The sequence below is a fragment of the Solanum verrucosum genome, unplaced genomic scaffold (assembly GCF_900185275.1).
Source record: "Solanum verrucosum unplaced genomic scaffold, falcon-dt-bn FXZP01000079.1, whole genome shotgun sequence".
NCBI classification, from domain to species: domain Eukaryota; kingdom Viridiplantae; phylum Streptophyta; class Magnoliopsida; order Solanales; family Solanaceae; genus Solanum; species Solanum verrucosum.
In genome coordinates this window covers 1,043,965-1,188,143 of record NW_026020368.1, presented here as the reverse complement: position 1 = coordinate 1,188,143, position 144,179 = coordinate 1,043,965, and the positions used below count along the sequence as shown (strand labels likewise).

The following is a 144,179-nucleotide window of genomic DNA, read 5'->3' as shown; positions in this document are numbered from 1 at the left end:
CGTGTGCAATTGGAGCAACACACAGAGTATCATAGTGAGAAACATCCTCTTCCTTTTTGCTTGTTGAATCTTTACTACCATTAACCAAGGAAGGGAGGAAAAAATTCTGTCCATCATCAATTACAATAGGGAGGAAAATCTAGAATTTTTATCATTTTCCATGTTTCCCACTGCTTGTTTTATATTTTTCCATTTTGGCTAAAATATTCCATTTCTTGCTGAGACATAATTTTTTTTGCTTCCCTACTAAACTACATGAAAGGTATAAAAAAAAAACCAGCAATGCTGGTGTTTATGCCAAATCTTCATATGTATAACTAGCATTGCTATCAATTCTTTTTTCCCCTTTTCTTTTGTAAGTTAGCCATAATCCTGATTTATGGGAATCAATACGGAAATGTTCAAAGCCTTTTTAAAATGAATCAAACTGTGAACAATTGAAGATAGTAAATATGCTCGTACTTTTCTCTTATCTCATGTAGTAGTGTAAATAAGTGCTACTTTGGAATCATGGAGAGGAAGGATTGCATAAAGATAAATTGCATATTTGTGTATTCATTAGATCATTTTGGTTCGTGATTGCATTGAGGACATATTGCAATAAGCTCCAGACTTCACTTATTTTTCTAATATATATTTCTTAGAAAACATTTTTCATAAAACACATTTTCCTTCGTACCAAACCCATCATACGTCAGATTGAAATGAAAGGTTCTAAGTGAAAGAGAAATGAATATGACCATGTGATTCAATTTTTGACAAATCAATAAGATGTTTTTTTTTATAACCGAGAAATTCGTCTGTGACCCGCCTTTTGGACCAATCACAGACTTCTAAACTCGGTGGATAATGGGCCCACCCCTCTACCCTTCTCCACTTAAATATCGGGCTTCGCTTTGCATGGTGTGGGGATTGAACCTGCGACCTAAGCCACAAATCCTCCACCTTTCTGCCACTTGACCTAGGCCTTGGGGGCTGAAAGGTTCTAAGTGAAAGAGAAATGAATATAACCATGTGCTTCAATTTTGGACAACTCAACAAGATATTTTTTTTTTGATAACCGAGAAATCCGTCTGTGACCCGCCCTTTGGACCAATCACAGCCTTCTAAACTCGGTGGATAATGGGACCACCCTTCTACCCTTCTCCACTTAAATACCGAGCTTCGCTTGGCATGGTGTGGGAATTGAACCTGTGACCTAAGCCATCAATCCTCCACCTTTTGCCACTTAAGCTAGGCCTTGGGGGGCTGAAAGGTTCTAAGTGAAAGAGAAATGAATATGACCATGTGCTTCAATTTTTGAAAAATCAATAAGATATTTTTTTTATAACCGACAAATCCATTTGTGACACGTCTTTTGGACCAATCACAGCCTTCTAAACTCGGTGGATAATGGGCCCACCCCTCTACCCTTCTCCACTTAAATACCGGGCTTCACTTTGAATGGTATGGAGTTTGAACCTGCGACCTAAGCCACAAATCCTCCACCTTTTGCCACTTGAGCTAGGCCTTAATTGGGGGTTGAAAGGTTCAAAGTGAAAGAGAAATGAATATGACCATGTGCTTCAATTTTTGACAACTCAACAAGATATTATTTTTTTTGATAACTGAGAAATCCGTCTGTGACCCACCCTTTGGACCAATCACAGCCTTCTAACCTCGATGGATAATGGGACCACCCCTCTACCCTTCTCCACTTAAATACCAGTTTTCGCTTGCATGGTGTGGGTCCTGAACCTGCGACCTAAGCCACAAATCCTCCACCTTTTGCCACTTGAGCTAGGCCTTGGGGGCTGAAAGGTTCTAAGTGAAAGAGAAAATGAATATCACTATGTGCTTCAATTTTTGAAAAATCAATATGATATTTATTTTTATAACCAAGAAATCCATCTGTGACCCGCCTTTTGGACCAATCACATCCTTCTAAACTTGGTGGATAATGGGCCCACCCCTCTACCCTTCTCCACTTAAATACCGGGCTTCGCTTTGCATGGTATGGGGATTGAACCTGCGACCTAAGTCATAAATCCTCCACCTTTTGCCACTTGAGCTAGGCCTTGGGGGCTGAAAGGTTCTAAGTGAAAGTGAAATGAATATGACCATGTGCTTCAATTTTTGACAACTCAACAAGATATTTTTTTTTGATAACCGAGAAATTCGTCTATGACGCGCCCTGTGGACCTATCACAGACTTCTAAATTCGGTGGATAATGGGACCACCCCTCTACTCTTCTCCACTTAAATATCGGGCATCACTTTGTATGGTGTGGTATTTGAACCTGCGACCTAAGCCACAAATCCTCCACCTTTTGCCACTTGAGCTATGCCTTGGGGGATGAAAGGTTCTAAGTGAAAGAGAAATGAATATGACCATGTGCTTCAATTTTTGACAAATCAATAAGATTTTTTTTTATAACCGAGAAATCCATTTGTGACCCGCCTTTTGGACCAATCACAGCCTTTTAAACTCGGTGGATAATGGGACCATCCCTCTACCCTTCTCCACTTAAATACCGAGCTTCGCTTTGCATGGTATTGGGCTTGAACCTGCGACCTAATCCACAAATCCTCCATCTTTTGCCACTTGAGCTAGTCCTTGGGGGCTGAAAGGTTCTAAGTGAAAGAGAAATGAATATGACCATGTGCTTCAATTTTTGACAACTCAACAAGATATTTTTTTTTGATAACCCAGAAATCCGTCTGTGACGCGCCCTTTGGACCAATCACAGCCTTCTAAATTCGGTGGATAATGGGACCACCCCTCTACCCTTCTCCACTTAAATACCGAGCTTCGCTTTGCATGGTATTGGGCTTGAACCTGCGACCTAATCCACAAATCCTCCATCTTTTGCCACTTGAGCTAGTCCTTGGGGGCTGAAAGGTTCTTTGTGAAAGAGAAATGAATATGACCATGTGCTTCAATTTTTGACAACTCAACAAGATATTTTTTTTTGATAACCCAAAAATCCGTCTGTGACGCGCCCTTTGGACCAATCACAGCCTTCTAAATTCGGTGGATAATGGGACCACCCCTCTACCCTTCTCCACTTACCGGGCTTCGCTTTGCATGGTGTGGGGCTTGAACTTGCGACCTAAGCCACAAAATCCTCCACCTTTTGCCACTTGGGCTAGGCCTTGGGGAAAGAGAAATCAATATGACCATGTGCTTCAATTTTTGACAACTCAACAAGATATTTTAGATCTCCTTAATTTGTTGTATTATCTCTAACTTTAGTTGGACCACGGAATAAAAATTTAAACCCACACATTCATATATTCTCTAATATTACACATAAATACCCTCAATTGATATTATTATTTATTATTTAAATAAATTAGTAATAATTTCAATACATGGAGTTTACGTGTAATAAGAGACTAAACAAATGTGTATGTGCAGAAACTCAACTAGAATTTAGAACTTTTTTAGTTCAAACTTACCATCAAACTTATAATCATACATATATTTAATAAATATCCTAATACAAATACATAATAAAAATAAAAATTATTGAGTCCGTCTAAATTTTAAGAGTTATATTTGTCAATATGTTTAACGTATACAATTCTATAATCTTAGTGCAATACATTTAGATCTGGCGATTATGGGACAACTCTTTTGGAATGTTTTAAACTAAAAGAGGAGCAAATGAGAGAGAGAAAAAAAATTAATTACAACCCCTTTATATAAATTCTAAATAGTCAAACCTATAAAGTTACGAACTTCACAATATTATAAGGGATAATTTTCCAACCTTACAAGATTAATGAGTTTTCTGAAACCTACTAAAAATGTGGCATAATTAAAATTCACAGAAATCGAGACACAACGCAACAGAAGATATAAGAGGCCGACATTTTATTAACCACTCAAGAGTTTGAAGTGCCTGTCACATGTTTTTCGGACACTTTGAGTGTTGCTAAATGACCACAATTATGTGGCCCAAAAAATGACCACAAATATAAAAGGGAAAAAAACACTTTTGGTGGACGGTGAAGTTTTATTGATAAATCATGAATTTTTTTTAATTTATAATATGTTGACTAAGTCGAATTGTTGATTAATAAAGTCGGATTAATATTTTAAATAAAAAATATATAATTTAAATAAAGTCCAAATTATATTTGGGCAAATCTATTAAGTTGACAAGATGAGCCCAACTCACATTCTTCAAGCCCTAGATCCTCTAAATTACTTGAATCAAAATACCCTAAAACCCTAGCTCATGCCTATATAAAGGGGTCTTCATAAGATCAGAACACACAAACAAAAATACATAGATAATCAATGCGCTTCAATGGTGATCCGCAAGTCTTTCACATACAAAGAAGTCTTTTCTCCAAGTGATGAGCCGCAAGTATTTCATCAAGTCAAGAACAATTGTGAAAAGAAGAATCAGGGGATTACATATCTTTTCTTACAGATTTCATAAAGATTGTAACATTTGCACAAATTCAAATTCAAATTCAAATTCAAATATTATTGTTTGGTTGCTATTTTCCTTTCTTGTTTGCTGTATTTTAGGATAGCACCAAAGCCTGGTTATCACATGTACAAGGCGCAAATGTATTAATACAGAATTGAAACATAAGTACAAGTCTCAATGTCTTTGTATCTCGAATAGAACAAAACATAATGTAAGGAACAAGAGGGCCCGTTGGAAAGACGAGCAGTTACCTCTCAGTGTATCCTCAGCCTCGGAAATAGATGAAAGAGAAATGTCACACAGATCTGGACTCGAAACCTACATAGTGTAGTAGCTAGGAGTGAGTACCAAAACAACACGGTACTCAAAATATAAACCACTAAAACAAGGTAAAACTAACTAGAAAATGAAAAACTCCTTTCACCCCAACCAAACCCCCAAAACTACAACATGCATATATAAAAGCAGCACAACCTAACAATTCACAATAAATAGCTCACAAGGTTCCATAGTCTCACATCAATAGTTACACATCGTCAAATCACAAGTATCAAGTCATCAATCATAAGTAATAAGATTATCGAGCACAACAATCAAGTATACCAAATACAAGTATCATGATTATCATGCACAATTAACAATCGGGACTCATGGGGAATACTCATAACCAAAGTACTTATCGGCAATGACCTCGACATCACAATACTCACTGGCAATGACACCGACATCAATAACACTCGTCGAAAATAACCTCGATATCAATAACACTCGTCGGTAATGACCTCGACATCAATAATACTCATTGGCAATGACCTCAACATCAATAACATTCGCTGGAAATACCCCAACATCAATCACAATAACATCTCACAATGTTATAGAACCAATGCAAATAGTCTTGTTCACGCAATAATGAAGAGATGACAATTTCAAGCAATTCACATCCACACAATACTATCGAGTATCATATCAATCAGCAAATCAATATCAACACTCAAGACAATTCACAATGCAAACACTAGGGGTGTACAAAACCGAACTGAAAACTGAACCAAACCGCAAATCGAGAAAAAAAATCCGACTAGTGGTTGGTTCGACTTGGTTTGGTATTGGAAAAAAAAAACCCGACTACATTTGGTTTGGTTTGGTTTTAACTAAAAAAAACCAACACGATACCAAACAACCCGACATTATATATATAATTTTAAATTTTTTATTATATACATAAATACTTTGATATTATTTTTAAATATTTCATATTCTTTTTCATAGTTTTTATCTTTTTATATATTATTTCAAGTTTGTAACTTAGAATTCTAAATGGTTCAATAAAGATTATAGTCAACGGATGTTGGTAATTATAATAAAGCTTAAATCAAAATCAAATTAATACTAATGCAAAATGAATTCAATTTAACCCTAAGAATGACAATAATATTGAATATTTGTTCTTTGGTTTTACATTGGTTTAGACAATTCAAATATATAATCTAATTTTAATTTCATTTAATATTTAGTCATGTAACAAATACTTATTAAACTTATTTTAGCATGATTTAATACTTTTAAATTATGATCATTTTCATTATGACTTGTTAATTTGCAATATTTGTTTTACGTGATTTCATTATTATTATTATTATTTTGTTGGATATTTTAGTGTCATTACTCATATCATATTTGTGTTATTTTCTAAAGAAACACCTTAGATAATTGTATTTTGGTAGGACCACAGAAATATTTGAAGTACAAGTAAATTATATGTTTGTATGAATACTTTACTGGAAAAACCCGAAAATCCGAAAAAACCCGAGGTTGAAAAACACGAGTTTTATTGGTTTGGTTTGGTTTATAGATTTAAAAATCCGACACAAATGGTTTGGTTTGATATTTGAAAATTACCCGAACCAACCCGCTCATGTACACCCCTAGCAAACACCATTATCAACATGTTGTCTTTTTTTCATTAACCCCGCCTTTATCATTATGGTTATTCAATTTGTGCAATTTAACCCGTCACCTTATTTTCATTACTCCCAACACATATAAGAAAGAGAGTTCAAGATTCCACAAGTTTTAACAAGATTTAGAAGTTCACTTGCCTCAATTCAAATAAAAGTCAATTCAAGACTTGAGCCTTTCCTTTCCGAACAATATCCAAAGTCACAAAATTTAATTCAATCAAGTAATCACAATTAGATTTTGGAAATAACAACACCCATAGCATACACTTTGAAAAATGGGTCAATTCAGCTTAAAAATTCAATTCCAAAAATGAGGTTTGAACCCAAAATCTTTACCTGAAAATCAAGTCACCCAAGGCATTTGAAACTCATTGGTGAAAATCATTTCAAAAAAGGAATTAAAATCTGTTCAAAATCACCATTTAATTTTACTTTACAACTCAAGTTCTTGAAAAACATTGTCATTTACCAATCGAAATCTCAAATTTTGGTGTTAAAATCCATGAATGATAAAATGGAATTGAAATTTTAGGGTCACAAAAGCTTACCCAAATGATTAGCACAAGAGATCTCTTCAAAATTACCTCCAAGGATTTTTCATAACTCAAAATGGGGAAAAAAGGGGTAAAACCCCATAATGGCACACCAAAAACCCTTTTTGAAGTCACTTAAGTGAACCCCGAGAAATACTTGGCCTTCGCTTTCGCAGACTGGCCTTCACTTTCGCGAACTGGCATTCGCTAATGAGAAGATCGGGATCGTGAACAAGCCTTCACTTCTGCGAAGGTCTGACTTGATCCTTCGCAAAAGCGAACCGGTCTTCGCTAATGCTCGGGACCTCCAAAAATTCAAAGAATACCTCCTCTAAGTCTAAAATCATCCTCTGAATCAAATAGAACTCTCGAAATTCCAATTCTAGTATCCGAACCCCGAATGTTGACCAAAGTCAATTCAAATACTAAAATTTTACATTTTCCAACTTAGGACCGCAAATCCTCAGAAAGACTCCGAATTTGTAACCGGTGACTCTTTGACTCTAGTTTCTATATTTCGAGACTTATGGAATCGACGAAATTTCATTTCGACACTCGAATCTACAAAATAAAAATTATTGAATCCGTCCAAATTTTAACTAATACTCTCTTTTCACCGTTGTATATATGACATATTTGTAGGGCCGATAGAGCTATCTTTGTCAATGTGTCTAACGTTCTTCATAATTAATGTTATTGTGAATATATAACCCCAATTATTTCAAACCTAAATCAGTATGAATCTGCTTTATAGTTATGTTATCTGATAATATATAACTTTAGTATCTGATACATAACATATTGTCCTCCATAGTTTAGTGCCATCGTAAGATGAAGTCCTTCATTGCCTTTGGCCGCCTCTTCTGTTAACTCTATGCCTTTCTGTAATTTTATCGGAAGTTTGGATCTACCTCCAATAACAGACACCCGTACTCTACCAAACCTGTTAGTTTAAACTAATGAGAAAATTGAAATTTCTGTCTCATACACACAAGTAAGTACCTCATAAATTCTTCAAAGAACTGTTCAAACAGTTTCATCAAAAAATATATCTGATGAATTCGACGATTGAAGATGACAATCCAAATTATATGATACTGGGAAGAACTGGGCTTGGGGTAGTATTAACAAAGAACTCATTTATTTTTCACTAATCTTTGTTTGTACATGGGAGTTGGCGGATACAGATGCACTAAATAAATAGGCATATGATGTGAGTTACACGCATTGTTTCAATTTATGCGACACATTTTTAAAAATATATTGTTAATCTGTCTAATAGAAAATGTCATATTTTTATAATTGAAAACAATTTTATTTAAAAATATGTTTATAAAGTTATCGCATTATAAATTGCATTAAAATTAACAACACAATTTTTTTATGTTTCATTATAGAACGACTTTAATTAAGAGAATAATGATTGATCTATGACTATTTTACTATACTAATCATATTAATTAATGTTTAATATTTTGTCTTGGAAAATAATTTTAAAAAATAGTAACTAATAAAAAAAAATAAAGGGTATAAAAGACAATTGATCAATATTTAAAAGATATTTTGATCAACCAATATTTATATTAGTGTTCTAATAATTAATTCTACTATATTAGAAGAGTGGGTATCAACATGTCTGTTAGTTGACAATAAAATTTAAGTTGGGATAGATTGGTAATACTCTCTTGTGCTACGTGTCATTTATATTGTTCTCAATAACCTGCATCAACTACTCCCTCCGTTTAAAAAAGAATGACCTCCTTTCCTTTTTAGAGTCTGTTTAAAAAAGAATGACCTTTTTCTTTTGTTTGTAACTGTTTCAAAAAGAATACTCTATTCATAAGGTCTATGAACGTTGCAGGCACATTAATTAAACCATATGTTATGACCAGAAACTCATAATGAACATAACGGGTCTTGAAAGCTGTCTTTGGAATATCACATTCCCTTAGCCTCAACTAATGGTAGCCTGATCTGAGATCTATCTTGGAAAAACAAGTAGCACCCTGAAGTTGATCGAAGAGATCATCAATTCTCAAATAAGGATACTTATTCTTGATAGTAACCTTGTTCAACTGACTATAATTTACACATTCTAAGGGAGCCATCCTTCTTCCTCACAAACAAGACCGGAGCGCCCCAAGGTGAGACACTTGGTCTAATAAAACCTTTCTCTAAGAGATCTTTCACTTGCTCTTTTAATTCTTTTAACTCTGCTGGTGCCATTCTATATGGCGGGATAGATATAGGACGAGTATCAGGAAGAATATCTATACCGAAGTTTATTTCTCTCTCAGGAGGGACTCCAGATATATCATCTGGAAAGACTTCTGGAAACCCTTATACTACTGGAATTGATTGAATAGGAGGTATATCAATACTAGAGTCATTAAGTCGGACTAAGTGATAGACACACTCCTTGGAAATTAACTTTCTTGCCTTAAGGTACAAAATAAAATGACCCTTAGGCACTGCTAAACTACTTTTCCACTCTATAACTAGCTTCATGCCAGTTATGCCTCAGTTGATTGTAGAACTCGAGTTGTCAAGTTCCAATTCCCTAATATTAGGAAACTGGAACTTGACAACTCGAGTTCTACAATCAACTGAGGCATAATAGGCATGAAGCTAGTCCATACCAAGAATGATATCAAAATTACCATGTCTAACTCAACTAAATCAGCCATGGTGCTTTTGTGATTGACGGAAATGGTACAATCATGATAGACTCTCTCTGCTAGAATAGACTCACCAACAGGTGTAGAAATACTGAAGGACTCAATAAGTTTCTCAGGAAGGACGTCAAAATTAATCGCAACATAAGGAGTTACAAAGGATAAACTCGCTCCTGGATCTAGCAAAGCATAAACATCAAAGTTAAAGACTTGGATCATACCAATGACAACATCTGGTGAATCCTCTTGCTCTTGGTGACTAGTGATAGCATAAAGACGGTTTGATCCTTCGTCTATCCCTGAAATAGCTCCTCTAGATACAACTATGTCTGGTGGGGCAACTGAAGAAGACCAGGCTCTATTTCCCCCATTACCGTTACCTTGCATGTTCTTAGGACACTCTCTTATAAAATGACCATTCTGACCACACTTGAAGCAACCAGTGGAGCCATCACGGCACATCTCTGAGTGGCTCCTACCACACTTAGCACATACATGAGGCTTACTTACCCCTTATGACATACTACCTTGAGAATGGGCAGGTCTAGCTCTGAAACCTGTGAATTCTGACTATTGTACTCACATTTGTTCCTTGGTGCAAGTGCACTAACAGATGGTGGAGCATGTCCCTTTTATTTCTGTTGGAAGGATAACCGGTTGACATTACTCTTCTGCTTGCCCGAACTTATTCCCTGATGTCTTAGCCCTCTTATTCTTAAACTCTTCTTTATCCCTCAACTTGTCCGCCTCAACTTGTTACACATGGATCATTAGCCTTGCTATGTACAGATACCCTATCAACATAGCTGCATAGCCTTCCTTATTTGACAGGCGAGACAACCCAGCAACGAATAAACTCATCATGCTCCTTATGTCAACAATCATCTCCGGAGCATAGCGTGAAAGTTGGGTGAACTTCAGATTGTACTCATGAACGCTCAAAGTATCCTGCTTAAGTGTGAAGAACTCTCGTACCTTTGTCTCTCTTAGTTCTCGAGGAAAGAAACGCCCCAAGAAGGCTTCCTCAAAACGAGTCCAACTCACAAGTGGTGCACCCTCAACTCGATTCTTCTTCAATTGATCAAACCAGATTCTAGCGATACCATTTAGTTGGTATGCATCTAATTCCACTTTCTCAGCATCGGTGGCATGCATAATCTCAAAAACTTTCTGAAGCTCCTTAACGAAGTTCTCCGGATCCTCAGTGATACTTGAACCATTGAAGCTCGGAGGATTCATCTTTAAGAATTCACGGATCCTTAAAGTATCAGCCATTTCCTATCGATTCTCTCTCTGTCCAACTTGATTGGTCACAGTTTGACTTAACATCCGATAGCTTCACGGAATTCAACAATAGTGACCTCTCCTTGGGGTTACACTTCAGGCGCATTAAGTACCCCTTGTTCCTGTGGTTCAACATTCCTTCTAGTGGGACGACCTCTGACAGCCCTTTGTGGAGGCATAATCTGAAAGACACTCACAAGCACGAGTTAGAAAGAAACTTTATAGAGATTAACTCTATCGCACGAAATAAATCTAAAAGAAGCGAGATGGTTCCTAAATGTTACAGCCTCCTAATTATAGATGTGGTGCGCTTTACACCGATAAGTAGGACTCTACAGACACAACTTCATAGACTCTCTAGGACTCTTGAACTCTGGGCTCTAATACTAAGTTTGTCACGCCTCGAGCCTACACCTAGGGCGGGACTGGCACTCGAGAACCATTGTTGGCCCCAAGAGAACCCTTGGCCTAGCTAGACTCTTAGCGGAAGACTTACTCATAGAAAATGTGCTTAAATACAATCTAAAAATAACTGTCGGAATAGATAAACTGAGAATGTTTAGAAATTAACATTCAACTTAGCCAAAATAGTAACTGAAGTCTTTAAATCAAACAACTGAAATATCAAGACTAAAGAACTTATATCTAATTGACTATTAAGGCTCTAGATACTAAGGAGATGTCGGGACAAAACCCCCGATCATCCTAACAACTGAAATAGCCAAAAGCAATAAAACAAAACATAACTAAAGGGATCCTCCGGAAAGCAAGGAGTCTCACCAACTGACTCTGAGTGCTCGACTAGATCAACGAGGTGCAGGATGATGATCCTGATTACCTGTCTCTGCATCATAAAACAATGCAGGCCAAATGGCATCAGTACATTGAATGTACAAGCATGCGAAGGGAATACTAAAACAAGACATAAGCTTGAAAGGGGAACTGAAAGAACAAACCTGGTCTCAACTCATCTCAACTGAACTCATTTTAATATAAAATAGTATAATAAATGTATTATAAAGAAAAGCTTTAAAACATGGACAACAACTCTGTGTATTTAGAAATATAATAGTAACTCTGTGTGTATGCAAAGATATAATGAAAACTCTGAATGTATATAAAAATACAATTAACTCTTTGTATATAAGAATACAAAATACTTTTGTGGGAGTTTCTCTAACCGACAACCATCACTTAAGAGCTATGTGATGATACAATATTTTGTCTCACGTTACCAGGGTCGTCATATACCTTGCCAGGGGTATAGAACCTGACTACTAAGTGGATCCGCTAGTCTATGCTAAAAAGCACTAAGGAATCATCTAAAAGTATGACCCTTTTCTACCCATGATAGTTATATGGTTTATGGGGGCTGGGAGTTGTCTGAACTCTCCTCCATATCGGTGCTCAATACTACTCTCAAAATATAATACTAGCTCTTATGTTTAAAAACATAACTTATTTATGTGGTTTGAGATAATTGCTCAAAACTTAGCTCAAAGGCTATCTTGGAAATCAAAGTTTCCTCTCTTGCTTAATTGTGAAAACATTTACTCCTTACTGAAAACTAGCTCAAAGGCTCCTTTGGAAATCTCAGTTTCCTTTCTTGTTTAAATTTGAAAACATTTTACTCTTTAGGAATACATAGTCCCGATATACTCTTTTGAAGAAATGAACTTCAATCTTTACTCTTGACTCAACTCAAAACTCAGCCTTAAAACAAAGTTAAAACATTTGTATAAGACTTTTGGAAGACTCTATGAACTTCTCTTGATTTGGCTATTAACTTTCCTTGGATTTGAATTTATGGATTCAAGGATTGTGATTTGTGATAGGAAAGATCTCATTATGTTTAGGAGTGTTTTTAGGTAGTTAAACATGAGAAACGATCAACGAATCATTGTCTGAAAGCAAGTCCGCAACGCGGAGATGCATTTAAGTATTTGATCGCGAAATAAATTTCGAGGCCAAAGGGCCTATGACCGCTCCGCGATGCGGAAAGAAAATTTCCCGCGTATAAAGGAAATTCTTGAAGAAGTTATAAGTCTTGTGATGACATAAATGCATCATGATAGAAATATACAAAGAAACTCTTATCAATGATATCCAAGCATTATTACTATATAAGAAATGTGAATAAGCAAGCAACACTCCATCAACATGCTTGCTTATTCATATCTCAAACAGGGCCCACTTCTCTATTAATTTGCAATTGTTCCATTGTATTGCTCATACGTATTTACATAGCAAAAAGTCTTGGGGCCACTCAAACAGGGCCCACTTCTCTATTAATTTGTAATTGTATTGCTTATACATATTTACATAGTAAAAAACATTGGGCCACTTGAATATTGTTCATTTGCCTTCCAATTGAGGACCCACTGAATATTTGTAATTTCTTCATATATTCATTTTAAATTTTATATGCTTCTTAAATTCTAATTAATATAACTATTTTATCATAATATTTATATTAATTGACATATAATTATACATTTTGAAAAGTGATTTGAAATAAGTAATTAATGTTGAGGATAAAATATGAAAAGAAAAATTACAAAACCTTGATATGCTAACTATGTAATTTTAAATAAATATTAATTATTAAAATTTAATTATTTATGTATTAATTATTCCATCTTCTATCTTACCTAAAATAGTACATAATTTTTTTTAAATATTTTATACATATATTAATTATGCACGTTTCTAAATTTACTAGAAAAGGGGAAGCCGTGCTTGCACGGGCCCAATTATTATTTGAAATTCGTAATTTTTAATCATGATAATTTTTAAAATACAATAATATTTGTTTTTTCTACTAATAATATGAACAATTTAACATTAACATTAGAAATCAAAAGGAATTTATGAATAAAAAGATCGAGAAATAATAAGCAAATGTATTTCTTAGTTAATAATAACAAAAGATGATAGAATTTTGGACAATTAAACCAAAAGTTTAAATTTAAATCATAGGGATATTTTCTACATTTTAAGTAGTACTTATTTAGAGCAAGCAGCAGTCCGTCTATATGCTTGCTTATTCACATCTTAAACAGGGCCCACTTCTCTATTAATTTGCAATTGTATGGCTTATACATATTTACATAGCAAAAAACATTAGGCCACTTGAATATTGTCCATTTGCCTTCCAATTGAGGACCCACTGAATATTTGTAATTTCTTCATTTGTTCATTTTGAATTTTATATGCTTCTTAAATTTTAATTAATATAACTATTTTATCATAATATTTATATTAATTGACATATAATTATACATTTTGAAAAATGATTTGGAATAAGTAATTAATGTTGAGGATAAAATATGAAAAAGAAATTAAAAAATCTTGATATGCAAACTATCTAATTTTAAATAAATATTAACTATAAAAAGTGAATAAGCAAGCAGCACTCCGTCAACATGCTTGCTTATCCACATCTCAAACAGGGCCCACGTCTCTATTAATTTGCAATTGTCCCATTGTATTGCTTGTACATATTTACATAGCAAAAAGCCTTGGGGCCACTCAAACAGGGTCTACTTCTCTATTAATTTGCAATTGCTTATACATATTTACATAGCAAAAAACATTGGGCCACTTGAATATTGTCCATTTGCCTTCCAATTGAGGACCTACTGAATATTTGTAATTTCTTCATTTGTTCATTTTAAATTTTATATGCATCTTAAATTCTAATTAATATAAATATTTTATCATAATATTTATATTAATTGGCATATAATTATACATTTTGAAAAATGATTTGGAATAAGTAATTAATGTTTGGGATAAAATATGAAAAGAAAAATTAAAAAATCTTGATATGCTAACTATGTAATTTTAAATAAATATTAATTATTAAAATTTAATTAGTTACGTATAAATTATTTCTATTTTAATTATTCCATCTTCTATCTTACATAAATAGTATATAAATTTTTATAATTTATACATATTAATTATGCACGTTTCTAAATTTACTAGAAAAAGGGAAGTCGTGCTTCGCACGGGCCCAATTATTATTTGAAATTCGTAATTTTTAATCGTGATAATTTTTAAAATACAGTAATATATGTTTTTTCTACTAATAATATCAACAATTTAACATTAACATTAGAAATCAAAAGGAATTTATGAATAAAAATATCGAGAAATAATAAGCAAATGTATTTCTTAGTTAATAATAATAAAAGATGATAGAATTTTGGACAATTAAACCAAAAGTTTAAATTTAAATCATAGGGATATTTTCTACATTTTAAGTAGTCCTTATTTAGAGCAAGCAACACTATGTCAACATGCTTGCTTATTCACATCTCAAACAGGGCACACTTCTCTATTAATTTGCAACTGTCCCATTGTATTGCTTGTACATATTTACATAGCAAAAAAACCTTGGGGCCTCTGAAACAGGGCCCACTTCTCTATTAATTTGTAATTGTATTGCTTATACATATTTACATAGCAAAACCTTGGGACGTGGCTAGCACTCGAGAATTATTATTGGCCCCAACAAACCCTTGGCCTGGCTTACTTACTAAGCAGAAGACTCTATGCATATTTGTAATGATCAATAGCACTATACTCACTTGAATAATAAAATACTGAGAATGCTTAAAAGGTCAAACATTCAACTTGGCCAAAATGGTAACACAAGTCTTAACATATGAAATGAAAATGTAAAGACAACTGAACTACTAACCGTCTGACTGTCTATGAAGCCTCTAAAACAAAGAGGGATGTCAGGACAAGACCCCCGATCATCCTAACAATGAAATACTGAAAGTTAATGATAAAAAGAGGCATCCGAAATGCAAAGAGGCTCACCAACTAACTCTGAGTGCTCAACTAGATCAACGAGGCGCTGAATGTTGATCCTGGTTACCTGCGTCTGCATCCTAATAAGATATAGGCCAACTGGCATCAGTACATTGAATGTACTAGTATGCGAGTTGGAATGCTAAACATAACTTACGCTTGAAAAGGATCTGAAAGGAACAATTACCTTGGCTTTACTTAACTCTTGAATAACTTAACTCAATATAAAGCAATAAACATATGCAATATATAGAAAGCTTGTAAAACAGTGGAAAACAACTTAGTTCGTTAAAGAAAATGCAATAACAAGCTCAATTTTACTCATTTAAAAAAAGTAATATAGTTTATGTGGTAGATTCTCTAACCGACAACCACCACTATGAGCCTAAGTGGTGATACATCGTCTTGCCCACGCTGCCAGAACTGTTCTATACTTTGCCGTCATATAGAACGCTTAACTAAGTGGATCCACTAGTCTATGCTAAAAGCATATTAAGGAGTCATCTAAAAAGTATGATCATTTACTACCCATGATGGCTACATGGTTTATAAAGACTTGAGTTAATATGAACTCGCATCCCCATAGCGATGCTCAATACTACTCCCAAAATATACTTAGCTTATATGATTTAAAATCAAAACTTCTTTCTTTGGTTTGAGATAATTACTCAAAACTTTAGCTTAAAAGTTCTCTTGGAAATCGGTGTTTCCCTTTCTTTTTCAAATGTGAAAACATTTAAAACTCTTGGGAATACTTAGTTCCCTTATAGCTTTTTGAGAAATGAACTCAACTTTTTACTCTTTGCTTAACTTGAAACTTAAGTCTTAAAACAAAGTTAAAACGTTTGTGAAAGACTTTAGAAAAACTTTATAAACTTCTCTTGACTTGCTTCTTAACTTCTAGACTTGACTTTTAACTTCTCTTGACTTTGATCCTAACTTTCCGTGAATTGGATTATGGATTCAAGGTTCATGATCTCATGTTTATGGATGATTTCATGATGTTTAAATGTACCTAAGAGTGTTGGAATCAACTAAGAAACATAGGTACATTGCTAAGGAACAAGTACGAAATGATGGGGAACAAATGAGGAGAACTGGCGTCCTTGGCGCTCTGAGAGGCGTGGGGCGCCAACCCTCAATATTCAGAGACCAGTCTGGGGAGCGCTGGCTGGCGCGGCTCCCCAAGGGTGAAGATTCAGAACCCCTTTAGGAGGGCGCTGGTTGGGGCGACGCTCGACCCCTATCCTCAGGTGTTTGACGACTTTTCTTCTCTGTTTTTCATCTTTAAACCCTCTAAACTTCAATGGTTCCTTCCCCAAACACTTAGAATCATTTATACCCTCAATATATGATAGATTCAAATCAAAATTACATCCAAAAACATGAATCAAATCACAAGAAACTCCAACAACACAACCCACAAGAAAATCAAACGAAACTTACAACAATGTTCATCAAGAACTCAATTTCTAAACTTTCAAAGACTTAAATTCGCTGAATTGAATAATGGTTGGCGCATGGGTGAACTAACCCAACGCTATGTGATCTCACATACCTCGTAGGGATCACCCCTTGACGAAATCCACAAGCTAAACTCGACGATCTTGATGAATCTTGATTTCTCTTCTCCCTTCTCCTCTTTTCTCTTTTCTTCAAGCCCTAGCGTGAAACTTCAACTTTTCTAAACTGCATAAAATGTGATTTTACCCCAATTAACTCCTAAAAAAGAATTAGAATAATTAGGTAAGGAAAAGACTAAATTACCCTTCCAAAATCCGGATTAGACTTTCCTTATTCAAACAACCCAACTTCCAAAGGGGATAACTCACTCATACGAACTCGGAATCGCACAAACTCAGCGGCGTTGGAAATGTTATTGCAAGAGCTTTCCAACCATACTTGGAAATACACCTAACTAATCCTGAGCTAGGAGTTATGGCCGCTTGAAGTTGACCAAAAACTCAACTAACATACTTCACAATTTTCCAGACTTTTATATTTACTTTCCAAAAATAATTCCTTCCCAACTTTGAACTCTTTCCTAGTTATTTCAATTTGCGAGATGTTACAATATCTCCCCCTTGGGAATATTCATCCTCGAATGAGATTACTCTTACTAGGCTAAGGGTGTAATATCAGTCATACATTTCAAACACCCAACAAGCAAAGCAAACAGAACATGCCAATTTATAAATAAAATGCCAAGAAAAGGATTAGTACCTTGATTTGGGACTTCTCCGGATTTGAAGAGATGTGGATATCTCTTCTTCATATCCTCCTCAGCTTCCCAAGTAGCTTGCTCAACAAATTGGTTTCTCCAAACGACTTTGACTGATGCTACTTCCTTAGTCCTCAACTTGCGAACTTGTCGATCTAGAATCTGAACAGGAATCTCCTCATAAGATAAGCTATCCTTGATCCCAATATCTTCAGTTGGTATAATCAATGAAGGATCGCCCATGCACTTCTTTAACATGGAGATGTGAAATACCGGATGAACCGCTGCCAACTCTTGTGGTAGCTCCAACTCAAAAGCTACTTTGTCAATCCTCTTGGCTATTCGATAAGGTCCAATATACCGGGGACTAAGTTTCCCCTTCTTACCAAATATCATAGCGCTCTTCATGGGTGAAACTTTTAAATATACCCAATCATCAACTTCAAACTCTAACTCTCTTCTCCTAACATCAGTGTAGGATTTCTGACGACTCTGCCCCGTCTTCAACCTCTCTCGAATCACTTTCACCTTCTACATTGCTTGATGAACTAGATCTGGTCCTATCAACCCTGTTTCACTAACTTCAAACCATCCAATAGGTGATCTACACCTTCTCCCATAAAGAGCTTAACAAGGAGCCATTTGGATGCTCGAGTGGTAACTATTGTTGTAAGCAAACTCAATAAGAGGTAGGTGATCATCCCAATTACCTTTGCAACCAATCACACAAGCCCTCAACATATCCTCTAAGGTCTAAATAGTGTGCTTCGCTTGCCCATCAGTCTGAGGATGAAAAGCAATACTAAAGTTCACCTTTGAACCCAAGCTTTTTTGAAAAAACTTCCAAAACTGTGTAGTAAATTGCGCACCTCCATCTGAAATAATGAAGAGCGGAACCCCATGAAGTTTTACCACTTCTTGAATATATAGCTTAGCATAATCTTTTGTTGAATGGGTAGTCTTCACCGACAAAAAGTGGGCTGATTTTGTCATGCTATCGACAATCACCCAAATAGAATCATGTTGCCTGCGAGACCTTGGTAAATATGTGATGAAATCCATATTAATCATCTCCCACTTCCATTCTGTAAGTTCTATATTCTGAGCCAAACCACCGGGCCTTTGGTTCTCTACTTTAACTTGTTGGCAATTCGAACACTTAGCAACAAATTCTGCAATGCCCTTCATCATGCTATTCCACCAATACACCTCTCTCAAGTCACGATACATCTTTGTGTAACCCGAATGAATGGAATATCTGGAGCTATGAGCTTCCTCCATGATCCTCTCTTGGAGTCCATCTACCATTGGTACACACAATCTACCTTGATATCTCAATATGTCATCTCCCCCTTGTTCAAAAGCTAATACTTTTTTGCTTAGGAACATCTGCCTTCAATTCAAGCAAAATTAGGTCTTGGTCTTGCTTTTCTTTACTTCTGAAACTAATGATGATTCATTCCCATTCATCACCACTATTTCTCCTTCTGTGGAATCCATTAGCCGGACTCCTAAGCATGTAATTCTATGCACATCTTTCGCCAACTCTCTCTTTTCTCTCTCAACATGGGCGGTACTACCAATAGACAACCTGCTCAAGGCATCAACAACAACATTAGCCTTACCTGAGTGATAAAAAATATTCATGTCATAATCCTCGAGTAATTCCAACCACCTTCTTTGTCTGAGATTAAGCTCTTTCTAAGTGAACACATACTGAAGACTCTTGTGATCAGTGAACAAATCAATATGAACACCATACAACTAATGATGCCATATCTTTAAAGCAAAGACTATAACAGTCAACTCTATGTCATGGATTGGGTAATTCTTCTCATGGATTTTCAAATGTCTGAAGGCATAAGCTATAACTTTGTCATTCTGCATCAGCACACAACCCAAACCAACTCTAGACGCATCACAATACATAACAAAGCCTTGTGTACCTTCTGGTAAGGTCAACACTGGGGCAGTAGTCAACCTCTTTTTCAATTCCTGAAAGTTTTTCTCACAAGTTTCAAACCATTGAAACTTTATTGTTTTCTGAGTTGACTTCGTCAAAGGGGAAGAAATAGAGGAGAACCCCTCTACGAACCTTCTTTAATATCCCGCAAAACCAGAGAAAATCCTAATATTACTTGGAGATGTGGGTCTAGGCCAATTCTGCACTGCCTCTATCTTTTGGGTATCAACTCTAATTCCATCACCGGAAACTATGTGGCCTAAGAACGCCACAGACTTAAGCCAAAAATCACATTTAGAGAACTTAGCATATAACTCCTTATCTTTCAAAGTCTGAAGTACTATTCTGAGATGGCTAGCATGATCTTCTTCAAAACTTGAATATATTAGTATGTTATCAATGAAGACGATAACAAACATATCTAAATAAGGTTTGAAAACTTTATTCATAAGGTCCATGAACGATGTTGGTGTATTAGTTAAACCAAACGGCATGACTAGAAACTCATAGTGACAATAACAGGTCCTGAATGCTGTCTTGGGAATGTCACATTCTGTCACTCCCCGAGCTACCCCCGAGACGTGGACACGGGACCTAGGACCACAAGTGATCCCAAGCTAACCCTGTTGGCATGATCATGAGCATACTAGAGAAAATAAACTGATGCGGAAGCTAAATCATAAATAAATCTGAAAAGATGTGGAATACCCATATACTATAGCTGAATATATCAAATCTGAGAGTTTAATACAAAAGAAATATCAAACTCAAAACACTAAGCAGAATCTAACTATGTCTGAAATAAGCCTCTAAACTGACTAGAAATATTGGACATGCCCCAACTAGATCTAGCAAAACTGAAACTAAAGACTAAAAGCGATAAATATAAACATGTCACCAGTCCTCGAAGAATGAGGACTCACCACTGGTGCTGCTGAACTGAAGACTGGGAACCGATCTAAGCGTGATCTGGATACTGAGAACCTGAACCTACATCACGAGAAGATGTAGCGCACGTATGCGTCAGTACTTGAAGGGTACTGAGCATGTAGGATAGAGTAAAGCTGAAAGAACATATAACTGAACAAAGCAATAAAGCAATGAAATAATCTGAACATAATATAGATACTGAAAATACTGAATACTGAACTAACTGATGCAATGACCAAATTTATAACATGTTGAGACTGAATACTGACTGTACTAAAATATGGTCAATGCAATAGAGTCTGACTGAACTGTGGGAGCTACTAATAACCGACATAAAACCACATGAGCTAAATGTGGAATCCGATGTATACGCCCCATCGAGGGGACCCAATATACCCGGCCAAAGGTATAGAGGCATGACTGGCGTGATCACTAAACTGATGTTGCCCACAGAGGGGACTTACACCTACGTGGCTTGTAGTTCTGGGACTATATGGGTACGCTGAAATCTTAGCCCAACTCGGTATTATGCTACTCCCAATAGATTAAGTGGTTAACACATTATGACTGAGTTTCTGTAAATACTGGATAGCTCGAAACTGAACATGCAAACTGAGCATGCAACAATTAATCTGATAATGATGCATTCATAAACTGAGGCATGTAAAACTGAATACTGAAATATCTGACCTAGCATGTGTAATTCAAGAACTAAAGAAATACATAGCTAGGGTTCTGAAATTCATGCGATAAACTGAGCAATAACATGATAATCTGATTTGGAACATTTAAATAATTAATTCATGATGATCTGTTCAGATTCTAGAAACCCTAGGTCTGTTCATAATCATGGAATCAAAAATCTGACTGAATTCTAGGGACCTAATGGGCGAAAGGAACCTACTAGTAAAATCCCACATACCTGGTGACAAATTCCACGGAGAAATCTTTCGATTCCGGGGCTGGAATTGATGGAACCTTGTTGCGTTCTTGAACTAGGGTTCTTGACCTTTTTCTCCTCTCTTGATTCTAATTTTCTAAGTTTTGATTAATGATTTTGACTAAGGTAAGTTCTAATTATGTTTCTAGGCTTAAACTGATTAAAACCTCATGATTTAGGGTCTAAACGACGTATTTTAGGGGTTAAATGAAATAGGAAAAGACCAAAAAACCCCTGAATTAGCTGCTGTCGGAGTGACTGACGGAATGGACTGACGGTCCGTCGATTGGGTCCATAGGTCGAGTCTGCCCGACAGGGCTTCACTAAAACAGGCATAACTTTTTACTCGGAGGTCTAAATTTAGCAAACTCGGTGGATTTGGAAAGATAATTAAATTATCTATCTAACCATAGGTCATGGGACACATAATTCATTTTGTTCTAAGAGTTATGACCATCTGAAGTTGACCCATCAGAATTTTCAGCTAACTGGCTGTTGATCCTCATCTACGGTCAGACCTACGGACCGTGGATCGATTGACGGTTCGTGCTGGTCGACCGTAGTTTGTGTCAGAGGCTGGTAAGGGAAGTCTCGATCCACGGATTTAGACCACAGATCGTGGTCTGATCTACGGATCGTGGGTCTGTCCGTGAGTCGGGACTTAGCCAATTTTTCTGAGTTGGTTTGGGGAGGGGTTGCAGTGGTGAACCACGGACCACCAGCACGGGCCGTGGTTTGACCTACGGTCCGTGGATGGTGACCATAAGTTGCACCTGCAACTTCTCAAAATCTGCATTTTCGTCTGTTTCGAATACGGGGTGTTACACATTCCCTTACTTTCAACTGATGGTAGCCAGATCTGAGGTCTATTTTTGAAAAACAAGAAGCACACCCTGAAGCTGATCGAAAAGATCATCAATTCTCGAAAGAGGATACTTATTCTTGATGGTAACCTTGCTCAATTGGCGGTAATCTATACACATCCTAAGGGAACCATCTTTCTTTCTCACAAATAAGACCGGAGTGCCCCAATGTGAGACACTTGGTCGAATAAAACCTTTCTCTAAAATATCTTTCAACTGCTCTTTAAGTTCTTTCAACTCTGCAGGTGCCATCCTATATGGCGGAATAGAGATAGGACAAGTATCTGGAAGAATGTCTATGCCGAAGTCTATTTCTCTCTTAGGAGGGACTCTTGGTAGATCATCTGGAAAAACTTCAGGAAACTCTTTAACTATAAGAACTGACTGGATATGAGGTATCTCAACACTAGAGTCAATAACTCGGACCAAGTGATAGACACAACCCTTAGAAACTAACTTTCTTGCCTTAAGGTACGAAATGAAACGACCCTTAGGCACTGTTGAACTACTTTTCCACTCTAAGACTGGCTCATTTGGAATCTGAAACTTGACAACTCGAGTCCTACAATCAATGGAGGCATAAGAGGCATGAAGCCAGTCCATACCTAGAATGACATCAACATCTATCATGTCTAACTCAATTAAATCAGCCATGGTGTCTTTGTGATTGATAGAAATGACACAATCACGATAAACTCGCTCAACTAAAATAGACTCCCCAACAGGTGTAGAAACACAAAAGGGTTCACAGAGTTTCTCAAGAAGAACATCAAACTTATTTGCAACATAAGGGGTTACAAAATTAAAGTTGCTCCTGGGTCTAGCAAAGCATAAACATCAAAAGTAAAGACTTTGATCATACCAGTGACAACATCTTGAGAGTTCTCTTGCTCATGACGACTAGTGATTGCATAGAGGTTGTTTGCTCCTCCGCCAGTACTGGAAGTAGCTCCTCTAGGTGCAACCCTGTCTGGTGGTGCAACTGATGAAGATTGGGCTCTATTGCCCTGATTTCAACTACCTTGCATGTTCTTAGGGCACTCTTTCATGACATGACCCTCTTGTCCACACTTGAAACAACTTGACTTACCATCACGACCCTTACCTGGGTGGGTTCTACCACACCTAGCACATGCATGAGCCCAGTTACCTCCTTGTGCCACACTACCCTGAGACTGTGCAGGTCTAGCTCTGAAGTTCTGGGAATTCTGGCCATTATACTCACCTTTGTTTCTGGGTGCAGGTGCACAAGCAGATGATGGAGCATGTCCCTTTTGCTTCTGCTGAAAGGACGAACGGTTCACATTACCTTTCTGTTGCCCGGACTCATTCCCTATCTTAGCCTTCTTGTTTCTGAATTCCAATATATCTCTCAACTTTTCTTCCTCAATTTGTTGCACATAGACCATCAACCTTGATATGTCCGTGTCCCCAATTAACATAGCTTCCCTGCCCTCTATGCTTGATAGACGGGACAACCCAACAACAAATAAACTCTTTCTACTCCTCATGTCCGCAACCATCTCCGGAGCATAATGGGATATTTGGGTGAACTTCAACCCATACGCATGAACACTCAAAGAATCCTGCTTAAGTGTGAGAAATTCTCGTACCTTAGCCACTTTCACTTCTCGGGCAAAGAAATGCCCCAAGAAGGCCTCCTCAAAATATGCCCAACTCGCAGGTGGTACATTATCAGCTCTACTATTTTTCCACTGGTCAAACCAAGTCCTAGCAACATTCTTCAGTTGATAAGCAGCTAGTTCAACTTTCTTAGTAGCGGCAACATGCATAACCTCAAATACCCTCTTCAGTTCCTCAACAAAACTCCCTGGATCCTCAGTAGTGCTTGAACCCGTGAAACTTGGAGGATTCATCCTCAAGAACTCACAAATCCTCGAAGTATCAGTCACTTCTTGTCTAGCCCCTCTCTGTTGCCCAACCTGATTAGTCACAGCTTGACTGAGTATCCTTATCGCTTCTTTGAATTCAGCGTTAGTGACTTCTCTTTGGGGTTGCACTTCAGGTGCATTGGGTACCCCTTGCTCCTCAACATTACACCTAGCAGGACGACCTTTAACAGCTCTTCGTGGAGTCATGATTATCTGAAAAACACGCGCAAGTACGAATTAGAAGGAAACTTTTTAAAGATCAAACTTTAACGCATGAAATGAGTGTGAAAGAAGTGAGATAATTTTCCTAAGTGTTGCAGCCTCCTAATTATAGATGTGGCGTGCTTCACACCGATAACTAGGACTCTATAGACACGGCTTCATAGACTCCCTATGACCCTTGAACTCTGGGCTCTGATACCAAGTTTGTCACGCCCGAGCCTACACCCCAGACATAGCCGTCACTCGAGAACCATTGCTGGCCCTAAGCGAACCCTTGACCTGGCTTACTTACTCAGCCAAAGACTCTATGCTTATTTGTAATGATCAATAGCACTATACTCACTTGAATAATAAAATACTGAAAATGCTTAAAAGGTCAAACATTCAACTTGGCCGAAATGGCAACTCAAGTCTTACCATATGAAATGAAAATGTAAAGACAACTGAACTGCTAACTGTCTGACTATCTATAAAGCCTCTAAAATAAAGAGGGATGTCGGGACAAGACCCCCGATCATCCTAACAATGAAATACTGAAAGTAAATGATAAAAAGAGTCCTCTGGAATGCAAGGAGGCTCACCAACTGACTCTAAGTGCTCCACTAGATCAATGAGGCGCTGAATGCTGATCTTGGTTACCTGCGTCTGCATCATAATAAAATGCAGGCCAACTGGCATCAGTACATTGAATGTACGAGTATGCGAGTTGGAATGCTAAACATAACTTAATCTTAAAAATGATCTAAAAGGAACACTTACCTTGGCTTTACTCAACTCGTGAATAACTTAACTCAATATAAAGCAATAAACATATTCAATATATAGAAAGTTTGTAAAACAGTGGAAAACAACTTAGTTCGTTAAAGAAAATGCAATAACAAACTTAACTTTACTCATATAATAAAGTAATATAGTTTCTATGGGAGATTCTCTAACCGACAACCATTACTATGAGCCTAAGTGGTGATACATCGTCTTGCCCACGCTGCCAGAACTGTTCTATACTTTGCCGTCATATAGAACGCTTAACTAAGTGGATCCACTAGTCTATGCTAAAAGTATATTAAGGAGTCATCTAAAATGTATGATATTTTACTACCCATGATATACTTAGCTCATATGATTTAAAATCAAAACTTCTTTCTTTGGTTTGAGATAATTACTCAAAACTTTAGCTTAAAAGCTCTCTTGGAAATCGGTGTTTCCCTTTCTTTTTCAAATGTGAAAACATTTAAAACTCTTGGGAATACTTAGTTCCCTTATAGCTTTTTGAGAAATGAACTCAACTCTTTACTCTTTTCCTAACTTGAAACTTAAGTCTTATAACAAAGTTAAAACGTTTGTGAAAGACTTTAGAAAAACTTTATAAACTTCTCTTGACTTGCTTCTTAACTTCTAGACTTGACTTTTAACTTCTCTTGACTTTGATCCTAACTTTCCGTGAATTGGATTATGGATTCAAGGTTCATGATCTCATGTTTATGGATGATTTCATGATGTTTAAATGTACCTAAGAGTGTTGGAATCAACTAAGAAACATAGGTACATTGCTAAGGAACAAGTACGAAATGATGGGGAACAAATGGGGAGAACTGGCGTCCCTGGCGCTCTGAGAGGCGTGGGGCGCCAACCCTCAATATTCAGAGACCAGTCTGGAGAGCGCTGGCTGGCGCAGCTCCCCAAGGGTGAAGATTCAAAACCCCTTTAGGGGGGCGCTGGTTGGCGCGACGCTCGACCCCTATCCCCCGGTGTTTGACGACTTTTCTTCTCTGTTTTTCATCTCTAAACCCTCTACACTTCAATGGTTCCCTCCCCCAAACACTTAGAATCATTTATACCCTCAATATATGATAGATTCAAACCAAAATTACACCGCAAACATGAATCAAATCGCAAGAAACTCCAACAACACAACTCACAAGAAATTCAAACGAAACTTTCAACTATGTTCATCAAGAACTCAATTTCTAAACTTTCAAAGACTTAAATTCGCCGAATTGAATCATGGTTGGCGTGTGGGTGAACTAACCCAATGCTATGTGATCTCACATACCTCGTAGGGATCACCCTTTGACAAAATCCACAAGCTAAACTCAACGATCTTGACGAATCTACTTAAAATGTAGCAAATATCCCTATGATTTAAATTTAAACTTTTGGTTTAATTGTCCAAAATTCTATCAGCTTTTATTATTATTAACTAAGAAATACATTTGCTTATTATTTCTCGATCTTTTTATTCATAAATTTCCTTTGATTTCTAATGTTAATGTTAAATTGCTGATATTATTAGTAGAAAAAACAAATATTATTGTATTTTAAAAATTATCACGATTAAAAATTATGAATTTCAAATAATAATTGGGCCCGTGTGAATAACAACTTCCCCTTTTCTTGTTATTTGTAGAGATGACAAATAGAGTGGGACAGGGTGATTGCAGGGTTAATTCACATAAATTTGTAAAAAAAACAATTTATCCCATTCGATTTCATATAACATAATTTTTTATTTTCAACCCGCTCCGCTTCATCCTACATAAATTTGCTTCCCGTAAATCCGTGATCTCGCATAATTTTTTTTTTTTTAATTGAATGAATTTTTTTTTAAAAAAAAACATGCCTACCTATTTTTAAAATTTATTTATTACTATCATTTTTCAATACTGCAGTACTTGTTCAATTATTTATCATTTGTCAATTTTTCTCAACTATTAGAGCAAGCAAAGCTGTCCAGATTTTAATTATTATTTTTTTTCTTGAAAAATTGCTATAGGCAACAAATATTTAAATGAAACTTACAAACAAAGGTGCCCAATTTTAGAGCATGCAAAGCTGTCCAGATTAAAAATATATATATATGTTAACAGTATGATTAGACAACAATTAATATAATATTGGGAGAGATAGTTATCAATTAATTGTACCACAAAATATTGAATGAACTTTATAATATTAAATTAATTTGTTATAGTAATAATATAATATTCTAAAAAAACAAAATTATCGTATCAAAATTTTTAACATTATACCATGTTTACCTTAATTACGACTAGGTCCCACAAATTGGTGTAGGCAATAAATATTTTAAAATAAATTGTTGATGCCCTTAAGTTAATAAACAAAAGCGCCCAACTCATAATTGGCGAATTCGTAGGCTCAATTCCTACTGGATGCACACCAATGGGACCCTCCAATAATAGAAAATTTCCAGCTAATCCAAATGAATTCTTTTTAGAAATTATTCTAATAACTTAGTAAATTTCAAAATAGCTTACAATAAATAAAAAGATAATTCAAAAGAAAACTTTATAAGAAAATAAAATATACTAACTTGAAGAATTAATAAATAAATAAGAAAATTTGCTTTTAGTTTAGTCGTCTCGTTTCGCATAAAGAAGTCTACCCGCGCCCACCACACATATGATTCAGATATGTCTCGCCCTGTTCTATTGCTATCTTTAATTATTTACAATTAATTCAGAAATCAAGATAGAAAATTCAAAGCTACCAGTGATGTTCAAGCATTATTAAAAAATTCTTGACAAACCACAAATGTATCAAAATTAAAAATTAAAAAAAAATAAAAATTTCTTACTCGTGACTAATGAGGTTTAAGCGTTATTAAATTCAAGTTAGGGACTAATAGAAAATTTATACAAACTCTTCTTGATGTTCAAGTATTATTAAGTTTGTTGAGATATCACATCTAAAAATACAACGAAGAGATTCTTGAAAAAGCTTTGACAACCACAAATGTGTCATGGAATTGCTTGCACATGAGATATATGAGACTACAGACATATGGGAATTGAAAACTACAAGTGAAAAATGAACAAATGGTTAAGTAGGATGTCACAAATCAATTTGATTATTGTTGATTTTGATTCGATTTAATTTGATTATTTAATTATACACAAAAATAAAATTAAAATATAAGGTAAGAAAATAAAAAATAAATTAATTAGTAAATAAAGAATAATCAAACTACCCACTAGTTAATCATTATGTTCTAAAAGTCACTTAATTTTAAATTTTTAACTCAAAAGTCACTCATCAATTATGAGATATTTTCACAAAAAGTCACTCAGCTATGATTTTAGCTCAAAAATCACTCAATTATAGGCTCTTTTCAAAGAAAATCACTCATCTACATGTGTTTTACTTACAAAGTTAGTCCATGCATAGTGACTTTATGTTAAAAAGTTCATAGTTTACGTGATCATAAGAAATATTATCTCTATAAATATTTCATTATATTAGGCGTAAGTTTAGATATAAAACCTTTTTGTTGTAAAACTATGTGGATGACCATGAGGCCAATCTTTATACCTAACAACACACTATATCTTGTTTGTATGGCCAAGTAATTTGAATTCATGAGACTTATAAATAGTCTATTAGTTACTCATCTTAAGTATGAGAAAAACACAAAAAGTGAATACAAAGTTACTACTACTCTTTCTAGATCTCTTTCTTCTTATCATTTTATAATACTGCACACGCTTTATTTTTTAAAAAGACAACTTTGGGAGAGAAAAGAAAAAAGAATGAGTCAAGCAATAGTGGTTTCTCCCAACTTGACAAATTTTCAATCCAGCACTGGGAGACATAGTTTGAGTTTCCTCTCTAAAACATCAGTTCAACATAGAGTACTCGTGAGGGATTACAAGATGAGGAAGATGACTCGTGAATTAGCAACAAATGCTTCTTCAAAATCTCGTCACTTAGCGAATTTTGAATCAACTGTCTGGGGCAGTCATTTTCTCTCCTACACTCCTCAACTTACGGTACGCGTATATATATATATATATATATATGGTGCAAGTTTAGTGCACCAGTCTGTCTTTGTGGATCTAGCTAGGAGTAATATTCTTTCTGAAAGTTATAACTAGGACTCCAATGTATGCGACATATAAAATTTTATAGCTAAACAACAAAAATTCCAGGCTAATCCCATTTAGGTATGTATTAACGAAGAAAATTTAATTCGCTATGATATGAGCGTTTTATATAGCGAGGGATTAACTAAGAAATTCTGCAGCTAATTAATTTCATGTTTTCTTGTTGTTATTCCATATTATACTTTGAAATGCAGGAAATTAGTAGCCAAGAGAAACTTGAAGTTGAAGATTTAAAAGAAAAAGTCATGAAAATGTTGGTGGAAACTCCAGATAACAGTGCACAAAAACTTGTTCTGATAGACACAATGCAACGATTGGGAGTATCATATCATTTCGTTAATGAAATCGAAAAATCCATTCAAAACATCTTTGTTACGACAATGTCCCAACTACAGAGTGAGAATGATGACAACCTTTACATTGTTTCTCTTCGTTTCCGACTTGTGAGGCAACAAGGCCATTACATGTCTTCAGGTAATTTTAATTGTAATAATTCTACACTGTCTATCAAAAGTAAAACTATTTCCTTTTGGCTTAATTATTCTGAAATTTTGTTCTGTCAAATTATAAATATGATGTTAATTAACCAGATGTGTTCAAACAATTCACGGACCATGGCGGAAAATTTAAGGAAACTCGTGATGTGCTGGGATTATTAAGTTTATATGAAGCATCACATATGAGAGTGCACGATGAGGAGATTCTTGAAGAAGCTCTTACCTTTACCACCACTCATCTCGAGTCAATGCTCCCCAACATGACCAATAACTCGCTTAAGGTTCAAGTTACTGAAGCCTTAAGCAAGCCTATTCGTAAAACTGTACCAAGAGTGGGAGCAAGGAAATACATACACATTTACGAAAACATCGAAGAACATAATAATTTACTCTTGAAATTCGCGAAATTGGATTTTAACATGTTGCAAAAGTTGCATCAGCAAGAGCTTAATGAGATAACAAGGTATATATATATTCATTGAGATTAATTAATTAATAAGATAAATATGCAATTAATATTGGTCTCGATTGCTATGTACGTAGGTGGTGGAAAGATTTGGATTTTGCAAAGAAATTGCCATATGCAAAAGATAGATTGGTGGAGGGTTATTTCTGGATGAATGGATTGTCTTTTGAGCCTCAATATAGTAGAATGAGGATAATACTTGCAAAAGTATTCTATATGAATTCTATTATTGATGACACCTATGATGCTTACGGAACCTTTGATGAACTTGTGCTTTTCACAAGTGCCATTCAGAGGTACGTACTATTTATATACATTGTGTGTTGATCGAGGACATAATTAAATAAGTAAATAAATGTGTGATATATCTAATATCTTAAGCCTTTGAATGATATGGTCAATCACACAATTCAATATGGTTTCACAGACATAAAAGATGTGTGCTGAAGACATATATAATTAAATAAATAAAAGTGTGATCTATCTAATACCTTAAATTTTTACTCACATAATTGAACCGTCAAGTGTAGATGGGACATAAGAGCTATGGATTCATTACCGCCATATATGAGAATAAGTTATCAAGAACTTCTCAACATGTACGATGAAATGGAACAAGTATTGACCAGAGAAGCTGGTAAATCGGAGAGCGTGTACTATGCAAAAAATGAGGTATTCATCAATTGATCAAGGATAACACACTTTGATCAATAAATAAATATGGTATATACGTAATTCACTATGCGTATCTATTTTTACATTTTCTATGATATATTTTGATTAGATGAAAAGGCTTGCGACAGCCTATATGAAGGAAATTGATTGGTTGAATGATGGCTACATTCCAAAATATGATGAATATATGACAAATGCACTAGTAACCGGAACAGGTATGTTTTATGTAACACATTCTTTGATTGGCATGGAGGAACTTATCACAAAAGAGACTATTGAGTGGATAACAAATGAGCCTTTGATTGTTCGTGCTGCATCATTAATTGCCCGATTTATGGACGATATTGCTGATCATGAAGTAAGTACAATAATAACGATAAATTTTATTGTTTAGCTATAAATTTTCATTGTTAATTTTTTATTTATTTTTTTGTAGTAGTGTAATATAGTAGGAACATGAATCATGATCAACCCTTGATGCACTTAGCTAGCCGCCCGATCATAAACTCTCAAGTTAAAAAAATACTACGTAGAAGGGTATAACTGTTGACATGGTGTATTGAATTAATATATTGAAATCTATTTCTCATAGGTTCAACAACAAATAGAACATATTGCTTCAATAATCGACTGCTACATAAAAGAATATGGAGCTTCAAAAGAGGAAGCATGCATTGAGATGCAGAAGGAAGTCACAAATGCATGGAAAGACATAAATAAGGAATTTCTTCTCACGAGGAAAGTACCATTTTTTATCCTCGAACAAGCTTTAAATTATGCGCGATCGGCAGATAAAAGTTTCGAAGGTGGTCATGATGGATACACAAATTCCAATTGCAAAACTAAAAACTTGATTACTTCGCTGTTTGTTGAATCCGTCAACATATGATGACAATATTAATGTAGATGCACCTTCGACTAAGTATTTTAATTTGGACGAGCTTTAATATATAAATAAAATCCTTTGCTTCTAAGTTCTAAGCAATTTTTATTTTTATTTGGAGCAAATGGGTTGTAGGTTTTATAACTATATATGTTGTAAAAATCAAATGTAATTTCTTTAACAAACAATTGATCTTAATTACTGCTTCATACTTTTTTGTTGTTGATTACATTTGAGAAGGGAAACAGGGGAAGTAGCGATCTTGGTTCATGAGTGGTATATTATGCCATCTTTTGCTTCTAAACTATTAGGAGCGTGATTTTCATATCTTAACTATCTCTTTGTCTGTTTGTACACTCCACGTGCATAAAACATGTCACATTGGTGAAAATTAAATAAATTATTAGTATTAGTTCAAAGTTAAAAATTAAAGTATCACTATCCCAAAAAAAAAATTAAAAACATTTTTCTTACACCCTCCCCCCCCCCCTCCCCTTCCAAAAAAAATTAGAAATTATTTTTATTTTTTAAAAAAAATCCTACTTCACCCCATATAACTCTCCGTTCCTAATTTTACCTTTTTTATTCGAGATAAATTGTATCTAACTAGATTTGCATGTATCTTACCGTGACCCTTTCGCTTGCCTATCTCCTGTCTCGCTAGTCTCTCTCGTATATATCTATAGTTCATAGTGTATATGGGATACACTAACTCTCTCCCTCTTTTGTTCACCTCTCTCCTTATGTATCTGGATCGAAATCTGGAATGAATGGTAATTTTAAAAATTCACGAAAAGACACATAATTAGATCCTAAACTAATGAAATATGTATTGTTTGCCCATATTTAATTTTGTAAATTATAGGAATCACATACTTTTCAGGCGAAATTACAATCTATCCCTAATAAGTTTCTAATTACAGTAATCCCTTAAAAATTAAAAAAACCGGATACAATAATTGAAGCTCGGATACATTAAAAGTGGGTCGGATATATTATTAATTAAATGTTATATATTTGTTTGTTGCACTTTTAATGGAAAATAAAAACGAAAAATAAAAAATTGAATCCCTTAATTCACGCCAATCAGTTTCGCTCTTAATGTCAATTATAGAAACGTGATTCCCAAAATAACAAACCAAATCAGAATTCAGAGATTCAAATCGTGTTCGTCTTCTTCTCTGTTTCAACGAAGAAGACTTCGACTGAAAATCAATTTTGTTCGTTGTGAGTTTGATTGGATAGATAATTAATATATCAATTTTGTTGAGGCATTCTGGAGTTTGAGAAAGATACAAGAGTGATGGGATAGTGGTTGATGAACATGTTTCCTTCATGAATCTAGTTTCAACAATTGCAGCTGAGTTGAATATTGATGAGTCGAGAAAAAAAATTGAAATATGATACATTGTAGAAGGAAACTCCTCTCCAATGAGTATAAGGACTGATATGGGAGTAAAACTATATGTAGAGGTAAAGAAATGCGAGATTGAATTTGGAATGCATCCCCTCTGTATTGATACAATTGATAAGGGTGCTGGCGATATTGAAAGTTTTGATGTGTCGACTGGTTTAATCGTCTGTGTTGAAGGTGCTGAACAGGATATACTCGCTCTCAACTTGGTAGAATCAAAAAATGGTAATTCGTGTTATATACCAGAGTTGGAGGTAACGAATTACATATGTGATACAAAAAGTACAGACGTGAACGTGGATCAATTGTACAAGGATAAAGCCACTCTGGTATCTGTAATGGCAAAATACAAAATAAAACATGGCTTCAATTTTAGAGTAAAGAGATCTGATAACAAGAGGTATGGAACTTGGTCTACTTTCTTTCATGTGTTAATGTATCAATATATGATTGTTCTGATTAATGTATCGTTGTATTTTGTTGAAACAATAAGGATACATAACTGGCTAAAATTACGATACATTAAACGTGTGGCATATATATTTTGATGTATCATAAAGTAACTGATACATGTGGTATACTTTTTGTTGATGTTTGATTTTATATATGCGTATAATAATTGTTTTACTCGAAAAAATAAAAATAAAAATGGTCTGATTTCGGAAAATCGACTAAACCTATGACTTGAAGAGAAATCGATTTTCCAAATAGAGTCGCCACTTAATTTTTTAGTAAAGATCAAGAAAAAACGTAAGGTTTTCAAAAGACTTAAACAGATAAAAATCGATTGAATAAAAATGGTTCAAGTTCAATGTACATTCCGAGAAGGTGTTAGGCCCTCGGAATGTCCACTAACTTGCGGTTGACCGGCGATTTGACTAAATGGACATTATCTAATTTTTAAAAACTTTTAACTTAGTCAAAAGAAATTCATTTTTATTTTTTATATTTTAAGGAAAACAACTAAAGGGAAAGCTTCTAAGGAGAGTAATTCAAGTGTTGACAAAACTAATAATAAAATGACTTTAGCAAACACAAAATTCATATTTGTATGCTATAACAAAGTTTGCATAATTGCGCTCCATAGCAAACATATATATGTATAATTCACTATATACATACAAAAAAACAGTTGTATAATTCGCTATACATATACAAAGAAGGCTGTTGTACAATTCGTTATACATATACAAAAGAAAGCAGTTGTATACAAAAGATCAGTTGTATAATATGTGTATGTATAAAACAAGAAAGAGAGAAAGGCAAAAGAAAATTGGGCAGGAAAATATTTGTATTGTATAATTATAAGTGTATAGGACGAAGATATATATATTTGCATGCATGTGTATATACAATTTTCTTTCGCTTTATACAAACAAAAGCGCAATTTATACATTTCGTTTCTGTTTGTATAAGCGAGAGAGGCGAGGGTGGCAAGCGAGATTTGGGAGAGTGGCGAGCGAGATCAAGGAGAGGGAAGAGAGGGGAACGAAAATATATGTATATATACAATTTTCTCTCGCTTTATACAAACACAAACACATTTTTTACATTTGTGTTTGTATAAAAGCGAGAGAGGCGAGCGAGACTGCCACCAAACGAGAGTGGCAAGAGAGATTCCACCAGGTAAAGTGGCGAAAATAGCAATAGTTTGCTATAGGATACAATTAAATCAAAGTATATTTATAGCATTTAATTTGAATTAATAGTTTGCGAAAGTATATTTGTATATATTTCAATTTGAATATAAAAAAAAGAAATGACTATCTTCGGGAGTTAATTAAGTCAAAACCAAAATCAAATATAATGTTAATCAACAATAATAAATAAAGAGTAAGGAAATAAATATCAAATTTGGGCCAAATTCTCAAATCTTGAACCTGTCCTAAGTCTAAAGTTGTCAAAATAGGTCTAGGCCCATTTAAATCCCCCCAAAAAAAAGCTAGTGGTACTCATTTTTTATTGTGCCTTTGGGCCCATTTTCAGTTGCTTTACTTCATTGAGATTTTGGGCCCATTTTGGCTTGGACCTGCTTAGCAAATAGAATTTGGGTTTTAACCCATTTCTCCTCTGAAAATCTACACATATATTGAGTGTATACTCATGTATATAGACTGTATACTGGCATGTTTTCCTGTAAATCAGCCCATACACTAAATGTATACAATTTATTTTATCTCCCGAACACCTGTAATCTTGCTTTTAGCCATGTATACGCAGCTCTTTGACCTGTATATTATGTATACTAGTGTATATCAGCCTGTTTTCAGCTTTCCGAAACCTATAATTTAAGTTTCTAGCCTTATTTGTTACCTTCGACCTGTTCACCTGCTTCTCTATTGGTAATGAGGCTGACTCAAGAGAGAAACAACTGGATTTGGGCATTTACGGCCTATCCGAAATATGGGGGAAGAAGATAGGAGTCCAAGAGGACTCTGATAGTATTACATGCAACAAAAAAAGATGACTAGGATTAGTACTCAAACAATACATCTCAAAACTGTAAATCTAAATGACAAAGAGCATCGATCACTTACAACAACACTCACATAGTGAATACAACTTAACAATCCTCAAACTAAAGTAAGACAAATTAATTAAGTTGGGCAGCATAACAGAACAAAGAGCAGTGACAATGAGTTCAAAATCAAGCAATGAATAAGGCTTTCAAGCTAAAAGTAGCTACTGGACAAGTCTAATGATTTTTCATGAGACACACCAACAAGTAATCAAGAAAATCGACAATTCAATAATATCGAACAAAAAAAGATAGAAGAAATGACGCCATGCCGAGACAAAGATTTTCATGCTTAGGATACCAATTTTTATCATTTGAAAACAAACAGTTTTTAAATAAGTATACAAAATAAAGCACCCATCTACACCTATCTAGAACATATGAATAAGGTAATTAGAAAGTATTTAACTCCAAATTATGACTAAACCCAATATTTGTGACCTCTAAGAAGAGAAAAGAAACCTTTTGTATTCGCAAGAAGAAAGAGAAAATATTTGTTCCTTACCTTATGACATAACAGAGACAAGAATAAATTCAATACGAAAGAAATATGATAAATTCCACATTAAACTATCAAAAATCTAAACACAAGGAGATTCCTAAACATATGCATGTATAAAGACAGTAAAATTCAAAAGGAGAGTAATCATAGTCTAGCAAAATCAACTCACATTATGAACAAGTGACTAATAAATAATCATATTTCAAAAATATAAAGAGATAGAGAGAGCATGGTGCATACTAGACGAACATCATACTTCACGAGTTGAACCAAACAGTAAAGAATCAACTAAAAGAAATTCAGCTAAGCCATTATCGATTCCACTCAATTCCAATCATAAAAAAAATACCAAGACATATTTGAGAAAGCATAAACAGAAAAACACAACAACCAAAAATCAAACGAAACAAAACATAAGAAAGATTTTTACCTCTTTCCAGGCAGCGAATTGAGACGGGAACAAGCTAGCTACGAGGACGATTCCACCACCAACAAATGAAACTTCAATGATTTCGATAAACCTCCGCAATCCACGAACAGGAACCTAAAATGTATACTAAGTGTATTTCTCTTGCGACTCACTGTAATTTGGTTTCCTTTCTTATAAAAGATGTGTGCCTCTCTTCTATCTTTTTCTATATTTTTTCCCTTTGTTTCGTGTCAAATTTTTTCCAACCTTCTTCCCACCCTTAAATAATGAAAAAGATGGGGTATATATAGAGAAGGATTGGGGTTGAAAAAGGGGAGAAATTGGAACCATTTTGAATTTGAAATTCAAGTTCTTCTTAAGGAGAACATTGGGGGGAGGGGGGGAACGGAAAATTGATAGGAGTCGCACGATTTCGAGCAAGGACAAAGAACATATGAGATTGCAACATCTGGCTGATTTGAGTATATTGCTCGTACGAGAGAACAAGAAGAGAGGGACGCGCGCAAGCTGGCGTTCGCTGAACTCGGGTCGCAATTTCTCTGCTCTATTTCATTCTGGATTGTTCGCGACTGGTTCTGGGTCTCTCCGGTTGGTGTTCGCGAGGAAGAAGAAAAATGTGTGGGTTCTGGGTCGTTTTTGTACGCGTACACTGGGTCTTGTTGTTGTTATTATGGGCTGGGTTTTTGGATCGTTATAATGTTGTTGTATTGTAATGGGTCTTTTGGTGTGGAATAATGGAAATGGGTTGGCAATTGTTTTGAGACTAGGCTGCTGAAAAGAGGAGAAAAAAAGGACCAAAATTGGTCTCCAAATGGGTTTAAGGTGAGGTCAAAGATGGGTTAGATCTTGGAGTTTAAGAAATAGCCAAATTGAATTAAATTAACAAATTCGGCTAAACCTTAAATAAGACGAATTAATATTAATTAATTAAAGAGCTTCTTAATCTTAAACGAAATAAAATAATTAACTTAATCGTAAACTAATGATTCAAAATTATAACCATAATTTAAACTAAACTAATTTAATAAAATACTTACTAAAATTTTAAAAAAAATTGAGATGTTTCGAAATATTTATAAAATATACTAATTATATACAAAATTATATAACAAAATATATATTACTTAATAATCATAAAAGCGACTAAAATTACTTTAAAATAACTTGAAAAAATATTTTGAATGTTATAAAACTAATTATTTCAAATCGTTCGAAATTGAAGAAACTCGATGATTAATATATATTGTGGAGGTTCAAAATTGGGTGTCAACAATAATGATGATACATTATTGTAGTAAACCTGATACAAGTATGATTTGATGAATATTTACTAGTTAATATTTTTTTTAATCTTTTTGTCAATGTAAGATTACTATAAAGTATCAGATTCATTTCACCTTATGGTAATGTATAATAATGATGATACATTATTGCAGTCAACTTGATGTATCAGTATAGTAATTTTTCGGTAATGTATCCTTGTGTAAAGAATCTATCTATTGTTTTAATGTATCAGTTATGCATTCTACTAATGTATCTGAAAAAATGGAGCTACAAATTATTATGTTTATCGGATGACTGTTGTTGGAGATTGAGTGCATCTGTTTGGAAGAAATTGGATTTAGTCAAAGTGAGGTACTTCAATAGTGAGCATACATGTCCGATAAGGGATAGGTTATTAACAAAGGTTCAAGTTATAGTTAGGTTTATAAGTGTTATGACAACTCATAAACTGCACAATCATAAAAGAATTCATACACTAAATGATATTATTGAGGATATTAAAGCACTATATGAGATTGATATTGCATACCAGCAAGTATGGCGTGCTAAGGAGCGCACATTAGAGATGATAAGGGGTAAATCTGCAAATAGATATAGACCGTTGCCTAAATATCTATATATGTTGGATACTGTGTATCCAAATTCTTATATACGGATACATTAGTCGGAGGAAAATAAGTTCATGTATCTGTTCATATCATTAAGGTCACTAATGAGGGGGTTTGACTACTGTAGACCAGAAGTTGTTGTTGACGGTGCACAGTTTGGTGAAGCTTACAAAGGAACGTTTGTATCAGCAAGTACGCTTGATGGTGCAGGTATGATTTCTGTATTAGAATTTATAATTTTTTGTCTCATAACAATGGTTACTTGATTTTGATACTTTATATACGGATAGTTGTGTTCTAGAAATTAACAAACCTGCGCACTATTTATGAGTAGGATGCATATTGCCGTTAGCTTATGGAGTGGTGGACAGTAAAAATGATTGTTCATGGACATGTTCTTCTAACAGTTTAAAAGTGAATTTGGGGAGAGGGAACAAATGTGTGTTGTATCAGATAGAAATGAAAGCATAATTAATAGTGTCAAAACTGTTTTTCCAAATGTTTCTCATTTTGCATGCATATGGCACCTTTGGAAAAATGTTTGTTCAAGCTTCAAGAGAAGCAAAAGTGTACTAAGTGATGTGTTCTATTCAATGGCCAAGGCTTAAAGAAAAGAGGATTTTGACAAATTGATGGCTAAAGTCGTTAAAATTGACAATCGGGGTAAGATGTATCTTGAGGATGTTGCTTATGAAAAGTGGTCAAGAGTTCATGCAACAGTAAACAGGGGGAGAATGATGACTTCTAACATAGCAGAATGTATCAATGGTTGCCTTGTTGAAGCGCGACAACTACCTATAATACAATTTTTTGGAAGAAGTCAGAGTTCTATTCGATTCTTGGAACTCTAAAAATAGAGAAATATCCTATACAAAGGAAACATTAGGGAAGAGATTTGAAAAGTTGTTGATTATAAACGCTTCTAAATGCTCTAAAATGTAGGTATGTGCATATATATAAACTATCTGGAATTTGTTGTTCTTTGGTTGTTATGGGTATAAAATTGATTTAATTGATATGTGGTGTGTGTCTTACCTAATGTTGTCATGTTGTGCAATCTACTGAATTTATATATTCATTTTTTGAATGTGGGCGAAAATACATTGTTTGCCTTGAGAGAAAGATCTGTAACTGTGGGAGATTTCAAATAGACGAGATACCTTGTGCACATGCATTTGCTATTTTCAAGAAGAAAAACATTATAGATATACATCTCTACTGCTCAGATTACTATAAACTAGTTGCATTGGCAAACACATATGAAGTTCCGATAGTTTCAATGCCGGATAAGGAGGATTGGTCAGCACCAGAGTTTGTTTTGGAAGAAATCGTCTTGTCACCAAGATACAAAAGGCTGGCTGGACGACCAAGGAAAAAGAGAAAGAAAAATCCACGTGAAAAGATAAGCACAAACACAAATCATTATGGACGTTGTGGACATGAAGGTCACAACATAAGGACTTGTACTTTCTTCCCGAAAGAAGACTGACAGAATTCTTTGTTAGAGCTATTATTATGTTTTAGATACATTATTTTAAATTCCGCTATATTTTCAATTTTTTTGCAGCTTTCAATTTAACCTTGATAAAACATTGCAATCTAATATTAGCCGGTGAAATCTCGTTACAATAATTGAAATGTTAAGATTTTCTACCTTGTGTTTGTTTTTATAACAGATTCTGTATCAAAATACGTGTTTAAATAATGTATCATTACTTATTTGCTAATAATGTACAATAAATTCTGATTGTGGGTATTGTATCAGTCTATGTATTTCAGATGTACAATTATATAATGTATCTTAAGTTTAATGAATGAGCCAGCATTAATTAGAATAAATTGACCAAAACAAACAACATAGTAAAGTTGTGTTTCCTTATGAATTATTGAATTTGATACATTGAGTTATTAAAGTGTAAAGGTATTGGATGAAAAATTTGAGCAAAAATTATCAGAGCATGAAAAGAGTGTCAAAGTATCAGCTCCAACCAGAAGTAATGAAAATGAATGAATTTGTTTGTTTATTAATTAATGAATCTGATACATATCATTAGTAAAGTGTGAAAGTATCAACTCCTACCAGAAGTAATGAGCATTAATAATGGTGTGTGTTTAAGAATTAATGAAATCTGATACATAAATGTTATCCAATTTTTGTATCAAATTATATATGACAAGTGTGTACATCAATGTAGTTCATATATAACAGATGAAAAAAATGAAAGTTGATGTCAAACTAAACAAGTTTTAAGATAAACTGTAATGCTTGGGTACAAACATCTGAAAACAACAAAAACCATAAAAGTTTAAAGCTAGAGTTAATGTATCTCAAAAATGATAACACTGTAAAAAGTGTCTAAGATCTAATCAACATTGACCACATCTTCTTGAGCTGGTTCTGTGGAATGACTTCTAGGCCTTGTGGGATCATCATTTTTACTAATGTATCCTGCCTTAGCCTTTTCAGTACCGTATTTTCATCATAGGGATCCATATCGTGTACGGAGGTCTTCTGAACAGAAACCAATTTTGAGAACAGGGATCCCATCGCTGAGGTACTCAGCATAGGCAGTATAAACATTCCGCAATCCCTTCAAAAAATGAGAAATATACATTATAAAGAGAAAGAAAATACACTGTAATTTAAATAAAAAACATGTTAATACTTACAAGCTATCGCTTCTTTGTTGCATAATTTCTTGTACAAATTCAACTTGAAATACGTCCTCTGGTCCCAAAAGCATGCCAGTTTGACTGTCCTTGTAAGCATCCAATGATGACCAGTCGGTTCGCTCAATTTGGTAAAAAAAAACCATTGTCATGAAGGTAACATGAAATATCATTGCCAACTTTTTTTCTCACCAGACGGCACTTTTATTTTTGTACTCATTGATGAATCGTAGACGCGTATGAGCCTCTCTTTTAAAACAACAACAGCCAACATCCAATGGAACTCACCATCTGATTTCACTGGAATGTATACATTATCAACTAGATGCCACGGTAATCCAGTTGGAATGAAAAATTCTTTGATTATGTTTTTAATTGACCTCTCGAATGCAGATACAACAGCCCCATGCGCCATGTGCTCTTGCGTAGTTAAATTATCATCATGAGGGCTGCAGTAGTACCTATTGTGTGCATCATTAATAAATGTCTTGAATAAGCAGTTGACAGTGGTGAATCTGTATTAATTAGGGCTGCGTTGTTTTGACTTCTTCCTTAAGTAATACAAAATTACATCGATGTACTGCAACATAAATTAAAAATAACACAAAATGTTAGACAATATGATAAAGCACAACAATCACAATTTCAAAATAATGTATATGATACAAAATACGCATGTATCGAAGATATATTAATAATGTATCTTTCTATTGTATCTCATTTGTCCAACATTTTTTTGACTGAGATATGACATAAAATCAATTTTTATCCCTGGGAAAGGCAACTACAAAGTCCATGTGTTCAAATCCAAATAAAGCTTATTTGGCTCTGTATTTATCATCCATTGGTTTCCTATATATTTATATATAGATTCATATATATTACAATTCTAAACAAGTGAAAACAGTATGATATTTTACTATATGAAAATATTAAATTGTTACTCACTTGTTGGCATGAGTTTTAAGGAGGCCTATAGATATTCACTTGGAATATTCGTCCAATAAATTTGACGGATGTTGGTAAGAAATATCAAATCCATCAAATGGGGAGATCGGACGAACTTCTTCTTCAACTGTCTGTTTTCCTTTGTCACTAGAACCAAATTCAGTCAAATATGGGGATTGAAGAATTTTTTATGACATTCGATTTCGTTGAAAAGGGTTCTCTGATAGTTGATACACGATCATCTCATTATCCAATATTTTCGTGGGTAATTTACTGTCAGGTACAGATTGATGTGTATCATTTAATGAATGTGACTTGACAACACTCAATAGTTGAACACACAAAGAAGTTTGAAGGCCTGCAATAAGTACATCTATAGCTTCTTGGGTTCCAGCAGAAATGGATGTCGATGTGGTATAATCTTATATTTTTAAATCAATAATAAGAAAATTGTATCATTCAATAACCAACAAACAATCGAAGAAAATATTTAGAATTTACCGATGTATCAATGTTTATTGAAACTTTGTCTGAAAGTGGGATGTTATGTTGTGACTTCTCAGCAACATCTTGAACCACATATGATTGTTCAGTTTTTTTTGGTGCCAAACTCCACTACATCATCCTAATAAGTAGCACGATTATTTTTGTTATAAAGCTACAATAAATGATAAAAAAAAATTATACATAAAATTATACTTACAAGAACTTCCTGGGATACATTCTCCCCAGCTCTTTGATCCTTAATTGTATCAACAAAATATGAATATTACTACTTAAGTCAAAAACTAATGTATCAAAAATGGAAAAAATACTACATTATTTGTGAATGATACATTAGATGAATAAACTAATAGATTTATACATAAACGTGTACTTTACAACTTCATTGGATACATCCTCACCAGCTTGTGGATCCTTTGATGTATCAGCAAACTATGACAAATAGTAAATAATTCAAACAATAATGTATCAAAATCAATAACTTATACTACATCATTAATGAATGATACATTAAATGATTAAACTATGTCATATACATAAACTTAAACTTACAAAAATTTTCTTAGATACATTTCCTGCAATAGAAACATCTACTGTAGATGGTGGTTCTGATACATCATCATTGCCTCTTTTATCCTTTAATGTATCATCATCTTATGTTGATTAGAATATCAATCAAATAATAATGATTCAACAATTGAAACTAATCTTACATTTGAAGTTTAAACATAATGTAACTACTACACTTATTAATGTTTCACAAATTCCTGGCCGTAATTGTATCATTACAATAATGTAACAGCTGGTGTTAGATACTTTATTGAATATTAAATGTATCTAATTCTTACCTCTAAGACCTCATGTTGATGTACATGTGTATTTTGTTCATCCTCTACATCAAGGTTATCAACGAGGACATTGTTGACAAACTCCATATCAATTGAAGAACTTGGTTCAACAAATTGATTAGTAGTTTATGGTTGATTCACATTTTCTTCTTCAATTACCTCTTCATCTGAGATTGAAAGTGATCTGGCAGCAGTTTTCTTCAAGCCAAAAAAATACAATATAATTAGAATAATAGCTTTACAAATAGTAAAAATTTAGTAAAGAACAACTACCTTCCATTTTAGCTTTCAGATTGCTTTCAACAGAACTTTGTGATTATTTTTCATTAAGACTTGAAGATCATCAAACTTTTTGTCCACCTATGAAAATACGTAAATAAGTTAATAATGTTTTATTGTAGAACAATTGAGAATTCAATAATAATTATGAGAATAACTTACATATTACGTCAGATATTGCTTAACTTCTTCGATTTCTGAAAAATCTTTCTTTTCTTTAGGATGAGATGAAGGATCAACTGAATCTGGAATAGAGAATGAATCTTTTTGTATCACGGGAGACTGCTCTGATTGTTCCATTGCAATACTTTTATTTTGATCAAAACATCTTTCTTTCTTCTCTTCGGGGAGGGGGTGTAGATGATGTACCAGATACATGTCTACTCCTCCTTACAATCTGATCCGGTGGTTTAGAGGAGAAATCCTCAAACCCAGGAATGTCATCTGATATAGTTTGTGTAGGTTTATCAGTCGACATAAATGTTCGGAATGAGAGACAATCAGATTGTCCGGCTAATCAAGTACAATCAATTCCTCACGAGTCAGTTGTATATTGGTACATGCATTCTAAAACAAATTTGTAAAGTCAGCATACCAAAAGTAATTGAAACTTGAAATATATAAAAATGGTCGATACCTCAGTAAAAATAGTAGACATAAACATTTCAAATTTAGGCTTGACACCAACAACTCGCCAATTTAGTATCCTTGGGATGTAGTCTCCCTCCTTGACAACAATTTTCTCATTGACAACTGATGCACATTCATACACCCAAACATTTAGAGCATAGGGCATGCCACTTAAACAATACAACTGTTTTACTTTGGTTCTCTCTTGCCTCCATGAGATCATTAACCCGATAAAGGTTGACCCAAGGAAAATGTTCATATGTACCATCTTCGACCATCAGGAAGTCGTTAACAGGGATAGGTGTTTCAGGTAGTTGTGAGAGAACAAATGAGTTGATGAAGTAGAGAATTCCCATTTGAAAAGCATCCTGAGTGTTGTCCTAATTACCTTGAAGAAAACGTTGAACAAGTCGTCCCTTGCTCACACTATTAGACTTTACTAAATCAGGAAAGTATTTTTGAATAAGGCTACTCTTAGAGGAATTCAGATATTGACAGTCATTGGGATTTTCAGTGCATTTCATCCGGTTATTATTGCAAATTCCTTTATAGTGAAGCGCAAAATATTTTCATTGGCATGCCGAGTATGAAGCTCATTACTGTTATCCTGATTAATCTCAAGAAGAAACAAGCATTTTGATAGTTGACCCTGATAGTTGCAGGTATGAATGTCGATATATGGCCCAAAAATTAAATTTGTAAACAACTCGACAACCTCGACATTCATGTACTTTTTCAAATCTTCTACAAAATCATTGTTGTATGTTGGACCAAACTTCAAACAATGGGTTGAGATTTGTTTGATAACATACTTCATAGACTGTAATGATCCAAAAAATAACAAAATATTATGCAAAAAATAATGTATTTGTAAATAATGTATCTCATATGTAACTGATACAATATTTACTATGAAACTACAAATACCAGATACACAAACGGATAAACAAAACTTGGATTATACATTATTGACTGAGATCTACTGAAAGATGCATAACTACTAATGTTATAATAGTTGAAACAAAATATATTATAACTTGACTTACTTAGGGTTAGTGTACCAATTGATTACAGATAATAATGATACATTAAAATACATTAGCAACGAAGATCATTATCAAAAAAAGCATGTCTGAAACGATTAGTACACTGTAATGCAGAGTGAACATGATACACACAAATACAAGATCTGAATTTGTTCATTTTTGTATCATCAATTGATTAACTAACCAAAAACATTATAGCAATCGAAAGAAGAAGAACTAAAACCTAACCTTAGGTAATGAAGGTCGAGAAACCAGAGTTTACCACAAATACGAGATCTAACTTTGTTCATTTTTGTATCATCAATTGATTAACTAACCAAAAACATTACAACAATAGAAAGAAGAAGAACTAAAACCTAACCTTAGGTAATGAAGGTCGAGAAATTGCAGGAGCAAATTTTCGATCCTTTTTTTAGGGATTTTAGGAACCTGGATTTTTGAAGATGAAGCACCATCCTTTTTCTTCTTCCCATCTTTTACATTCGCCATTAACAATGGATCGTGGAGCCTTTTGGATCTGTTCTCCGCCCAACCAATATCTTCGTAGTCATAAATCCGATTAGTTGATGGTGAATCATCCATGTCATTCAACAGTTAGAGAAGAACAAACAAATGAACAATAAAATCGAAAAAGGATTTCAAGAGAATAGAAAGTACCGAAATTAACTAGAGTATGTTTGACAAAGAGAGACTTGATTTTGAAAACTGATGGAGAAATTAACTGTCTAGATAATGGGAGAAGATTAAGGAGAGAAATAAAGAAGTGGTAAACTCTGATTTTTAGTGTAGAAATTTTTGTATCCGGAAGTTTTGACTTAAGAGAAAAATATGAGATTTTGGAGATTTTTAAAAGTAATAAGGGATAATGGAAATAAGTGAAATAAAAGGTGTGCATTTTTGTAATTTTGCCTATTTAAATCTAATTAGATTGGTTCAAATAAAAAATTCACTATTATTGGGCTAGCCCATTTAGTTAGCCTCTACCAAATGGTCAAGCCCAATGGCGTATGAGCTTTTCTTGGAGGTAATTCCACCTTACACCTATTTAAAGGGTCACCACTCACCTCTCTCTTTTGAAAGCACCAGAAGCTCAAATCATAACAAGAAAGACACAATAGAGATTTTTTTTCTTTTTTTATTTTCCATCCGATACTCACTGAATTTTGACTATTTCAGATTTGCACCACATGGGTCGTTTGGTAGAGTGTATAAGAATAATGCAAAATAGGGTGCATTAGTGATGCTTGCATTAGTTATGCAAGCATTATTTCTTATACACTGTTTGGTTTGATGTATTAGAAATAACAAATCTTGCATAATTTCTATTTAAAAATATATATTTACAAAAATATCCTTCACACTTTATTTATTTTTACACTCCCTTGCTGCAAAGTTCTTTGCTAAAACATCATTAACTCCTCTTGTTCTTCTTCTTTTCAAAAATAATATTAAATTGTTGTACTATTTGAGTCAAAATATTTTTGTGAAAAATTGGCAAATATTTTTTTTTTTATCAAATTTATCGCCACAATAGTAATTTTTTTAATTAAATTATGTTGAAATTAGATTATTTAAAAAATATATATATTTAAGAGGCCATAAAGTCTATTAAGACACCAACAAATTAAAAGACATTGAAAAATAAATAAAAATAAAAATAAAAACATATGACAAGAAAGAAAATGAAAAAAAAGAGAAAATGTTAGAAAATGTTTTTAAAAGGCTATGAGGGTAGTTTTGTAATTATTTGATCTTAATGCAAGTGTTAAATGCTAAGTATTACTAATATCTAGAATTATTTGGTATTAGTAATACACAATTTAATACACATGGCAGGAAAAATGTACCAAACAAGATACTACTAATACATACACCTAATACATGCATTATATTTCCTAATACACTCTACCAAACGATTCCTTAAATTTCATAATTTAGTACTACCAATTTGTACTTGTCCAAAGTGGACATTAAAGGCCACGTGGCATTAGTCTTATAAAAGGTATTTACTCAAATAAGAACGTGTGACAAGTAAACTACAAATAAATAAACTTTTCTTAGATTTTGTTAGACAAATTATATAGTAAGTGCAAGAGGAAAGATTCATCCTTTTCCCATTTTGATTTTCTCTCCGTGATTCATCAACGGTCTCTCATTCACGCCTATCCAAAAATTAAACGCCAGCTTCCCCTATTTCTCTCTCCATCTCCAATTCCTCGACCCCCCCCACCCACCCCCAACCAGCCCCCTCCCTCCCCACCCAAAAAAAAAAAAAGTTTAAGTTTGTTTTTAAAAAATATTTTCGATTTCAAAATTTCATTTTTTCACTCCTACCTCAACCCCCCACCCACCCAACCCCTACCACCCCCCACCCCCAAAAAAAATTTAAGTTTGTTTTTAAAAAATATTTTTAACTTTAAAATTTCAATTTTTCACCCCTACCCTCGACCCCCCCACCCACGCCCTACCAGCCCCCCACCCCCTACCAGCCCCCTACCCCCAAAAAAAAATTTAAGTTTTTTTAAAAAAAATATTTTTAACTTCAAAATTTCAATTTTTCACCCCTACCCTCGACCCCTCCCACCCCCTACCAGCCCCCACCCCAAAAAAAAATTAAGTTTGTTTTTAAAAAATATTTTCAATTTCAAAAATTATTTTCTACTCTAGTAAAAATAAAAGAAATTTTTCAAAAACATTTTTCATTCATAAATCAAACACAAAAAATCTTTTCCGAAAAATATTTTCTACTCACCAACCAAACATGAGAAAATAAGTCAAAAATCAACTTATTTTCCAAGAAAACATTTTCTAGGAAAACATTTTCCATGGAAAATATTTTCCTTCATACCAAACACACCCTCAATCTTTTTCAAATTACTCTCCAATTATTATTATTTTTTTGACTTTTTTTGTTTACATGTGCATTAAACTTTTCAAGTGCTCCTTTGATAATTTTGCTCAATAGGTTAGGAAAGTATTAGGTGATTCACAATGTTTAAATGTTCAATTGAAAATTTATGTATTATCCCTAAAAAGGATAAAAATAAAATAAAATAAAATTATGAATGTAAAATCAATTTGACATTTAATCCAAAGTTTTGAATTTATAAAAAATCTTAATAACTTAATAGATTGGCAATCGAAACTCTCCAAGCTAATTGTTCATTCCCAATTTATTTTACATCACATACTCAAAAACATCAAATCCAAGTTTGGGAAAATCAGAGACGGAAACAATGATGTACAAATTCGAACCATCTCAAACCCACCACTGATTTCCACAAGTCTAATTTGTCCCATTATTCCTTCTCCCATTTTATTATCCACACAATTTTTTTCCATTTCCACACAAAATTCCCCTATTTTGTCACATATACATTCACACCCATTTTCTATTTAGCTTCAGAATTTGCATTTAACAAAAAAAATCTGATTTTTTTTCACAAGTAGAACCCAAAATCTTGAAATACAAATTGATGGTTGTTGATTCATTATCCTGATTTATTAGTACAGATACAGAATTTGTTCGTGGTGGTAACTGGTATGGCAACATGTTTTCGTTATTGTCCGTGCCACTTGAAAATGGGTCGTACAGGAATCCATCTTCAGTTTTGTCAGCTTAATTATGCAAAGATTAAGGGGAATGGGAATCGGTTTGGGTTTGGGTATCGTCGTCTCAAGTTTGTTGTCAGTGCTGAGCTATCTAATGCTTTCTCCGTCAACATTGGATTGGATTCTCAGGTAAAATTTTCTTGCTTTTTTTTTTTTTTTAGGTAAACTGGCTTTGGGATAAGGAATTATATCTAATAATTATTATATCTGAAAGTTACCCTTTTGTTACTTCAATCTTTTTCAACAGAGAAAGTAACTTTTTCGAGATAATAACTATGAGTTGAGCGACCATATGAGAAATTAACTCTTGAATGTTGCTTAAAATGGGTTAGTTAGGATATTTCTTGTATCAGCTGGCATGTTTAGATCCTCTCCTCATGACTATTAAAAAGTGAGTGACTTATTCAGGTATAAGATACTGTCATTAATTTTCTATTGGACTATTAAAGATTCAAACTTTAATCGCGATGATCCAATTGCAAGAGAGGAATTCTACCATCCAAGCATATCAGAATAGCTTGGATTTTTATAGAACTAGTCTGAGGGAAATTGCTATGATTGAGAGTACTTTTTAAACCAATTTAGAAACCTAAGGACTTACTTGTGTGGATATGTAAAATACGGGGTTTCCACTCCTAGATGGAAAGAGAGAAATATTGCAACTCAATTAACTCCTATATGTCAAAAGGCATATTGAGATAATTTCGGGGGTTTTACGTTACATTATCCACGTCAACAAACAATTCGAAATACCTCGACTTTAACCATCATGTCCACTTGACCTTTCAACTGCATTATTATTTCCATTTTATCACTTCTGTTCATTGATTAGATAAGACATCCTCATGATAAAAGTTCTACATTTTCTTTTCACATATATCTTTTAATTGATCCGGAACAGTTTTTCTAGTCAATTTCTAATTCATCATTATCTAAGTATCAGTCTTGTGCAGACAGCACCATCATGAAAAAGAAAACAGAGATTCTAATTATCAGTTTTTTCTTGACTGCTGTGCGTTGAAAACTAGATACTGCCTGATATTTATTTTCCCACTAAATTTCAAAATGTATAGGCCAGTGATACTTCACAGTTTTCCCGGATTGGTCCACTACCTGGGGATATTGCTGAGATCGAGGCTTACTGTAGAATCTTTCGGGCTGCTGAACAACTTCATAATTCATTAATGGACACCCTATGCAATCCACTAACTGGAGAATGTAATGTCTCATATGATGTACCGTCAGATGATAAATCAATACTGGAAGATAAACTAGTTTCTGTTCTAGGATGCATGGTATGTCTTCTAAACAAAGGAAGGGAAGAAGTAATTTCTGGGAGATCATCGATTATGAACTTATTTCAAGATGTTGATGTGCATATGATGGATGATATGCTTCCTCCACTTGCTATTTTCAGAGGTGAAATGAAGAGGTACTGCGAGAGCTTGCATGTTGCTCTTGAAAACTATTTGACACCTGATGATCCTCGCAGCATTGTTGTGTGGCAAACACTTCAAAGACTGAAGAATGTATGTTATGATGCCGGATTTCCTCGTGGGGAAAAGAACCCCAGCCATTCACTGTTTGCTAACTTTAGTCCTGTTTATTTGTCAACATCAAAAGAAGAGACTCAGTCTGCAACTTCTGAGGCTGCTTTCTGGATAGGTGGCCAGGTAACTGATGAAGGTCTCAGATGGTTGTTGGAGAGAGGGTTCAAAACCATTGTAGATCTCAGAGCTGAGGTTGTAAAAGATATCTTCTATGAGAAAGTGCTAGATGAAGCCATATTGTCAGGGGATATTGAATTAGTTAATCTACCTGTTGAAGTTGGTATATCACCTTCAGTGGAGCAGGTTGAAAAGTTTGCAGCACTGGTCTCTGATTTAAACCAAAAGCCCATATATCTCCACAGTAAAGAAGGAATTAAGAGGACATCAGCTATGGTCTCTAGATGGAGGCAATATGTTACTCGCTACACACCACATGTTGTAGCCAGTACATATAAGGCCATGGACTCGATTGAGAACTCATCACATGATGCTAAAGAAATTGAAGAAACATTTATGTCACCTAGGCTGGAAGATGGTACAAACGTTACTGATGAAGTCAACTCTGCCTCTGATAATCATGATGGGCCGCTTCCTACAAGATCAGATGACATAAATTCTGCTGCGGAAGATATCAAGCACATTTCTGAAGCTACGGACCTAGGCAAGAACGAAGGAGATGAAATTGTTTCGTCCAATCAGGAAAGCACAGTGCTAGCATCCGACAGTGGAGCAGCATCCTACATCAATGTGAACCCACTCAATACTCAGCTGCCTCCCTCTAATGTCTTCTCCAGAAAAGATATGTCCACATTTTTCAAAAGTAGAAAGGTTTCACCAGCAGCATATTTTACTCATGAAAGGAAAAGATTGGAGGTGCTTTCTGCTTCAAGATATAACTACAAGAGAGTACCGAAAGGAAATGAAACCCCAAGCACGTACAGTGCGACAAGAGCGATGGAATCAGAAGATTTAAATGGATCATCTTCTGATAAACTCTTAATTACTGACCCTTCAAGTTCCACTTCGAATACAGACATGTATGCTGGTCAAAATGGCTCTGCGACTCCAATTTTGAATGGAAGCAGCAATGGGAAAGTGCAAACCTCAATAAAAAATACTGGTACTGTTGATGCAAGAAATAAGTTAGAATGTATTGCTGACTCTAGAGTCACTACCGCAGAGAGTAGAAATATTGAGGTCACCACACCTTCACTGGAAGATAACTTGGAGCAGATTGAAGGAAATATGTGTGCTTCTGCCACTGGTGTTGTAAGAGTACAGTCAAGAAGGAAGGCAGAGATGTTCTTGGTTCGTACAGATGGGTATTCGTGCACCAGAGAAAAGGTAACAGAATCTTCCTTGGCGTTCACTCATCCTAGCACCCAGCAGCAGATGCTTTTGTGGAAATCCCCACCGAAGACTGTATTGCTGTTGAAGAAACTGGGACACGAACTCATGGAAGAAGCTAAAGAGGTTCTCTGCACAGTTCTCATTAATTTAGTTGAATTTTTACCTTGTGATTTTCATTTACTACTGCTGCTTATTATCTCTCTTCATTCTTCACTTCTTTCAAGCTCTGAGGAACGTTTTAAGTGAGCGGATGCCTTATCATTGATAAAGAAGATAGCGTAGATCTTAGTGCAATTATCCAACTTAGTAAACTTTTTACCACCTTAACCAAGGAAAGGAGGAAAAAGATTTCTCTATCATGAAGTACAAAAGAGAGGAAATCTAGTACTTCTCTTAAGTGGTGAAAACATTTTTTAAGTATTTCTTATATGGTTTCCATTTTTGCTAAAATTTAAATGATAGATGAAATTTTCCATGTCCTAGAAAGACATAAAAGAATTTCCATCTTCTATTAAACAAGATGAAAGTAAATAAGTGCTCTAAAAATACCATCATTACTGTTGCTTATGTCAAAGCTTAGTATGCATCTGCAATAAACATATGTCGCAAATTGGTTCACTAGGCCACTCAGGATCTTAAGCGCCATGGACAAGGCAAGAACTAGCATTACTATCAAATCTTTTCATTTGTATTTTCTTCGTTTCCAATGTTTGCTGTAATCCTATTTATGGGAACTGATGTGGAAATGTTAAGCTGTAATCCTTTCACGAAAATTCAAATTGTGAATAATTGATGTTAGAAAATAGCTCATACTGTTTTTTTTTTCTTTCAAATTGTGAGTAATTGAGAGGAAGGATTGCATAAAGTTCATGAGGAAACAGGAGAAATTGCATATTCATTGGATTCATTTGGTTTGGGATTGCATTGAGGACATAAGATCAGCTCCTGTCATGAATTTTCCCACCAAAAAAAGAAGAAGAAAGTAATCAGCTCCCGACATGAGAGTGATGACATTTTATTCTTGTTCCCGTGGGGTATGAGAGATTATAAAACAAATGTCCAACAGGGGGATGTGCAAATTTGGGTAATGACATTTGATTCACTTTTGGTTGATGGATTGGGAGGGGAGCTCATAAGTTAAAAAAGTAATCTGTGTAGTTGTAGAACACCTTGGAAATTACCGTGAAGGGAGCATAATCAAGCATGGTAAGATACTCATCATACCTGAGGCTGCGATCAGACTGTTGTGGCTGGTATGAATACAATGTAGGCTCAAACATGTAGCCATATCTGTCTGTATGATTTTGTTAGTATGTTGCAAAGGCTGCTCAAACATGTAAAGTGATTGTGAGTATATTTGATTGTCACTCTGTTTATCTCATTAGAATCTCCATCCATCAACCAACTGGAGGAAAGGAAAATGTGATCATTTAGTTTTCTCTTCTTGATTTGGTGGTTTGTCTTTACCTCTGATTTTCCTTCCCCTCCTACTAGCAGACTTTAAATATGCCAGTCTACTTGGTCAATTGGCAGGATGCTGCGATCTTTCATCAATGTGAATCTCAAGTTATTATCTAGCCTGTTATGAGTTCCATCTGTCCATTCCATTTAAAAGAACCTTGAGGGTCAGTTTGATGAATTTTATGTTCTGAACTTAATTGAAGTCTTATAACCTCTAACATGTCAACTTTCTTATAAGCTGGAAACTATGCGCTTAAAAGTTCTCTTTCAAATGTTTACATTTCCATTTGCAACTGTTCTCTGACATTCATTCACATATACTCATAGGTTTTAACACTCTCTTAATAAACAGAAATCCTAACACTCTTTCTCCTTTTCCATTTCTTTTCTCCCTGAAGGCTGCTTCTTTTTTGTATTCCCAAGAGAAGATGACTGTTCTTGTTGAACCTGAGGTGCATGATATTTTTGCAAGAATCCCAGGCTTTGGGTTTGTTCAGACCTTCTATAGTCAAGATACCAGGTGGGATGATTCATAACTGTACGTGCAAAAGCATTGTTCTTTTCATTTGTGTTCCCTCTGTGTGCTTATTACTTCACAGAGAGGTGTGACCTTGCCTGATGTACCAAATGCAGCGATCTTCATGAGAGGGTGGATTTTGTTGCGTGTTTGGGAGGAGATGGTGTGATACTCCATGCATCAAATATATTTCGAGGTGCTGTCCCACCCGTCATCTCATTTAACCTAGGATCCCTTGGATTTCTCACTTCCCATCCAGTATGCCTCTCAACTTAAATGTTAAGCTTTTATTTATTATCTATAAATACTGATCTTTTGCTTCTTGTCATCAATTCATACAGTTTGAAGATTATAAGAAGGATCTTAGAAAAGTCATCCATGGAAACAACACTCTAGATGGTGTGTATATAACCCTAAGGATGCGTCTCCGATGTGAGATATTCCGAAGCGGGAAAGCAATGCCTGGAAAGGTGTTTGATGTCCTAAATGAAGTTGTAGTTGATCGTGGTTCTAATCCATACCTGTCAAAAATAGAGTGTTATGAACATGACCGCCTCATAACCAAGGTGTGGTTTATATTCTTAACCATCAATTTTCCCTGACAAAGGATTTAGAGAGGGATTCTGTTTTAATATTTTAGATCACATTTCTTCTAGAAAAAAAGAAGTGGATCCAACAAGTGCACTGCTGAATTAATGAGCAAGAGATGAAAGAATAATCTTGTCATACTGCCTTATTTTGTTTGGCAGGTGCAAGGTGATGGTGTCATTGTGGCCACCCCAACTGGAAGTACAGCTTACTCAACAGCTGCTGGGGGTTCCATGGTACTTCGGAGACAATCACTTATGAATATATATTGTGAAATGTCACAAGTGAATACTGCATTAGAATCTATAGACCAAGTTAAAGTTAAAGTCCTAACGATCAAAAAATAGTGAAAGCCCTTAAACTCATATCAGAAGGTTGATGCTTATAGCTCGAGCAGTTTGATGTGGCAGCAATAAATGCTAGGGAGGGCATAACACACCCACTAAGCTCCCTCGCCCCCTAATAAAGGCAAGGAAAAGACGAAGATTGAAAACATGAAAAATAGAAAGGACACTGTGCACTTCGTTGTAAAGTACATTCACTTTGCAAGTATGACTTTTAAGAATTGTTGACAAAGTTGGGTTGATAACACTTGTCATACATTAAGGCAAATAAATGAGTAGGTATCTCCCTTTTATAGTAAATGATTCCAAAGAGGAATTTCTGTTGGGCATCAAAAGCAGCAATTTTGGAAAATCCTACTGTGTATTAACTGAGCTTTGTCAGACCACTTGAGTTACAAATTACTTATCTGAACATGTTTTCATTCTGTGTAAACATTGTATTTAGCTGTTCTTTTCTAATAACAAAAACTTGAAGTTACAATTTTGTGAAAAGATGGGTTTTGTACCTTAAATTTGATTCTGACACACAATGTTCTTAAGGATCTACTCATGAAAATAATTTTTTGGAAATTACTGACTTGCTGTTGATCTTATTGGTGATGAAATCTGACTCCTTGAAACCGTTCTTCATCCTGCCAACAATTATTAATTATTTTACCTTCACTTATTGAATGCGTGAACATTATTTGACAGGGAAATTTATGTCATGCAGGTGCATCCTAATGTTCCATGCATGCTCTTTACACCAATTTGTCCACATTCTCTCTCGTTTAGGCCTGTCATACTTCCAGATTCTGCAAAACTAGAACTAAAGGTGACTGTCTTAATATGTATTTTATGATTACTGGAAAAGATTCTCATTACTAGTTTACTTTCCAAAGAAAAAAAGTATGACTAGTTTATGCTAATGCCTCTCATTTCCTAACTAAAAACTTTATACAGTTGACAGTATCTCCCATCTAAAATGGAAGAGGTTAAGAGCTTTATTCTTTCTTTAGTGCTGCTAATCTTATCCCTCAGCTTCATTTATTTGTATACGATGATGGTCTGGAAATATGTAATCACTAACACATATAGAAGGGTAGAAAAATATGTAGTTCCTGTGTTTTCTTAACTGTCTTGGCCTTTTCTTTGATATATTAATAACTAAGCGGCATATAAAAGTAATTTTCCCTGATAAAAAGATCTAAATACACTTATCCAGGGCCGCCTAATATAAAATAATTTTTTCAGATTGGTATATCTCTTGGGATGAAAGAAGTACATCATGTTAAATTTATCATTAGTTCAAGAGTCTTGCATCAGGTGAAGACTTAGGGTGCTGAATTTCATTCTAGGGCATTGTATGTTGTAATTAGATAAAAACTTCATGATATTTTGTATATGGATACTCTTTTCCTCAAAGTCATTAGGCTATATCTGGAGACCAATGTTGCAAAGTATAGAACAAAGAGTTTGGTTAAAATGTTTTTGAGAGCCATATAGAACAAAGTATGTGGTTTGTTCAGGTCTTCCTTAGGTGTTACACCCGTGAATGAGAAGCTCTTAAATCTAAGCTCTACATCAGCTAAAATTGTTGCATCTTCATAAGGTGTGGTTAACTAGTGCATCCAAGGGTGTGTCCTAGTGGTCAATGAAGCATGTTGAGACCCATGAGGTCTCAGGTTCAATTCTCATAGGAGCCAAAAACACTAAGTGATTTCTTCTCATCTATCCAAGCCTTGGTGGATAGTGTTACCCGGTACCTATACGGTGGGATGTGGCAGGTGCCCTGTAGAATTAGTCGAGGTGCGCGCAAGCTGGCTTGGACACCGCTTGAGAAAAAGATGCAGTTAACTAGCAAACATTCTCTTTTCATAATATGGTTGTTGGTTTGTTGCTGTGGGGAAGGTCTAAAGGTGTTTTTAATTCAGAAATATGGCTAAACTGGTTCAAAATGGTTGTGGTTCGGTTGATTTTATTATTGGTTAGGGAGGAGTACTGCTTTTGAGGCGGGAAAAGGCTGAGAACAAGAATCTTTAGAAATAATAACATAGCTGACAAGGGTTTCTAGAGAATGGTGTTCAAGGTTTCACTTTGAGAATCTCCTCGGCATCACATTTAGGGTTTAGTAGCATCACTCATTGCACATTAATCAGAATGGGATCAGTTCTAAGCTTGTATTTCTTGTGCCCTAGTGAACGAGAACTATTGGGATATCTTCTATAGTCTAACTCATAAAGCTTAGTGTGTGGGATGAAATGATTTAGTTCCATATATCATGTGAATTAAACTATTATTTGGTAGCCGAATGCTTATTGTTGGACCGTACGGATGAAAATCAAATTTTAATTGTAATTTTAGATAGATGCTGGGCAAAGCGAACAGCTGTGTTTAATGATGCAAACCTCCACACATGGTAGTATTTTCATTATTGAAGATGCGACCAATGCCCATATAGTTGCCAAGTTCAGTGCAAAGGCATTAGAGCTACTTTTGTAGGAGATGTGGGTGTAGCAGCCTTAACATTGATCGAAGCAGCTGGTGGAAAGAAAGTACCAGTCAGACCTGCAAGCATGGGAGAGTATGTAGCAGCAGTTTTCGATCATATGATCTGTATTCTTAGTCTGACTTTTAACAGTAGTCAGCTGTTCTCATTCTCCTTTTTGGATTGCCCTATTAAGCAAGGATTGGTGTTTGCAAAAATGTCGAGCCTATAGAGTTAGGTACTAGTAGTGACAATAGCAAAGGACTACTAGTTATTCTCGTGAGATAGCGCAACTGGGCCTAGTTAGCCCAACAAATTTTGCTCCACTAGAGGATCTTGAACTAGAAGTTGCATAGATGTCAGATATAAGTACTGCTGAACTGGGAAAGATAGCTTAGTATTATAAAGTTGAGGATGTTGTCAAAGAGAGAAAGGTGAGCGAAGCTCTAATATAACAACCAAATACAAATTATGTTGAGAAAGGGGCTGCTGGTAATTATAGTTCCATGTAGTGGTGCAGACGAGGCCGAGATAGAGATCCTATGCAGAGATACCAGCGTTCAGTTATTGGCCGGATACGTGTACCAAAAACTTCCACTAAATTGTGATGGGAAGCATATACTCTTGGTCAAGGAGCCATTACGATGTGAAGGGTGTTCCCGTGGAATTAATCGAGGACACCACGGTTACCATTTTAGATCACAACTAAATGGATTAGTTCCTTAACAATACATGTCCAAACTGCACATATCATCACTTGATATCTACATCATGACATTGTTCAAGTATATCAGTGAGGTCTCATTTGTGGGAAGATCATTGCCTATAATTGTCTATTCCAGATTCATTGCTTCTCTCATTTTATCACTCTCTAAGAATGTATATATTTTTTTCACATATGAACAGATACCAGAGGACGCACGTAGCAATGCTTGGGTCTCTTTTGATGGGAAGAGAAGGCAACAACTCTCTAGAGGAGATTCTGTTCGCATATATATGAGCGAGCATCCACTACCTACAGTTAACAAGTCTGATCAGACAGGTGATTGGTTTCATAGCTTGGTTCGTTGTCTAAATTGGAACGATAGACTAGAGCAGAAAGCACTCTGAGACTATCAAAGATTAATCCTCCTCTCGTTCATGTAAATTAGTGTACAGTCATACATGTAAGAGAAAAATAACTAATATACTAAGAGTCTATACGGTTATATTTTACTCTGCATCTGGCTGTGATTTATGCAGTTAGGTTATACCTTATTTTTCAAAGTAAGAAATTTGTACAGTGCCATTTTCACATGGTTAATTATAAAGTTTCAATCTTTGCACATTTGTCTGAGATATTTCTGCATCTTTTGTCATCGTCCTTAATGATGCAACTTCATCAAGAGTCTGTTGAAGCTTACCTGATTAAACTGTGGTATAGGCTTTGTCATTTTTTGTTTTTATTTTTTAACATCAAACTTGTTATTAAAACTTTTTTGTATAAGTTGTTAATATACAAAAAAAAAAAAAAACACATGTGTTGGCTATTATTTGGTGGGTGGTTATTTACGTCAACTAGTCTATAGAGGTTAAGAAATTTTTTCATTTCTCACCCACGGTGCCCTATACTTGTATTGAGGCCAATAAAATTTGAATTCGATAAGAAAGTCCACACTGGAAGATAATTAATCTAGCGCTCCTTAAAAGAGGTGATTTCATACCCTGACTCGAATCCGAAACAAATTTACAAAGACAAGAATGGACAGATTTATTTTAAATAAAGAGCAGATACAAAAACTAATTATACATACTACCTTTATTTAATCTAAAAACTGAATGAAAAGAACGTGGTAGGCATGCATAAATATATTTTAAAAACTAGTTCAGATTGCAGCCACAGCTTGAAACCTTGGTTCTTTAGGAAGGAACTTTTGCTCATTATAAACATTCATGTAATTCCCAAACACAAAAGTTGGATAAGTAGCAATTAATTGATCCACTTTTTTTTCCTCCACAAGTAGTAGCTCTGGTGCTGGAGAAATAGTGGCTTTCAATGAAGGATTATAGAATGAAGCAATGGATCTCCTATTCCCATCTGGTTTTGACAAGACACGGTGCCAAACACTCTTGTATTTCCCATTGCTAAGCACTTCAATTTGATCACCTACAGAGTTTGAGCCAAAATTAACGAATGATAAATATGTAAAATGGATTTTAGTAAAGATTTATCATATACTATGCGTATATAGTTTAACCTCCAATGACATGTTACGTTACGTTATTTACTATTTTTCCTAGGTTACCAATTTTAAAAAAACTAATTATATACTTGTTATATATATATTGATCAATCTAAAAACGCTGAGGATAAATTATAAGGAATAGTTATTTCTTTTTTTCGATTTTTAAAAAAATAACATGTCATTTTGAAATAACAATTTTTGAAAAATTCGACAAGAAATTAAATGTGATCAAAAGAACTATTCATTATTATTATCTTATAAATGACATGATTATGCACGTATAATACATATCAAGTCAAAATCTCACAAATGAAGGATGGTCACGCACCTGTGTTGATCACAATGGCGTTGGGGATAGGAGGTACATCGATCCATTGTCCGTCTTTAAGGATTTGAAGACCATCGACTTGATCATCTTGAAAGAGCAAAATGACACCACCAGCATCAGTGTGAGCTCTTAGACCATTCACCTTTTCTGGATGTGGACATGGTGGGTAATGGCTCACTTTTGTACCAAAAAATGCACCATTATTATTGTTATTGAAGGCTTTCTTGATGTAACCTTTTGATAAACCTAAATTTTCATCCATTACTTCCATCACTCTTTCTGCTAGCTTTTTCACCTCTGATCTATACTCTTTCATTGTTTCCCTATTATTTTATAAAAATCATATATGAATATATTTTAAATTGATCAATATAAATGAAATGGAGTAATAATTCAGATAGTAAAATTAATTTCAGAATTATTTTATTACGCTGATTTAATTAATTAAGTTTTTACATGTTACAAATATAAAACTTACACATCAAGGTGATTTTATTGTTATAGAGAGTAATACTTTAACGTGACCAAAAAAAAGTTTGAATGTATAGAATACTTTAATCATGGATAATTTTCACTTTTTTAGAATTAATATTCCGAAATTAAACATGTTTGAATGTATAGAATTGTTATTATAATTATTCGGAATTCAATACTTGAAGTTGAATTTTGGAAGATTCTTGATTTCGGAATACTCTAAAAACCCGTTTTCACACTTTCGCTTCAAATCACTCATAAAGATTCAAGATCTTCTCAAGTTATATTCATGTCTAAACACATCTTGAATTTTAAATTCATTTTTTATGTTCAAAAGTTCGTTGAATATATAACAAAATTGAGATTTGTGATATGCATATATATATATATATATAGGTAGCTAATGTGTAGAAAATTTACTTGAATTGAGGAGTGTTGGAGGGCCATTGATTATGATTATCATCAGTTAGAAGGAATACATCTTCCCAATCCACATTTTCAACTTTGCCATTTTTATTGCTTTCCACAAACTCATTAAGCAAATTGACTGCTCTTGACTTGTTGAATACCTCTTCTCTTTCCAACTTAAAACATTCTCCACCCACCTTCTTCACCCTTTCTAATAACTCCACTGGAATCCCATGATTCACCAACTGCATACACAAAATTATCCCACTTAATTACCTTGAGATTTAATTATATTCATCATACTATATATTATAATATATGTCATCACACTAAGGATATATTTACGTTGACTAGAGTATTACCCTTCTTTCTTTATCAAGGCTTTTGAGATATATATGCAAAGGAAAGAAGAATTTTGAATATGATACAGACCACTTTCTTACTATCAATTAAGTCTGATATTCATGGGTGAGGTCATCAAGTCTCACATCGGTGATTAATATGCTGAGTGGTCTCCTTATATGATCTTGGACAATCATTTCAAGCTATTTTTTGGTATTACGTTAGGTGCAAGATTATTTTGTCAGATATGTGTACACCATGATTACCCCTTTATATAATTTTGACTCTTGGGTGACTACCGATAGAAACACAAGCCATATATATTTGATTTTAAATATCCATGCATAAATTAAACTTTCACAATAAAAATATATAAATTGCAAAAAAATAAATATATATACCTGAAAGAATCCCCATTCTTCACAACCTTTGGAAATTTGAGCCAAAGTTTGGGCTCTTTCCTCTCCATAAAGTTTTGAAAAATCAATAACCGGGATAGTAGTCATTGTTAAGTAACAAATTAAACACACAAAAAAAAAGAGATTAATTAGAGAATATATAGAGAATAACAGCAATTGTAGCAGTTTGGTGGTCTAGAAAATATTCACAAACACCCTTTTTATAGCCAATAATATTCTCCCTAAAAATAAACAACAAATTAAAAGCAATATTATATTTTAGCAGTTAAGAGTACGTTAATTAAATGGCCGGTGACACGATATTAATTGTTTTTTACTTTAAAACAAGGTCAACGTTCTTTGTGAGGCATTGCGATCTCCCACAACAGAAGCATTATACGTAGCTAGTGATGATATATTATAAATATATATTTTAACTTTACTATCTTCGTTTTAATTTGTTTGATGAACTTTTCGTTATAATCTTTGTTAAAAAAAGGTTATTAAATTCTATAATTAGTACTAACTCTTTAACGCAACATCCTATTAGTTAGGAATCGTCTGGTAGCTGATTTATAAATGAGTTATGCAGATATTATATAAATTCTACATAAGTAATATCAAGATTGGTAACTCATTAATTAAAGATAAATAAGATAAATTATTTATATATAAAAATTAATATAAACATAACTTATGAGAGATTTTATATTACAATTTATACATGATATAAGATGAAATAATTAATTCATGCATGATTAATATATCTACATAAAATATTACATAAATTATCTCAAAACTAATTTTTACATACTATTAATATCAGTATAACTCTAACTAACTACTTTTCTTTTTCACCGACTACCGACTAAAACGGTTAATTATGTTGGACTAATTTTTACAGTTAATCATGTGTTGACTATACAGCTTATCTTGCCGTCCTGAGCCTTTGACTTTTTAAAATTATTGTTATTATTATTATTATAGTTAAACACGTCATAATTTTACATGTAAGCAATCTTATTAATAAAGTAATTTGCACTAATTTGCAGGCGTTGTTTGAGGGCAAAGGAACATTGATGACTTTTATTGTGGAAAAGAAGAATAGCAAACCCCTAATTTACTACAGTATTAATAAATTGTCAATGCCAAGGTATTGCTAAAGTAAAACTTGGCTACTCTCCGTTTCATGTTACTTGACCTTGGCTGACCTAACAAATTCCTTTAAAAAGCTTTAAGTAGAGGTTTATTAGACTAAAGTAATCTTATTAATAATGTTTTGAAACTCTAATTTTGATTACGCATTACTATTTCATGTAGTTATTTAATACAATAATATTAGAAAAAATAATAATAAAACTCTCTTGATTTACTAAAATGACAAGTAAAATTAAACAACTATTTTTGTTATAGAGCCAAGTAAAATGAAACATCTTAGTTATAGAGGCCAAGCAAAATGAAATGAAGACAGTATTTTACAATAACATACTCATTGTAATCATAGAAGTGGGCTGGGAGAGTAAAATATACATAAATCTTATTTCTGCTTATGTGAGGATAGAGAAAATATTTCTGATAGACCATCCATCAGTAAAAAGTCTTTCAAGTAGATTTGCATGAAAAATATGAAGCAAAAAAAAATAGTCGATAGCAATATACATAGAAAAACTTGCCTAGAAGGAAATAAAGAAAAAGAGAGAATTATAGTGATAAATGATAATAATTCAGATGGCAATTTAACACTTTACCATATTTGGTACACCGTTGATTTTTTTCTGTTTGTCCGAATATTAAAGTTAATCATTGATGGGATACACAGGAAAAATAATAATTATTGATGGGTACGCACTATAGTCTATTGATACATTTATATGATCAAATATTAAATAAAATACACAAAATCCAAATATATGTTCTTGATTTATATACCCTCTGATCAAGAACATAATTTTGGATTTTGTGTTAACCATTGACGGTACTTTTTTAACATTTATCCATCAATTATATGGAGTAATTCACTCCAAAAAAAAAAAAAAAGAGAATTAATTGTTTACTTGTTTGAGTAGGTATAAATTAATTATATAAACTATACAAGATTATACACATATTATACATAAACTATACATATATTATATATTTTTCGGCGACATATATATATTTATTTGATGAGATATCAAAAAATGTGAGAAGGAATTAAAAAACAGTGTTATTCAAATAATTCAATTGCCTAGAAAATGTTATGACTACCTCTTTGTTGAAGCGTAAGAACCCAGAAAATGTTTGTTTTACGTGAGAAAAGTTAATTAAATAACCCAACATACTCTCTTTTAATTTAACAAAAAGTAAGTAATACTTTTTTGAGAAGTTAATTTTTTGGAGTTCTTTCTGTGTACCTAGTAAGTTTTTTGGACAATTAAATACCACAATTGTCTGCAAGAAAATATATAAAATCATCGAACATTAAAAAATTAAATAACTTGTAAGAATGGCCGAGTTGGTTGAGCAGTGATCTCCCAAATGAGGACCTCAGGTTCGATTTTGAAGCCCCCTTCATGTTTCACTTGAGCTCGTCACACGGAATGAAGATGTCAAGTGCAGTTTACCTTTTCTATACATATGATTTGCGGGCTATTACATTAGAACAGAATTTACCTCGTACACCCACCCAAAAGATAGCAACTGTGGTGTCTCCCTTTATTAGCAAAAACAACAAATTAAAGGTACTAGATTATGTTTTATGTTTTCCCTTGTTAACAAAAACAACAACTTTAAAAATTTTAAATTGGTGAATCTAAAATAATCATTAGACTTTAATTTTATTTCATTCAGGCCAAAACATTCTCCATTTCCCGTATATCAGTACGTACAAGCCACTTTACAGAAAAGGGGAATATAAACAAGTAACAACTAAATCTATAATAATTATCTAGATCTTTTTGAATGGCCTTAAAAAATATTGCACATATTAAATATTTCTAACAAATTGCTAATCAATATGCATATGTCGTTAGTTAGCGTAATAGAGTTGAGTACCATATATTATAAGTAATTAAGTATAAATAACAACCAATAATTACTTAATTAATTCATTAGTGTGAGCCATATATGATCTCCTATGACTCTAATTTAGTCAAATATGGTACCTGGCTCCCTAATCATTTGAGTCAAATAATACTGATTTTTTTTATTATTATTGTAAGGATCGGAATTTCGAGATAGTGCGAAATTTAATTAATAAAATAGTGTTATAAAATGACAATAACAAAGACTTATGATGAGATTTTATTTTACTGAAAAAACAAATTTCGAAATATAAATGCCATAGAAGATTAAGAGTAAGTCGTGTTATTGCTTTGTTCTTTATAATACATAAAAGATAGAGTAATATAATTTATCAAAAGAATAATATCTCTGATTAGCACACAATATATTATAAATGGTGTGTTTTGCTAGTCAAAGATAATATCGTATAAAGATCATCTTCATAGATATTGATACAAGTAATAATTCAAATAAAACTTACTAACTATTTATCGACAACAAAACTAACTAAAGACAATTGATAATGAAAACAATGATTACTATCAATAATTAACATAAAGTTAGAGGATTGTATTGTTTCTGACTCTTCGTAATTAAGTTATGTCTTGATCAAAGTTATTGACATGTGACCAAAACTTGACAGGTATAACTATGGTTCCCTTCTTGTAAGCTCTACTTCAGAGTGAAACAAATAATAATATAGATTACCATTTAAGCTTCAATTTGTTTATTCCAAATGTATTATGGTTGGATTATTTTGGTCTTTAATTAGTTCCATACCAAATAAACCATAAGATATTGTTGTCAATCTATAAATTTCTTGTCTTTATATATCTATGAAGGAAGGGTCAATAAGCATGGACAAGCTGGAATACAAAGTAATCTTTCATGAGTATTTCTGAGATTATTGAAACATTTGGTCAAAATCTAGCTACTTGCAATTTCACTGTCTAGTGACTACATACATTGGAACAGGAAAAAATATAGTGAAAATAATAGTGGAATTAATTGCCAAGAATCCAGGATAGATAGATCATTGTCTTCTAAAATAGTACTTAAATTAAATAATTAAGCAAGCAACATTCATTGCATCATGAGGAAATTGGAATTTGAAGTAGCTAGTTGTTTGATTTAATCCCTTTTATTTGAAGAAGTTTAATTTGTGCTCTTCCTCATCACATGTTTCAACTAGTAGATTAATAATGAAAATGTTTAGGGTGCATGTACTTCTTATACTTCTATTCATGGTCATTTTCTAGATTCTAAAAATAATTTTTAATTGATATATATCAGTGTATATTTGATACTGAATAATTATAGTTCATATCTTCTTCTAAATGAAATGGTGAAACACAAATACATTGTATGTTACTAACATGTTGATACATGTATGCTATGAAAACCTATACACATTGGTACAAAAAGTGTAGAAAACACAAATACTCTTGTGTACTTCTGATAAGATACATATATGTATTAAAAATTGAAATTCTAAAACACGGATACAAAGGGGACAGATACAAAGAGGAAGATAGACAAGAGGTCGAGGCGAGAGATGAGTGATAAAAGAGAGAGGAAAGAGGTGAGCGAGAGAGTAAGAAAAAATATATCGTGAGATACAACATCTATATAAGTGAGATAGAGTGTATACAACTTAAAACTAGGAGTAATTGTTTTTATAACAATGAATTTAATAATAAAAATAAATATTACTCTATCTAAAAAAAATTAGAATACCTCAAAAATAAAAGTTGGAAGATGTAGCGAAAAAAAAGGACAAGTTGGAGGAAGAAGATTTGCGGTACATGAAATAGTGACATTTGATGAATATTACTAACAAGAACCAAAGTAGGAGTTAGAAGACGAAAGAGAAAACTACCTAAAATAGACCGAATTGTGAAATTATTTACCCATGACTCAAACTATTTACTCGCTTATCTCACTTTTTTTTTCTTATTTCGCGCATGATGTTAGTATCAATACTATGAATTAATCATATGTGATACTCCATCGGTATATTGATACTATATTGGTATCATGTAGGACTGAGCTTAATCCTCTGTAATACTCCGTCGATATATTGATACCCTATCATATAAGATTGGACTCTTTTTTTTCAAAAATAAATAAGAAACAATTAAGAGAAAATTAGTAAAGTCACAATCTTATTTATGGAGCTCTAAATTAGTAGAGAAAATATTCTTTGTGATAATCCGTCGGTATATTGATACCATATTGGTATCATATATGATTGAACTTAATCCTCTGTGATATTCCGTTGGTATATTGATACCCTATCGGTATCATATAAGATTGAACTCTTTTTTAAGAAATAAATAAAAAATAATTAAGAGAAAATTATTAAAATCACAATCCTATTTATTAAACTCTAAATTAGTAGAAAATAATTTTTATATTTTTTCCTCTTTTTGCAAATTTTAGAAAAGTTGTATCTAAATTATGACTCTTTTTAAAACTATTTTTAAATCAAAATATTGAAGAATTGAAACATACCTCAATGGTACCACAACAGTATGTAGGTATACACCATAATGGTATCATGGATGATTGAGTAATCTCATTGAAGGACTAAAGCAAACCTCAATGAAAACACTGCTCAGTTATTCATTGATACCACCAAAGTATATTATACTTTGATGGTATCAAAGAGGAAGAATCAGTTATTTAATGAAGAAACTATCGACTTACTATTTGATATCATCAGAGTATATTCAAATATAATGTGATGGTATCAGAGAGGGGGAAATGTGATGACGTCAGCATAACGTCAACACACAAATAAAAATAAATATATGTCATTTTAAAATATAAAGGAAATATGAAAGTATTGAGGCATTTAAGAATAAATATTTTATTTTTTTGGAATATAAGTGTTCTTTTCCTAAGAAGAAATTTGCGGGAGATGAAATAAATCGACATGGACAGTGAATTGAGTTGAATTTTAAATAGGATCACTACTCACTACTCAACATTTAAAATTCATGACTACAATCATCTTCCCAACTTTCAATAAAGAAGGAAATGAAATTATCTCCCTAGAAATGTTTTACATCTTCTCAAACCACGACTTTAAATTGAATGCATTATTTTAGTAATGTGTTGAACTCTTAATATTTTTAAGGTAAGGATAAAGAAATATATGCATTTATGCATAAGATGTTGTTTAATTTGTATTTTTCAAATTCCTTATTGTACTGTAAAAATAGTTAATTACAATCGATAATGGGAGCTATGTAGCTTATTTGTTCAGCAGTTGTAGGTGTATGTTTTGTGCTTGATTGCAAATTTGCAGCAGTTCCAGCTAAATTTGTCATTTACTAGTGAATCGACAAATCTAAGTACCTTTGCTGCAATCAAACGCCAAACACTCTGCCTAGAACCTTACACTGCTCTAATATCATGTAAATTTCATTGATGGAGCTTGTAAATCAAGCTAAGAAGTGATTAATGGAGGAATGTAGATATTTAGAAGAGAAATACAGATCTATTCATTGTTTCATCTAACAAAACTGTATTACATTTACAAACATATGGTATTTATAAACTTCTTATTTGTCTTATTTCTAACAACCTTTAACTAACTCTGATGACTCACTTAACCATAACTAACTTTTCTAATTAACTTTAATCATGATAGCTTGTTAAGTTTTCGCTATGATTAACAATAATAATCTAATTATTACTCCATATATTATTATTTAGCAAAAGAGAAATAAAAATGACCTTCTCAATCATAAAATATTAAATTATGCTTTTGTTGGACATGCAATTTCAAATTCGTATTTGTTTATTATATTTTGAATAAAACTTTAGTTTCAATTTAAAATCTGATTTCAAATTCACTTTGAAGGGGAATTTTCAATTCGTACAATTTAAAACATAATCCATAAATTTAGATCACTTTTGCAAACACAAATTTTAAAAAATCATCTTTATTAATTATTAGTAATAACCCCTCCTACTTTACCAGCCAACTTTTCACAAAAGAGAAATGATTTTGTAATCTTTTATTTTTAATTTTGACTTTTTAATAGAAATATTCATTTTTAAAAAAAATATCTTTTTATCCAAATTATAAGGGATTATTTTCTCTATCCCCATTCTGTAAAATACATCATTAAATAAGATAGTGATGTAATCATTAATTTAGGAAGGTTTGCTAGCTTGAGTGATAAGATTGTATAAAATAGAGAAGTATTATTAATTTTTTTTTGAATAAGCAGGAAAATTACAATTTAATTTCAAATCTTTATTTACAAAGTTAAAAATATCAATTCAATCATTTTAATTTTAACAAAAACTCTGAATCAAATCATGAGCACTACTTAATGACACAAACAAAAAATCTGAAAAATAAGCCTACATTATTATGAAAAAATGTAGGCGACTTGAATAAAGATGATAAAAAATAAATATTTGCCTTTTTTTAAAAAAAAAAAAAGAGGGTAAAAGTGGGAAGAAGAAGTAGGAAAAAAAGTTGAAGAAGATTTGGGAAGATGAAATAAATTGAACATGGGAGATGAAGTAAGTTGAACATTTGATGAGCAGAAGTTGGAAGAACATGGGAGATGCAATAAGGTTAACATGTGATGTAAATTACTACTATTTAAATGTGAAGAACAACATTTTTTGGATTGAAACTGTCATGCCCCGAGGCTATCCCCTTGACGTAACACGGGACCTAGGATCACGAGTGACCCCAAGCTAACCCTGTGTCTAGCATATATCAAGCATACTGAGAATAACTGAATAAAAAGATATACTATGCAGAAGCTAAAACAACGGATAACTGAAAATGGGAATACCCAACTAGTCTGAATGTATGAAACATACTAAGAGTTTAATAACAACTGAAAGATAACTTAACAAGACAAGCTGATTCTACTACTATGTCTGAAAAAGCCTTTAACTGAGTCGAGTTGCTGGGACATGCCCCCAAACTAACTCTAACAAAACTGAAACTGAAATGTAAATCATGTCTATTAATATCCTCGAAGTATAAGGACTCACCACTGAAGTTGCTAAATGCGGACCGATAATCGATCTAAGCATGATTTGGATGCTGAGTACCTGAACCTACATCATGAAATGATGTAGCGCAGAGTATGCATCAGTACTTGGAATGTACTGAGCATACATGATATAGATACTAAGCTGAACAAAGCATAACTGAGCAATGACATAAATTGAGCGAGAATGTAAATACTGAAACATAACTGAAAAGCTAAACTGAATGCAATGACCAAGTGCTAATCATGAACATGACATGCTAAAATAAATACTGAAGTATATACTGAAAACCTGGTCAAATGCACTAGAAGTCTAACTGTAGGAGATACTATTAATCGACATAAAACCACGTGAGCTAAACGTGGAGTCCGATGTATATGTCCCATCGAGACGACCCAATATACCTTGCCAGGGGTATAAAGGCATGACTGGCATGGTCACTAAATCTGATGCCCAACAGAGGGGACTTATACTCCTACGGGGGCACGAAGTTCTGAGACTATAAGGGTACGCTGAACCCTAGTACAATGGTATACATAACCATCAATCTTATCAATGGTGGTAACCACAACATTTTCATCAAACTTTGCTTTTTTAGGTCTAGGTCTCTGTGGATCTTCATTGTTACTAACATAGCCACTCCGAGCCTTTAAAATCCCATAATTTCATAGGAGTGAAGCATATCTCATGCGAAGGATTTCAGAACTAATTCCATAAAATGGTACTTGTAGTCCATCAATGAAAAACCCAGCGTATGCAGCAACAAAAAGTCCACGATCTCTGCATGGTATATCATAAATTAGAAAATATAATAACATCACATTTCAATAGTGGTAAGACAAAAAAAATAATGTGATACTTACAGACTATTGCTTGCTTATTGGGCAATATCAGTAACATGTCTGACTTCGAATGGGTAAGATTTGTTCTTTCCTTGGTAAGATTTAACAACTGAACAGTTGGTTTGATCTTTTTGCTCATAAAATCCGTTGGATTCAAGGCACTTTGGCAACAATGTAGACAACTTTTGAATCTCGGCGCACAATTTTCTGTTAGTCCTAGATGAGGACATCGAATCATACATCTTTATGCGTCGTTCATTCAATACAACGACTTTCAAGACCCAATGAAACTCCCCATTACAATGACATAAACCTCATCTGTGAGGTGCCAAGGCAGTCCAGCAGGTATACCAAACTCTTTGATAGTGCTAACGATTTTATTCTCATATTCAGGAACAACACTGCATTGTCAATGTATGTTTTGAAAAAATAATTAGTAGTGGTATATCGATATTTAGAATGACTCTGTTGCTTCGACTTCTTCCACAAATAGTATAAAATGACATCTGTATACTGCACAAATGCATCAACAAGTGTATTTCTGTATCAATGTATTTGTATGTATTAATGTCTTAATCAAAAGATAAAAGTGGGCATGGATTTACCTCATCAGTCCAACACTTATTGGGTTGAGACATTACGTAGAACCAATCCTTCTTCTTTGAAAATGCAACTACAAAATCAAGTTGTTTGAACTCAAGATCTGAGCAATTGGCTAAGTAATTATCGTCCTTGTCTCTTCTGCAATTGTGTAATCATTATAAATAAATATTTAGTGGACAACAAGAAGAAATACTAATAATAGTTGAACGACTGTACTTTTTTGCATGATACTTGTAAAGACCCCTCGTTTATCCATTGCGAGAAGGATGACATTAGTTCAGTTGGACCCTCGCTGTCAATGTTAAAACCTTCAAATGGATATTGTTGCTTCACATCACAACTGACGACTTCGACTTTCTTCTCTTTCTCTTTCACTTTCTCATTCTCTTTCTTCTTCTCTTGCTCCTTCTCCTTCTCCTTCTCCTTGCCTTTTGGGTTTGAGTGTGCTACTGGAGCAATAGTCATTGATTTTTTTCTTTCACTAATTATAGATAGTGATTGGGAAATAGATTTTTTCAACCTACTACACTTTAAAGGTTGTGAAATCTTCTTGGATGTATGGACATCAATATTATAAGTTATTTCCTTAAAAATATCAGTCAGTTTTTTAACATGACTAATAAAATAATCATGTTGTTGCTCACATTCTTCGCATAGACAAAAAGAGCATTTGATGCTAGAAGAGGAAGTAGCACCAATAAAAGATTGAGTTGTTGTCATGGATGAATCTTCTTGTATCATTTCATCTACAAGGTAAATAAAAAAAGGTTGAGAGTTTACAATTGATTATAAAATAATAATGGGTAGCAATTTATACTTATGTTGACACAAATGGATATTATGTTGCCACAGATGTACCTTCTATCGCCACGAATGAATCTTCTGTGGCCACAAATGAATCTTCATGTGCCACAGATTAATCTTTTGTTACTACAGATGACCATTTTGTTGCCCTAAGCCCCGAACACATAGGTGATATGTTCCAACATATGACAACTCTGTTGGAATATATACCAACATATCACTAAAATATAGCAACATACGACACATCTTTCAACAAATGAAATATATGTTGGACACTGAACAAGACTATATTTCTAAAATCATATGAACAAAATGGTCACAAAAAGAACAGTAAAAGCAACAAAAACGAATTTTCACCGAATGTTAACAATACATATACATTTCCTCAAAATTAGGGCTTTTTTGGGTTTGTTGATTTTCTTTCAAAAACAATAAATAAGAGGTACCATTACACCATTATTCAATTTTCACATCTATAGAACGATTTATTGTTCATTAACCCAAGAAATTTTTTTAGTATTATTCGAAAATTGTAAAATCTTTCAAAAAAATGACTTGCCCATTTTAAGTCGAACACAATCTTCAGTTCAGAAAGAGGAGAGAGTCACGACCGGAGATGAGGAGAAAGATAAGATAATGGGGGAGAATATTTGTTTTGATAGTCGGATTTTCGGATTTTCTAAGGAAGAAGAAGAAGAGAAGAGAGAACGTTGGGAGAAGAAGAGAAAATTCTATTTTCTTTTACCTTTCTTTAAATGGTTTGGATAGAATTATAAAAATTGAAAATGAAGTGTTTTTTTGTATTTTATAAAAGATTAGAAAATTTTAAAAATGTTAATTTAATCCCAGATTTGCTTAATTACATTTTAGAGTGGATTTGACACTTTCTTTCTTGGTCAGAAGTAGGGGTGTTCACGGTTTGGTTTGGGTCGGTTATTGGTCAAAACCAAAATCAAACCAATTTAATCGGTTTTAAAATTATCAAAACCAAACCAAACCAAACATAATATATATTTATCGGTTTGGTTGTTTTCGGTTTTGGTTTGGTTTGGTTCGGTTATTAGCCATACATAAAAATAAAAGAAACAATTCATTCAAAACGTGAAAAATGTGACAACAACCCATTCAAACAAAAAAATAGTTAGAATGATTGGCATTATAGAACTTTTGATTATTGAATTTATTGAATAAAACTTCAAAATTCACTATTTTGGCATAGAAGGAAGAGGCAATGACATTTTCAGTCCCACAAAGAATTTCCATAGACACTCATATACATGAAACCAATAAGAAAAATGTTCTCACCTTGGACATTTTTTCTTTCATAAGTAAATTATAAATAATTTTTGATGAAACATATATAAAATCTTTAAAATTGTTTATGAATATAATATATTATGTATGTATAATAATAAAATTTATGTATATAACTTGTTGGTTCGGTTCGGTTATTTCTTCGATTTTTTTCAAACAAAACCATAACCAAACCAAATACTATCGGTTCTTAACAATCTAAAACCAAACCAAACCAAAACCCAAATTAAATCGGTTCATTTAATCGATTTGGTTTGATTTTTCGGTTTGGATCGGTTTTTATCCAAACCATGAACACCCTAGTCAAAAGTGTCGCCAAAAATGAAAGCAAAATTTAATTGTCTCAACTTTCTTTTGTGTCCCGTTAGACAAACACTATCGAGGAAAATTCAACCAAATCAGAGAGATAACACAGAAGCCTAATTTTGGAAATGAGAAAATTCGATCCGTGGCCGATCTTTTTCCGCCGGGAATGGAGCCGCAACTGGCCGTTTCTGGTTGGTTTCGCCGTCACCGGCACTATCATCACCAAGATGTCCCTCGGTTTCACTGGTTTGTTTCTCAGTTATCTCTTTCTACCTATTTATATTGCCTGAATGTCTATACTTTCGTAATTGAATCTGATTTTTTTGGTGATTGTTGATTTTTGCAGAGGAGGATGCAAAGAACTCTCGATTTGCGCAAAAGCATAAGAAGTAAGTCATTGTCCACTTGCAAATTAAATCTAAATTGAATTGATGTAGATGTATGTTGGTTCATATGATGTACTCTTCTTGTGTTTGCCTTTTCTGAGTCTTGAATTATCCATTTGTGTGTTTGTATTGCTTGTGATTATACGGGTGATGAAAAGCTAAAGCACATTGAGCAAAGTTCTGCGACAAGGTTACATTAAAAAAAAGTAGTAATAGATATTACACCGAGTGTTGTTGGGAAACGAGTAATAAAACAAAATATACACATGTTAAAATTTTTTACTATAGTGATATTAATTGCTAGGGGTGTTCAAAACCGAACCGTAACGATAAGCCAACCGCAAAATTGCCTTATTGGTATTGGGTTATCAAATAAACGGTTGGTGAACGGATTATAATTTTATAATTAATGGCTTATTGGTATGAGGGTGGATTATTCAATTTCCTTATCGGATAAACCGTTAACTTGTTAAGAGTTGCCATATTTACACTTAGGTATATTAGCATCATTTGATATATTGTTAGGTATATTAGCATCATTTGATATGTTTCCATAATATATAATTATATATTGTTAGTTCTAAGGCCATAAAGCCAAAAACTTGAAAACCAATTTACTTTTTTGTTATTAACTATTACATTACTATTAATTTATATTTTTTGTAATATAGAAGAATTTTATAATTTAACTGCATTTAAAATAGTGAAAAGAAGTCATTTGTTTAAGGTGCGTTCATTGAGAAAAAAGGTAGAGGTTAGCTGATACACCGCCCGATAAGTGCTAATCCATTATTGAACCAACCGATATCTTATATGTTGGCTAGCCGATTAGTAAATTTAAAAATCGATATCCATTAGGCCAAACCGTTAAGCGAAATTATCCGCCCGATCCATCCGATAAGCAGCTCTATTAGTTGCTCTTCTTCTCCCATGTGTTTTCCCCATTTAAAAAAGGGTTTCCACATAAAATTCTTAGTGTCATTATTTTCTCATTTAATCCCTATTATTTTGATTGTGTATATTTTTTTTATTCCTCGTTTCCCTACAAACTGGTATCAAAGCTTGGTTTGTAATATCTGTATTTTTGGGGAAAACGATGAAAGTCAACACAAGTAGAATGATTACTTTGAATGACGTTAACTATGCCATTTGGAAGGGAAAGGACGATCTGCTCTATGTTAAATTTTTTTATCAATCAATCATTACCACTATAAAGCCTGATAATACAACAGAGAAAGATTGAAATTTGTTGCACAAAAAGGTTTGTGGATTCATTAGACAGTGGATTGATGACAGTATGTTGAACCATATTTCTCTAGAGACAGTAGTAGACACATGTTCGGACCCTATGAGAGTATCTTGAAAGTTCGTATGCTCGAAAGATTGGAAACAACAAATGATCTTGGTAAAGCAAATGTTAAGCTTAAAATATCATGTTGGTTCTCCAATGATAGATCATCTAAATAAATTTCAGGGGATTATGAATAAGTTAATTGTTATGGGCAATAGGCATTAAATTTGATGAAGAAATTCAATGTTTGCTTCTACTTGGTTCCCTACTAGACTCTTGAAAAACATTTAGAACTTCATTATCAATTTTTTCTTCGGATGGTGTGATCTCTATGAATTTTGCCAAGAGTAGCGTCCTGAACAAAGAGATGAGAAGAAAATCTCAAAGAACGGTGACTGATCCCTAGGGGAAGAAAGAAGAATCATGGTTTTCAGAACCGAGAACATAATAAAAGCAAATCCACAGGTAAACTTAAGGATATTGAATGTTATCATTGTGGCATGAAAGGGCACACATGAAGTTTTGCCGGAAGTTGAAGAAAGAGAACAAAGACAAAGAGGAAAAGAAAGAAGAGGCAAAGACTTGAGCAAGAACTCTATGTACCATGCAAGGACAAAACACATCGACATGAGATATCATTGGATTCGTGAGCAAGTGTAGAGTGAATCATTTCACATAAAAACGATTCACACAAGTGAAAGTCTTACGGGTATACCGACCAAAAGATAAGTTTGACCTATGTAGAGAACTTGTCGGCATGAGCTTTCTCTGATAAGATAGAGATACCTCCTTTCAGGTGCGGTGCATGGAACAGGAGGGTGAGGTCAAAAAGGCAATCTTGCAGTAAATATAGACTTTCTGCAAATGGTGACATCTGTCATTTTGAATTGTTATTCCTTGTTTATGTCATCAGTGACATGAAAAGGGATAAAATTTTCTTATAAATAGAGCACTTCTGCTCATCTGTAAACACACCACAGGCAAGAAAAAATATAGATAGAGTAGTAAGGTATTTCAAAGACACTTAAGAAAATAGTTTGTGAATGAAAAATATAGTTTGAACGATATTTTAGTGAGGTGGAAAATTAAAAGAAGGTTATTTCTTTTGAGTGCTCTCTCTATATTTTTTCTTCTCTATGGTGTGTTTACATATGAGCAGAAGTGCTCTATTTATAAAAAATATTGTCCGTTTTGATGTCGCTGATGACATCAATAAGGAACAACAATTTAAAGTGACAGATGCCTACATTTGTACAAAGTAGCAAGAATGCCTTTTCGACATTTTCTGCAATCCTGCAGCAAATGAAGAATTTGTTGCATGGATGGACCCCACAAGTGTAATGTAATGAAAAAAGAATCAAGCATGGCTTCAGGCTCTAGCACTATAATTATGGACTTGTCAGTTGTCACTCTGTTACCTTAATTTGCTAAGAACGAATAGTTTGAGCTTTGAGGATGAGATTTTTCTCTTGTTATAATGCTCTAGACGCAGGGATATCAAAACCTTATGAACTGTAGGAACTATAACCTTATGGCATGGGAGAGGGATGAAATGTTAAAGAAACTATGGGCGGCTAATGAATTGAAATTTAGCTATTAGGTTTTGATGACTGTATAACAAGCTGTTAATTTGCAAAGTTTTGTTGTTGAGGGTAGAAGGCTTATTTATGTTTGCATTCCCTATTGTTAATAGATGATCAAAAGTGAGATACTTTTTGTGAAGTGAGCCAGAGAATTTAATTTTGTAATACAGGAGTGACTTGTGGTTAAAGAAAGGATGTCTGCCATCGAACTATAATATATGTGAATACACAGGCAAACCAACAATCTCAGATGTAGCCAGGCAAAGTATTAAAGTAGGAAACTTTTAGGTGTAACGTAGAGGAAAAAACTTATAAACTCATGCTAAGAACTGCAACCGGGTGGAATAGGATGCAGAGCCTAGTAACAAAGGAAATTTTCAGGTTAATAGACAGAACAAGAGACATGCTAAAAGGTGAGCTGCAACGGCTTGATTGTGAGCTGTACAAAATCTAGAAGATCCGGTTGAGTCTGAAAGAATCTGTAGAAACATAAGATTCAGAGTAGACTTAAATGACTAAATGACTAGGAGTTTGAAGTGATGCGAAATTTCCAAGTTGTAATAATGATACAATTACTTCTGCTACAAAACAGAGATGAATTAAAGAAGAAGGGAGATAAGGCCAGCAATTTATCCGGTAAATCCTACTATTTTAGTTTGTCCAAGGGGAATGTCCCTGTGGAAACATTTCTTAAAGAATTCCACCAAAAATTGCTTTCGTCGAGTGGATTATGGTACATGAGGTCATCCTAACTCCTGGCAACCTGAAGAGCCAGGGATGAATTTTCAGAAATAGATGCTACTTTTTTGAATAGGAGAAGATATGTGGAATATGTTTTTAGCTTGTCTGGAACAGTCATGAAAAGAAAAATTGATGTGCTAATGGTATAAGAAGCAAAGAAGACATGGGAGATAATACCATTGCACATAGCATATCAAAAGTTGGAAGGAGAGAAGCAAAATATAGGAAATGATACCATTGTACACAGCTTATAAAGAAGCAGGAGATGTTTTGAATAGGAAGCAGTGAAGAAAAATACTTAACTGCATGACAACAATTATTTTGGGGAAACCAGGGGTCCAGGACCATGTAGATGATGTGGGTATCTCTGTTGACCTTATCCAAATCTTTTTAATGCGCCACATTGGTGCTTTAGCTTGTTATAAAAAAAAAAAAGTGAAGCGAAACGGACTTTAAAAAGTAACTGACTGTAAAGAAATAGGATTAAGGGGTGTTGAGTTATTGTTCAGAAAGTGGGGAGCTAATTTTACTTTATTTGGTTTTCTCTTGCATAATTAAAGCTTTGATCTACATGGTTTATCCTTTGGGTGCTTCTATTCTAAAAAACTTTAATTGAGTTGGCTAGAGCACAGAAAGAAAAACACGAGTCAGGTGCTGCTGTTGGACTATGTTGCCCAGACTCTTCAAAAATGTCGTTGAGTGTGTGTTAGATCCTCCGAAAGTAGTACATTTTTGGAGGATCCGACATGTTTGCGAGAGCATTTTCCGAGAGTCCGAGCAACATAGCTGCTGGACCTAACTGTGAACCAACTGGGTTTGTGACCCCCCTTGGTCTCTTTTAATGGGCTTATTCCATCACATGGATGGCCAATCTTGAAAATGTTTCCTCTTAGATGATTGGTTTTAGATATTCTTCTTAATATAATTAAACCTGACGTGTTGGGGGTACTATTCTTAGTATAACTCATCGACTGTTAATTGCAAATCAATTTCAAACTTTGGTTCAGCTGTACCATCTGTCATTATAGTGGAATGATATCATCATATGTTGCTTAAAACTAGGAGTTATGCTGAGGAGCAGTGTGATGAAATAGCCCACTTAAGGCAGTCATGATATTATCCCATAGAAGCGGGATAAAAGAATCCTTGGATTATTTTCTCTAATCTCTTAAACTCTCTGGATTATGTTGAACATGAATTTTATCTTTTTTTCGTCATTAGTAAGTTAAACCCAAACCATCTGATCTAATGGCTCTATTAAAGTTTAATGGTGCATCATATCCCATGGTGAAACTTGGTATCTAAAGTAAGATTCCTCAAGACTCCTTGTCTTCCTAATGTAAAGGAAAATTGCATTTCTCTCGGTTCATATTTGTTATACGAAACAATTTCTTATACAACTGGATTATCTTAATATGTAAAGTCACTAAACATCTAATTTGTTCTCTGTGCCTGCAGTTGAATCTCGTCATCCTTAAGGTTGCTGCTGTATCGAGGCTACCTTACTTGACAGCCTTTTTTTTGACTATCAACGACAAATTCTGTATTGCATAAAATGTCTCCTGAATCGTTTGTGGAGAAACTCTTGTTACTGGAAGTTGAAAGCTGCATTTGTTTTCTGTTACTAACTGATCTAAGAATCTTATATCTCCTAATAGTTTTGTTTGTGATTTGCATCTAATCCTAATATTTAAATTGATTTGCATCCTAATATCTTTATTTCTTTGCAAGACAATAAAATCACTATTTTCTATGAGGGCAAACATGATAAATTGGGGCCTAGTGTTTTTTGGTACATGAGTTTTTCTGGTTCAACAGAACATGTCGTCTACATCAATTTCTTCATTGTGTTAAGAGAAAAAAATGAATTTTCCAAAGTTTTTTATACTGTACTTTCATAAAGCCTCTAGTTTCTTACCATGCAAGACAATCGAAAGAGCAAAGATGCATGTAATTAGTTCGATCATTTTCGCATTCTAGTAATGCCAAATAGTTAGTTAGAATTGGAACGATAATAGATAGTTTAATTTGGAACTAAGCTAGTTGATTGAGCATGTTAAATTTGAAGAATCTGAGCAGTGAGCAATGAGCAATGAGCAATGCAGAGTAGTGTAGTAGTACTAGTGCCTCTTCAAATTTGGGAAGATACATATATATATATATATTGAGCCAATGTTCATATATCCAGCAACTACACAAAAATCCACTTCATTGTAATGCTCAGCTCATTTCAACCACAAATTATTTTAGTAAGATATGGTTCCTAAATAGCATTTTTTAGCAATTGGTTCTTTAGGTTGAAATCATGAATTAAATGGCAAAATATCAAACAAAATGACAAGTCACACTCTTTACCTAACACATCCCTCTCAACCTACTCCTATTATCGCACTCGTTTTTCTCATTTGGCCCAAATACGTCTTGACTCGATTTACCAAAATTTATGCAATTTATATATTATACAAAATTTAAGCAAGATTCGAAGGGTGATTTTATATATTTTTGGATAAAGTGCTACATTTGATAAATGGAGAACTCCTATATATATGGAAAAATAAAATTCCCTTTATAGATCAGTTACAGTAAAAATAGCGGGTAAATATTTTTGGGAAGAAAGCATCTCAATTTGACATCTCATACACGTACAAACGTAACCCACCAACCAACCGACGCTCCATTAAGAAGAAGCCTTTCTTCTTCATCATCAATTTTCAGCTCATTGCTCTGCACCTTCCTTTTTTTGTATTTTTGTAACATACACATATTGCGTTTCCTCTCTTTATTTTTGTTAGATTAGATAAGAATATTCAGAGATCGAATTGCTGCTATTGTAATTTTTCTGAAAAAATTATGGATGAATTTGGCGTTTTGGTTGAGAGATATGGCGTCAAAGTTCAGGGAGCCAAGTCAACACCTATGGCTAATTTGAAGGCGAAAAACAATTCCAGCAATGGTTTTCCGTCAAATCTCGGGTTTAATTCGGGTCAAAACACCGGGTACAGCTCCGGGGATCCCTTTGCGAATGATCTCGATGGAATTTTCCGGTCTAAGACTTCACAGAACTATGATGATAATGATATTTTTGGAGGTGTGTTTGCAAATTCAAAGCAGCAGCAGAATAATGTGGATATTGAATCAGTATTGGGAGGTTGGAGTTCGGGTAATAATAATAACTATGCTAGTAAGAATGTGAATGATGATTTTGATTTGTTTGGTACGGAACCAAAGAGGAGTGACTCGATTGATGATTTGTTTGGGAATTTGGGATTGAAATCGGATGGTTTGAAGAAAAATCCTGCTGGAAAGAGGTCAGAAAGTGATGATTTGATTCCTGGATTTGGTGATTTTAGCTCCCCAAGTTATAGGTATGTGTATTTAGTTCAATTGCTTACGATGTGTATTTGAATTTTAATTTTCTTTGCCGTCTGTTTATGTTTTAGCCTCAGAAGTTACAACTTTCCAGTTGATCCACAATTTGTTATGTTTATTTATTGTTAGTTTTGTGAACTGTGACCTGAAACTGAAAGCAAAAAGGTTATTTGCTTCATTATTTAAAGCAAATTATTAGCTGAATCCTAGGCTAGAAACATCATATGGATTTCTGCTATGAGTTGAGAGCTCACTATAAAATTAAAGATGTATTTGGCCTTGCAAATTGAATGTTGAGATGTGAGAAAATACAAAGGTGGTATAGAGAGAGGCTCAAACTTTCTATGAGGTATATGACATAAATCTCTTTTTTACTACTCCCGCCGTTCCACTTTGTTTGTCTGTTTTGACTTGACACGGAGTTTAAGATAATAAATAAGACTTTTGAATCATAGGGTCTTAAACTAAAATTATGTAGAATGTACCAAAATGTCATTTAATTTTGTTGTTTTAAACATGCTATGTGATATGTTGAAATTAAAGAGTTACCAAAAAAGGAAAGAGACATTCTTTTTAAAATGGACTAAAGAGGAAAGTAAGACAAAGACATTGAAATGGAGGGAATATCTTTTTCTCAGCAAATGCTTTTCAAGTGTTTGATTGATTACTACGTGTCCATCAAATTATAGTTTCTTTAGTAGTTCACTAGCATCTTGATCTTGGAGCTGTTTCAGGAGATACCATCTATGCTGAGGCAAAGAATAAAGTTTACCTTCTTAATAACCAAGTGGCTCAAGTTAGGATGTGACCATCTTATGATATAACTAACATTGCCAAATAAACATTTCAAATGTATCAATGTGTAACTCAAAACTACAGTAAAGGGAAGCCTTGCAAAACCAATGGAGTCAACTAACTTTGCCACTTTCTTGTTTTTTTTATATATGTATCACTCTATTCATCCTCAGAAGCATAGTTTAAAACTCTACATATTTCTGTTTGTATAGCAAAAAATCAGACCCGAGGAGTCCTCAGCAATCGAATTCTTCTAAATCAAGCTCCTCTTCACCAGATGATCCATTTTTGGTTTTTGAATCATCCACCAGTGAGGCAAATGCTTCTTCTTGGCCATTTTCAGAATCATCGGAACATCATAATGGAAGTAATCCTGTGACATCTTCAATTGACGAACTTGAAGATTTTGCCAATTTTAAGGTTAGGAGTGATACAACTGAACTACCACATGTTCCTAAAAAGGACTCCTCTGTAAAGAATCCTGTGGACAGAGCACAAGAGAAGTCCAAAAATGTGAGAGTGACAATCAACAAACCGAGCAATATGACAAAGCCAAAATCTGCAGCTGAGGTATTGGATTAAGACTGTTGGGTTCCAAGATTTTGTGTGTACTGATCTGATGAACTAACCTTTTTGGTTCCCATGTCATGTTTCTCCCTATACCCTTCTTCTTTCAGGGCCATATGTCTGCAGGTTTCCATAAGAAGGGAAGGCCAGAAGAAAAGAAGTCATCATTGAGTAAAAAGAACGTGTCGCCTGTGAAAAACCTTGTCGATGACTTAATGTTTTTTGGAGGTGACTTCATCTCTGTAAAAGAAGATACCAATTCTTTTTAGAAATTAATCCATTAGAATTTATTAATGCCAGCATTTCACATTCGTCTTAATTCAAATATGTTATTCATTTCCTGTTGTTATTTATTCGCCGTTGTGTACATGCAGACTCTGCTCCTTCCTCTGAGGCATTTCAGGAAGTTGAGGATGAAAGTGAAGAAAGAAGAAATGCTAGGTTGAAACATCATTTGAAGACCCAAGAGCGCATGGTAATCTTTCTTATAACTATCCCTTTAACTGAGTATTGTGCTACCGTTTCCTCGTTACTTGCAATAACCTTTTTATTATTGGATGAGTATAGTGCTAGCATATTCACATAACTTGCAATAACCTTCCTATTTTTAGATGCATTAAGTCATCCTTGAATCTACTTAAAATGAATGGGTTTGAAGTTGTTTTTTTATGTGTGGCTATTTGAGAAATTGAGCTACATTGAGAAAAGAAAAATCTGTATATGATTTGGTATTTGCTTGTGATTTTTATTAAACTGAGAAGCTTTAAAGATGTAGTAGAATAGGATGCGTGAAGAACTCCTGGGTGGTGAGTTTGGCCTGTGATGGTATCTCCTGAACTATCATTCTCCTTAGATGCCAAGTTTCTCTTTAATGCATTGGATCAGACTTAAGATGGAGAGAGGGAGGGAGGAAGAAGCTTTTGTCAAGTACAGACCACAGTCATCAAAAATAATAAATAGAGGGATGTTCTAAGTTCCATAGTAGTTTACTAGTAAACATTCTAAAACCATGCAAATCTCTTGTTTAATGGGTTACATTCTCGAGATTGGTTTCCTTTGTTATTTGTGCAACTTTTATATTACCTTTTCTAGAGGCAGAATCGGGATTTGAAGTTTATTGGTTCTAGGATCTAACCCTTTGGAGTTGTTGGGTTCTAAATTTATAATTTGTACTTATTAAATAGATTTTTCAAAATTCAGGGTTTGGGCCAAAGTTACTAGGTTCTGCCGAACCCGTACCGTAAACTGTACATCTGACCTTGACCTTTCTCATTGTAGTGTAATCTTGAGTATAGAAATGGGCTTTAACTAACAGTTGGAATTCCATTTTTGAGGTTGAGAAATGAAAAAGAAACAAAAAGTAAAAAAAGGTGTAGTGTTCGGAAGGAGTAAGGTTTCCTTTGATATGTTTGAGTTGTTTGCTATGCTACACGGATCCTTTGTTTCCTCTCTTGAAGCGGTGTCCATCCACATTACACCAGTGCCTGAACGGGATTCGTATACTATTGCGTCATTATATGGAGGATCCTCGACTGGCCGTGAGTTGAAAATGGAAGGCTGACTAACGGAGAAGAAGATGACAAGAGAGAGCAAAAAGTATAAACCTGGTTCATTGCTGTCGTCTGTTTGTCCACCCATCTCATCAATCGCTTCCCTCATGGCTTGCTCATCCTTGAGGGTAGCTAAGCCAAAACTCAGTGAAAAGAAACTAACAGAAAAGAAGAGGAAAGAAGAGCCTTTAGTCAGCATGAGGGTTAAAGATTAAGAGAAAAAGAACAAAGGAATTCTGTATGAGAAGTATTTTCATTTTGAAGCCAAAGAATCATGAACCCTCCTCTGAGGAAGAAGATCTAGGGAGATGAATGGAAATGCGCGAAGAGAATTTTTAGATGTGGGAGCTACAGATTGGAAAGTTGTTGAATTGGAGTAGATGTGCCCTTCTTCTGGACTAGGTGTCGGCTGTTGTTTTGTTTAAAAAAGGTTTCTTCAGCCAACTTGATCCACATACCCTAACAATCCTGTACACTTATATATCTTATTGGGTTTAGGCTTTAGAAGCCACCACAGGTTCAAGGAAGTCCATCTTGCTTTATGGAAAGAAGTCCAGTATCTGCATTTTGAGTTGAGGAAAATAGAAAAAAACATTTAAAAATTGAAATAGACAAGTAACGAGATGAGCTCAATTATAGAAAATCAAGTGGAGTGTAATTAATTGCTTCAGTCTACTCAATTTTGTTGCTACATTTTTAACAGCTCTATGTTTTTGGAGTTGAACATAAATCTTAGCTGCACCTAAGCATCCTTAGTCTGTAACCATACTTCTATTCATATCCCAAAAATTCTAAAGTTTAGGTGACGGCAAATCTGACTTCTAGTTCAGTTGTTTTTTGCATCTCAGAATGCTTCCAGAGAGGGGTGCATATATAAAAGGATGGAAATGCTATTCCTAGGTGTTATTTTGAAGTGAAGTTGCATTGGTTATTTTTTACCGCATCTGATTCTATTTCTTTATGTGATCAGGCTAAGGCTTTGGCTGAGAAGACTCAGCGTGATCTTCAGTCTCAGAATGAGCAGGAAGAGAAGCATGTAAGTTTCTGCTGATTGCTTAAAGCTGCCAATAACTGATTTTCACAGGTTGCATGAATTCTTCTAGGGAACAAAGCAAACGTAAGGAAGATTATTGGCTGTGGAAATTATCCTCCCTCACTTTCCTTTTGGCTTTCTCTCATCTCCCCGTCTCTAGTTTTCTTTATTTTTTGATCTACAATGAAACCATGCATTAAGCCTGCTCGAACATTCTGTATATGTTTTTCCCTTTAATTTTGAACAAACTGCTTACTGCAGAGGCTTGCTGATACGCTGAACTATGACATAAAACGTTGGGCTACTGGAAAGGAAGGCAACCTCCGGGCGTTGCTGTCGTCACTACAACATGTATGTAACTAGCTAATCTCGAAAGACATTTTAGACCTGTTAGAAAACTTTCAAGACATAGTGAGATCTGAGTTTACTGCTTTCTATCAAGCCAGTTTAGATACCTCCTCAATTTACTTCAATTTCAATCCATAATCCACACTTGGATTCATGTTGGGTAAAAATGGAACTAAGCTGGGTAAAATTGCTCTAGATTTGCTTCTTACAAGTGTGGATGGAAGTAGTTCCCAGGCACTAGCACTGCTATAAAATTTTGTTCCTCGTCTTTTGACCTTATTGCCAGTTTGATGTTTGCTCTAGCTTTTGTGTCATTTGAGCATCCATTAGATTACCTATCTTTTTTCTGTGATGCCATTGGTATGGTTGAATCTGTTATTTCTGAACTGTTGCTTTAAGAATCGATGCTCTTCAGTTTAAATCTAGTATTGCATGGAACTTCATGCACAAAGCAAACATGAGAAGACGATCATATTTCATATACGTCTCTTCTGTTGATAGCTTATAATATCGCCAGTAGTTATGGACTTTTGCAAGGCCTACATAGTTATAAGCATAGTTTTTGCTATGTTAAAAATATTGTATCAAGTTCTTGAAGTAATCCTTTGCAACTATTGAATGCTATGAAGGTATTGTGGCCTGAATGCGGTTGGCAGCCAGTTTCATTGACTGATTTGATCACTTCTATATCTGTCAAAAAAATTTATCACAAGGCAACTTTATGTGTCCACCCAGACAAAGTTCAACAAAAAGGGGCCACAGTTCGGCAGAAGTATATTGCTGAGAAGGTTTTTGATCTTCTCAAGGTACGTATATAGCTTATCAAGTGATGAAGTTCATATTTTTAATCCTCATTTCTGACATGTATATGTTTGTCATCTGGTCCATGTATTAGTTATTTGTGTGTGGTGTAAATAATAAAGTAGTGGTGGTTAATTGAGAATAACAATACATAAAATATTATGCAAAGATTAGCTACTTTAAGGGGTCGTTTGGTAGAATGTATAAAAATAATGCTCAATAGAGTGTATTAGTAATACTTGTATTAGTTATGCATAGATTATTTCTTATGCATTTTGGTTATGCATATTGGTGTATTAAAAATAGTATGAATTGTATAAAAATATTTATTTACAAAAGTATCCTCCATAATTATGGTGGAAAAGATGTAAAAGTGCTTTTGAGGGGTAATTGGGTCTTTAACCATGCTAATGCATGTATTAAATCCCTTTGCATTACTAATATCTAGAAATTCATGGTGTTAGTAATACACTCCTCAATACATAACAGAGTGTATAATTAATGCAAGCATTAGTTATACACAGCATGAAATGTGTACCAAACAAGGGACTACTAATACACAAAGCACACTCTACCAAACGACCCCTAAGAGCATTTTGTCTTAAGATGATTTTTATACAACAATGTATTGTTGATGCATATTGTTATGCCTCTCTATCACACATAAAATATTTCATGAAGTCCCCCATAACTCGTGTTGGTATCAAGTTTAAACTACATTAATTATGCCTGATTGCTTTTCGTTATTAGTCCAGCTAAACACTGCATTAATTATTTTTTTATGGGTCCAACCAAACATTATATTATTTATTTGAAATCTTATGGAGGGATTATCTTTACTACTGATCCAACAAAAAGCCCCTTAATGAGTAAATTATATGGGAGCACAATAAGGGCTCTAAAAATATGTTGGCCTTGCAGTGAACCATTTTTCTTTTATCCGAAAGAAAAATACTTCATCACAGCCAACTCAATGTTCAGAGACTTCACTTTTTCTATGGAAAAATAGATTTTGTTGATTTAGCTTTGGTCCTGTTAAAAGTTCATATTCAATTGTTAGGTTAAGGGTTGATACCATTAAAATTTGATATTGGGAAAGAAAATCACTTAATATACTAGGTGCACGAACAATTCTTCATAAGTTCAGGTCGAATGAATTTGATAATTGGGTTCAACTAGTGATCCATATCATAAATGATGCTTCTAATTTTGACCCAATAAAATGATGATGCTAAGGCAATATAATTCTTTCCCAAGGTGTATATATGATATTTTGGTTAACTGCATATAATGCATGCACTTTTAGCATTGTTTATAAAGGGGGGCTGAAATAGTTGAGAAATTAGGATATCAATATAGGAGATTTCAATTTTATAATTAGTGGTCAGATTTAGATATTGCAGCTCAAGATATATTTTTTGCTTGCATTTAAGAGAAGATTTTGTTTCTGGCGAACTCAAATGCAAAATTTAAAATTGCTGTTTGACAAACAAAATGAATTTGAATGATCGTTATACTGAAGAAGAGAAGTTGAAGCTTGATTTGAACAAAAAATCAACCCATATTTACTGAAACTGCCATATGAAATAGAGTAATAGCAATTGACTTCAACAGAAAACATAAAACAAGGGAAGAAGGTTTTTAAGGGTAAGGTTTTATTTTCTCCTGAGAACTGTGGAGGCAGGGACTCTGGTCAGGGAGGAGTAGAGTAGAGATAAGTGTTAGCTGCTCAATTTGGATAGGAATAGATATCATTGAGTTCATCGAAGAAAGAGAAGTAGGTCGACTTTTCAGAAAGATTGAAGAGTAGTTCCACTAATAAAAGTTATTCCTCTTTATAATTTAAATGACACCTCGTAGAAAATCCATCTAAATAAGTTAAGACAAATGCTTAGTTTGCTTGGCAGTTCAAATTTACCATGTACTGTTGCGCTTGCCCCTGCCATGTACTGTTATCAAAATCTGAATAATTTTGGCTTGTTTGTTCTTATGAATTTTACAGTAAATGAATCTAGTGCCTGTATATGGCATTCTCCACATCATCCTTGTGGAGGGACTATGGAATCCATATAATTAATTCAGCCGTAATCTTTGAGGGAAGGATTCAAATTTTTTTGTACACCAAAAAAAATCTCCTTCGTATGTTTAGGGGGGGACGAATAAAAAGAAAATTATCACAGATCACTTCTACAGTGTTTCCATCTCTATTGAGAAGTAACTACTACATCTTTTCCTTTGGTTAACATTAACTTCCGTATCTCTTGGAAAGTAGCTACAACAACTTATCCTTTTGTACTAATTGAAACCAGAGTGAATGAGCTAGTCTATGTTTGTAGCATATACACTCATGTTTCACAACATGTAGTTCTGCATTTCAAAGGTGCCAATTGTTATACTGTCTCAGTTTGGTATTGTGTTTTCTAGTGTGGAGTAAGTAGTGTGTGTAGTATGTTCAGGAATCATCAGTGATGCTGTTCTAAATTGGATTCTGAAATTTGACTATAGGAAGCATGGAATAAATTCAACTCAGAGGAGCTAAGATGAGTTCGAACTGCTTTAAAAACTCCTTACTGAAAGCAGATAATGAACTGTCCTTGCTTGGAAGTGAAGCAACGATGTACGAATGTTGTAATAGTTGTGCGAATCTGCTCGACTTTACTGTTTTGGTGGACTGACACGATACTTAGTTGCTTCACCGGGAATTAGTGCTATCACGAATGTGCATGTTTACAATCTCCGGCTATGTATTTAAAACCGAGTAGATTTTTGTTCGTGTGATTTTTATTTTTTTTTCTTTTGCAGTTGTCACATACATATGGATATCTTCATCAGCAACTGTAGGTTTTTGTGCATAATTTGTTGATTTAGGTTTAACACCATGGTTGGTGACATGTTGCGTGCGATATTAATACCTATCTGAGGTGTGTGTTACAATTGAGGTTGAAAGTCACCAGTAATTTCCATGAAATTGTTTGCTAAAAGTAGAGGCCTGGATTTGTGGTGTTGGCCAGTAAATAACTATTTTTTCCTTTGTAGATCGTGTCAGTGTTGTTCAAATCAATTCCTTCATATTATCTTGCTAAAAGTTTTCTCCTCCATAACGTTTGAAAAGGAAATCGTAAGATATGAAACACGTTATAAACACATTATAAATCATTTCTATGTATGGTATAATAAAAAATCTTAAGGATAATATATATATTTCTTTTAAAATGTAAAGTGCTTATGGGGCATGTATATGTAAATCATATTCAATAGTCTGGTATAACCTTAGGATTAGAAATAACAATAATATACCTTGAAATATATGTGGTATATCATATTGCAAATTGTAATATTGTGTTTGTATTTTTTTTTCAATTTCAGCGGTGTATGTGATAAGTCATATAATAGCATACATATTAAATATATTGCACATATTTAAATAATATGTATAACTATTTTGTTTAGTATTATATTATACATGCAATTTGTATGTTTTATTTTTAATTACTAAATTATATATAAAGATATTGATGGAATATTAACATTGTATAAAATAGTCCCAGTATAATATACTTGAAATATAATAATATTATTTTTTTTGAAAGTTTATCAACATAAAAAAATAAAATTTGATGAATCAAAGTACATCAAAACTATCACTTTTTAAGCAAATTTTATACCTGAATTATCCATTGTTCTACCTACTTAAACACCACCACTCCTTTTGTATTAAAATATATCTCAATGTTGAGTTGGCCAAATGTTTATTTCCAATCAACAACAGACACATGTAGGCAAACTCAACATCAAGGTGTATTTTAATGCAAATGTTGTGATAAAATGATAGTTGAGGGATGAAATCCATAAGAAAAAAAAAAAAAGTGATAAGTAAATAGTATAATGGATGGTTGAAGTATGAAACCCACGAAAAAGGTGATAGTTTAAGTATGATTTTTACCATTAACAATTGATGTCAAAAAGTTGGGAGAAAATATGTTTACCCGAGAAGAATTCATTTACCACTAATATCACTTTTGACTCAACAAATTTATCAGTGTAGATTCCTGGTATTTGAATCAATCCTAGCTAGAGTTTGAAGTAATACACTATTTATGAAACTCAAATAACCTGCTGCTAATTCCTGCTCTATATAGATGCAAACCAGACAAGGTTGCAACAGTAATACTGGTATTTGCAGATGCAAATAAGACATCACCTTCAGCAACTACCTCGTTCGATGATGTGGTCATCGTTCCCTCTCCTTCCACCACCAAATAAATGGAAGGACCAGGAATGGAAGGAAATACTGTAGTTGAGTTTTGTGGAAGAATGCAACGGTCCACCTCGAATTCATCAAAGGGAGGGAGGTATCTCTTTGTGTAGGGATCAACCACAGTACCTTTCAGAATATCAGGAAAACCCTGCAACAGAAGAACTGATTCAGATTCATATAGGCAAAGAAACGCCCAACGCATTTGCATTTCATTTTAGAGAAGAAATTGGCGAAAACACTATAAAATCTTCTCATAGTGAAAAGACACCCGACTTAAACACCCATGTACAACAATTCCTCGTAAAATGTGGCTCTAATGAAGTAAAAATGTAATGGTGTCTGACTATACCTGTTTGTATGTGAGCATTGAACAAAGTATCTTAACATCTCGTTGCTTTGGAGTTAGACCAGCACGTATCACGTTATCTGAATTTGCCATGCATTCAACAGATTCACCGTATAAATATGCATGAGGTTCATTTGAGCCTAAATATAAAGCTTCACCAGGGTTGAGTTTCACATAATTTAACAAGTATGCAGCTAAGACACCAACATCAGCTGGATACTGCTTCTCAAGTTGTAGAATCAGTTGTTCTTTGTCAGTTAGATGCCTCGCCTACAAACATTAAAGATGAATACACATATTCATAAAAATAAGAGACAATCGAAAAGCTGAGTTTAAGCAGCAAGAGTTACAGTTAACATGCCGGAGGAGACCGTAAGCAGTTCAGCTCAACCACATAATTCACATAAGAATTATGCATCAACAGAAGTAATAGAAACTCAAATCAACATGTCTCCCATCTTTTCCAAAAAGACAGAACTTGATGCAGCAGATACAGTCAAGAGTGACTATTGCGAATGTAAAAAAAAAATTGACGCATCCAAGGTTCAACCACAATAGAGAATAAAAGAAGAAAACTGAATCATTCACATTACAAGGATAAGTACAGCAACTTAGATATAAATCAATTCCAAACAAATTAGCTCCTTTGCAGAAAATTGCACAACAAAAGCAACTTGATGGAGCTTATAACAATTCTGTTTCAGCTAACCCATACACAGTAACATGTAAGAGAACAAGTTTTTTTCCTTTCTTTTTAGTGAATAACAATGATAAGATAGATCAGCTGCAGAATTAAAATCCAGAAATCTCATATCCAAATTAGTAAAACCTTTTGATACTCTAGTCCCTCAAATTCTTCAGAAATGAACTTATTTTACATTCTCTGCCAGTGCAATCCACATTCCGCCCATCTAAAAGTTGAAATGTAAGTTAGTAGAGGCATGCAAGCACATCTTTACGTTAAGAAATTGGTCTACACAAACACATAAAGTATGACAATAAAGACAAAGTTTTTCAAAAACCTAAGAGAATTACTGTCCAAATGGACAAGTTACGACTACACAGAATAACAAAAAGGACACATCCAACTAATGCCCAAGTATTACAAAAAAATTATGCTTCCACTTGGTCACAGATCAATTTGGATTACCTGGCCTTCAAAGTTTAGGCGACTAATCAGCTTGGCTAACACTTCAGCAGTCACATCCTTGCAAACAGTCATTATGTCAGTAAATACTGATTGTAGTAGTAATCTAATTTCCTCCTTCCCATCATCCTCATTCAAGTTTAAGACATGCTCTGCTTTTGCATTACCAACCACTTCCACAATCTCAGGTGTAGTACGAACAATCACTTTGAGCTCCTGGAAAAAATTCAATATACTTGTTATCACAATCAAAAAATAATAATTCTAATTAGTCATGTACTCGTGTTAGTATAGCTAAGGTCCTAAACAGACTTGAAAAATACAAGAGTAAAAAAGCTATGATGAAATATTGAAGAAAAGAAAAATATTGACAGCAAAAACATTAAAGATAACCAAAGTAAATAAACGACAATAGTAATAATTGAAGAATAAGATGATAATAATAATTATAAAAATAATAAGAATAATAATGGCAAGGAGAGGAGGGAATAGAGAAGGTGATCTAAACTAGAACTATCCTCTCCAATAGAAAAGAGAGAAGTCGCTCGACTACTTACTAACCTTCTGCCCTAATCTTTGACCTCACTGCTCTCATATTAGGGTCATGTCCTCGGTGAGCTAGAGATATGACATGTCCTGTCTAATCACCTCTCCTCAATTCTTCATTGGTCTACCTCCACCTCTCCTAAGACCTATCACTGCCAACCTCTCGCACCTTTTCATTCGGGTATTTGTGCTCCTCCACTTCATGTACCCAAACCATCTCAGTCTCGCTTCCCTTTTTTTGTCCACCATGAAGCCATTTCCACCTTGCCCCATATATCTCTGTTCCTACTCTTGTCAGAGATTACATACCATTAGAAAATATAGACAACTTCAAGTACTTTTTGAATTTACTTTTAGTTTGTATTTTAGTGGCTCTAGATGAGTATAAATGAAGCGACGTGGCCAATGAGGATTCATATAGTCAACCATAACTTGTTTGGAATTGAGACGTAGTTATTATAGTCATGGAACTTAAGTCTATTCCATCAACTCAAGTGAAGGAGCACAATAACTTTGTTTATCAAGAAAATCACATGAATAAAGTATATACTACTGCCTGTCCTTCCAATGGTGGATCTACATCAATTCCTGCCTATTGGTTTGAACTATACATTTATAGTTGATTTTTTTAATAAAAATATGTTTACACTAAAGTCCTACTCATTGTCATTGCAGCTCCATACTCGCTTACTTAAAATCTTTGGATCCAACTCTATCAGCCGCCCTACCCCATTTCTAGATCTCTCATAACAAGAAGCTTGTCAACCAGAATAAACATAATTGGACAACTTTTGAACATAAAAAAAAAGAAAAAAGCAAGCTATGCTAGTTTCTTAACACGTGTTTTAACCAGCATACGCAGTTAGGGGCCTTTCATTTCACCTAGACAAGGAAGGAGGGGATGAAAAATGCTACCTGGAACTCTTTTTCCTATTTTAGATAATTTTACTCCCTTAAGTTACAATTTTGACATCTGGTTGTCAGAGGAGGAACCACAAGCTCAGTTTCATACTATTATTTTTTTAAAAAAAGAAATGTTTAAATAGTACAAAACAAAACAAATATCTACTTTTAAACAATTCACAACAATTGTTTAATAGGACAGGTTCACACTCATGATATTGCCAATGAAAAAAAGCCTAAGAAACAATCAGATTTCGAATGAGAAGTACGTGTACATAGAAAATGGGCACCGTAGCCTCTAGACTGCACCACATACACTTTTTTAATAACCAAGGAATCCGTCAGGGGCCAACCCTTAGGACAAACCTAGCCTTCAAAACACAGGGATAATGGGCCCCTCCCTCTACCCCTCTCCACTTAAATACAAGGTTTAGTTCGCATGGCGCATAGCTCAAACTTGTAACCAAAGCTATAAGTCCCTTAACCTTTCACTTGAACTAATCTTAGGTCCCCAGATTATTACATAAAAGTGCTTCTATCACTAACAGAATCACTTCTAAGGAATAGTAAATTTATATGCACCTGAAATGTGCATCTCATTTGAGAGTAAGAAAGTCTATCAACACTCCAAATATTAACTAGGCTAACATAAATCCTAAGTCCTCGAGTACCTCAAGACTGACGAAACCACATAAAGCTTCAAATTGCGTCAGTGCCAAAGCCATCTCAGGTTTGTGATTGTCATCCTTGTAAGCAGAAGGCTGCTCTTTATGCAGAGAAGTGGCCAAATCCTTGTCTGGATGGGCCTGTATGGACAAAGCTTTGGCAACAGATAATACCTAAAAACAAAAGAAACGTTAGAAACCTATTTAGCCATATGGACAAACATGTGTATACGGCTTACACTCATTTAAAATGTATGAAATTAATCTGAATTGTCTTCTTATCTGTATTTTGTCAGATGCAGACAATGTCAATATCAAAGGCCATAATTGGAGTCACTCTAGTAGTTATTACACATTATGTTATAGACCAAATGGAGAGCCGAACCCAAAAGACTAATGTGATGAGTGGGAGAACCATTTAGTTTATAAACTCACTAACATCTCTCTTTTTATCCGATAAGGGACAATTGACACATAACACTTCAGTATACTGCTACTACATAGCACAATCAAAATCAAAACTTTAAAAGATTCGCTAAGAGAGCCGGTTAGTATTCCCTGATTTGTTTTGAACTATGTGAACCATTTCATCTAAGATTTGGGATCTGTGGCAGCACCAGCTATAAAAAAAATAGTACTATCAGTTGCACAAATCAACAAAATGGAAATTCCAGAAAATCAAACAAAAAGATAATACGTACACTCTCAGTCCCAATTTCTATGTGTCACTTTTCACTTTTCGAGATCCAAACTATTTAAACTTTGACTGAACATTTTAATATCTAAATTATAATTTTAAGAACAGATCAAACAAACCTTGAAGAGAAAGGGAAAATCGGTACCCCACTTGTTCAGAACGGTTTCTCCAAGGACACTAGGGTTTCTTTCAATCCATTCCTTCAATGTCAGATTTTCTGTATCCCCAACATACGACGGGCCAGATTCGTGTGTGCCCATCCAAAACTCAGCATAGGGCTGATTCTGATCAATATTGATTCCAGTATTTCGATAATAGAGACGTGCAACAGTAGATTCCCGACCAATGCGCCCCCAATCAGATTTTTTAACGCAACAGATCAACTTGATCAACCCACCATTTACCTCCTCCATGGAATGGTGTAGATTTGAGGCACTTTCCAGCGTTTCATTGCTCTAGTTCCGAATCACGCATGGCGTTGTTCATCTAAAAGCTTTGAGCAGATGAGATTCAAGTTTTTTTCTTCTTTTTTCTGTTAACAATTCTAACGCGGAAGAAATGGAGATCGCAGAGGTGAAAACTGAAAACCGGAAAAAGAATGAAAGAAAGAAAACAGATGGCCAAATCAGAAAATGGCAAACATTTGGTACTATTTTTATTTTATTAAAGTAAGGATCCATTTTATTTATTTGGAACCCAAGATAACTCGTAGTCGCTATAACTTTTGACATAGCATCTGTCTTTCAGGTGAACACTTTGTACTCGCTTGATAGCATGCAACCACATAGAAGCAGTGGCAGAACTAGAATTTTTAATAAGGGGGTTCAAAATCTGAAAGAGTAAACACACTAACAAATCGAAAGGGGTTGGACATCCACTATATATACATAAAAATTAATTTTAATCATGTATAATTAGTAATATTTTCTGCCAAAAGGGGTTCGAATGAAGTCCCTAACAAAAGACTGGCTCCGCCCCTGCATAGAAGATGTAAATCACACTAGACAAATCTTATGCAACAGGCTTTAATTAGAAGGTGCATTTATGCTATGTTTTGTCATTTATTTGCCACAAACACCAATATCAAATTAGAGAATATCCACACATCTTTTCTGGAATAGTATGCCATTCCTCTCGGTCCACAACTGGTAGATTGTTGCACTGATGCATGCCTCCTTTGTGGTCACTTGTTGCTTTTAATTGCACACACAAATGTATATGATGTACATGTTATATAGTAATTGTAAGTAATTAGATGTCGAATTCATTTAGACTTATGTTTAATCGTTTACTTAATTAAACTAGCTAGTTCTAGTTATTTATTCAAGCTATGAAATCTCAAGGTTCATTTATGAGTGAACTAAACCAAATATGAAGAAAAAAACAGTAATGAACAATTAACCAAACAAAGTATAGTTTTCTTATGTAATCAATGAGATGAAATCAATCTTGGCTATGAATCCGCTCGTAAGCATGTCGTGTATTCACTTTCTTTTACCATATAAAATAAATTACTATCGAGTATTCAAGTTCCCCCTATCCCTCATCTCTCTCCCTGTCATATTGTTTTTTCTACTTCATTTTCCTCTCTATTCACTTCAAGGTAGCTATTTTTTGGAGAATTTTCACATATAGCCATTCAAAAATAGCTTAGTTATGCTCCATAGTTATAGTTCGCTAAATACGATTCATAGCTACATGTTATAAGGAGGAGAGTGGCGAGCGATAATGGGAGAGGGAGGAGAGAGGTGAGCGAGAGAGGACAGAGAGTGGAGAGAGGTGAATTGTATATGTATATCAGTTAGGTAATTATATATATGTAACTACTATGTATATGTATCAATGATTGTATTTGTATATCTGCATACAATTTGAATTCGCATACAAATGAATCGAGTTAAAACATTTGTATTTGTATATTCATTCTCTCTCGCTTATACAAACACAAATTATACATTATATTTGTATAATTGTGTTTGTATAAAGCGAGAGAGAGAGAAAGGAAAAAGAGAAGTGGGCAGGGGAAGATATGTATTTGTATAATTATAAGTGTATAGGGCGGAGATATATATATAGTATTTTTGTATTTGTACATCCAGTCTCTCTCTTTATACAAACACAAATTATACATTTGTGTTTGTATAAAGTGAGAGAGAGATTGACAGAAGAGAATCTAGAGAGAGACTGGCAGAGAGAGGAGAGAGAGGTGTGGGAGAGATGACTGAAAAAGAGGAGAGTGGCGAGCGAGATTTCAGAGAGAGGGGAGAGAGGTGAGAGAGAGAATGTAATTAATTATAACTAGAAGTAAGTTCCGAATTGTAATTAATACAAACTGTAGTTGTGTTAGCTAATTAACTAGTATATGTTTGCTTAACCGCGTAATTTTCCCATTTTTTATCAAGAATTTGCCAATTGAAACAGAGCCCAACAAGGGAAAGAAGGAAAAATCACCCCACACATCTATTTAAGGAGTAATATTACAGGTTTTAGATCTACTTTTAAAATATTACTACTTATAACATTTTAATTGCAAGTTATAACAGAACATTTTTTATTTATAATTCAATTAATTCCACTTTATTAAATAATTAGTTTTTTTATAATTATATTTTAATTAATAGCTAAGATAAATAAAATTAATAAGAGAGAATCAATGGTAATTATCTATTACACTTTTTTAGGGATATTTTACCTTTCACACATAATATTACACCTTTTTAGGGATTCTTTTACTGTTCACACATCAACCACCCACCTCCACTAGCACATTTCTTTCTGACTCACACGCCAAATCAGTACCCCACCCCTACATTCAACCTTTACTCAAATGGTAGATCTTTCTCTCTCACCTGCACCATTCTTTTTCTTTGTACATCCAGAAGAAGAAACAGTAAATCTCTCTCTAATCATCTCCATTCTTATTCTTTGTACACTCAAAAGAAGGACAAATCTTCTAAACAATACAAAGAATCAAGAGTTTAGGTTGATAAAAAAAACATGTCGAAAAATCAAAAACATAAGCATACACTTAAAAAGAGTCCAGATTCGTTAGAAGGGGTTTCTAATGTTGAAATTGAGGTTTCATCTTTTAACATCTTGACACAAATGCCGCCGACCAACAAGAATGTGAATCCGGCGATCAGGAGTGTTACCACTCCCAAGAAGTTACAAATCCCAGTAATGTTGTATATGATCAGATTTTTTATATTTTTGACATGAAAATGATATACTATGTAGTTGGTATGATTTTTTTTGTATTAATATGTTTGTGCATTGGCATGAAGTTTATATAAATCTGGTATGACTTTTCCATAGTTGTATTTAAATTATTTCCCGATTGAAGTTGGTGAAATGGGGATAAAAAATTATATGCAATTTATATGTATTTATATCTTTTTGTGATTTGTTCATAATAATTAATTCATTTTCTTTCTCAAAATTATTTTTTCCTTCAATGTTGTTTCAGTGATTGTGGTATGTACACATGTGTATTTGCTTAATATATTAGCAATGGAGTTTTTGATATAGCTCCCATTGATATCAATGCAAAGTACCATCGTCAAAGGTACGTCACAATCCTATGGGGTACTGTTAACTTTCCCGCCATTCTTGTAATTGTCACCTGTCATCCGCGCAGGTGTGTCCGCACCCCCCTGAGTGGACGAGAAAGAAAGGATTTCTCGAAGCAACCCCTCAAGTTCCAAACCCAGGAGTCAACTTTCCCGTATGAGCATTCGGTACATGTATCAATCCGTGGAAGAATGAAAGGGTCACCACTACTGAGGATCCCCCTCTAATCTTAGATAGGTCGTCTGAGGATTCGCCACGGTTCATTGTTGTGCTTACACACAAGGCTACCCTTTTTCGAAAGCTCCGCAGAAAGATGACTTTCGAAAGTCATTTAGCCCCTTGACCTCTTTTCTCAAAAAAGACGTTGTGCGGGCAAGTTGATCAAAGTCAGAGCGGGGAGGAAATGTAGGGGTATTTCCATGGGCTTGCCTTGGTATCGTGTTCATACCGTTGTATTGAATGATTTCGGTCGGTTGCTTTCTGTTCATATAATGCATATAGCTCCTGGGTGGGGAACTACTTCTTTGATGGGTGTCGCAATGGCCTTATTTGCGGTATTTCTATGATTGTTATCTGTAAGTCTTGTTTTGACCGCGGGAAGGTGAACTTTGCAAAAGTGCTTATTTGGTTGGGAAGAATGGGACTTCTGACTCCAAGCCTACCATACCCAAAATTTTTAGCTATTGATGTAGCCTCTTGTCGATACTACTAGTCTTCTCGCTACCTACTAGAAAAAAAAAATCTTAGAGCTGCCTAACCTGCTGACATCCCGGCGAAGAGAGTTATTTTTTGTGTTACATCTTCGAATTCAAGAGAGGGCTTTCCTCTTATCTCTCAAATTATAGGCATTGAAGTGATCAAGAGAAAGTAAGAAAACTATTGCACACGCCCTATATTCGCCCTTTACTAATATAATAGAAGGTAAGGCAAAAGCAAGAGTGAAACTACGAGCTTTAGGGGTATAGTAGGGGTGCCCCTTTCTCAAACTTTTCTATAATATAAGGTAAACTTTTTGGAACCCTAGTTTTGGAGTTTTCCCCAACCAACCTATATTAAATCTTGGGTGGAAATTTCTTTTCCCAATTTCTCTAGATAATCTATTATTGACAACCTCGTCCCAACTTCTTTCACTATAAAAGACCACAATATCCTAGATTCACAACTTGTCTCAACCTGAGAAGGAAGAAAGTTGAATCAGCGAAATGGCATGATTCAACAATTGATGAATTGTTTGTTGAATCATCCAATTCGCGCTCCACTCACCTCCACGGGCAAATATAGTCTACTAGACTAGCCAAGAAAGGGTGACGTAGACTATATTCTAGGTCATTCGTAAGGGCTCCGTATAGTTTTAGGGTGTAACGTTGTGGTTGTTCCCTCTCCTTTCAGTCGAGTGACGTTGTGCCTATCCTTACCGAGAAAAAGGAGTTCCAGAGGCATCTTCCATTCATATCTATTTTGATTTTTTTCGCACCATATTTTGATCTGCCTCTTCTTCAGTATGGAAGAAGCAAGAATGTTGATGGCTCAATTAGTGAGAGTGAAGTAACTGGAACTGTTGCTAGCAAATTTGATGGATCCCGCATAGCAAAAGAACATGCTCCAGATACTACTAATTATCCTACACCAAGACTATGAAAAATAAATTTGAGATAGTTGATTGTAGCTTAGACTTTTAATTATTACATGTTTTTAAATTTTTAGATGATGTATATTTTTTTTTGCTAAGTTTTTTACAACAATATATAATATGCATTATTTTACATTATCAGATTTATATCAGTTGGATACCAACTTCATACATTCTTATTTTTAGCCTTTGTCTTAAATTTTCAAGTTAGATACCAAGTGTATACAAATTGGATATCAGAATTAACCAGATTTATATTGGATTTTTAGTTTTGAAAAACACATCATAAACATAGCAAAAATTAAAATATTTTGAGATTCCTTTTATAAAACAACTGTATACATAGTTACACTTAAGTTTTCCAGATGGATATTAATTGGATACAACATTAACTAGTTTTAGATGGGCTAATTTGGTTGAAATCTCAATTACATCTTAGTTTTTCTATTTTTCCAATTGGATACCAGTTGGATACCAAATAGATACCAATTGGATACAACAATAATTAATTTTAGGTTAGCTAATTTGGTTGTAGTCTCAATTACTCTTTATTTTTTTCCTATTTTTTCAATGGGATATAAGTTGGATACCAAATGAATACCAATTAGAAATTACATTAACTAGTCTTAGGTTGGCTAATTCAATTGAAATCTCAATTATTATTTTTTTAAATTTTTCAGTGGAATATCAGTTTGATATCAAGTGTATACCAATTGGATACAACATTAACTAGTTTTAGGTTGGCTAATTCAATTGAAATATCAATTGCATGTTTTTTCAATCAGTGGGACTTTAGTTGGATACCAAATGGATAGCATTTTCATACTTAAATTTGAATTAATTTTTCCAGTCGATACCAATTGCATATCAGCATTACCGAATTTTTCAATATACATTTAAAAAACACTGAATACACAAAGGATTAAGTAGTACACATAATAAATGTTTTGAAATTATAATTCATTAACTTAAAAGGCAAAATAAATCAAAACATGAGTTTGTCACAATTAAACAATCAAATCAAAATAAAATAAATTATGACTTTTTCCATCAGGGTAATTTGAATATGTCTTCATGTTGTGTCCCTCCCGACGACATATACAGGCACTTAATTTTAGATCTCTTGAATTTCACATCAGCTAGCCCTTCCAGCATTCAAGTTGTTATCTCCCTACAAACATGATAGAAAAGTGCAAATACATACGTTATACGAGTATACAAATTTCATACCATTTTTATGCATAGTTCCTATACATATATCATGCCAAAAGTCAACACTAATTCATACCAGATTCATGCCAAAAAGAATATCAAAATCATATCATTTCTAACTAGTAATTGTCTTTTATTAAATAAGTAGTACACCAAACTCATTCCATTATTATGCACAATTTCATACCAATATAATGCCAAAAATAAAAATTGAATCATACCAGATTTGTACCAATACATTATCAATTTCCATTCAAGTCTGATATAACTAGTATACCAATTTCATACAGATTTTATGTCAATTTTTAAACTAAAGTCATACCAAAAACGATAAATGATTCATATAATTAATGAACAAATTTAATGTTCATATAAAAAATAATAGTATAAAAAAAAACGCCACAATTAAAAGTATTATACAAAATCTATATCTAATCAGCATACATAAAAAAATGATATCAATATTTTTTTACCAGAAACCTTGAATTAAAATAAAATCATACCAATATTTATTCTTGTTTCAAAAATTTATTATGTAATCTGAACAAAAGAATGTTCATACAAAAAAGGTCACAATTTAAATCTATTATACACAAACAAAATAAAAATAAAAATTCCTTTATAGTTTCATTGTTCTTATTTTTTTTCTTTTGAATAACATAACAATACAAATAATAAATCGCAAAGAACACTAACCTGAAGGATCTCATCTACCACCATGTTTTATTAATATTGATAAGAAGAGAAAATCTAAGTTTTGCATTACTTTTAACTGATTGAGTAAAAAAAGGAAAACAAATTGACAGAAAAAAAAAAATGAGGGAGAGAGAAACATTTGAAAATAAAAGAAAATCTGATTTTTGAATTAATTTTAACTGATTGAGTAAAAAAAGGAAAACAAATATTCCTATTTTGTTTTGAATCTCCTAATTTATGGCATTATTAATTATCCTTAATGTATTTAAATTAATTATCCATTTTTTTCTTTTTATGATTTTTAAAAAAACGTTTTTTACTATTATTAAAAAAAAAAAATTAATAAAATGTTACAACCTGAAATTTTTTATTGTTACAACTTGAAAGTTTTATTATACTCTCATAACTTGAAAATATTAGTCTTATATATGAACTTAGAATGCTATACGCAGCCCCCCTGCAAGGTTACTTTAGATAGCGGTATTTTCTATCTGTGAGAAGCTTCCTTCTCATCCGAAGCAACGAGAGATGCCAAAATACTGACATTTCCGAGAGCCTTTCACTCGAAACAAGAGTTTCGTGTCAAGCATAAAGATTGAATCAATAGGACCATACTATAATCCTCGAAATGCCATAACTCTCTTTCTGAATGTCTCGACTTCACGAACGCTCGGCTAAGTCTTGAACCTTCGCGCTGACCGTTCGCTTTCTCAGTAGCAAAAGCTTATAAAATTTTCACAGAAAAAAAATGATTAATATTATTAAAAATAAAATTCGTGAATGTCCAAAACTTAGATTCTAAAAATATACCATTAGTGTCCTCATTCGTAGTGAACTCGATAAGCTTGAGGTTTATTATGAATATCCTTTTGCTAAAACTTGAGTTGGCTTCGAAATCTTCTCTTTTTCTTCGATTGTTTTGGGCATTCAATCTTTGTATCATTGATACAGATGTAGAGCAGCATGTATCATAGATACACATTGTATTAAAAAAAAAATCTTATAACGTATCATATGTATTAGACTTTTCCTTGTTTTTGAATTTCCACTTCTTCTCTATTGATTTTAAGAAATTCAAATATTGTATCATAGATACAGTTATAAAGCAGCATATACCATAAATATACGTTGTATTAGACTTGTATAGTTGTATTTATCGTAGATACAAATTATATATGAAATTCTTTTTCATCTTTATTGTTCTTGATAACTTCAAATTGTATCATAGATGCAGATTCAAATTAAAGCAACACATTTCATAGATACAACATGTATCAAACTCTTTTTTAGTTTTGAAATTCTTTTTCATCTTTAATGGTTCTTGAGACGAGGCAGGTTGCTATATATTTTTTTTCTTTAAATTTTTTATTTTTAATATAGTGATGAATTTGATTGTTTCATTTCGCAGGAAGTACACAACATTAAATTTTACCCTTCATTGGTTTGAGAAATAATGTGTTGTTGGGATGAATTTGATTGTTTTATTTTGCATCAAGTTGGTAACACAATATTAAATTTTACTTTGGTCATTGGTTTGAGAAATAATGTGGTATGTATTATTTACACTCAATTTTGAACAATCTGTAACCATTTTCGAATTGCTTTTTGATTGAATATATATTGCAAAACTTTTTTTATGTTATTATGGGTTTACAATTATAATTAATTTTATCCAAATAATTATATTCATAATTTACATAAATTATCAGATTGTTATTATTTTATTATTATGTTTATCGGTTGCCAAATTTGAAATAATTAAGTTACTTATTTATTAAAATGTATAATATTTAAGTGTGTTTTATCTTATTTGAAAATTATTATTATGTGTAGTATATTATTGATTAAACAACACTTCATTTAATCTTCCTTTAAATTATTTAAATCTTAGCCTCTCTTATCCAATTTATTCAACTCGTAGCCCTTTTTCTATTTTAATTTCATTTCAATTGTAGTCTTTTTATCCAATCTTATTTCGATGGTTTTGTACAAATTCTAAGTTCATTATCAAAATCTCAGCTTTCAATTCGAAACGTCAATCACATCTCTTTTAATCTCAATCCTACATCTCCCTTTGAACAAACGTCTTAGGTAAAAAATCATCCACTTGCCTATTTTAAACCTACCAAAGACCAAAACATGATTTCATTCACTCTTTCTCCTCCCAAAAGAGATAGCCGCACCCCACCTGGTCCTCTTCTCTGTCTCTCCGTCGTCGTTGCTCCGACCGGCGAAAATCGGCGAGACAGGCAGCAACGACCCAAACGCCGCCCGAGATCCGCTCCTCTCCTCTCCCGGTGAGAACAGCCATCTCAGCCCCTCCTCTGCTTCTTCTTTTCGTCCTCACTGTCGCACTCCATTTTTCACAAAATAGAGTTGTCACCTATCAAAAGTGAAAGTCAAATTTTAGCAAGAGGTGTTATATATTTATATATATAATAATATATATGCCGACAATAATAATAATAATAAAGCAGAATGGTCTATCTGTTTGTATTGTGAACCTTTCTACTTACCATTTTGTCATCTGGACCACTGAACTCATTCAAACCCAACATTTTAAACACTTTTTTTGATGTGGTATGGCGCGTGTTGCACAAACACGTACACGTTGGCCAAAAAGAAAAAAATAATAATCCACGTATGATATTATATTCCACGTGGCAAATGACTCACGTTAAACTAAGAATAGTCCAACCCCGATGAAATTTTCCAAACCTTCGCGACTTTTCCTCTTCTCCTCTCCACGATTTCTCCACAAACACGTACACGTCTGTGATTTTCCAAACTTTTGCTCAGTTAAAGCTCAGTTCCACTCCGATTTTCGTTGTAAGTTCTTGCCTTTCGCGTTAGTTCTGATTTTTTTCATTTTCTTGTGCGTATCTGTTTGATTTTAGGGTCGATTGTCATTCGATTTTCTGAATTTTTTTGGGATTTTACTTTGGTTTGGGTGTAATGTTAGTGTAATATGTTTTCTTAGTTAATGTATGACTTCGAGTGACTTCAATGACATATTTCGTGAATTCGAGTAGATTGTAGGATTTTTTCGTAAAATTCCAATTTCGACTAAAATTAATATTTTATTTCTGGTCAATTGTCTTGGGTATTGATAGTCATGGTAAGTTAATGGCTTTAACTGTTACAACAATTTATTATTTCCTTAAAAAAATTAGGGTTTTTTGTGTTACAGTTATGATAAGTTTATGGTTTAACTGTAGTTGTTTTTCTTTTGACTTTACATGCATCGTAAGGTAATGACTTTAACTATAGTGACACTTCAATTTCACTATGGGGGATATTTTGTATCTGATTCTACTTTAAGGTATGCCAATGGAATCACTAGTATTGAAAAGATTAATATAGATGTAGATGAGTTGCATATTATGTTGTTTCATAAAATAGCACTGGAATTGGGTGTTGAAAATGTTGAGACATTTGGATATAGAGTCAACAAGAAGGGTACTTTTTACATGTTAAATACTGATTTTGATGTTTTAAACTTTCTTAATGGTTTGAAGGGTGCTGATTTTGTTAATGTATATGTTATACATCTCATTAGTATACCTTTAGTTGTTGAGGAGATACTTGTATTGCCTAACACTAATGTTGATGTGTCCTCATCTCCATAACAAGATAATGTTGATAGGGCTGATGTGTCTTCATTTCAACCATTTGATGAAAATGAAAATAGGAATTTAAACCAAATCAGTCCCCTTTAGTTGAAGAGCAGTCCCATTTAGTTTAAGAACAAGCCCCTACCCCTAGAGTTGAAGAACATTCTGATTCTAATTCACTCTATGATGTTGATGAAAATATTGATGATTTGAGTGATTTGGATGGGGAGTTGCTTCAAGCTAGGCAGTCTAATATTCAAGAACAAGTTAAAGAGAAGGCTGATAGAGTAAATCTAGATGAGATACCATCTAGTCCTGTAGGTATAGATGCTGGGTTTGAAGACATTTATAATGAGAAAAGAGGGAGATTTGAAGGCAATTTGGGTGGTGATGACCCTTATTTTGATAGCTCAGATCCTGGTAGTGACATTAGTGAAGATGAAGGGGATCTTGTTGAGAATGATGAAGTGATAGATCCAGCACCTAGGAAGGAAAGTACAAAGATCTACTTTGATCCAGCTGCTAAAAATATTTTATTTCAACTATGTATGGTATTTTTGAATCACATTGAGTTCAGGGAGGCACTGCAAACTTACTTTATTCAGAAGGGTGTTAATATTAAGCTGAAACCTAATGAGAAGGAAAGGATAAGGGCAAAGTGCAAGAAAAAGGGTTGTGGTTAGCATATTCTTGGAAGTATTGATGGTAACACTGGAAACTTCAGTGTTAAAACATATTTTCCTGTCCATAAGTGCTTTAAAATAACAAGAAACAAACTGTGTACCCCCATTTGGATTAGTACGCATTATAAGGAGAGGATTATGAGTGAGCCTACCATCAAACTACATCAGATTCAGTCTTTGATACAAAAGCAGTATGGTTTGTATGTTAGTAAGCCAAGTTGTAGAAAGGCAAAAGTGAGAGTTATGAATGACCATATGAGAGATTTCAGAGAGGAGTTTGCTAGGTTGTATGATTATGCTGAGCAATTAAAGACCATAAATTCTGAAATTATTGTATCTATTAGGACATCCAAAAACACAATTCCAGAAAAATAGGTGTTTATGAGCATTTATATTTGTCTTGGTTCCTTAAAAAGTGGATGAAAAGAAAGGTGTAGAAGGATTATTGGTTTAGATGGTGCATTTCTTAAAAGTGTATGTAAAGGTGAACTTTTATCTTGCATTTCCAAAGATGGAAATAATCAGATGTACCCTATAGCATAGGCAATAATTGATAAAGAAACCAAGGACACATGGTCTTGGTTTCTCAAGTGTATCAAACATGATTTGGAGCTTACAGAAGGTGAAGGACTAACAGTGATGTCTGATATGCAGAAGGTATTACTTTATTATTTGTTAAATTTATTCTTTCATTTTTGGAGTAATTGATATTTAACATTGTTGCATGTCAAATGTTCTTTGTTTGACAGGGTCTTCATCTTGCACTTATTGATGTATTGCCAAATGCTGAAATTAGATGGTGTGCTAGACATATATGGGCAAACTGAAAGAAAGACTGGAGGGGTGAAGAAAGGAGAAGAAAATTCTGGCAGGTTGCCAGGGCATCATTTGAGGTACTTTTACAGTCCAAACTTGATGACTTGAGTGAGTTAGGAGTAGGCATTGTAGAAGCTTTGTTAAACTATAACAAAGAAGCATGGTGTAGGGCATATTTTAAAGAACATAGCAAGTGTAATGTGGTTGAGAACATGTGTGAGACTTTCAACAGTTGAATTTTAGATGCTAGGTTCAAATCAATAATCATTATGCTAGAGGAAATAAGAGTCAAAGTTATGGAAAGAATGAATCAAATGAGAGAATTTTCAGAAAGATGGATTTCTGATGTATCACCAATGGCTATGGATATTCTTAGAAAAATGCTGAAAGTGCAGATAATTGTGAGATAAAGTTTAATGGTGATTTTGGCTTTGAGATTCATGATCCACCATATAAACATGTTGTTGATCTAAGAAATAAAGTGTGTAGTTGTAAGTCATGACAATTAAAGGGAATTCCTTGTGGCCATGCACTTACATCAATTCATTATAAGGATTGGGTTGTAGAGTCATTTGTTGATCACTGGTATAAGAAGGAAACATACTTGAAAGCATATAATAGGTTTATTCAACCTATGACAAACATGAAGATGTGGCCAAAAAGTGATAGACCAACCATTGAACCACCTGAAATTATAGCCATGCCAGGAAGACCAGGAAAAAAAAGAGAAAAGATAGTAATGAGCCAGTTAAGAAGAAGTTTGGAAAGGCAACAAAGAAGGGAAGAAAAATGAAATGTTCTGTGTGTAAGACTTTTGGACATAACAAGAAAGGATGTCCAACTCTGGTAAGTTGTGCTTTAATGTCTCTTTGTTACTGAATTTTATTCTTGTTATACTTTTGACTTTAATATATGTTTGTAGAAAAATGTTGTTGCTGGAACAAGTGTTGCAAGTGCTGCTGGAAATGCTGCAACTTCAGATTTTACAAATGCTGCAATTGGAAGCCAATCAAGTGTAAATGCAGATCCAAGTGCAGGTTTAAGTGCAGGTTGCACTCCAAGTGCAAGTTCAAGTGCAGGTTGCACTCCAACTGCAGGTCCAAGTGTAGGTTGCACTCCAAGTGATGTGAGACAATTAAGTACTCAACAATCAACTTATAGTGCAGCTAGCCAAAAAACAAAGACTGGCACAACTTTGAGAGGTGGTGCAACTCTTGCATATAAGAAACCAAGACCAAAAAAAAGCAAAGACAGTTGGTTATGGTCTCTTATTTGGATCAGGTGGCAATGTAGCTGAGAGGGTATGCATTTTATTATTTAAACACATTAAATTGCTTTAATTGATATTAGTTCATCTTTAGGTTAAGATTTTTGTTGTTTACTCAGTCTGGAAATACTGATAGGGTATTACATCCTACATTGTCAAGTTCAATTCCTACCAATATTGATCTTGGTTACAAACCCAATGAACTAACGTGGAAGGGAAGAGCTGCAATTACTCAAAGGCAGCTACGAGAGTAGAGTTACAAAAGCACTCAAGGCACACCAAGCAGTCAAGGCACTCCAGGCACTCAAGGCACACCAAGCACTCAAGGCACACATTAGATTTCACTTTGTTTAGCTTAATAGCTTGATCCCAATTAACTTTATTTTGATTAATGACTTGATCCCAACTGTTTTAGTTCTGCTATTTGGAAGATTTTGTTTCTGTATATGAATGTCGCCTATATAAATTTGTGTTAAGTTGCTATTGGGAAGACTTTGTTTTTCTGTATGAATTTGTGTTTGAATGAGGTTGCTATTCAGATTTCTGAAGCAAATGCAGCCCATTTCATTATCAAATAATACCTAGTACAAATCAATATATCTTTAAAATAACGGCTAGAAACCAAATAACAACAATCACAATAACAGTGATATCAATACTAGTGTTTGATCCTTGTCTTCCTTGGCTTCCTTGCCTTCCTTATCTTCTATGTCTTGCTTGACTTTCTTGCCCTGAACTCGTTGATTGATTCTTGATGTTGTATTGTTCTTGGCATGTTGAATCATTTGCAGCAGCCCATCGAAAGAATTCACACCCATTACTGGATGAATATTTTTGGCAACCCCAAAACATTCTTCCAGGATTAGTTGGTGTTCTTGATGTCTTTAGTACAACATATATTCCACAGTAGCAACATCGAATCGTCATCGTGAAGACCAACAAAATCAAACCAACAAAAATACAATAGAATCACACAAAAAAAAACATATGAGTAGATCGAAGGAAAAAATAAAGGCGCCAAAAATAAAAGAGAAAAAATTTGAAGAGACGAAATGAGATAAAGAGGAGAAAAAAGCTCAAATTTGTCCAACAATGGTGTTGAGTGAAAATAAAGAAGAAGAGATGGCCTTTAAAGGTCAAAATTTGACCGTTAGTGCCTTTTTAAGGCGTCTCACGCTCTTACTTTGTGTGTATCACACGCTCCATGTGGAGTCTTTCCACATAGGATGCCACATAAAAAAAGTGTTTAAAATGTTGGGTTTGGATGGGTTCAGGGGTCCAGATGACAAAAGGGTAAGTAGAAGGGTTCACAATACAAACAGATACAAGTACAAGGGTCTACCAGACCATTCCGCCTAATAATAATAATATTTAGAGTTGTCTTTTTTTTTTGGAAAATTGTATGAAATAGCAAATTATTAATTCAAATTAAATGTTATAGTCATAGTTTATTTTAATTGTAATTCGCAGCAAATATCCCCTTTTTTTGCCATCTGATTCGGTATACAATTAACCATTTTTGGTATATAATTAGTCATTTTATACATTTCGGTATAAAATGTATAAAATGTGTTTGTGTTTGTGTTTGTATAAAGTGAGAGAAAAGTGTATATACAAATACAAATACATATATTTTCGTCCTATACACTTATGATTATACAAATACAGATCGTATTATATAAATTACAATGTATAAATGAATTTATACAAAATTGAACAATTTGTATAAAATTGGATGTTTGTAGTGAATTATACAAATCAAAAGCTCCACAGCAAACATAAAATTTGCTATGAAGCGAAATTATGCAAACTATAGCTATAACATACAAATATGATTTTTATGTTTGCTATATATGAAAGTTGTTTTTTTTTTTGTTCTTACATACTTGCTACTTATTTATAGGATGGTATTCATTAAAAGGCATAAATTTTTTAAACTTCACACAGAAATATTATTATTTATAAAAGTAAGGATTAATTTTAATTAGTAAGATGTTAGACATTTATATGCAATATATTATCTTGGATGTTGTCAAAAAAATTATTTAATAATATATAATTTAAGTTGAATAGTTCAAAGTTCTAAAATGTTATTTTTGATAAAAGTAAATATTTTCTTGGGTGAAAATCATCTACATCCCGAATTTTACTTTAAAAATCAAACTCTGCCTCAACTTTAACAAGTAATCATTCTTCCCCTTTTTTCTAAATGACTTTTTTAAATGTCTATTATAATTTATTCATATCCTTACATTATCAATCTTTATCTTCTTTTTTTTATACTTCTTTTAAAATCAAACATTTTTATATTTTAATCTATATAATAAATTTTCTATTAAAAAAATTATTTTCGTCCAAACAAAAAGGAAATTGATTGTGTACATAATTTTATGCCGTTCTATAGTAAAACGAATGAACAGAATAAAAAATAATTTTATTAATTTTAACGAAATCTGTAATATGGTGCAAGTAAAAAAACAACTAATGAAACTAAAGATAAGTGCAATCTTCAGTTGAAATTTTAGGATAAAAGGGAGGGGGACGGGGGCTGGGGGGGGGGGGGGGGTAATGACACTGTAATTTTGTTTATGTAATCACCAATATTATAGTGAAATTAAAATTATAAAGTTCAAAGATCTTACTAGTGTGAGCCACCCTAAATAAGTGCAAAGAAATTCTACATTAAAAAGAAATCAATTCCTTGATAGCTCATCCTTGAGCGACTCTGCAAAGAACATGTTTTTATTTAATTAATGATATGAAATCGACCTAGAGCTATGAATTAGCTAGTAATTATGTTATGTATTCACTTTCGTTATCATGCAAATTATTGTCTGGTCATTATTTCATGGTTTGATAATATGATCATGGTCTCTTAAGCCTTTAATTAACTTTTTATTCGTAATTGTCTCATATGCAAATCATAGTATTAAGCTCTCATGGTCTATGTCAGTTAAAGCTAATCCCACTATGATAATATGAACTAGAATTTGAGTTATGAATTATAGTTACTTAATAAGCTTTCCTTAGTGTGGGTAGGATTATGGGATCTTATTCATACATTTAAGGATGCTTTGAGGGTATTTATGGTTTGTTTCCATTATGATACGGTGATCAATATGTTGAATATGCTTGTATCTTATGCTTTTACACTAATTTTCATGATGAACTCTAAACTTGATAAAGTGCATATATTTCAACTAAAATGTCCTTTTTAGCATGATTTCAAGGATTTTTATGCATGGCTATCATACTTAGTGCATTTTTGTACTAACCCATATTTCTTTTACATTTTTCTACAAAGTGTAGGTTCCGGTGTTTGAGGTGTTCTTCCTTCGATACAAGCTTGGATCGACTATTCTCTTAGCTTGTGGTGAGTCTTCATGGATCCGAGGATGAGTGATATCTTGTTGTTCCTTTCGTTTTATTGTATTAGACTTTCAGATTTCTATTGTAAGGGTTGTGACCCTATTTGAGACTTCGATTATAATAGATGGCTAAATGAGACAATGTCTAGACTTCCGCTTTACTTTTATGAAAACTTCTTAAGACTTGAAATATGTTTTCTTACTCTTTATTGTTCTTTACTTATGTGATGATATTCTAAGTGGCTTACATAGTGCCCTTTTGGGGTATTATGTGTCATGTTACGTCTAGGGGGTACCCTTAGGTTGTGACAAACTTGGTAATCAGAGCAAAAGGTTTAGAATGATTCTAGGATGATGTCTCATAAGCCATGTCTAGTAGAGTATTGTTCATGAGTGTGAAGCACGCCACATTTATGAGTGAGAGGCTATAAGATGTTTAGGAAATACACTTCTTTCATTACTCTTGAGTCGTGCCATAGAGTTTAACTCTATAAAAGTCCCTCTCCTAACCCTTCTCTTGTGTCTTCAAGAAATGAATACACGAAGGGCATGTTAGAAGGGTGGAAGAGGAGAATGTGAATCAAGGAGTTCCTCAAGTTTACCAAGCTCTGGTTGATCCCGTGGTTGAAAATGTGACCCATGCGAAATTTCGGTCTACTATCAAATTGTTGGCCCAAGTTGTGACAACTCAAGCCAATAGAGAGGTGATTGCTCCTATGAACACTAATGTGAACTCCAGGGCTTCTAGATTGAGGGATTTTACAAGAATGAACCCTCCCGTGTTTCTTGGTTCCAAAGTGGGAGAGGATCCTCAAGAATTTGTGGAAGAGGTTTACAAGATAGTTGATGCCATGGGGGTGACTTCGGTAGAGAAAGCGGAGCTAGCCGCTTACCAATTGAAGGGTGTGGCTCAAGCATGGTATACTCAATGGAAGAGGAATAGGCCAGTAGAAGCGGGTCCCATAAATTGGGAGGTGTTCAAGAAAGCATTCCTTGATAGGTTCTTTCCTCGAGAGAAGAGGGAAGCCAAAATGAAAGAATTTATCAACCCATGATCTTGAACTAGCGGCGATAGTATTTGCACCTTTATGGGACTCCACCTTTGGGACTCCCCCTTGTAATTTCTTGTACACTCCTGTTAGCTATGATGGACAACTTGTCATGATGCAACACATCTTGCTCACAATAGCCAAAAATTGAAAATGTCGACTCAAAATTGAACCACTTAAATTATATCTGAGAGTCTTCTAATTAAAAATATTGTTTCCTCGTAATTTACACTTTCTTATCTTTAAGTACTTCCTCCGTTCACTTTTACTTTTGTCAATTTAGACTTTGCATGTCTCTTAAAAAATAATGATTGATATAGATTAATTAATTGTAACATCCCGCAACTAGAAAGAACTAGAAGGAAGTTTAAAATCTGGAAATAGTTATGTTTGGAAAGTGTAAGGAAATCTGGAAAATTTTAAGCAAGTTAAAGTGAGTTTTTGGTCAACTTCAAACAACCATAACTCCTAGCTCAGGATGAGTTAGGTATAGTTCCAGATATGGTTGGAAAGCTCTTAGAATGATCTTTCCAACACCGCTAAGTTTACACCATTCTGAGTTTGTATGAGTACGTTATGCCATTTGGAAGTTGGGCTGTTGGAATAAGGAAATGTCTAATCCAGATTTTAGAAGGGTGATTTAGTCTTTTCCTTACCTAATTACTCTAATTCGTTTTAGGAGATTAATTGGGGGAAAACCAGACTTTATTCAGTTTAGAAAAATTAGAATTTACGCTAGGGTTTGGAGAGGAGAAGAAAGAAGAGAACAGAGGTGAGAAATTAAGAAATCGCCAAGAACGTTCAAGCCTTGCGAGTGAAATTTGTCGGGGGTGATCCCTACAAGGTATGTGAGATCACATAGTATTGGGTTAGTTCACCCACACGCCAATCTTGTTTCAATACAACGAATTTAGGTTATTTGAATGCAAAGGAAGTGAGTTCTTGAAGAACATTGTTGAAAATTCCTTGAGTTCATGATGGTTGTGTTGTTGAAGTCTCTTGTTGATTTAATTCGTGTTTCCGGGTGAAATTTCATGTTGAATCTATTGCATATTGAGGGTATAAATGATTCTAAGTGTTTGGGGAAAGAACCATTGAATTTTAGAGGGTTTAGAGATGAAAAACGAAGGAGAAAAATTGGAGTTTTCTGGGCAAGGGCTTGGGGCGCCGCGCCTGCCAGAGCGCCACAAAAGTTCCTCTGAACTTTGAGGGCTGGCTCCCCGCGCCTCTCAGAGTGTCAGGGAAGCCAGTTCTCCCCATTCATTCCCCACCTTTTTGTACGTGTTCCTTAGTGATGTACCTACGTTTTCTAGTTAATTCCAACACTCTAAGATACATCTAAACATCATGAAATCATCCATAAACATGAGATCATGAACCTTGAATCCATAATCCAATTGAAGGAAAGTTAAGATCAAAGTTAAGAGAAGTAAGAGTCAAGTCAAGATAAGTTCTTAGAGTTCTCCAAAAGTCTTTTCCAAATGTTTTAACTTTGTTTTAAGACTTACAAGTTCAAGTTGAGTAAAGCGTAAAGAGTAAAGTTTGAAGTTCATTTCTTCAAAAGTATATGGGACTAAGTATTCCCAAAGAGATTTATAATGTTTTCACATTTAAATAAGAACGGAAACTGAGATTTCCAAAGAGCCTTCGGGCTAGTTTCAGAAAAAAGTAATTGCTTTCTAAATAAAGCAAGAGGGGAAACTTTGATTTCCAAGATAACCTTTGAGCTAAGTTTTTGAGCACTAATCTCATATCACAAAAGAAGTATGTTTTTTTAAAACATAAAGAGCTAGTATCATTTTTGGGAGTAGTATTGAGCACCGATGGGGAAGAGTTCACACAACTCCCCCTTAAACCATTTAGCCATCATGGGTAGAAAAGGGTCATATTTTTTAGATGAACCCTTTTCGCATAGACTAGTGGATCCACTTAGTAATTCAGGTCCTATACCTTTGGCCGGGTATAGGATGCGCTGGCAGCGTGAGGGAGATCGTTGTATCATCACAATAGTTCTTATGTGATGGTTGTCGGTTAGAGAAACTCCCACAAAAGTTATTGTATTTTTATATACATTAGTTTATTGTATTTTTACATACATTTCAGAGTTATGTTGTATTCTTGTACATACACAGAGTTGACATCATGTTTTTAAACAGCTTTTCTTTATATTGCACTTGTTTAAACTGCTTTATATTGAAATAAGTTCAATTAAGTATTCATGAGTTGAGAAGAGTCAAGGTAGGTATTTCTTTCAGATTCTCCTTCCAGCCTATGTTGTTTTAGCATTCCAACTCGCATACTCGTACATTCAATGTACTGATGCCAGTTGGCATGCATCGTCTTATGATGCAGACAAAGGTAACTAGGATCGGCATCCGACACATTCGTTGATCCAGTGAACAGTTCAGAGTCTGTTGGTGAGCCTTTTTGCATTCCAGAGGACTCATTTACATTGCTTTCAGTTTTAGTATTAGTTCATTAGGATGTTGTGGGTCTGTCCCAACATCCATCTCAGTTGTTTAGAGGATTCATAGATAGTCAGACAGACAGACAGTCAGTTAGTTAATCCAGTTGTCTTTACTTTTCATTTCATATGTTAAAGACTTGAGTTTGCCTTAATGGTCAGTTGAATGTTCCTTATTAACATTCTAGTTACTTCATAAATGTGTATGTGATGAGTTAAGTCTTCTGTTGAGTTAGTAAGTCAGGCCAAGGGTTCGCTTGAGGCCAGCAAAGGTCTTCGAGTGCCAGTCCCGCCCAGGGTGTAGGCTCGGGGCGTGACATTAATGTTTAGTCTTTTAAGTTTTAGAAGATGATTTGGAGAACTCAAAGTAATGTTGAGGATAAAATATGAAATATATATATATATATATATTTCTTCTGTTCATTTTTACTTATCCACTATTTCAAAATAAATTTTCATTTTTGCTTTTTTTTTTAACATATTAAGAAAAATAATTATTTTTTTTCCTATTTTGCCCTCATCATTAATTACTTCTTTCTCAAATCATTTTTCAAGACTTAAGACCATACATCAATTAATATGAATATTGTGATAAGATACTTATGTTTATTAATGTTTCTCAAGGGGCTTATAAAGTGCAAAATGGACAAATAAAATGAACTGGGGAAATATATGTTTTTCTCTTAATATTCTAAAAGTCACAAGTAAAAATGAATGGAGGGAATAATAAAACAATTATTTACTTTCCCATTTATCTGGAATAATAATATTCTTCTTTAATGTACACTTAGATACACAATTATTTCTACAACAATAAAATAATTAAAATAAAAGTCCAGTTACGAACTTTCCTATGTCATTTGTTTCACTTTGTGGGGTATAAATAAATCCACGCATGGCCATAATTTTAGTTTATTTACCCCCACTATTTTTTTTATCAAATTAATTAAAACATTGTGGTGGGGATGTTCGAGTCAAGTTGGGAGAGTAAAAAAATATGAAAAAAAAACTATACTATAAAATACCAAATTCTGCAAAATTAATTATAGTAACTCAAACTTTATATTAAAAAAATATTTCACTTAATATGTTAGCGGCTGCCTCTATAGACTAGGCGTTTTCCACTTTCATTTAAATAGTACTAATTAAAACATATGGATGGTTGTGTTGCATGCAAATATATATATTTAAGTATAAAAAAAAGTTAGGTCATTATATATAAGTAAGTTCTATATGTGGCCATGATTATAATTTATAGCTATTTTAGCCTATCACCTTTTGGTCTTATTGCATGTGCGAACATTAATTTGTTTGATTGAGTTGCAGTTTCCTACATGTTTAATTTGTTGATATATTATTTTGAGAAATTGAAGATCATTAATTATAGTTTAGCTTTAACTTAATTAAAGAATACATTTATGTTAATAATGCGTTTTTATGCTATAAATTAACATCAGTTGGATTCTTTTTTTTTATGACTTTAATTAGTTTATCAACGAAAATTGTGTGGCTCTAAACTAAATTTGTCCTTTTGGTTTGATAGATGGTCATTCTTTGTTTTTTTGGCAACAAATTAATTACTCCCTTTATTCCATATTAAATTAATTTTTGAGGCTTTTTGCATTGTTTAAAATAATTGAATTGTTTAAAGTTCAAGATGAATGTTTGAAATTTTTTTCATAATCGTCCTTTCAATTATTGAAATTATATATTTTCTTGGAGATAAATTACACTACTTAAAAAGTTATATTTATGATTTCACAAAGGGCGATAATGAATTATGATTTAAATTATGTTCTTAAATATTTTTCTTAATATGTGTGCATTGTCTCACAAATTCAGTTAATATGAAATACAGGGAGTACATCATAGTCTTTTGAAGATCATGCGCAAGCAGGCCTTGATAGTAAACATGGTTAGACTCTTTTGTATTTAGTTCGGCTTGATTTTAATCGAAGCTCTTAATTATATCGGTTACTCTAATTAGCGCCAATATTTATGATCTAAAATTTAATTGTGACAATTAGCAAGAAACAGATTTTCACTCCTACCAAAAAAAAACAGATTTTCACAATTACACCTCAATCATAAAATGAATACACAAAAATCTAAAAGTGAATAAAGAATTGAGCAAAGTTTACAACTATATGACATTATAACATGATTGCACAAAAAATGAATTATATTTTCCCATTATCATAATCCATAGGTTGACTCAAATTTAAGCACTTATATTAAAGAAAATCTTTTCATTCAAGTTCCACTTATTTATTCAAAAAATAATAATCTTAAAAGCATTACTATAATTTACAAGTTGACTCAAATTTGCCCCACTTATGTTAAAGAAGAAATCTATCTACTCAAGTGACACTTTTTATTTATTCAATAAGCACTTATAAGCAACCCAACACCTTTATAAACTACCTTACTTTCCCTGAATCTTGGAGATTCTTCTTAATGTTCCTTTATGCATACAAAACAAATTATTTATTACTAAGTAAATAATGCGAAATTTAGGTAAATATATCATTCAATTATCTAATTTACCAATATGATCGAAATATATATTATTTATATACTTTGATTGTCTATATATATATTGTGTGTATATGTATATGTGTGTATATATATATATTGTGTATATATATGTTATAAATTAATTGTCCCAAAAGCCTTGAGGTGAAATTTTCCCACTAATATAATATGGGCCAAATCAAAGCTAAAGAAAGCAACCAAAGTGGAGCAAGTTCATAGAAAGCTCATTAGTATTACCAACCCACTCATAGCCTCCTAATATTAGTGAATATCTTTTAGGTGAAAGGAAAGGAATACATAGTAATAATAATAATTATTATTATTATTATTTAGTGCACACAACACATTGGATGGTCACGTGCCTTCCTCCGCCTGCCCTACCTCAACATTCATTTTATTAGATAGTTGTTTGATATACATGCATATATACAATTAGCTAAGTAATGGACCATAAAAGATTTCCGTGGAGCGGTAAACACTCTTCATCTTAAATTTTAATTCTAAGTATATATATAAAGTTGTCTTTAATTGAAAACGCTTTATCCTTGCAAATACTGATTAATCCAACCATCGGTTTGATGTCAATTTTGGCCTTCGATTTTGACTTCTTAGGCTTGCAAAATTTTTTTTGGAGAAACTAATAATCAATTTTAAAGTGTGTTTAATACCCTCATGAAAAATTGAATTGATTTGTACTAGATTGATAATTTCCTGTTTATCACAATATAATTTCACAAATGAAGTTGTTTGTACTCCTAATTTTTCAAACAATTGCTTCAATGACAATAATTTACTGTACCCAAGGTTAAGCAATGTGGAAGTCAAGTTAATATAACAATGTTATTACTATATTTTTAATATCTGATATTCATCTAAAGTAGTCAAAATGCTAAATTTGTGGCTTTAACTTCTATAACTCATGACACATATGAAAGGACAAAACTCATCTTATAGAATAAAAATGAAGGAGAGTAGCAAAGCAATTGAATTAATATGATGCATGTGAGAGTATCAAATCCTTTTTGAAGATCTAACTAGGCTTTTCAAGCACCTCATTCCCCTCCATCTTTCCATTGTGTGATTTAACAATGTTTGGTCCTTGTCACTTCTATTGGTTACTCTCCACATTCTCTATTCCATATGGTACTTTATAATTATGTACTTCCTCATCCTCCATCCATCTCCAATACCCCTTTTTGAGCACAACTTTGATGTAGATGGATGGCCACCCAGGGCAAGTGTATCATATATTCTTTTTATTTAATTAATTAGGAAAAAAGGATTTAAAAAAGGGAGAAGTGTTAAAAACACCCTTGAACAGCTTGACGCAAATTATTAGTTTCGTCCTCGAACTATTGACAACCTTAAAAACACCTTTCTACTTGACTAACTAATTAACTTATTAGATACACCCCCAATCACCCTCAATCTACCACATGATATAGCAAGTGGTCTTAAACTCTTGTAAGGGCGTGAGGCTCTTAATAAAAAGCCGAGAGAAGTGTTGAAAATACTCCCAAACTTGATGAGAATTTAGGGATGTATTTCACTCATGTTGCAAGATCGAGAGTGTATTTAAGTTCAGTCAGTCAAGTAAAGGGGTGTTTATAAGGATGTCAATAATTCGGGGATGAAACTAATAATTCGCGTCTAGTTTAGAAATTTTTTTAACACTACTCCCTTTAAAATAACACTTCTAAATTATTAGAAATAGAGAAATTATGTCATATATTTGCTTTTTCGCACAAAAGTGTTCTTATCATTTGCAAAAATGGTAAGAGTATTTTTCATGCTAAAAATAAGTAGAGAACATGATTGCTCTATTTTCATTAGTTTAAGAGTATTTTTGTCCCTCTTTTTAAAGTTTAAGTAGAAAAAAATAAAAAAGTGGTCCTTTAATTTGAACTTTCTTCTTAGCATATCCTTCCAAAAAGCACAATTTTACAAAATTCCAATGTGACAAATTTTCCTCACCATAGGTTAAATTATCAAATTAGATTTTATCATAAAGAGAGAAAATCATAATATCCCCCACAGGATATATGGATGGTAGAATATAATGTTATGGGCTGGATACAACTAGGTATAGTTTCTTTTTGTTTTCTTGTGTTAGTCAAAAGAGCACTTTGGATGGTTCTTGGAAATGTACCAAATGTCTGCATAACATACCTACAATTCTAAAATACCCTTGTAAGGATCCCTACCTCCTATTCCACGTGAATTCAGATTAGTCGAACTCTAAAGTATATATCATATATAGAAACCAAAAACAAAAAAAAATCTAAAATATCACAATCCTTTCCCTTGAAATTTCACCCCATCTGATAGTAACTATAGGATGTTTAAATTGAAATCACGTTAGGAGTTCAATTAATTGGCATTTTTAGATTATTTCGTAAAATCATATTCATATAATTACCATACTCGAAATGTCAAATGTTTGTGTATAATTACCACCTCAAACTACATCTAGCATCCCCCCCCCCCCCCCACCCTTCTTTTATTAGAACGATTATTAATATTTTCACTTATTTTATGATTCGAACCTTTAATCTATTAATTGATAGTGGAGATAATCAACCACTTGAACTAGTCTAGCTTGTTGCATCTAAAAAAAGTTTACCCTTCCTAAAAGTTCCATGCCACTTGTTTTGCTCATTAAATGACTTAAACTCACAATCTTAAAATTAGAAATGAATATTTATCATCCAAGCAATCTATAGTTCATTTTTTTTGTATTGTTTTTATTTTATTATGTTAATTGATGTTGGGTTTTAAAAGGTGTGAATGGAAAATGAAGAGTTGCGACTTTTATGAAGAGTTGTGACTTTGATGAAAAGTTGCGACTTTTATGAAGAGTAGTTACTTTTATGAAAAGTTGCGACTTTTATGAAAAGTTGCGACTTTTATGAAAGGTGGTGACCTTTCCGAAAGATTGTGACTTTTCCAAAGGTTTGTGACCTTTCCGGTAAGGCACAATAAGAACCTTTTCACACTACCCTTTGTTTTCTATAAATTGAGGAATTTCCTCTCATTTTAAAAATAAAATTTTTTCTGAACTTCTTATACTACTAAATCTAGTATTCTAAGTGTACTTTACTGCCGTTGAGTGGCTCGCTGACACCAGCGTTTTGGGTATCAATACACTGGTGATTGAGATCATTCTATCCTAGGAGGACATATTTCAAATCAAACCTCGGATACTAGAGGGGAATAATTTCCTTAAGGGGACACTGTGCATTCAGTGGGCTTGATCTTCTTTCTGTTTTTCCAGATTCTGGTATGTGTTACAGATTTTAGATTTGTGAATTAATTTATGTTCTTTTGTTCTTCACTGGTTCATTAAACTTTGGTAACTTCGTGTTTCTGCAAAGTTTGTTGGAATCAGTAAGATTCTTTAAACACAGATTGACAACAATTCTTCTTTAAGAAAAAAAAATATTTCGTATATTTTATCTAATTTGTTTCTGATTCTAGTTTCTCTACTAGTTTTAATTTTCTAGTTGTGAAAATGTTCTTAAACTTTATTGTGTCTTACCAAGTTCTTCAAAGTTTTGTTCTAAGTATCTTGGGAATACAAGACGAACAACAATTGATATACTCATTCTAACATAAAGTATACAAGAGTACTCATGACTACATTCTTTTCAATTTAATAATTATTGCTCCTCCCAATTGCAAAGGTTTATTTTTAAGTTGGACTAAAATTTTCGTGGTACGTACTAGCTTCCGTAAAAATGCTTAGAATACAATTTAATTTGTGTATGGCTCACGTCATACGTTCGTTTTTTTAAGAGTGATCAGAATAGTGTTCACATTATATATTCACGTAAGATGGAGTTTGGATTGGTCAAACTTACTTTTAAGTTAGTTTTTTACTTCTGAAAATGTTTGACAATAGGTAAAAATAACTTAAAATAAGTCAAAAATGACTCAAAATAAGTTGGGAAGTGTTTGACATGGTTAAAAATAACTTAAAATAAGTTCTGAAAATGTTTGACAATAGGTAAAATAACTTCTGAAAATGTTTGACAATAGGTAAAAATAACTTAAAATAAGTCAAAATGACTCAAAATAAGTTGGGAAGTGTTTGACAAGGTTAAAAATAACTTAAATAAGTTTAAAATGACTTAAAATAAGTTGAAACTAAAAGTCGATCTCCCCATACTTTTTATTTTTTGACTTAAAAATTATTTTTTTAAGCCAATCCATACGGACTCTAAGTGTTGACTTTAAAACTGTTAAACGTCACTATTAATTTTCTCCACTTAGACTATAGTTTTAGGCATCATAAGCTTGCTAGCTACACGCACCGTTTAATTTTCCTACTTGTTTCTAATTTTGGTCATTCAGCCAAAAAACTTTCAACATGATTCAATCCACTCTAGGCATTAGGCAACATAATTCATACATAATCAAACACAGTCAAAGACCAAAAGAGAGAAAAATATTAAGCGTACGTACAATTGGTCAGGGGTCTTGTCGGATATTTTGTAATATATATAGACGTCTTAAATTGATCAGATACATATGTTTATGAAAGAACATGACTCTTATGAAAAGTCATCTCTTAAGTTCTATATATATATAAAGACTCTCTAGAAGTAGCCTAAGAAAAATCTGCAAGTATAAACAAAGGGCTTTGTTATATCCTAAAGAAATTTGTTTGTATTTTCCGCAATATATACACGAGCAATATCTCTTTAAAGAAAGTGATTTTATACGCCTCAAAGTCATCTTCTTCTTCAATTATATTTCCTATCATTTTTCTAACTCAGATACTCTGCAACAATAAGAGCTTTTAGCGACAAAAGATTATATACATTAACAAAGAGTGTTAAAGAGTTTTACTGACATTAGTTAATTGTCCTTGGTTTTAATGTCGCTATATGCTTTAGGATATTTACAAAAAGGCTAATTAACACTAAAAAATATATTTAGCAATAATTAAGTTATTACCATTAATTAATTACGGTTAAAAATCATCTTGCTGAATATATTTTTTTTAAAAGATAAATAAATCAAATTTAAGCATATTACTGGGAAAAAAAATGACACGTACACTAGTTGCCCAAATAAAACAAAGCTATAAACTATATAAGAACTTGTCCAACCGTATTCTATGCTTCCCAATTAAACCATTTGTCCAGTAGCTCCATGTGATATCTTGTTTTTATTGCTAATAGAATTTTAAAAAGACAATCACGGGTTACTAAAAGACAATCATGGGTTTTATATACGTATAAGTAATAATATATCTGTTGACCATCAATAATACAATTTATAATTTGTACGTAAGAATGACCGAGTTGATGTAATATATGGCCAAAAATTGATTCTATTTGTTAATGTCTTTTTGGTTAAGTTTATTACATGACCTTGCATGTGCAATTTATATTTTCTGTGTGAATATCACTACATCCAAAATGATTTTTAGCGATAATTAATTAATGGTAATAGTTTAATTGTCACTGAAAATGAATTTTTAGCAGTATTTAACATTCTTTGTAAATGTCCCTAAAGCCTAGAGCGACACTGGATCCAATGACAATTAACAAATGTTGATAAATACTTTATCACTCTTTGTTAATGTGTTTATTTATTACCGCTAAAGATTGTTTTTGTTGTAATGTATTCACAGGATATTTAACTCATACTGAATGCGAGATGATAATCACAGGTAACTTAACCCAAACTAAACTAACCCCTTACACTCTGTTTGGATATGAGTTTGTTACATATTGTTTCATAATTATCATATTGTATATGTATATTGTATTGTATCATATATTGTATTATATCATTTTGTATTATTTTAATAAATTGTATTATTTTCCGTTGTTATATAATGTCACACATCAACAATTTGAATGTTAAACCTACAAAATGGTAGAATACGGAGTAGAACTACTATTAAAAAGGTCAGATAAATTATATAATAGGATTATGTAAATAATAAATAAAAATAAAATGAGAAGAAATATTATAAGGTAATGACGCGATCACACCAAATCGGTCATTACACATAATAAGACTTTTTATTGTTACCTAACAATAAATTTAAATGATACGATATAATAAAATTTAAGTAATAATCAAAACAAATATTATATTTAAACTAACACTACAATACAATATAATACAAACCCTTTGCACAATGTGTTAGAGAAGTGTTTGTGAACAAATTGCAAAAGCATCTCTTTACTTCAATGACTATATACTCACTCCCATTATTACTACTAGATGAACCTTTAAAATTTATATATTATTCCCTTCCATCTATTTTATTCGTCATATTTGTTTACATTTCTAAGAAGATATATATTAATTAAAGAGTAATTTTACTAAACTATCTTTATCTATTCTTCGATTTCAATTTAATATTATTCTTTTTTCACCATATATAATCTTTCTTTACATTTGTTGAGTAAGGATAAAGGTAGAAATTAATGCTTCCTCCATCTGTTTTTTATTTTCAGTATTGATTTAACAGACTATTTAAGAAATATTAAATAGAATAACAATTTTACTGTATCACTTTTTGATTATTTATTTAAGGGAAAAGGGTTTGATATACCCCTTAACTTTGTCATTTAGAGCTGATATACCCCTTAACTTTGTCATTTAGAGTTGATATACCCCTCATTATGAAAGTGGCATATATATACCCCTACTTATATACAAATGGCTCACATATACCCTTTTCCTCTAACGGAAATGGAAAAAAAAATTAGTTTCATTTTTTATTATTTTTAAAATATATATATAATTCCATATGAGCATATTTAATCCTCCTCAAACATATTTTTTTTGACTTTTTTTTTATTTCAATGACTAATTTAGATTTATTATTTTGATGATCAAATTTATTTATGTTTCACATGTAAAACTTATTATAGATGACCAAACTTTTTTCTTCAAATACAAAAAATTAAATTACAATATAAACAAAAAAATAGTTTTAAATTATAATATAACCACAAAAAAAATTGTTTTAAATTTTTTTCTTTACACTAAGGATGAAAGAAAAAAATAAAATAAGAATAAGAAACTCAAATAATTATAATCAAAGAAGTCAAAAAATAATTTATGTATGAAAAAAGAATAAAATATACCTTGAACTTTGCTAGAAGAATCATATTTACCCCTCAATAATTTTTAAGAAAATTAAAAGTCAAAAATATAAATTTAAAACTATTTTTTTCACTTCCGTTAAATGAAGGGTATATGTGAGCTCATTTTGTAACGGTAGGGGTATATGTGAGCCGTTTGTATAACGGTAAGGGTATAAATGAGCCACTTTGATAACAAGGGGCATATCAGCTCCAAATGGTAAAGTTGAGGGGTATATCAGGCACTTTTCCCTTTATTTAATACCGTCTAAGTAAGGACGACAAGTAAAATGAATAGAACTGAGTAAATAATTGTGCATTATAGGTAATAAATATACCCAGTCCATCAAAATAATATGACAAAACTTCAGAAGTTGAAATGCATAGAAACTTTTGATTCAATTTCTTATTTCATCTTTGAAGTGAAATAAAAGTTGTTACATAATTGAAAAAAGACTTGATTCTTTTTTTCTTCCCACATAGATACATACAAGGACCTGCTTTTTTTTTTCTTTGTTATGGAATTAAAAAAGAAAAACCCAAATTAAAACCTACACAATAACAACAACAGGCTGGTCAACACCTCTTCAGGCATTGTTTGTTTTTTTCCTTTTAATGAACATCAACAATACTTTAACTCTGAAACGGCCTGTAAACTTTTAAATCAGAAACAACTCCAGCAAAAGAACCAGCAGCTGCAGCAATTGAGATAACAAGGCAAGCACCACTAAGTATTTGAAGACATATCCATCTTCCACTCCATTTGGTAATTCTCTTTTGCACAATGTACATTTCCACTGGGAAGTATACTGTAAGTGGCCAAAATCCAAAAGCTCCAAGAATGCCAACGACGTCGTTAAAGAATGGCATTAACATTGATATAACTGTGGTGATGATCACGAATTTTGTCCTCCAGACTAGACGGAAAAGGTTGAGCTTGAAAGGCTTAAATCCCGGGATTGGTACATCGATCTCTTTTGTAATGATTTTGCTGTCAGGGTACCATTGAGTTGCTGTTTTTTCAACAAAGGCAAAAAGGGGCTGGCAGTAAACTTGGTAGGCACCTACTAGGTGAACAACGATGGCTACATTCGCGATGTCAAGAAGCCAATAGGGGTTGTAGAATCCGAATCCGGTTAGTAGGTTTCCAGGGGATTGATCTCCAAATGCTGCATACCCAAAGCAACCACAAAGCATGTAGAAAACTGTTGTTACTGCCACACTAATTAGTGTTGCCCTTTTCATTGTCTTTGCTTCTGCTGGTGGTGATTTGAGTGTATCCTGAATTATTCAAACATCAAAATCTATAAGTAAGTACATAACGAAAATATTACAATATGTTTTATTCAAGAAATTTTTACCTGAATTTCAACAAGGATTAGGGAGTAAGAATAAGCAAAAGCTATAGCTCCAAGAGCTTGAAAGCTTCTCCAAATCTTCTGCATTTCAGTTACTTCAGCTCCAATGCTAATCCCAGTTAAACTTCCTTCAATTTTTCCTGTTTCTGTAATTCAAAATACAGGGCAAGGATTAAAAAGAGTGAGCAAAAAAAAGACTTATGTTGCTCGGATCCTTCAAAAATGTTGTCAGATCCTCACACACACCATCTGACAATAATTTTGAAGAGTCCGAGCAACATAGAAAAAAGGTAATAGTACTAAATTTGAACTAACCTGCAACTTGAGCAACTCCTAAACCAAGACCAATTGTAGAGTAAGTAAAGGACATAACAGCAGCAACAATAGAAAGCCAAGAAATCTGATCGAAATCTGGGATTTGTGAGAAGATAATTTCCATTACTCCAAACATGATCATGTAGGGAGTGCTTGAAACATTGCAAGCAGCTTGATGACCTTGTTTATGGAAACAATTAGACCTATTCACAGCCCTGTGGAAATATACATTTATTAGTTATGCGAATTTCCAAATTGCAAATCAAAAGTCGTATTCATTTTATATATGAATAACTTATTTCCTAACCAGCTACCAAACAATGTATAACTCATACAGAAATTAAGACATGAATAAGTTATTTCGTTAGCACTTACACCATGCTAATGGAAGCCGCGATGGTATAACCAATTGCAACTCCAAAAAGATTTGCATATTGAATTACACCACAAATCTTAACTTGAAATCCACCTGAATTGAAAACAGAAACACCCAAATCAATATAAACAAAAACATTAAACAGTCACTAAAATTTGAAATGAAATTAGGCGGGAATTTTAAATACCAAGATTGGCTCGAACAGCATCCATATAAGTATAATTTCTTTTTCCGGTAACTGGATCACCGGTCCGGTAACAATCGGAAAGCAAAGCAGAGGTATAGTAAGTAACAAAGGAGAATAGAAGCAATACGGTTGGACCGGCAACCCATCCAAGCTGAGCAGTAGCCCAAGCCAATGATAAAACTCCTGATCCTATCACAGCAGTTATGATGTGAGCACTTGCCGTCCAAACAGACCCTGAAAATCCAACAAAATAAAATTCAGTTCAAAAGAATGAACGAATTTTGAATAAAATTTGTGTGGAGATCAACAAATTTTGTAGTTTACCAGTCCTTTTGATTCGACCATCGTCATCAAAACATTTCGATTCACCATAGACCTCAAATACTTGATGTGCTTTGTCTGCCATCTTTATAGAAGAAAACAGAGAGTTCAATTAGTTTTAACCAAACAAAACTGCTGCTTTTTCCGTGACTCTGGCTCACAACATACAACACACTTATATAAGCTCTAATTCAAAATCCAACTGATTTCAACTGAGTGATGAACAGAAACAGAGCAAACTCTTCACACTTCTCAAAGATATTGCAAATACCCAAATGAGTTTTTTTTCCTCCTTGAAAATTGAAATAAATAACGTGAAACACGAAAATGAATGGGTTGTTTGGTTATGGAATTTATTGAGTAGAATTGATAAGTAGATAACAGAGTAAATAAGTAGAGAGAGAGAGATGTGTGTTTGAAGAAAGACATGCAGGAATGGGCTATATATAGGCAGCCAATACTCTGTTCCCACGCGCGTTTTCCACAACTTCCACGGCCAAGTGGGGGAAGTAAGCCATAGCCTCTATTATTGGGGTAAATTTCAACAATTAATTATTACTCCGTCCGTCTCAATTTAGGAGGCACATTATTCTTCAAAGAATGTCACGCTACTATAAATAAAAATAATAATTTTAAAATTTTCTTTTTTATCTTTAATAAAATTATTTATAACCATACAAATATGTAAGAATTTTTTCTTAGACACCGTACCTAGTAGAAGGATGTCACATAAAATAGAACGGAAGGAGTATCATTTTTCCTATGTATATTTCAAGAAAAATATATATTTAATTCTAATAAGCTACAAGAAATGGTTTAAGTTAACTTAACCTTGCTTGCGCTGTAAGATTTTGAAAAATTGTATATTTATTAAGTTATGTTTGGACATATATTTTTATTTTTTAAAAAAATTGAAGTTTTGTGAGTGGCACAGAACTGATTTGGAAAGTAAAAAATATTTAAAGAAAATTGAATAAAATCTTATGATATTAGAATTAATAGTATTATGATTTTTTTCATCATATAAATTGGAGGATAAAAAATAAAAAGAATACAATAGAAAAAAAATACTATATTATTATAGAGGTAAGCCACGTGATAATTAAAATTAAAAAACAGAAAACACAAGAGACGCGTTAGTCAACCATTTAAAGTCAGAAAACGTTTGCACCCACTTCAGTTAGGTTGACTCAATTTGGGACCCTCTAAATATCACTCTTTTTCTTTTTTCTTTTCTTTTTCCTTCTATTTATATCAAATTGATACTAATAAAATACTTTCTCTACCTAATTACTTGTCCACTTTTTCTTTTATAGTTGTCCCTAATTACTTGTCCATTTTGACAAATTAAGAAAGGACATTTTTTATTTACCTACTATGCCTTCAATTAATTACTTTGAAAAAGATAGAACTTATTGAAAATCTTAAATTTTTAATTCATTCACTTTATAATTAATATGGGTAAAATGGTAAACTCACTATATCGATAATTGTTTTTTTAATAGGTGTGTCAATTCAAAAATGGACAAGTAATTATGGACAGAGAAAATATATATATTAATATAACTAAGTAAAAGAACACTATATTCAAAACATGACACGCATATATCGACTTAATATAAGTACTACATGTGAGTAAGTTTTTATCATAAATTCTACCTTCTTTTCTCAAAAAAAAATAGTGAGGAGAAATTATTCGAACTTGTTACGTAAGCGTACTTGCGTACATAAACTATGGAATAGTATATATAAGTAATTAACAAACTAAGGTAAAAGTTAAAACTATTTAATTAATTATAATTATATATTACTAATAAATATATTTAAAAGACATATAGGATGGAACTATTATTAATTTTAATACATATTTCATGTGACACGCAATTAGTATTCTCTAGCACAGAATGATGGCATAAAGTTTCTCCCTACTCTGGCCTGATTCCCCCTAACTTTCACCTCTTTCACTATCAATAAATATCTCTTGGTAGTTCAAAAGTAAAATTATATCCCACAATTATAATATCATGGTCATAAAAGTGAAAATTTTCTTTTCACTTGTTATATTTTTGGCACCCCAGAATGTAAAAAATATATTAGTAATACAAATATTAGTTATATAATAGTACGTAATTATAAAGAGATTATGTATGACTTAGTTATACAAAGTTTAGTTATTCAATTTTTTTATATTTTGAATAAAATAAGACATCTACTTATACTTGTTTTATTTATGTAGAACAGTAAAATGATAATCAAATATCACACTTAGTTATATACTGAATTTTATTCCAAACAATTAAAAAAAAATACCAAACATGATACTAATAATGCAAATTTTAATATACATAGAATATTTCCTTTCAACCAAACGACTGCCATGTGTTAATTGTGGATACGCTTCGTTGGTTTGGTGTCTAACCTAAATAATTAACAATTTATACTACAATAAGGTAGAAGGATCATGCATGTGAAACCCAATAATTATTTCGTTAAGTGGAAAAGAATAATCACTAGTAACCTAATAAGTAGAAATAAATAATAACATATTCATATAATCTCACAAGTAAAGTTTGAACAGAATATGTAATTTGTAGACTGTATTTCTACTTTTATGGGATAGAAAGAATTTTCTTTTCAATTAACCTCGACTAATAGAAATAATTGTTTCAAATGAAACATATTGTGTAACATGAGAAGCCAAATAACATAAGTCTTGAGAAACAAAAGAGGACCAAACAATTTTTTTAAAATAAAATAAAATCTTACGTACCGTCATTGTTTCTAGCTTCCCAAATTGAGGAAGCAAATGAATTCAAATAATTAATTCCTTATACAAAGATATATGTATAAAATGAAATAGAAGAGGGACAATATTGTTAAGAGTTTGATGAGTTGTGTGGCTCAGTTGAAGCAATGAACTAACATTTTTATAGTAGTAGAAAAGCAATTGAAAATTATAATTATATATTTAAAAATTCTCTCTTTAAATGAGAACCTTTAGATCAAAAGCTCAAAATAAAATTCTTTCACTTGCATTTCTCCAATTCTCATCCATTTTTTTTTTTAATTCTCATCCGATATCTGATACTCATATTAAAATACGACTAAATCTGAATTCACATATTGCAAGATTCATTTTTAGGGTGGCGCTCGAAAGGAGATTATTTTTTTCATTCTCAATTTCCCACCAAGACTCCAACTCGAGAATAAGTTCATATATCGATAAGTCTCATCCATTGTAATTGAAGGAAAGAATAAGTTCTATTGAATTATATCTTATTTGATTCCCATTATAAATAATTGAGACCAATTATAGAGTATAATTATTTGTACGTTGCTAATGAACGAACCAATCAATTGCACCAGTCAAACATGTATTAGAATATAGTCTTGGGAATAATCTAAAAGTATTAATTAATCATATACCATTTTTCCCTTAGTGAAAAATAAAAAAGATAAATTTCCATTCATGGAGGGGCAATTAGTATCCTATTTCTCTAACTTTAATTTTACCAAAGTTCTAGGAAAATGTTGTAAAATTAAAATAGAGAAATTAATCTTTAATTACCTCATCATGATCAATCTAAGGCATTATTGTACATTGTTTGTCTACTTGTTTAGAAAATTTGTGTATCAAACATCATTTGTTTTTTAATTGTTGGGTAAAAAAATCCTTAAAATTTTACATATGAAGACATGAGACAATATGATATGAATTGAATAAAGTGTCATTTATTAGTATGTTTTACATAAGCTATAGACGAATTCGGGAAAAAGAATAATATGAATACTGAGAATTATATTTGGACTTTATGAGAAAAATATTTTCCAAAAAATAAATAAATATCGAAGATACACTTAAATTCGGCGTAAATTATTAGTTTTATCTCTAAATTATCGATAGCCTTAAAAACACTCATTTATTTGACTAATTGAACTTTAATACACCTCTGATATTCTTGCAACATGAGTGAAATACACCCCTAAATTCTTGTCAAGTTTAGGAGTGTTTTCAACACTTCTCTCGGATTTTCATTAAGAGTTTCATGCTCCAACAAGAGTTTGAGACCACTTACTATGTCATGTGACAGATCGAGGGTGTATCTAAGTTTAGTTGATCAAGTAGATGGATGTTTTAAAGCTGTTAATAGTCTGGAAACGAAATTTATAATTTGTGCCAAGTTTAAGAGTATTTTCAATACTTTCTAAAAGAGAAAATGAAATGTTCGAACAATATATAGGTGTAGGTGTGTGCAACCGTTAACTTGACCTTAAACTATGGTTCTTTTTTTTTTCTAAAGTCATATATATTTTATGATACTATACAACTACTAACTCCAATTGACTGAAGTAGAAAAAAACATTACTAAAGAACCACGTTTTTCTTCCCAAAAATTAAACTTTTACGAACGTGAAAATATATTATTTTCTTTTACATTCATACAAAAGCAATTTTTAGTAAGTATTTGTTTTGCTTTGACGATAAATATTTGTTGAATAGATTCACCATTCATTAGTTTGAATTTATGTTTTTCTCTTGAAATTTTGTAACCTATCGTAACATATGTGAATATCATTTATTGCATTTTATAAAATAGAAAAACGCATGCAATTTACGTGTCTATTCACTATATATAGTTGTATGATACATTCCAAGGCTTATATAATGACGTTGTTGTCTTTCTATATACATTTTCTGTATCTATTAAAATTAAAAACACATATCTCATATACAAAATATACTAAGTTACATTTGACTTTGGTGTAGATGGGGATAAACAGATTCCTTGGTTACAATAATTTGGATAATTAGGTTTGTCAAATCTCATTAGTCTCATTTCAATGATCATGTAAATAGTTTGGAATGTTAAACTACACTAGGTAATTTTTTGAATATCAATTATCAAAGGAGACTTAAAAAAAAACTTGCTAGAGGTTCGACTAAATTTGAATTGTGCACTGCATGACCCATTTAGGGGTGATGCTCTCAATAGAATTTTCTCCACTAAGACAACTTGTATACATACAAAACCCTTAGATGTTTAACATCATAATATTGAATTAAAAATAAAAAAAATAAAAAAATTGTCCACCATACTTTAACCATATAAAGGGTATAATATTTAATTAACGAGAGAAAAACAAAAAAGGGGATTCCTAGATCCATTACAGTTTTGAAAGAATTATATACCTTTTCTAAGATGCTACCCTGCTAAAAATACAAATAATTCCTTTGTCCTCTTTTTAATTATATACTAGTATTATTTCTTTTAATAATTAAATTAGATAAAAACCAATTAAACGAACAAAGAAAGGCATAATAATGCAGACAGAGAATAATAAAAACAAAATGGAAAGCTATATATATGATAGCTACTATACGAAAAGGGATTTAAATAAAACATAAGAAGATAAAAAAGAATTTTAATTGTTTGACTAAAAGTAGAACTAATAATATAGAATAAGAAGAGGAGGAGAATATAAACAGTTGGATGAGAATAGAAACTATATATAAAAGCACTGTTGAAAGGTACAACCATAGTTACAAGTTGTATAATTATTACTACTCAAAAGAATAAATAGAGATCATAAAGGAACAACAACATGGTCCTAATTTAACTTTTTTTAATGAAACCAAAAAAAAAAAAAATTAATTAGTTTAAGTGCCTGTTTGGATTGGCTTTTGGCTTATGACTTATAAGTCAAAAGCCATAAGTTAGGATTTCTAACTTATGGTTTTTGGCTTATTTTTGTTATTTTGGCTTTAAAATAAGTGTTTATAAGCACTTTTTAACTTTACTCAAAACACTTCTAAACTGCTTAAAAGCTATTTTGGCTTAAAAACACCTAAAATAAGTCAATCCAAACGGGCACTAAATATTGTTGATCTTAATTATTACTATACTAGAGATGAAATTACAAAAGATCATCGTCTAGCTGGTTCCAATAAAAGAAGATAACTTACGGAAATCCCACAACTTTAAAAGCTAATTTTGCTTATGTACATGTTAGCTTGCAATATTATGAATTTTATTAGATTTTAGTGCGTTCAAATACGTTCAGATACATATATCTTGAGATATATGTGATCAAAATTAGGTGTAATTTATTCTTGATACACTATATTCAAGTAGATTTACATGTATCTGGGCAAAGGTGAATCTAGGATGTTAAGCACCAACAACGGTGAATGAATGAGAAAACAATAAGCTAAGAAGAAGAGAGGAAAAGTGAAGTTTCATTCAGTTCATCATAACTGCAGTAGTTTACAATGATACCTATACATCACTATATAAAGGTGTGAATCAACTAACTAACTAAACTAGTTAAGTTACCTAATCACATTTAATCATAACTCACTTCTGTAATTATTTATTAACAAACTTGTAACTAACTTTTGCCCTTTACACTTTAGCTCAACACCCCTCCTCAAGATGATGGTTGAAAGATGTCTTTCAATCCCAGCTTGGACATTAAGTGTAGATGTGGAGCTTTCCAAAGCCCTTTAGTAAGTAAGTCTTCTAGTTGATCCCTTGTTGATATATGTTGAGTCTTGATCATATGTTGTAATATCTTTTCTCTAACAAAGTAGCAATCAATATAAAAATGCTTGGTTCTTTCATGAAAAATGAAATTAGATGCAATTTGAATTGCAGCTTTGTTGTCACAGAACATATCTACTGGTTGTTTAATGGTGACTCCTAACTTTTTGTATAGCCCAATGAGCCATGTGATTTCAGCTACTGTTGATGCCATGCTCCTGAACTCAGCTTCAGCAGAACTCCTAGCAACAGTCTCTTGTTTCTTCGATTTCCAAGAGATAATAGCATCACCAAATTTTACAAGATAGCCTGTGACAGATTTCCTTGATTACACACAAGTACCCCAATCTGAGTCACAGTAGGTAGTTAGTAATCCTGAGTTTCGTGAAGGCATAAACAAGCCTAACCCCGGAGTTGTTTTATTATATCTGACTACCCTGAGAACTGCTTCCATGTGAGACTCTTTTAGAGCATGCATATACTGAATCAAAACTTGAACAACAAATGATATGTCTATCATGGTCATAGTGAGATATAATAATCTCCCTACTAACCTTTGATATCTCCCAATATCTTTCAACGGCTTGTCTGCATGTATGATTCCTGAATCACCTTGCACGTGTGAGTCATATTCAATGGAAACTGGACTCAGGATTCAAAGAGAAGTCAAAAGGCTCAATGAGAGCCTGATCACATAAAGGCAACTCTGCACAAGGTACGTCTGTGGAAGTGTCTCTTGTAAATTGGAGCACAGGGAAAAAAGGAGAACTGGAAGGACGTATATGCTGAAAAGGAAAGAAGGATTTTTAAAATACAACATCTCTACTGACAAAGAAAGTTTTGGTATGTAAACTATAGAGTTTGTAACCCTTTTGAAGACTAGAATAACCAAGAAACACAGCTGGAACAACTCTTGAGGCAAATTTGTCAGTCTTCTTTACCTCAGAAGCAAATTTGTCAGTCTTCTTTATTTCAGAAGCAAATGCAAAACAACCAAACACTCTAAGATGATCAAGAGAAAGGAAAGTTTGATACAACAGCTCATGAGGAGTTTTACCCTTAAGAATTGTGGAGGGTATCATGTTTATTAAGTACACACTTGTGAGAACACATTCTCCCCAGAATCTGAGAAGAAGGTGAGATTGAAATCTCAAGGATTTGGCCATCTCAAGAACATGTCGATGTTTTCTCTCTACAACCCCATCCTGTTGTGGGGTATAAGTGCAAGAACTCTGATGCAATGCACCCAATGTCTTAAGTAAATCAGAAACTTGGGAGTTAAAAAACTCACAACCATTATCAGATCTTAACACTTTGATGGTGCTGGAAAAAACATTGTTAATCATTGTAAAGAAGTTCTGTAAAGCTACGATAACCTCAGATTTAGAGTTCAACAGGAACAACCAAGTATATCTAGAGTAGTCATTAACCAAGGTAAGGAAATATCTTTTATTGTCATGAGTAGGAACTCTATAGGGACCCCATACATCAGCATGTAATGTATGAAAACAAGTTGATGTAGTGGTAGTACTTAAGGGGAAAGGGAATCTGGTTTGCTTAGCCAAGGGACATACAGTACATATATCAGTAAAGGAAGAAGACATATGTTTGCAACAACTAAGCGTTCTCAGTACACTAATAGGTACATGACCCAACCTTTGATGCCAAAAAACCAAGTTGATAGGACTAGTAGAAGAAACCACATTAGTAGTAGTAGCTTGATCCTGCTGAGACTTCAATTGAGTTCCCTGAGTCTTCAACTGAGTATCAACATGAATCACATATAGATCAATCTCCAGTGTGCCAGTCCCCCTCACATTCCCACTTGAGAGGTCCTGAAAAACACAATGATCAGAATAAAAGATAGCACAATAATTTAGTTCCCTTGTTAAGTTGGATACTGATAAAATATAATAGTGAAATTCAGGGATGTGTAACACATTTGAGATCTCAGCTCCTCCTAACACTCGAGAAGACCCAATGTGACTGACATGTGCAAGGCTACCAGTAGGTAGATGTACTTTGTTACAAAGATCTCTATCTAAGGAACGATATTGTGTTAACATACTTAAACTGTGTATCATGTGTTTGGATGTTTTTGTATCAATGATCCATTTGTCAGCATCAGGAATGAGAGAAGGACAAATCATCATGATGCATGAGCAGTAGTAGTAGTATCACAGTTACTCTTTGCATTATCTGGCTCTATCAGCTGCAAGAGCTGCATGTACTGATGTGGAGAGAAATGAGGGTGAAACTGTTGTTGTTGATGAAAGGGTACACCAGAAGATCCAGTAGTTGGAATCTTAGAGGAACTAGAATCATTAGTTGCTCCTTGACCATTCCATGTTAAGGCATTCTGATGATGCATAAGCAGTCCAGGAGCATTGTTGAATCCTACAAGATTAGCTGAAATAGGACTAACATTGTTTCTCCTTTTACCTTTCCAATCAGCAGGATATCCATGCAATTTGTAACAAGTAGCTCTAATGTGACCCTTTCAGTTACAATAATCACAGTAAAAAGTGCTATTGTTGTTAAATTGTTTCTGATTAGATCTAAACCCAACTCCAGTAAGAGGATTAGACCCTGACTATGAAGTAGATCCTGATCTTGGTATTTGTCTTTTACCATTACTAAAAAAGGCCATAGCCTCATTCATCCCACCAGCATTAGTAGAAACAAAGTGATCACTTTCTGCTGTATTAGATTTACCAAGGATTCTCTGACTTTCTTCAGCCATTACAAGAGAATAAGCTTTGTTTACGCCTGGTGCTAGATCAAGCATCATAATCTGACTTCTATACTGATTATAAGATTCATTTAGTCCTAAGAGAAATTGCATATGTCTCTGATACTCAAAGTGCTCTACATAGGTCGTACAACTCTCACAAGCACAACCAGGACACGGCATCAATGAGTCATATTCAATCATCCACAACTCCTTAAGTCTAGAAAAATAGCTAGAAACAGACATAAGTCCTTGTTTCAATGTGGCACTCTTCTTATGCAGATAAAAGATTCTAGAGTCATCAACTTTGTCAAATCTCTCTCTTAAATCAGTCCATACTTGTTGAGCACTGCTAGCATAGATTATTCCACTCAGTAATTCCCTACTCACAGAGATCATTATCCATGATAGCACTATGGCATTACATTTTTCCCATAGATCATGTAGAGATGCATTGAATTTATCCTTACTATATTTTCCATCAATAAATCTTATTTTCCCCTTACCTAGAAGACCTATCTTCATAGATCTACTCCATAATGAATAATTCTCAGATCTAGACAGTTGAATAGAGACCAGAGAACTACCTGGAGTATCACATGATTGCAAGAAGAGAGGATGATGAGAATCCACCATTGTAGTTCCTCATTGAACTGCACCACTGGTTGAAGAATCAATCGGCATGATAAATTGCAGCTACAATTGTGATCTTCACTAGCTTCTAGGACAATACAGTATAGTCTTCTACTGCACTTAAAGGTAACGCGATCAACTGGAACACCTTAGAGCTCTGATACCATGTTAAGCACCAACAATGGTGAATGAATGAGAAAACAGTAAGCTAAGAAGAAGAGAGGAAAAGTGAAGTTTCATTCAGTTCATCATAATTGCAGTAGTTTACAATGATACTTATACATCAATATATAAAGGTGTGAATCAACTAACTAACTAGACTAGTTAAGTTACCTAATCACGGTTAATCATAACTAATTTTTATAACTATTTATTAACAAACTTGTAACTAACTTTTGCCCTTTACACTTTAGCTCAACACTGGATTTCAAAAAACGGGTGCACCATTGTTTTAAAGATGAGTCTGATTGGAACTTGGAAAGTGGTTGGAAGAAAACCTTTTGAGTTTATTTTTTTACTTTAGAGTTCTTTTTTAGAGTTTAGGTTTTTTTTTTTGAAAAACGTGCTTTTAATATAAAAAATTACTGGGTGGGATTGAACCGAAGACCTTAGTACTGTGTAATTAGATAGTTGCTCCATAAAAGAAATTATTTTGGTTAAAAGATTAAAGCTAGATCTTTGTTTTGGGATATAGATGAGAGGCTTAATATCAAGATCCTCGAATCCACAACTGATTAATTAACAAGAGTCATTATATATATGGTTGAGCTAATTAGATACCTTTAGGAATTAGTGATATAGACACTACTTAAGATTTAGAATTCTACATATATAGTAATTAGTGTCCTTTCCTCTTTGAGATTTGATCTTTTTTAATTTAAATTTATGTAGTAGTTTACTAATCAATTTTTTTATATATAAATAAATTTGGGTATTTGAAAACTTTATCCAACAATACTACTCTCTCAAGTAGTAATTAATACTCAAAATTTCAATAGTATTGCATATATTTCCATTAATTAATCGATCTTTGAAATATTGCATATTATATACTATAAGAGCCTTAATTTTTATGTTTATGTCTAAGGAGACACACTTGTATTAGATCTAATTTTTTTCTTTGGAACAAGATTCTATCGTTTTTGCTTAAATGTTGATAGACATATCTACCACTAATCTAAATTAAATCTCAAACAACTGATTGGAAGTAGCATATATATAAAAAGCTCCTAGCTGATTGAATTTTTTTTATAATCCGTAGCTTAATAAAATTAATATGAAATTTCTTGTTATTTAGCTATGAATTTTTATAGGTCGCTAATTACATGTTTTCCAGTGGGAAGCTAATGAGGTGGGTGATTGCTTAGCCAAACTTGGCTTCCACACTTTATGAGAATATGATTCTCTATACAATTTAGCAGAGAAATGCTAAGGGACCATATTATCCACTAGATCCACAAATACCAAATGACTAGTATTAGAATAAGGAATGGCAAACCCAATTTAAGTTATACATAAATTTTCACAATGCTCTAGCTAGTACGTATGGATAACTTCATTCCTTTTGTTTCACGAATTCAAGTTGTGGAAGTAACTTGCATTAGGATAGACTTTCTCCCGACTTTGTTAACGCAAGATTTTTAATGCACTGAATTGTTTTATCAATTTCAACTAAATGTTATCTTGTAGAAAAAAAAAGTCCAAATTAAAGATGAGATCAATTAGAGGAAAATTGTGTTATATTATACCATACTATATTATTTTAATGCATAATGTTACGTATCAACAATTTAAACGAAAACGGAAGAAGCTTCCTAATTTTGACAACTTGTCATGCGCCAAGCGAAACTTCTTTTTACTATCATAGAGAAGAGGTATGGAACCCCATTCTAGAAAAGGAAACAAATTCCACTAAAAACTTATACAAGTTTTTCCACTGGAAAATACTTTTTTTCGTTCACTTTTATTTGTCATCAAAAATAATTTATTTTTCTAGTCATTTTTAATATATCTCAAAAAAAAATTGTTCTTATATTTTATCTTTAATATAATTACTTATTTCTCAAATTACTGAACTATATAATATATAGTTGCAAAAGATATCAAAAAATATTTAATTCAGAAAGGTCCCTTGAAGATATGGTTTGTCTTGGAGCAGCCCCAATATATGAGTCAAAAAGTATTCAAGATTGGTGCTAATAGCCGAAATATTTGACTTGTTGAAGATTATAAGATGAAGGCAAATTTCGAGAATTATATACCCATACCCACTTAAAAATAAAAAGCTGTTGAAAATGACAATCAAGTTCTTGCTTTTCTTGTAAAGTGAAATTTTGGTAGGTGTTGAAACTGTTTAGACATTACCTCAGTTTTAAAGCATATCTCAAAATCTTTAGACATTTAATTAACAATTTGCAAATTGCAACTAATTTAATTAGAAGATAAGCGATTGTCACAAATATAAGTCTGAAATCAATCTCACATAAAATTATTCCAATCATACTTTTGTGCCCCTATAAGATCGTGTTTGAGATTGCTACTAAAATCTGCTTATTTTTAGAAATACTTTTTCAAAATAGCTTTTCAGAAAAGTGTTTTTGAAAAAAAAATTATGTTTGGCTAATTCATTTGAAAAATGTTTTGATAAGCTAATTGTGTTTGACTAATCTTCTTTAAAAAGTGTTTTTAAGTGTCAAATTACAAAAAAAAATGGCAAGTATCAATGTACTTTTAATATGAAGATTATTTTATATATAGAAATTATTTTAAATATCTACTATAAAAAAATTGATCAAACTTTTATTTTTATTGAATTAAAATGTACATATTCAATTTTTCAATCAACATTATACATAGTTAAAAAAATATTGATATGATGATTTAAATATAATTAAAAATATCAAATAGGAGTATAAAGTAACGATAATAAATGTAAAATAAAAAAATATTATATAAAAATAAAATTCTTAAATGAAACTTTTACCAAAGTTATGAGATATGTTAATTAATTAATAAGGGGTACATGGGGAAATATGTAAATATAGAAGGGATTCTTTGGTCTTGTAAAAAATAATTTTTTGCTTCTGCCTTTTTTAAGAAGCAGAAATTTTTAGCTTCTTCCCAACAGCAGAAAAACTGTTTCTGCTTCTATTTAAAAACAATTTTTTTGATTTGCCAAACACCTTATTTTTCAAAAAAAAAGTAGTATTTTTTTTTTTCAAAATAAGTGTTTTTGGCCTTCCAACAGCAATGTCAAACAAGTCTAAGACTATCAATTCAATCAACTTTTTGAGGTATAATATTTTAGATTTTTAACTTAACTAACAAATACTTAATAATTAACGAGAGTAATAAAGGTATCGAATAAATAAAAGAACCTCTTTTGATGATATATAAAAGCGCCTAGAAAATTATCTACGTGTAAATTATAGTTTCGATTTATTCTCTATTTGGTTGAGAGTTTCAACTTTATCGTAATTTTCTCTCGATGGATGGTAGCAATTTTCTAGAGTTTTCTCAAACTAACAACAATTAAAACAGAGTTGAACAATCATAGAGAAGGAAAAAATAACTCAATTATATTTAAAAATCAATGTTGAGTCAATAGTCACCAACAGGGATACCACCAAGCAAGATCTCTTGGTGGAAAAAAATGTGAACGAAGGATCCCACGTTGTCAAAAATTCATCTAATAATAACCTAGAGATGAAACCTAAGCAACTCATGGTTCAAAAACACAAAAATAGAATTCACAATGACCAAGAAATAAAGGAAGATATATAATTAGCTCGTGAATGAAAACTAACATGCTCATTTATATTATTTATATATCTAAATTTCTCTATCTTTGATATGAGAAATCATGATTTCTGCTATTATTAGAAAATAGAAATTAGCAATAGATAAATTTTGTAGTTAAATATGAAATGAAATACGTTGCTAATCTTATTTAACATTAAATAATAAAAATATTTGTCAGACATAAGCTATTTAGCGACAAATTAATTATGATAGTCCATTCATAGCTAATTTTAACTTTTGTTTCTTCTGTAGTAAATTGATGGAACTATATACTTTTTGTCATTTGTACTAAATTTCCATAAAGCATGTTAAATTACAGGTAGACCAATATTAGTTAAAGTAGTTAAGATTTAGAAAATATTCTTGCGTTTTACTTTTCCTATTTTCTCAAATTCTAGAACGTGCTCTTGAAAAGCCAACATTTAGATGCGTCGAAAAAATAGGTAATTTTGAGGCCTTTTTACTTTGGTAGGTAAAAAGAAAATTTACGAATAAAAAAGAAGATAAATTAAAAAAAAAGTTCTAGGTGCTCAAATAATTTATCTTAATTTTGTGGAATAGTGTTTGGTATAGTCAAATTTAAGTGAAAACTTTGTAAATGAGTAAATTACATTCAGACAATAATTGTTACTAAAAGTTTTATTCACAAACAAACAAAAGAACACAGAAATAAGTGAAGAAGTCAATTAAAGTAAGTAAAATGAGTTTAAACATGAAATAATTTTCCCAATGCAAAATGTATTTAATCGCATTTAAAGATGCAAAACTTCCTAATTAAACATCAAACGAAAAATGCAACCACACATTAAAAAAGGAAATCTACGTAAATCTCACTAATTTAGAAGCTAATTATTTAGATACACTTGAGTTTGCAATATTATCAATCTTACTAGATTTTAGTGTGTCCAAATACGTTCGGATACATGTATCTTGAGGATATATAGGGTCAAAATTAGGTGTAGTTTATTCTAGATATTCTATATTCAAGTGGATTTGCATGTATCTGGGATACATAGCAAATCTCGTTCGCTTCCTTCTCTTCTCGCTCATCACTCTCCTATGTATCTGATATCTCAAATACATGCAAATCACATCAAATACATACAAATACATGTATTTTGCGTGTATCTAGGATACATACAAATTCCACTCACCTCCCTCCCCATCTCGCTCGTCTCTCTTCTTATTTTAGTGTATCTGATCAATAGCAAAAATACATATATTTAGGTGCATTTTCCTCAATAGAAAACTCTTAATTAGTGGTAAGATACATAATATTTTTAAAGTATAAATAATAATAATAATATATATGGTAGTAATTAAAGTATATCTAATTATGTAGGATTTTTACTATTTTATTTTCCTCGAATTGATTGACTACCAATAAATTCCCAAAAATAATTTTAAAGAAAATAAGTTAAAATTGTATGAGGAACCAAGTTGGTGTTTCAATAACTAACCATTAATAAAGGCATCGACAATCATCCACTGGAAAGTCAAACACACACTGTCCATTTCAGTGCCACACAAATATAATATCATAAGTATTATATTTATACCTAACAGCAAAAATAAAAATATAAAATATTACTTTAATATTTTTATTTCATTTATAAAAGGAACTACAACTTCAGTTGATGAATGGTTTATTAATGTTCTTCAGATAAAATGGACAAAGTAACCGAATGTTTTCAAATGTGAATTTAGCAAAGTGTGTAATATATCTATGAAATGATTTTACGGGATTTAATCAATTATCTAGACCGATGATTTCATGGGATTTAACCAATTATTTTGATCGTTGAATATCGTTAAGAAGTTAAAAAAAATCCTAAAATTATTTATTATGTGTACATATATATTTAGAGGACTTCTTTTATGTTTGTTTTTCCCTCAATAAAGAAAAGAAATTGTTGAGACATCATTTCAGTCCATATCTCTATTATTTTCCCATCAAATTGATTGATTGAGTACCAATAATTATTGTTCCAATAAATCCAAAAAGAGGGTTCCATGATGAACCAACTTGTAGTCTAGAATGACTACATCGTTTATTTCATATTAACTGAATTTATGAGGTAATATATGCTTATTAAGAAAAATATTCAAGGATATAATGTTAATCATATTTTCCATTATTATCTTTTGTGAAGAAAAAAAAAGGCCCAAAATAATTCTTTATCATTGGGTTAAGACTCAAACTCATTCTTGAGTTTTCACATAGAACAGTAATAGACCCTCATGCTTGCAATATTTGTGCACTTTTGGTCCTCCTCTAAACTTTTGTCTATTTTTAACATTCATTTTGTCCACAATTTTATGTAAGAAAAGTTCAATTGTCTTTTTATATATTTAGTTGAAATAATAACTTCATGTGAGAGAAGGTGAGAAGAAGAACACCTAGTTCTGTTCAGTAGAAATATTATTGCAGCTAAACTAAGAACACCTTAACATATGACGTTGCAATAAAAGAAAAAATTATACTATTGCACGTGAAACCGACGTGACAAGCCTCTCAACTTTAGCTGCAATATGATTTCTAATAAAATAGGGTGTTCTTCTTCTCACCTTCTCTCGCATGGAGTTATTATTTCTACTAAATATATAAAATGACAATTGAACATTATGCCGTACAAAAATTGTGCATAAAATCAATGTTAAAAAATAGGCAAAATTTTGGAGGAGGACCAAAAGTGCACTTGTATTGCAAATATGAGGGACTGTTAGTGCTCCATATGAAACCTCAAAATGATTTGAAAGCAGTGCAATTTATCTTCTAGAAAATATCAAACTTCATTAAAGGAAGAGCAAATATGAAAAAAGAATTCAAACATCCATCTTGAACTTAGACCAATTTAATTATTTTAAATAAAAAAAAAATTCAAAAATTCAGTTAATATGAAAAAGAGTTACAAAATTTTCACTGGAAATTGAAGTCAAACAAAGACTATATACTCTGGTCTGTTCCACACAAATATAATAAATTCCAAAAAAAAAAGAACAAAAGTATAAAACTTTACTTCTTT

General features: G+C 33.0%; 7 protein-coding genes across 8 annotated transcripts; 4 read left to right on the top strand and 3 right to left on the bottom strand.

Moving 5' to 3' along the window:
• Nucleotides 1-29,285: 29,285 nt before the first annotated feature.
• On the top strand, nucleotides 29,286-32,377 carry LOC125838049 (sesquiterpene synthase 12-like). Its single transcript, XM_049517105.1, has 7 exons — nucleotides 29,286-29,525; nucleotides 29,834-30,113; nucleotides 30,230-30,599; nucleotides 30,680-30,898; nucleotides 31,133-31,274; nucleotides 31,387-31,635; nucleotides 31,870-32,377. Exons 1-7 carry the CDS (start codon nucleotides 29,286-29,288, stop codon nucleotides 32,164-32,166), a joined length of 1,797 nt encoding a protein of 598 aa, XP_049373062.1. The 3' UTR covers nucleotides 32,167-32,377.
• Nucleotides 32,378-49,256: 16,879 nt separating this feature from the next.
• Nucleotides 49,257-59,059, top strand: LOC125838041 (NAD kinase 2, chloroplastic). 2 transcript variants are annotated; one of them, XM_049517096.1, is made up of 8 exons: nucleotides 49,257-49,582; nucleotides 50,527-52,476; nucleotides 54,213-54,334; nucleotides 54,448-54,589; nucleotides 54,673-54,897; nucleotides 55,081-55,155; nucleotides 55,976-56,077; nucleotides 58,637-59,059. In XM_049517096.1, exons 1-8 carry the CDS (start codon nucleotides 49,385-49,387, stop codon nucleotides 58,838-58,840), a joined length of 3,018 nt encoding a protein of 1,005 aa, XP_049373053.1. In that variant the 5' UTR covers nucleotides 49,257-49,384; the 3' UTR covers nucleotides 58,841-59,059. The 2 variants fall into 2 exon arrangements, with proteins under 2 accessions (XP_049373053.1, XP_049373054.1); XM_049517097.1 differs by lacking the exon at nucleotides 55,976-56,077.
• Nucleotides 59,060-59,458: 399 nt separating this feature from the next.
• On the bottom strand, nucleotides 59,459-62,085 carry LOC125838088 (1-aminocyclopropane-1-carboxylate oxidase 5-like). Its single transcript, XM_049517144.1, has 4 exons — nucleotides 61,909-62,085; nucleotides 61,178-61,410; nucleotides 60,284-60,606; nucleotides 59,459-59,876 (listed from the first exon to the last, which is right to left on the bottom strand). The coding sequence occupies exons 1-4, from the start codon at nucleotides 62,011-62,013 to the stop codon at nucleotides 59,596-59,598; spliced, it is 942 nt and encodes a 313-aa protein (XP_049373101.1). The 5' UTR covers nucleotides 62,014-62,085; the 3' UTR covers nucleotides 59,459-59,595.
• An 11,807-nt stretch (nucleotides 62,086-73,892) lies between these two features.
• Nucleotides 73,893-74,240, top strand: LOC125838110 (ATP synthase small subunit 6, mitochondrial-like). The gene is made up of 2 exons (XM_049517165.1): nucleotides 73,893-74,093; nucleotides 74,194-74,240. Exons 1-2 carry the CDS (start codon nucleotides 73,973-73,975, stop codon nucleotides 74,238-74,240), a joined length of 168 nt encoding a protein of 55 aa, XP_049373122.1. The 5' UTR covers nucleotides 73,893-73,972.
• Nucleotides 74,241-80,415: 6,175 nt separating this feature from the next.
• LOC125838062 (uncharacterized) lies at nucleotides 80,416-89,098 on the top strand. The gene is made up of 8 exons (XM_049517118.1): nucleotides 80,416-81,213; nucleotides 82,225-82,582; nucleotides 82,690-82,807; nucleotides 82,954-83,054; nucleotides 85,100-85,165; nucleotides 85,424-85,513; nucleotides 86,140-86,316; nucleotides 88,817-89,098. Exons 1-8 carry the CDS (start codon nucleotides 80,699-80,701, stop codon nucleotides 88,853-88,855), a joined length of 1,464 nt encoding a protein of 487 aa, XP_049373075.1. The 5' UTR covers nucleotides 80,416-80,698; the 3' UTR covers nucleotides 88,856-89,098.
• A 1,173-nt stretch (nucleotides 89,099-90,271) lies between these two features.
• On the bottom strand, nucleotides 90,272-95,455 carry LOC125838073 (mannose-6-phosphate isomerase 1-like). Its single transcript, XM_049517130.1, has 5 exons — nucleotides 94,993-95,455; nucleotides 94,183-94,350; nucleotides 92,066-92,278; nucleotides 90,919-91,185; nucleotides 90,272-90,717 (listed from the first exon to the last, which is right to left on the bottom strand). The coding sequence occupies exons 1-5, from the start codon at nucleotides 95,284-95,286 to the stop codon at nucleotides 90,403-90,405; spliced, it is 1,257 nt and encodes a 418-aa protein (XP_049373087.1). The 5' UTR covers nucleotides 95,287-95,455; the 3' UTR covers nucleotides 90,272-90,402.
• Nucleotides 95,456-125,269: 29,814 nt separating this feature from the next.
• On the bottom strand, nucleotides 125,270-130,268 carry LOC125838067 (amino acid permease 3-like). The gene is made up of 7 exons (XM_049517124.1): nucleotides 130,217-130,268; nucleotides 127,450-127,531; nucleotides 127,126-127,359; nucleotides 126,938-127,031; nucleotides 126,563-126,777; nucleotides 126,251-126,393; nucleotides 125,270-126,170 (listed from the first exon to the last, which is right to left on the bottom strand). Exons 1-7 carry the CDS (start codon nucleotides 130,220-130,222, stop codon nucleotides 125,523-125,525), a joined length of 1,422 nt encoding a protein of 473 aa, XP_049373081.1. The 5' UTR covers nucleotides 130,223-130,268; the 3' UTR covers nucleotides 125,270-125,522.
• Nucleotides 130,269-144,179: the final 13,911 nt, after the last annotated feature.

Bases quoted from the DNA above. Each gene is read 5' to 3' on its own strand.
- LOC125838062 (XM_049517118.1), top strand. From the start codon at position 80,699: ATGGATGAATTTGGCGTTTTGGTTGAGAGATATGGCGTCAAAGTTCAG. The intron at 85,166-85,423 runs GTAAGTTTCTGC...TGCTTACTGCAG, and splicing joins ATGAGCAGGAAGAGAAGCAT to AGGCTTGCTGATACGCTGAA. The intron at 86,317-88,816 runs GTACGTATATAG...ATTTGACTATAG, and splicing joins AGGTTTTTGATCTTCTCAAG to GAAGCATGGAATAAATTCAA.
- LOC125838067 (XM_049517124.1), bottom strand. The intron at 127,360-127,449 runs GTAAACTACAAA...TTGGATTTTCAG, and splicing joins TGGTCGAATCAAAAGGACTG to GGTCTGTTTGGACGGCAAGT. The intron at 126,778-126,937 runs GTAAGTGCTAAC...ATATTTCCACAG, and splicing joins GCGGCTTCCATTAGCATGGT to GGCTGTGAATAGGTCTAATT.
- LOC125838110 (XM_049517165.1), top strand. From the start codon at position 73,973: ATGAGAAAATTCGATCCGTGGCCGATCTTTTTCCGCCGGGAATGGAGC. The intron at 74,094-74,193 runs GTTTGTTTCTCA...TGATTTTTGCAG, and splicing joins GATGTCCCTCGGTTTCACTG to AGGAGGATGCAAAGAACTCT.
- LOC125838088 (XM_049517144.1), bottom strand. From the start codon at position 62,013: ATGACTACTATCCCGGTTATTGATTTTTCAAAACTTTATGGAGAGGAA. The intron at 61,411-61,908 runs GTATATATATTT...TTGTGTATGCAG, and splicing joins AAGAATGGGGATTCTTTCAG to TTGGTGAATCATGGGATTCC. The intron at 60,607-61,177 runs GTAAATTTTCTA...ATAAAATAATAG, and splicing joins TCCAACACTCCTCAATTCAA to GGAAACAATGAAAGAGTATA.
- LOC125838049 (XM_049517105.1), top strand. From the start codon at position 29,286: ATGAGTCAAGCAATAGTGGTTTCTCCCAACTTGACAAATTTTCAATCC. The intron at 30,899-31,132 runs GTACGTACTATT...CGTCAAGTGTAG, and splicing joins TTCACAAGTGCCATTCAGAG to ATGGGACATAAGAGCTATGG. The intron at 31,636-31,869 runs GTAAGTACAATA...TATTTCTCATAG, and splicing joins ACGATATTGCTGATCATGAA to GTTCAACAACAAATAGAACA.
- LOC125838073 (XM_049517130.1), bottom strand. From the start codon at position 95,286: ATGGAGGAGGTAAATGGTGGGTTGATCAAGTTGATCTGTTGCGTTAAA. The intron at 91,186-92,065 runs GTAATCCAAATT...TAATGTTTGTAG, and splicing joins GCCTAAACTTTGAAGGCCAG to GCGAGGCATCTAACTGACAA. The intron at 90,718-90,918 runs GTATAGTCAGAC...CTTCTGTTGCAG, and splicing joins CAATGCTCACATACAAACAG to GGTTTTCCTGATATTCTGAA.
- LOC125838041 (XM_049517096.1), top strand. From the start codon at position 49,385: ATGGCAACATGTTTTCGTTATTGTCCGTGCCACTTGAAAATGGGTCGT. The intron at 54,335-54,447 runs GTGGGATGATTC...TACCAAATGCAG, and splicing joins TTCTATAGTCAAGATACCAG to CGATCTTCATGAGAGGGTGG. The intron at 54,898-55,080 runs GTGTGGTTTATA...TTTGTTTGGCAG, and splicing joins ATGACCGCCTCATAACCAAG to GTGCAAGGTGATGGTGTCAT.